Here is a 142,903-nt window from a genome sequence, read left to right as displayed (position 1 = left end):
CAAGTGAGGGGTCTTTGTGTAAGGGTCATGGAGTCTCGACCTTCAATTCTCTAGGCTGTCCAAACTGGCAATTTCTTGCCTTACTGTGGGGCTGATCCCAAAGTGTTCCAGCTGGATGGGACTTAATCTCCACTGAGTCACCAGGCTAGCCTGCCAGAATCAAGGGGCTATCTGTTGCTGGCTTCCTGTCGCACACTGGGGGGCCAGAGGTGGGGACAGTCAGACAACAGTGTGACAATGATGCTCTGGAATACGGCCATGGCCTCTGTCCTGTTCTGGTCCCTAACATTTCCCTGACTCCGTGGCAACAGCTGGGGTATAATCCCAGCCCTTCCTTGATGCACTGCAGTGAGCCATTCACTTATCAGTTCCTGAAGGGAGGGCTCCAGCCCAGCCCAGGCCCAGCCCTAGAACTGCGTGGCCTCAGGGGCCAAGCAAAGGAAGGCTTCTGGACCACTGCCCTAGTCCCATGCCCCCTTTGCCTCCATGTGCACAGGGTCCTTCCTGGATGTCCTTTAGGACAGTGGGGCTCCAGCAGCTGAGCATAGTTCCCACCAGTGATGCATCCTGAAAGTCAGGTCTTGTCACCCTGGCTTCTAGGTCCAGCCATTGCTCCCATACCTGTCCTGGATCAGAAGCTGAACAGGCTCTATCCCAGGGTGGAAGAAGGGTCAAGAGACCAACCAGACTGACTGGAGCCCGTAGGTGTCAGAGTGAGCTGAAGGTGGGGGCCGGAAGCCACCGGAGCCCTATAGGGTGGATTTGTGAATCCTTGGTGCTGAGATGGTCAAGCCTCAGGGAGAGTATCGGGCGCTGCCAAGGGTCCAGGCAGGTTGGATTTGTATGGGAACAGCCAACAAGCCTGGTAGCTGATGTTCAGTGCTTGAAGTGCCCAGAACTGGAAGGAAGCTCAGCATCCACATGGTCAAGACAGGACTAGGCAGTCACATGGGCCTGGTCCCCAGAGCAAGCCTTGGAATCCTGTGTGCCATGGCCTATTGATGGTCTGGTCTGTGAGCTGGTCAAGGGATCAGCTTACTGTGAATGAACCTGGCCTCAGACACAAGGTGTGATATCTACCAAAGTCAGGCTGCTAACTCAGAGGGCTGAGGGGTCAAGATGTGATCTGGGCCTGTTCCCTTGTTCTAGGGCCGTAGACCCTGTTGGCCAGGGAGCCTCCTGCCTTGCTAAGGGTGTGAGGAAGGCATAGCCATGGTCATGTACGCCCCCGAGTCTGGGACTGGTTACCACCTGCAGCTCCTTATGGCCTCCTCAGTGGAACTGGTTCCAAATCACACAACCACACATCCAGCCATGGCTAGCCTTGTCCACTTAGCCTGCTCCCCAGCAAGGCTACTCCTCACTCAGCCTTCTCCAGGCTCAGTGTTCAGTGCTAAGGCCAATTCCAGATCTGCAACAGTTGGTGTTTGGGGCGGGGGGGGGGGTGTCATGTATCTAAGTCCCAGACTGCCTAACTCATATATCCATCCCGTTACCACCCACACCTTTTCCTGTGTGTCCACTCATTCATTTATTCTTCAACTCACCCATCCATGCATTCACTCATCTAGTCATCCATTCTTCACTTATTCATTTACTCTCTTCATTATGTCTATTCATTCATTCATCCATCCATTCATCCATACTTACTCATTGATCGATTGAGTTATCCATCCATTCATTCACTCAAGTATCTACTCACTTTTTCATCCATTCATTCATTCATTTACTTTTGCTCATTGATTGATTCACTCATTCACTCACTCATTTACTTGTTCATTGATTTATTTGCTCATTGATTCACTCATTCATCCATAATTCCTCTGGGGCTCCACACTCCTGTGATACGTGAAGTGTTCTCTCTCTCTCTTTTTCTCACAGACACCACACACACACACACACACACACACACACCTGGACCAAGGCATGGCATCTGGACCAAAGGGCAGCACAGGCTTAGGACAAACCTCAAGGGAAGCCAGAAGCAACCAGAAAGTTCAAATGTGTGTCTTTCTTTGACCTTTGACCTCTCTCGGCAGGGAGGAGGACAGCCTTTCCTCTTCTCCTGCCATTCCTCCCCAGTAGGGTCTTTCACTCTGTCTACTTCATGAGCCACAGAGCTGCTGACATTAGCTGAGGGAGTATGGCTACCAGGGATGTATGTCCAGTTCAATTCCTGGCCGAACCTCAGACACCCTTGGTTTGGGCAAGGGCCCATGTACAATGTTTTCTCATCTGAGCATCAGGACAGCGAGTACAGGCTCCTCTGGGCAGGGTCAGTAGCATCTCTCCAGGCCAGTGAGCACTAAATGCCTTGGCTTCTGGCATCCGGTGGGTAGAGCTGGGCCTCTGCTGCAACTGCCCACTCGGGTTTGGGAACCTGAAGTATAACCCATGCGTTTGGGAGTGTGAAGCTGAGGATTGCCCTGGGGGTTAGTAATTCTGTTGCTTGCTTGGCGGTTGCTGTCCACAGAGCTCCTCTTCAAGGAAAGAGGGGATGACTGTCCAGGACAAGCCCCGGGGTAGTGTCAAAGGCAGCGTTTGGTCAGCCTGGAAGGTGTGTCTATTGAGGTACCAGAAACTCATGGGTTAGAAGGTGGCTTGGTTAGAAAAGTCTAGGTGGGGGCTGCTTGGGGAGGACTTGGGGGCTGCTTGGGGAGGACTTGGGGGCTGCTTGGGGGAGGACTACACAAGTAGATCCTGGGGAGCCTCAGGGAAACCAGGCTCCACCTGCAGACACACCCACCTCTGACTGCTGCCATTGACCAGCCTAAAGTGACTGAGTGCCCACTGTTTACCTGGGTGAGGGGAACGATAGGCCTGCCCCACCCACTCAGGTGAAGCCGCTGGAGCTGGAGCCAGCTCTCAGACTACAAAAGGCAGCTGGTGACTTGAGTCCCTCCTCAGAGGCTGCCAGTGGGGACATTTCCCCACGCTCCACAGCATGGGTGTCGGCCGGAGGAAGTTGGTCCCATTCTGGGTCCTAGCCCTGGCCCTGGCTTGCGGTCAACACACAGGTAAGATTCAAAGTGTCCAGCTTTCCCAGGCCAGTTGGGGAGACATTTTCATTCCCCCCATGCTCTGGACTCAGGTGAGGAGTGAAGTCCAGAGTTTTCTCTATCTGGGTCCTGGCAAGCTAAAAGTGTCTGTGAGAGGGTCCTGCCATGCAGCCCAGCCTGGCAACTTCAAATGGTCTCTGACTTAAGAGGCAGGGAGGTAATTCTATGTGCAAGGGATTGAGGTTTGGCATCCAGCGTGTGGGGGAGCAGAAAGCTGTGTCTCAGAACCCCCAAAACTGGTCATGGCAGGCTCTCAGCCCTCTCATGTGCCCCATTGTGCCAATTTTAGCAGCTCACAACCCTCTCTGGACCGTCATAACCCCACAAGAAACCATGGGGTGTAGGTGTTGTAGCACAGGAGGTATTCTGGGGATGTGGTTTCTCCTAGCCTGGCCTAATAACAGATGCAGGCACCAGGAAACTAGATTCAGGGTGAAGGCCAGTCACAAGTTGGTTCAAACCCTCTTGTGTAGGTATGGGGGTGGGCCATTCACCCGCCATCATGGCGACTCTGTGCATCAGGCCATTAGTCAGTGATGTATTATGTCCCTCCCTCCATCTGCACACGGGTGGCCAGCAGCCCGGGCGACCTGAGGCACCTGTGCTGTTCTCAGCTCAGGCCCATCTCTTCTTCCGTAGGCCAGGCCCGGCAAGATACTCTGAAATCCGACCATGAACATCACTCTGACTTCTCTCTGCTTCAAGGGCATGATGGTGAGTCCCAGCCTTTCGTCCCCACTCTGCCTGCCATATACCGTCCCCAACTCTACCTTCATGTGACTTAGGGTCCCCCAGGACTTCTTGCCTTACTGGCTCCTCAGCTAGCACACTGAGTGAGAACTTGGAGCTGAGGTATACCCTGGTATACATGGCTGTGGTCAGGACCTCCTGTCCCTGACTGATCCAGCCCGTGGAGACGTCACAGGCATCCATGCTCAGGCTCTCAGGCAGATGCGGAGCGTCTGTCAAGCTGCCTGGGTGGGCAATGTCCCCTGTGGCATGGGCGCATGTTTCACCCATGTAGAGCCTACCTCCACCTCTCTTGGTTTGATTTACCTATATCAGCATCACATTCACCGTCTGAGACTTGACCTAGGAGCTGGGGGATTGGCCATATGCGCCCAAGCAAGGGGTCTTGTGGGGCACTGGCCAGCGCCTTGCAGTTTGCATTTCCCCAAACTGGTGAAAAAGGAGGTTGAGCTGCTGATCTAGATTCAGAAATTTGTGAGGATCAAGTCACAACCCCCCGCCCCCCGAGTGCAAACAGAAGTTTCTGGGCTCTGTGACCACTAAAAGCTGATGGCTCCAGGGCTCTCCAGGGGACAGTGAGAAAAGAGAATGCTGTATGTAGGCTTCAGGCTGGGCCATGCATGCCCTACCTGGACCTCAATAGACAGTAGGACCCAAGCTGGACTGGAGACCTAGGAGTCTGCTTCTGCTGACCCAGGGCCCTCTCCTCTGGGCCACAGTGACTCCACAACCTCACTCAAGGCTGTGTGCATCCCATGATCCAAGCCCCTGTCTCCACAGCTGCCCCACTCCATGGGGTGACCATCATCCCACCTCTGAGGACCATCCCTGTGGTACGAGGTGAGTGAACCCCAAAGCCTCTCTGGGAAAGTGGCCCTGCTTAGCTGGGGTACTCACCCTCAGACCTAAAGAGCTAGTCTAGAAAGGGGTCCCTGATTCCTGGCTGACAATAGCATAGGAAAGGTTGGGGGGGCATTAAAACTGCTGTGAGCTGATCCCAGGACTTCCTAAATCAGATGAGACCTTAGATGCTCACTGTAGGCAGTGGCCTGTCTGATTCCCAGTGGCACATGGAAAACAGATACCCAGTGTGGAAGGCAGAGCATGGAGGGCCTATCAGGGACCAGAACAGTGCCCCAAAGCCTGCCATTGCTTTGGTCCACAGCTCTCAACCCAGCACACACCGGGCGGGTGTGCAGCACCTGGGGCGACTTCCACTACAAGACCTTTGATGGCCAGGTCTTCCGCTTCCCTGGCTTCTGCAACTATGTGTTCTCTGCACACTGTGGGGCTGCCTATGAGGACTTCAACATCCAGCTACGCCGTGGCCGGGAGTCTAACGCCACCACTCTGAGCAGGGTCACTATGAAGCTTGATGGCCTAGTTGTTGATCTGACCAAGAGCTCCGTATTAGTCAACAACCACCCGTGAGTCCGGGGCAGTATTGGGTGGGTGATGGAGGTGCTGTGTGGTGAGGGGAAATTGGAATGTCAGGGCTGTGGGAGACACTGGGGTTGTTAGCAAGACTCCACTCTCCGGAGAGAACCTGAGCAGACACTCCCTCACCCCATGCTGCCCCTTCAGCACCTCCTTAATACTGACATTCCAGGTCCCACGTCTCTGTCACACACATGGCTGCAGGGGTCTTCTCACCTGGGGTCTCTCTTGTCTCCCTGATCCCCCCCATCCCGTACCTTATTCCTACTCTCTTCTACAGGGTTCAGCTGCCCTTCAGCCAGTCTGGGGTCCTTATTGAGCTCAGCAGTGGCTACCTGAAGGTGGTGGCCCGGCTGGGCTTGGTCTTCATGTGGAATGATGATGACAGTCTCCTGGTGAGAGGGAGTCGAGTCTCTTGGTGGTGCGGAATGGGTGTGGGTGGGCAGAGCCTTCTGGTTAAATGGGGGCAATGGGTGGAATCTCCTAGTGAGACCGGGCGGTGGGTTAGGAGAGGGGGCATAGGCCACACAGCTGGGGAAGGTGGGCATCCGGGCATCAACAGAGCCTCGGGGTCTTCACCCCCAGACGTAGGTCCTGTGTACGTGGGGTGTTTGCTTCAGCCCTGCTCTGAGCCATGACTTCATCTGATTTAGGGGGAAAGTCTTTCGGATTGTGTCTCCTCTGGGAGCCCTCACCCCCTTTTTTGGGAGTCTATACTTCACATTGTATACAGACAACCAGAAAATGGGAGACAGGGGGGTCAGGTGTCTGATGTCTCCTCCAATTTCAGCTGGAGTTGGACACCAAGTATTTCAACAAGACTTGTGGTCTCTGTGGAGACTTCAATGGCAGCCCAGAGTCCAGCGAGTTCCTCTCCCACAGTAAGTCCCAGGCAATGCCCCAGGGCCCCAGGGGGCTTAGTTTCCCAGTATCCCAAACCGTGTGTCTCTATGTGTATACAAACAAATGCTCTCTCTGTCTGTCTGTCTCTGTCTCTGATACACACACACACACACACACACACACACACACACACACACACACGCCCGCAGTTCCCATGGGCACACATACACACAGAGGCTTCCCTCTCCACAATTACAGCTCATGCATAAGTGCACACAGACATATCTGCACATACCGACACTCAGATGCATGTACACTCTTGACGCTCTGACACACCCCACAGGTGCAGGCGGGGAAGCCTCTGGTTCTTGGTACTCCTATTCTGAGGACACAAATCCTCACACGGAATCATCCCTGCTTTCTTCACCTTGGGAGGGTCACATTTCTTTACCTCCAAGCAGTGACATCACAAATGTGGCTGCACCAGCCCTCCTCTGTCAGTCCCCCAAAGTCCCATATAAGCTGTGGGTAACAGACCCTGACTGTGCATATGGCTGCCCCTGTCAGGCCAGGCTGTGGGCAGAGTCAGGCAGAGAGTCTGAGGGCTGATGGGATGTCAGGTGCACTCTACAGTCCTCTGGGCTACGTCTGATGGCTATGCATCTGTTAAGACCTCTACCCACTCTTCCTGTTGCCCTAGGAACTCCAAGCTCTTTCTGGGCTCCTCTCATAGGTTCCAGATATCAGCATCCCAGGCAGCGAGGCTGGGGAAGGCAGGCAGGGATCACAGGACCACATGGACTTTCTCAATGGGGAGCCCTTTGGACTTGGCTGTTGGGATGATGGACTGGGGGCCTGGGACCTGTAGACAGAGCTGCTCTGGACTTCCTGCAGATGTTAGATTGACACCTCTTGAGTTTGGAAACCTCCAGAAGATGGATGGCCCCACAGAACAGTGCCAGGACCCCCTCCCTGTGCCCCAGAAGAACTGCTCCACCAGATTTGTGAGCCTTGAGAGGAATGGGCGGGCAGGGTGGGGAGGAGGGCTTTGGGCTCTGGGATGACCCAGGTGCTTCTGGGAAGCCAGGGGTCTGAACTCAGCATGGGTCTTGCCCTTGTCCAGGGCATCTGTGAGGAGATCCTGAAAGGTCATCTGTTCTCGGACTGCTCGGCCCTGGTGGACACCAGCAGCTACCTGGAGGCTTGCCAGCAGGACCTCTGTCTCTGTGAGAGCCCTGACCTGTCCAGCTGTGTCTGCCATACTCTGGCTGAGTACTCCCGGCAGTGTGCCCATGCTGGAGGACAGCCCCAGAACTGGCGGGGTCCCGACCTCTGCTGTGAGTGCTCTCAGCTCCCTTCCCCACCATCATAGCATCATCCAACAGGTAAGTAGGATCTGGCCTGATACGATCTTTCTTTCTGGTCTCCCTGCAGCTCCAACATGCCCCCTCAACATGCAACACCAGGAATGTGGCTCACCCTGTGTGGACACTTGCTCCAACTTCCAGCGCTCTCAGGTCTGTGAGGACCACTGTGTTGCCGGCTGCTTCTGTCCTGAGGGTAAGATGGAGTCTCTTCCCCACCAATCCAAACACAGGACCTCCAAAGCACACAGTTGCATGGGTGGTCGTGCTACCATTGTTCAGCCTTGGTGAAAGATCCCTCTGACCCTGACCCGAGGTGTCTCTGTGTTGCTGAGATTTACTGAGGTTTCTAGATGACACTTGCCACACGGATTTGCTTTCTTCAGGGACGGTGCTTGATGACATCAACCAGACTGGCTGTGTCCCTGTGTCCCAGTGTGCCTGCCTCTACAATGGGACCGCATATGCACCCGGTACCAATTACTCTACCGACTGCACCAAATGGTAGGTCTTGGGCTTCCCACCCAAGAGCCTGACATACGCCAGGGTTACTTCCTCAGGGTGTGTGGACTGGTGAGGTCCCAGGCTGTTGTGGCCAATGCCCCATGGGCAGGAGCCTTCAGTCTAGGTGGCAAAAATATCAGGACTGTTGTTCCTGGGACCAGTACACGATGTATCCTTCTTCTCACTCATAGCACGTGCTCTGGAGGTCAGTGGAGCTGCCAGGAGGTCCCGTGCCCTGGCACCTGCTCAGTGCTGGGGGGTGCCCACTTCTCCACATTTGACGAAAGGCAATACACAGTGCACGGGGATTGCAGCTACGTGCTGAGCAAGGTGAGGCCTATGCTGTCCTGGGGCCTTTGGTGTGGGGGGGGCGTGGGCCTCCCCAGGTGTCACCAGCCTAGGCCTCCGTCACTGCTGCACCAGGGAGACCTTGGGGACTTCGCGGTGAAACTGTGAGGAACTACTTCTGCCAGTTGGCTCAGGGCTCCATGGAGTCATTCAGCTGTTGACTGAGCCTCTGGTGCTGAATGACCCCTGCTCACTGCTTTGGCCTCTCTAACCTTGTCCTTTTAAAGAGACGTATTATTTTATTTATATATTTTTATTCATGTGTATGCATGTGTCTCTCTGTGGGTATCTATGCACAGTGCCCATGGAGGCCAGAAGAGGCATCAGGTCCCCTAGAGCTGGAGTTTACATACATGTGGCTGGGAGCAACCTGCTATGGGTGCTGGGCACTGAATTTGGGCCCTTTGCAAGAGCAGTACACACTTCATCATCGACCCATCTTTCCAGTCCCTGTCTTATTTTATTTTTGGATCAGTTTTATGTCCACCAATAAACTAACTAGAAAGTCCAGCGAGTTCCCAAGCCTCACCACGCCCAGCAGTCTCCCTGTACCGACAGTTTGCTTTAGTGTTATCATATTGGTGATGACTGATAATGGAAACCAGCCAGCCATTACCATCCACGGCAGCGTCCAACAGGGTCACTCGCGAGCATGCCCCAGGATTTGACTGGTGTGAAATGTCCTGTGTGTACTCTGCATTACTAGCTAGTGTCACCCAGGAGTTCACCATGCTGGCCACTCTAGACTCCACCTGAGCATCTCCCTCCCCACTTGGGAAACCACTGATCTTAAAAACAAAACGAAACAACTTTTACTTTTTGAAAATTTCATATATGTATACAATGTATTTTGATCATCTACCTCCTCTCCCCCTCCCAACTCCCCTCAGTCTCCCCCTGCTACATCTCCCTCTCAACTTCGCTTTTAGAATTATTGCACTCAGTAGGTGTATTAAGCCCCCTTGTTAGGGAATAGGGGAGCCTTCCTCCTAAAATCCAACGGTTGCTTCTTAGAGTCTTTGACAATGGTGGACCAGGAATTTCCCACAAGGGGAGGCAGCGGGGACTGGAGGAGAGGGAAGATGGGGTGGACAGGGGTTTGGGCAGTGTGTGAGGACCGGCGTCTCTCCCTGCAGCCCTGTGACAGCAACATCTTCAGTGTGCTGGCTGAGCTTCGAAAGTGCGGACTGACAGACAGCGAGACTTGTCTGAAGAGTGTGACACTGAGCCTGGGTGGGGCCAAGACGGTGAGTCCACAGGGGAGCTGAGGAGAGCTCGGGCAGGGGGTTTCTGGGAGGCGGTGGAAAGAGTATGTCCACATGGCCAGTCACCTGGATTCACATGCTGAACAGTGAGTGCATCCACTATTTGGGGCTCCTTCTGGGGACTCTTCAGAAGATTGCAGGAGTTTGGCTCTGGGGCTCTTGTGATTGTACCAGTTAGAAAGAGGATTCAAGCATCTCTATCCAGTGCAACTCAATTGACATTACTTTGTATACATTAATTTCTGTTTTTAATATTACTTAGACTATGATCCTTTTGAAAGTTTAGAAAATCAGGGAAAATATGTGGACAGATCTTGGGACATAAGTTGACCACATGGGGACTACAGCTTTGTAGCCCAGGGTCTCCCAGACCTAGCAAGCATGCTTCACAGCCTGTGTGGGTTACCAGGGAACAGTTGAGGAGACACTGCCTCAGTGCCATACTGGCCCCAGTTGACTCTGGAATTGCTTCTAGGTGGTCATGGTGAAAGCTACTGGAGAGGTCTTTGTGAACCAGATTTATACCCAGTTGCCGGTGTCTACAGGTGAGAGCTGCTTGTGAATCTAAACTGTGTATTTCCATCCTATGGGGCGTCCCCACCCTGAAACCCTCATCTTCTGCCCACAGCCAATGTTACCCTCTTCCGGCCTTCAACCTTCTTCATCATTGCCCAGACCAACCTGGGTCTGCAGCTGGAGATCCAGCTGGTGCCCATCATGCAAGTGTTTGTGCGGCTGGCACCTGAGCTCAGGGGTCTAACCTGCGGTAAGGGGCGCTGACTCTGGGCCTCAGCCCATTCCATTCTAGAGCCCACAGGGGGCCTCAACCTGCCCTCCTGTCCCCAGGGCTCTGTGGGAATTTCAACAGTATCCAGGCCGATGACTTCCAGACCATGAGTGGGGTTGTGGAGGGCACAGCAGCTGCCTTCTTCAATACCTTCAAGACGCAGGCAGCTTGTCCTAACATCAGGAATAACTTTGAGGACCCCTGCTCGCTCAGCGTGGAGAACGGTGAGTCTAGTTGTTGGTCTGTGTTCTGTTGAATGCGTAGGGGTTGGTTTACCTGCTTCCATTGCTGAGCTGGTTACTTTCCAAGAAGCATTTTCTCAGCAAACTCTGACCTGGCCTGGGGTCCAGCTGTCGGCCCTGAAGTGGTGAATAGGAAGACTAGTGTGTAGTGCATTGTGTCAATCACACACTGAAGACACCCCAGGGAGGGTACCAAAAGGCATCGATGTCATATTGAGGAATGAAAGAAGGAAGCTTCCTCTTGGAATAGTTTGACTGAAAGTGAGCCCGAATTGGAATCCTGCATTTCTCTGACAGTGTTTTCCATCTGTCTGTAGTTTGTAGTCAGTGGCCCGTCGATTGTATTTGACCTGTCCTTGCTGCCTGTCTATAACAAAGGGGTTTGCCCTGTGTTTATTGAACAGCATGGAAAATATGGTATGGGGAATGAGTGAGGAATTCTTTTCCATAGAAATTTTCAGCAGAGTTTTACAAAGGAAAAAGTTACTTTACTGATTGCAGCTGACCCAGGATAGCACTCAAAACTGCACACAGGCTTTATCAATCTGCATCTGCATGTTGCTGCCAACATTTATGGGATATTTGTTTTTCTTAATGCTGCTTCCTACCTGTTGGCTGCTTTCAGCAAACGATGATCATAACACACTTTCATTATTCTGGGTAAGGGGCATGGAGAAGTACACAATTCAAGATTAAAACTATACATTTAGCTTAGGTTGTAAAGCTAATTACAGAGGAAATCCAAGGAATATTAAGGTCAGTTATACTGTTCTCTTAAAGTCAGGTTAAACTCGAACAGGCCAAGAACACAGTAGGACAGCAGATTGAGTACACTGTCTTAAATGGCCACAAGGCTTATTATTTATTAACTTGGCTACAGCATCTGGCAAAAGTTCGGTCTTCTTGAAGGCAAGCAGTATTTTAGAAAAATATATTGCTGAAGTTTATACCATGTAGTATTACAAGTGAAACAAGTGTGGGTACTCCAGGGAAGAGTGGTGACCAGCATCCATGCATGCCACCTGACAGGGAGGACATGAGGGATCTCCAGGGCAGAGTCACAGATGGTTAAGGACTTCATCTGCTGCACTGTGTACACAGGGTGTTGGATATTAGGGACCCTGCTTCAGGGTAAAAGAAAGGACACAGACTCTAATGTAGTAGTGACATTGTTCATCCCCCCAAGTAGGGTTGAGGAAGAGGGGTTCAGTATCAGCTGGTACTGCCCCCTTTCCCTCTGTATTTTGGTCCAGAAGTCTTGACTGTTGTCCATGGTGATGGCCACTCACCATGGGGTGATTGCTGGGGGGTGAGGACTCTGGGGGCATAGGAAAGAAGAGCAACAATGACTGTAGCTCTCCCATGCCTCATGTATGCTGCAATGACATCCGTGTGCAGTATGGCTAAGTGCCCATGATATCTGTTTGCACAGAGATGCAAGGTGTTACAAACCCCAAGTGGGGGAACTCGGGGGCCTAGGTTAATAAGCAGCTGATGGGCCTCTTCTATCCACAGAGAAGTATGCTCAGCACTGGTGTTCTCAGCTGACGGATGCCAGTGGCCCATTTTCCCAGTGCCACACCACCGTGAACCCCAGCACCTACTTCTCGGTAATGCCCACTCTTTGGCTAGCTAGGACTCCAACACTGCATTGTGTGCCCCCTCTTGGGAGGATCAGAGGACACTGGAGGGAGGCAACTGACAGATAGCAGGTGGAGCAGGTAGCAGGAATATTCTCCCAGTCTGCATCTCTGGTTCCATTCCTGATATCCATATTCCTTCACTTATTCACTTAATGTTTATTCATTGAGTTTAGATCATCAAGCCTCTGGTCTACACTAGAAACAGGGCTAAACATGAAGCTTTTGAGAAATATGAGTAATATGACAGTGAGAAAGACACAGTGTTGCAGGGCTGGATCTGGTGGGCCACAGAGATAAAGGGACAAGGTCTTTCCAGAATCCATGTCCTAGAGGGAAGGTTGGCTACATGTGAGACATCAACATTCAAATAAACTACAGAGGGGTGGGGGATGGGGAAGTGTCCTGAGGAAGGCAAGGGAGGTGGGAATATGTTGGGATGGCAGGGGCACTCAGTCAGATGCCAGGCTCCCAGATGTGAGGCTGGGTCCCTGATGCTCTGATGTCCCCACCCCCAGAACTGCATGTTTGACACGTGCAACTGTGAGAAGAGCGAGGACTGCATGTGCGCGGCCCTGTCCTCCTACGTGCGTGCCTGTGCCGCCAAAGGCGTGCTGCTCAGTGGCTGGAGGGACAGCGTCTGCAGTGAGTGTTCTGTGGGCAAGCTGGGCTCTCTTTCTCTACAGATCAGGGCCCCACCTATTGCCTAGCAGCTGATTGGATGCTCCAAGGGTCCTATCACCACACCAGTCTCTGAAACTAAGGGAGACCCATGCCATTGCAACCAAGAGCCCTAGACAGGAGACAGTGTCTGGGGGAGCTGGAAAGGCCTTGAACTGCTAGGTCTTCTGTTGTTGATTGCTGGGCTGTGTGTCCACCAGTGTCCTCAGTGTCCCCCCTCCTTCTGCTCCCCCACAGCAAAGCCTACAACAACCTGCCCCAAGTCGATGACCTACCACTACCACATCAGCACCTGCCAGCCCACCTGTCGTTCTCTGAATGAGGAAGATGTCACCTGCCACGTCAACTTCATCCCTGTAGATGGTTGCACCTGCCCTGCAGGCACCTTCTTGGATGACTCAGGCAAATGCGTGCAGGCCACCAGCTGTCCCTGCTACCACAGGGGATCCACGGTTCCCAATGGCGAGTCAGTCCACGACAGTGGGGCCATCTGGTAAGACCCTTAGGTCTGGCAGACTGTCTTCGCAGAGGACCCCTGGTCACCCTGCTCCCATGCACCCTGTAGTTATGCAGACAAGGAGGACATGGCAGGGACTCACGGGGCCCAGAGTGGATGATGTGCTAACAGCCCTCTATTCACAGCACCTGCACCCAAGGAACCTTGACTTGCATCGGAGGTCCTGCTCCGACTCCAGGTGAGCCTGTGAGGGAGTCCGTCAACTCTGGGAGAATACTTCCAAAGACATGTCGGGGTTGATGCCCATCCCAAGTGAACAGAGCTGGAGTTAATGATCAGTTTCACTGTGTCTGGTGTAGTCTGTGCCTTGGGCTTTGGAACAGGGGAGATGAGGGTGTGGACACTGTGCACACATAATCGTGAAAGCACTCAGTGCACTCTCAACACACACACACACACACACACACACACACACACACACACTCACATACACTCCAGCACGCATAACACAGATGTGCACCCTGCCCTCGCCACAGGGCAGCCACATGCTTGGCTGTCTGGAAACAAAAGGCTGAGATGTTTGTTACAGCACTGGCCTCTCTCTGAGAAGGCTTGGCAGGGGTGGATGGCATCACCTCACTGGCCCCCTTCCTTCTCCAGTGTGTGATGCACCCATGATCTATTTTGACTGCCGCAATGCTACACCTGGGGACACCGGAGCTGGCTGTCAGAAGAGCTGTCACACCTTGGACATGACTTGTGTAAGTGACCACTCCCGAAGAACCCTCCCTAGGACCTTCTTGGTGACCCCCTTACTTTCTTGACCTGTCCTGCTATGGTGTCTGTGGAGACCATCAGGCTTCTTCATGGCGGCTCTTGGTGCAGAGCAGCAGGGCTCTCCAATGCTGAGGGCCTTCAGGGCAGCCTGGCTGGGCTGTGTTCCCAGAGCATCCCTGGTCACCTGCTGTTGGGCTTCCTGTTCCCATGGCAGCTGCAGTCCTGCAGACCAAGTAGCCATGCCAGCCCCAGACATCCATCTACATCCAGTCTCACTTACCTTGTCCATATGTCCTACAGTACAGCTCCGAATGTGTGCCTGGCTGTGTGTGCCCACATGGGTTGGTGGCAGATGGTAATGGAGGCTGTGTTGTTGCTGAGGACTGTCCTTGTGTGCACAACGAGGCTACTTACAGGCCTGGGGAGACCATCCGAGTGGGCTGCAACAACTGGTATGTGAGGGCAGGGGAGGTGGGTATCCAAGCTGTCACTAGGTACAGAGGTCCTTATTAGGCATGGACTAAGCTCCAGCATGGCCTCTGATGGACGTGCACACCCCAGACTATCAAGGGATCTGGGCTCTGTGTTTCCGTTTCCTGTAAGGGGTCCCCACAGAGCCTCTGGGAAGGTTCTCATTCCTGCGGGAGCCCTCAGCTGACCTCCACCTTCTTCTATGCAGCACCTGTGAGGACAGGATGTGGCGGTGTACCGACAAGCCCTGCCTGGCCACCTGTGCTGTGTATGGGGATGGCCACTACCTCACTTTCGATGGGCAGCGCTACAGCTTCAGTGGGAACTGCGAGTACACACTGCTGCAGGTATGCCTGGCTGCCAGCCTCACCTGTGGCCACCCACAGCCCCAGGTACTCACATCCTTCCCTGTCCCTTAATGGCCTTCTGTTCCTCTAGGACCACTGTGGTGGGAATGGCAGCTCCCAGGATGCCTTTCGTGTTGTCACTGAGAACATCCCCTGTGGTACCACAGGGACCACCTGCTCCAAGGACATCAAGATCTTCCTGGGGGTGAGTGGAATGGAGCTGGCAGAACAGCCCAGGGGCTCCACAGTGGTGCAGGAGCACACAGGCAGGGGTGGTGGTGGTCCTGGCTAGGCCCTGAGGATGCTTTGTCGCACAGAACTATGAACTGAAGCTGAGTGATGGCAAGGTGGAGGTGGTCCAGAAGGGCGTGGGGCAGGAGCCCCCCTACTATGTCCACCAGATGGGCATCTACCTGGTGGTGGAAACTGACGTTGGCCTGGTGCTTCTGTGGGACAGGAAGACCAGCATCTTTCTCAGACTCAGCCCTGAGTTCAAGGTGAGACTGAGACAGGGAAGCATTGCTGTTACCCATCTCAGGGGCTGGGGGCATGAACAGAGAGAGACAGAAACACACAGAGAGCGAGCGAGAGAGACAGACAGACAGACAGACAGACAGAGACAGAGAGACAGAGAAGAAAGAGAGAGAGACAGACAGATAGAGAGACAGACAGAGACAGAGAGACAGAGAGAGACAGAGATACAGAGAGACAGAGATAGTCAGAGATGGACAGGAAGAGTGAAGAGATCAAGACACACACACACAGACAAAGAGAGACAGAGAAAGAGGAGCCAGGGAGATGGCTCAGTTGTCGACAAGCCTTATGACCTCAGACTTGAGGTTCAGTCCCCAGGACCCACAAGGTAGCAGAGCTGACTACAAGTTGTCCTTGGACCTTCACAAGAGCTCTGTGGCATGTGCACCCCTCATATACACACATAGAGTAAATTAATATAATAATTTGTTGAGAGGGGGGAGGGGATGGATGGGAAGGACCTTTAGAAGAGCAGTGAGGAGGTCCCTTGCTGTGTGTGTCTTGGAGTTTTCTAACACAAACTGGGTGGCCAGTTCTCTTTTGTATCTGGACCCCGGGAGCCCAGATGATGTGTTAGGGCTGCAACCTCTCCGGAGGCTTAGGAGGGTCTTTCTGGCCTCTTTAGTCTCTGGGGCTCCAGGTATCCCCGGATTGTGACTTCATCATCCTGGTCTCTATCTCTGTTGTCACCTGGTTGAGTGTGTAGCTCTGTCTGTATTCTTCTCTTTAGTAAGGACACTAGACAGGAGACAGGACTCACTCTTGCCTTAGTGAGACCTCATCTCACTTGACTATACCTTTAAAGATTCTATTTCTAAGAAGGCCCCACTCACAAGCCCCAGGGTTAGAAAAGGACAAGTGTGGGGCCACTGTCCAGCTCACTGCAGTGAGCTGCTATTTTGGACTGCTATTCAAGGCAGACTCTAAGCTGAATGTCACAGCTCCATGCTCACCCTGCAAAGGGACTGAGAACTGGCCCGGGGGTAGGGGTGGAGGGAAGAGGGACAAAACAGCTTTATGGGAAGAACGGAGAATGAGGTTTCCTGGGCTGCCCAGCTGGGGGAACTCACAGACCTCCTGGGATGTCATGGGCAGGGGTCGTGCCTGGGGACAGACACAGATGGGCACAAGTGCCTTGCACCACCACTGGACAACAAAGGGCCTTCTAAACTCACACTTGCTGTTCTTCCTGGGTGCATCCTTCAGGAAGTTGCATGGTAATAGAGCAGAGCAGATATCAGGGTTCAGGAAGGGGGCTCAGGTCCCTATCTCTAATCTCTGTGCTTCTATAGGGCAGGGTCTGTGGCCTGTGTGGGAATTTTGACGACAATGCCATCAATGACTTCACCACGCGCAGCCAGTCTGTGGTCAGCGACATGCTGGAGTTTGGAAACAGCTGGAAGTTCTCGCCATCCTGCCCAGATGCCGTGGTGTCCAAGGACCCCTGCACTGCCAACCCTTATCGCAAGTCCTGGGCCCAAAAGCAATGCAGCATCATCAACAGTGAGACCTTCACTGCCTGCCATGCCCATGTACGACAGTGGGACTGTGTGGTCTGAACTTTAGGATAGAGAAACCATCAGCCAAGGGTGTGGGTGTCTCGGGGTTGGGAACTCACATGTGTACTCCAGAATGGGCTATGGTTTGGAGGCTGTTAATTCTGAACATGGGCTGAGGAAGCTTCAGGCAGCTCCATGATCAGAGTCAGCCTATGGACACCATGATATACTGGCGGGACGTTCATGGTCATACATTTGTCACTATGAACACTAGTAGAAACTAGCCCAAATTATTAGACCAGTGTATGCACTAAGAGTGGAGGCGGACAGGAGTCCCCAGAGCCTGAAGCCTTGGTCTCTTTCAGGTGGAGCCCGCCAAGTACTATGAAGCCTGTGTGAGTGACGCGTGTGCCTGTGACTCAGGGGGTGACTGCGAGTGTTTCTGCACTGCCGTGGCTGCCTATGCCCAGGCCTGTCATGAAGTGGGAGTGTGTGTGTCTTGGAGGACACCAGACATCTGCCGTGAGTGGGGCTTTGTGTTGCTGAAGGGTGGAACTGGGGATGGGTGGGTGATAGCCTCCCCTGTGCGCACGCGTGCACAGACACACAGACACACACACCTCCAATGTGTGTGTCCATCTGTGTGTGTCCTGCACATGCATGTGCATAAATACTGGGCCACTCAACAGGTGGCTGTAACAGGGGTAGCTCCATGGGCCGGGGACTGCAGGGGCTGAGCTAGGATGTCTGCTGAGTACCCTGGGAAGGACTATGGTTCCAGACAGGAGAGCCCAGCTCTGCATGTCCATCAGGAAGCACTGAAGGGCCGATAGTTTCCTAAGGAAAACAGAAATGAGGGTGAGCATCTGTAGGAGGAAGCCTGACCTCAGAAAATGTTCTACACTGGAGGCATCAGTTCACCTTCTTAGGCGCAGTCTATATGAAGCCTTCAGGGAGGCCTGTGGCTGGGGGCAGCTGCTGTAGCTGGAGAGTCCCATTTGATGCTCGCCTCTCTGGCACCCCGATCAGCCCGAAACCCTTATCTGAGCCACCTTCTCTCAGGGTGGGGTGGGGAAATGGTCTAGAAGACCCTAGGTGCCAGCAAATCTCCCTGCTTTCCAGCGCTATTCTGTGACTACTACAACCCAGAGGGTCAGTGTGAGTGGCACTACCAGCCATGTGGGGCTCCCTGCATGCGCACCTGCCAAAACCCTAATGGACACTGCCTACATGATCTTCCCGGCCTTGAAGGTAGGTTGAAGGCTGAACTTGGAGGGTCAGGGTCTGTTGGGTTCCTAGGATCTTGACTGGGGTCTATCTTGGGATCCAAGCCCTGGGGTCTTCTTATGGGATGCTTGGTTGGGATGAATTCTTCCTGATTCCACTAGGAGCCTGTATAGCTTCAACCTCAAACACTAGTGTGAATGAGGCTAGGCATTGGGGACTGACCAGGGCCCTGGTGTGAGAGGGCTTGGGGTGGTGGGGGGCGGGAGGGGGAGACTCTCTGGGACACAGGTCTCTTGGTTCACAGGCTGCTACCCCAAGTGCCCACCAACAGCCCCCATCTTTGATGAGGGTACGATGCAGTGTGTACGCAATTGTACAGTCACCCCTTCACCTCCACCACCTCGTCCCTGCCGTGTCAACGGAAAGTTGTACCGACCAGGTGCAACAGTGCCTTCAGACAAGAACTGCTATTCCTGGTAAGTCATTCAGCCAGTGATGTAGAACCTGGAACGCCATGGTGAATCTAAGCACAACATCAGTCTGGGGTCTAGAAGCACCCTCAGCCCAAGGTGGAGCAGAGGGGAACAAGGGACAGCTCCAGGCCTAGGGGGTCCCTTGCATACACACCTGCCAGAGCCCCAGCGGCCTGAACTTCAGCTAGGAGGGACAACACTCTTCTTAGGCTCCATTGAGAGGAAGGACAGCACCCTTGGCTTGTGGCTGAGCTTGGAGGGAGGGTGCCCTTGGCCTGGGGCTCAGATGAGGAGAGGACAAACCTCAGCCCGAGACTCAGCTGAGAGGAAGGATGCCTTTGGCCTAAGGCTCATGTGAAAGGGAGGACTACCTTGACCTAAAATCCAGCTGTGTGTGAATGCGATGGTGTCCTCAGCCAAGATATCCTCCCAGGGACGAGGGGACGATGTCCATCAAAGTCCACCTGTCTCCATTGGTTATTGATGAGGTGTCGGGGGGAGATGTTTGAGAGAGTGTGAGCAGATCCTGAAAGGCTGAAGGTTAGGACCGGGTCGGGACTGCAGCGTCCAGCTTGGGCTGTAATGGAGCTGTTTCATCACCAATGCTAAGCACACTGGGTGCAGGCAGTTCCCGTTCCCACGCACTCAGTCCCACTTCTTCCTTCTCTTGACAGCATCTGCACGGAGAACGGTGTGAGCTGTGCCCATGATGCTGGTGGTGAGCACCTGCAGCTTTCTCTGATCTGGAGACAGGGCGGGGGAAGTCATTGTCTTAGCACCCCCCTGACTGGCTAAACGTCTATTTCCCACAGCCTGTGTCTGTACCTACAATGGGCAACACTTCCATCCTGGGGAAATCATCTACCACACGACAGATGGCACGGGAGGCTGTATCTCTGCACACTGCAGGGCCAACGGCACCATTGAAAGGACCATTGAAGCTTGCAGCTCCACCACCCCCACCCCTCCGACTACTTTCTCCTTCTCCACACCAGTTGGTAAGGCAGACGTGGCTGGTGGCAGAAAACGTTAGGCTTAGTTGGGGTGTCTCTCTTCCTGCTGACTGGTACTGCTTCTCTTGCAGAATGTTAGGTAATGGCTAGCTCTGGGTATTGGTGTCAGGCCCCGAGGCTCAAGAAGGGGCCCAGGAGTTGGGTATCTGGACCATGGGTACCCTGCTTTTATCTCACAGCAGGAAGGGATCAATCTCCCTGACCCACTCTGGAAGGCCTGGTGTCTATGGCACCACTTTCTGTAGCTACTGGACCCGATCTCAAGGGAGTGTGTGCCTTAGCTTACAGGCCCTAAGCACAAGTGGCCCCAGGCCAGTATTTGGATGAACATAAGATTTTCCCAGAATTCATAGCTGCCTGTTTGCCTTAGATTACATGGATCACTAGATATCCCTGAGGTCTCATCCTGTTTGGGGTTTGTCAGAGTTTCCCCACCCCAAGCTAGTTTTGAGAGGTATAGGTATATAGATTCTGCTCAGGGCATGGCCTTTAGAGGAGATTAATTTGTCTGTTTGTGGGCCCAATATACTCTACTTCTGTCCGCCAAGAGGTAGGTTCTGAGAAGACAGGCTAAGTGATGTGGCTCTGATATTCAGTTTTCAAAGTTAGTATGACCATGGTGGTGAGACCCAAGGCAGCTGATGTATGAGGAGGGAGGATGTGACCAGGGACCAGACAGACAGCACCAAGGCCCTAATGTCCACTCCTGTTACCTTTGTCCACAGTCATGACCTCAATGCCACCCTCCAGCACACATCCCAGCCCTACCCTGAGTGTGGTATACACAGGGTCCCCAAGCAGGGCTGTGCCGACAACCAGCAGCATGTCGTCAGTGAAGACCCCTGCCACTGCCTTGACTGCATCTACTATGGCCTCCACCTCAACCACACCAGGCTGCCAGGAGTGCCACTGGTCTCCCTGGATGGATGTCAGCCATCCTGGACGTGGCATTGACAGTGGTGACTTTGAGACTCTGGAGAACCTCCGTGCCCATGGCTACCAGATCTGCCAAGCACCAAGGGCAGTGGAGTGCCGTGCTGAGGACACCCCTGAGGTGCCGCTTCATGTGCTGGGGCAGCAGGTGGAGTGCAGTACAGCTGTAGGGTTGACCTGTCACAACAGGGATCAGGTGTCAAGGCTCTGTGACAACTACCAGATCAGAATTCAGTGCTGTACCCCCATCAGCTGTCCAACCTCCAGTGGTCCTACGCAGACCACCCATTTGATAACCTCCAGGACAGCTACAATGGGGACCACAACCTCCTTAATCCCTGTCACCTCAACTGCCCACACAGAGAGCACAGTTATCTCAGGTCGCTCTACCCATGCTCCAAGTCCTTTCCCCTCTTCCTCACGTCCCTTTTCATCAGCTCCAAGTCCAACTACCCTTGGCCCAGTTAGTTCTACCGCCATTAAAGTAAATCTGTCCACTACTAGCCCAATGCCACAGCCAACCTCAGCCACATCGTCTGTGTCCATCCCAAGCACAGGGGCCACCACAGCCTCTTTCGAGACTACCCATGAATGCACACAGGAGCTTTGCAGTTGGACTGATTGGATAGATGGCAGCTACCCTAGGCCTGACAGAAACAGTGGTGATTTTGACACTTTCAAAAACCTGAGATCCAAAGGCTACAAGTTCTGTGAGAAGCCACGAAATGTGGAGTGTAGGGCTCAGTTCTTTCCCAACACTCCACTGGAGGAGCTGGGTCAGGATGTAATCTGTAACCGAGAGGAAGGCTTGATCTGTTTGAACAAAAACCAGCTGCCACCCATTTGTTATAACTATGAGATCCGGATAGAATGCTGTAAGGTAGTGGACCTGTGCTCCACAGCTTCGGCTACCACACTTCCGACCTCACGAGAAATAAGCACAAAAACAAAGACCAACTGGACCACAAGCTTGCATTCCTCTTCCACCAAGGGCACCAGTACTCACTCAGCAACAATACACACAGAGACCTGGGCCACAAACAGTCCACACACAATCACTCAACCAGGGACCACCCACTGCCAGCCACAGTGCAACTGGACCAAGTGGTTCGACACTGACTTCCCAGTGCCTGGTCCACATGGAGGGGACCTGGAAACCTACAGCAACATCCTGAGGAGGGGAGAGAGGATCTGTCACCGGCCAGAGGAGATCACACAGCTGGAATGCAGGGCTGAGAACCACCCTGAGATGAGGGTGGAGGATCTGGATCAGGTGGTGCAGTGTGACCCCACTGTGGGCTTGGTGTGCAGGAACCGGGACCAGAAGGACATCTCTGGGATGTGCCTCAACTATGAGGTGCGAGTGCTGTGCTGCCGCATTCCTGAAGGCTGCCCTGGGACCTCACCTGCCACTCTTTCCAGCACCTCAGGTGAGACTGTCCCCAGCTCAGCTCCTGTCACCACTTCTGTGCATGCAGCAATCAGTACGACCACGCCCCGAACCAGGACAACCATTGTGCAGACAACCAGCACCACCTCCACACCCCAAACCAGCTCAGCCTCTGTGCAGACAGCCAGCACAGTGTCCACCAGGGGCACCAGCACCACCTCTGTGCAGACAGCCAGCACAGTGTCCACCAGGGGCACCAGCACCACCTCTGTGCAGACAGCCAGCACAGTGTCCACCAGGGGCACCAGCACCACCTCTGTGCAGACAGCCAGTACAGTGTCCACCAGGGGCACCAGCACCACCTCTGTGCAGACAGCCAGCACAGTGTCCACCAGGGGCACCAGCACCACCTCTGTGCAGACAGCCAGCACAGTGTCCACCAGGGGCACCAGCACCACCTCTGTGCAGACAGCCAGCACAGTGTCCACCAGGGACACCAGCACCACCTCTGTGCAGACAGGCAGCACCACATCCATGCCTAAACCCAGACCAACCTCTGGGCAGCCAGTCAGCACCACCTCCAAACCCCAAACCAGAACAACACCTATAGGAAAATCCAGCACCACATCTGGGCAGACAGCCAGCACTACATCCATGCCTAAACCCAGACCAACCTCTGGGCAGCCAGTCAGCACCACCTCCAAACCCCAAACCAGAACAACACCTATAGGAAAATCCAGCACCACATCTGGGCAGACAGCCAGCACCACGTTCACCAGGAGCACCAGCACCACATCTGGGCAGACAGCAAGCACCACCTACATACCCCAAACAAGCTCACGCTCTAGAGAAAAATTGAGGACCACCCTCAAAACCCAGACCAGCTCAGCCTCTATAGAAAAATCCAGTACCACATCTGAGCAGCCAGCCAGCACCATGTCCACCAGGGACACCAGCACCACCTCTGGACATCCAGCCAGCACCATGTCCACCAGGGACACCAGCACCACCTCTGGACATCCAGCCAGCACCATGTCCACCAGAGACACAAGCTCAACCTCTGGGCAGCCAGTCAGCACCACCTCCAAACACCAAACTAGAACAACACCTATAGGAAAATCCATCACCACATCTGGACAGGAGGCCAGCACCATGTTCACCAGGGACACTAGAACCACCTCTGTGCAGACAGCCAGCACCACATCCATGCCTGAATCCAAACCAACCTCTGGGCAGCCAGTCAGCACTACCTCCATGCCCCAAACCAGAACAACACCTATAGGAAAATCCAGCACCACATCTGGGCAGCCATCCAGCACTACCTCTACGTCCCAAACTAGAACAACACCTATAGGAAAATCCAGCACCACTTCTGGACATCCAGCCAGCACCATGTCCACCAGGAGCACCAGCACCACCTCTGTGCAGCCAGCCAGCACCACATTCATAGGAAAAACCAGTACCATCTCTGTTCCTGGAACCAGAGCCACCTCTGCTCCTGCCAGCACCACAGGCCCTGGGTCTCCTTCTGTGGTGACTTCTTTCCCAGGGACCACCCACTGCCAGCCACAGTGCAACTGGACCAAGTGGTTCGACACTGACTTCCCAGTGCCTGGTCCACATGGAGGGGACCTGGAAACCTACAGCAACATCCTGAGGAGGGGAGAGAGGATCTGCCACCGACCAGAGGAGATCACACAGCTGGAATGCAGGGCTGAGAACCACCCTGAGATGAGGGTGGAGGATCTGGGTCAGGTGGTGCAGTGTGACCCCACTGTGGGCCTGGTGTGCAGGAACCGGGACCAGAAGGACGTCTCTGGGATGTGCCTCAACTATGAGGTGCGAGTGCTGTGCTGCCGCATTCCTGAAGGCTGCCCTGGGACCTCTGCAACTCCCCCTGTGACATCATCCCACAAGCCCTCATTTCCAGTTGTGTCACCCTCATCTGTGTCCCCGTCCTCATCGACCAGCCCTAGAGTCCACTCTACCACCCCTTGTTCCTGCAGCGTGGCAGGCCATTTGTATCCTATCGGTAAGTGAGACATCTTTATGCAGTTTCCCGAGGTGCTCCTTACCTTTATTGTCTTCCGTTAACGTCTTTGGGTTTGGCAGATCATGCCGCAATGGCCTTTCAACATTTCTAGTCTTATCCTTCTTTTTAATTGACTGGGAAGTCTTGAGGTTGGCAACCCACTCTGGGGAGCAGTCTTCTCCAGAGCCTCCCCAACCTCTACATACCTCTTGATCTTGCAGGATCCATCATCTACAACCAGACAGATCTTGATGGCCACTGTTACTATGCCATGTGTAGCCAGGACTGCCAGGTGGTTAGAAGTGTTAGTCAGGACTGCCCCTCCACCATCACGCCGTCCCCTACACCAGCTCTATTCACATCTACATCTACCACCACACCCGTCATTCATCGGGATCGGTGCAATGTGGTCCCTCCAAGAATGGTAAGTCTATCTGCTATCCTGCCTGGAGACTGATGGCCACTATGGAGACCTTGGTGTATTTGCAATTATAACTCAACGTAAGTTCTCAGGAAGAACAGCAGCCCCCGTTGACACAGGGTGAGCTTTGGGCTGGGTCTTCTTATGGCTTTGCATGTCTGGTTCATCAGTGTTGCATTGATAGTTGGGTAGTTGGGTGTTGAGGCTGGAGGTTAAAATTCCCCCTCAATGAGGGGGAAGGTGGCAGAGGTGATGGTATACCCCTGAGAACTGAAGGGTGATCCCATGGCCCAGGACTCAGACCCACAGCTGGCTTTGTTTCTGCAGAAAGGGGACATCTGGCACATGCCTAATTGCTCCCAAGCCACCTGTGAGGGGAACAATGTCGTCTCCCTGAGCCCACGCCAGTGCCCAGAAGTGAAAGCACCATCTTGTGCCAACGGCTACCCACCTCTGAAGGTGGATGACCAGGACGGTTGCTGCCAGCACTTCCAGTGCCAGTGTGAGTGGGGATAGTGTTCAACAAAGGGAGGCGTGACAGAGGAGGAGAGAATGAGGTGGACACCAGGAAAGAGTTTCCATTATCAGGTCAGGGATGGGCATGTCAAGTGGAGATAACCGAGTCCCAGAGCCATAGAGCCCAGTGGGAGAAGAGGAGGTTTCTCTGTGTCTCAGAATCCCAGCAGCTTATGAAGGACCTGTCAGTCAAGTCTAAAGGGACTATGCATATGTGTCACAAGGGTACAACAGTCTCAAGAGTTCCCGATTTGGAGGCAGTGGGGGAGGGGTTGGACCCGCTGGATGAGAGCCAGTTTATAAGGTAAGCTACCTCCCCCCACCAGGTGTTTGCAGCGGCTGGGGTGATCCCCACTACATCACGTTTGATGGCACTTACTACACTTTTCTGGATAACTGCACATATGTGCTGGTGCAGCAGATCGTGCCTGTGTTTGGACACTTCCGTGTGCTCATCGACAACTACTTCTGTGACCCTGGAGACAGTGTTTCTTGCCCGCAGTCCATCATCGTGGAATACCACCAGGATCGCGTGGTGCTGACCCGCAGGCCTGTTGATGGGATCATGACTAACCAGGTGGACATGCCCTCCTGTGTGTGTTTGGAGGGGGCTGTGGCAGGCTTGGTCTAGGTTGAGGACCCTAACTCTAAACTTCCTTCTGCTATCTGTATCCAGATCATCTTCAACAACAAGGTAGTCAATCCTGGCTTCCAGCAGAATGGCATTATCGTCTCCCGCGTGGGTATCAAGATGTATGTGACCATCCAGGATATTGGTGTCCAGGTCATGTTCTCAGGCCTCATCTTCTCTGTTGAGGTGCCCTTCAACATGTTCGCCAACAACACAGAGGGCCAATGTGGTAAGCTCACACTACATATTGTTTGGGTATTAGGAGCAGCTTCTCCGTGGGCCTGGAGGGGTTTCTGAATGTGCACACATGTGGTTCACATCTACTTTGTTCCACGGTGACTTCCCTGTACACTGGGAGCCAAACTGGCTTATGGGAGAGTCAGGCACACAGGAGAGGATATGAGACAGGGTGCCAAGCACCTTGACCCTCAGCAAGAGCCCCCCAGGCACAGCTCTGCTGCCCTGCAGGCTGGCTGACCCTTGTCTCACCCGCAGGCACGTGTACCAATGACCAAAAGGATGAGTGCCGCCTGCCGGGAGGGGCACTAACCTCTTGTTCTAAGATGGCCCCCCACTGGAAGGTCCCCAACCAGCCTTCCTGCCAAGGGCCTCCTCCAACATCAACTTCAGTGGTACCCAGTCCTTCGCAGGCTCCATGCCCACCATCACCAATCTGTGAGCTCCTCCTAAGCAAGTAAGATTCCAGAAAGTGGGGGTAACCTTGCTGGTTCCATCTGCTACCCAGTCCTCAAAAGGCTCCTAAGAAAAGTGAGGTCAGCCTTGTTCTAGGGTCTGGGCACTTTCTCTAGGGATCTTGTCAGATAGTCGTCACTACTGGCACGCTGCTGCACACCTGGCAGTGGCTAGGTTGGCTCATCTCTGGAGTGCTCTATCAGTTCCTCTCACTGATACAAGCTCAGTCACTGCCTGCACCTGGGCAGCGCACAGCGTTCCAGAATAAGGGAGGCTGAGGGGAGAGACATTTGCAGGAAGCGGCGCTCTGGCTGATACCTCTCCTGGCACGCACACAGAAGTGGGATGTCCCTTGGTTTAGAAGACAGACTCACAGGTGCTAAGTCATTGTCCAGAACCTCACCTCCAAGGAGATGCCACAGATCTGGAAGCCCCCACTGTGAGTGGTAACCCGAGTATAATGGATGCTACACACCACCTGTGTCTGTCTTTGCCCACCCACAGTCTCTTCCAGTCCTGCCATGATATCATCCCTCCGCTGGCATTCTACGAAGGCTGCTTATTCGACTCCTGCCATGGGTTGACCTTGGAGGTGATGTGCTCAGCCCTAGAACTCTACGCATCACTCTGTGCAGCCCAAGGCCGGTGCATCCCCTGGAGAAGCCAGACCAACAATACCTGTCGTGAGTGCCCAGCCAGGCCGCCTTCCTGTCCTCTGTTGTGAGAATTTAGAGGCTCTAGGCAGAAGCCTGAGAGAGGAGGAGGACCCGAAGCCTCATGGCCATTCTTCCCTGAAGGGAAAAGCCCTGGGCTTTGAGTTTGTTTTCAGGAAAGGGGGATTATCCAAATGGAAGTATCTGTGGACTTAGGGCCTGGGGTGCCGGCTGTCTTGGACAAGCTATAGAGCGAAGGACCTGGGGACGTGGGGCAGGTTGTAGATGGCTATTGAAGGCTTCTGAGTGGGTGTCAACACTCAGCAGTGGCTGGAGCTTGGAGGATCCCAGAAGTGGGGCCTTGAAATGGCTTCTCAGGGGTGGCCCTCTCTCCATGCAGCATTCACCTGCCCTGATAACAAAGTATACCAGCCATGTGGCCCAACCAACCCTCAATACTGCTATAGGAATGATGACATCAGCACCAGCTTGTAAGTGCCAGCCCTCTGTTCACAGGGCTGATAAGCCCTGGGGATCTACTTCTGTCACTTGGCTTTCTTAGGCTGGGTTCTTTCTTACTTGGGGGTGAAGGACCCACCAATTCTCTGTTTCTTGCAGGACCCTTCAAGAAGCTGGCCCCTTCACAGAGGGCTGCTTCTGCCCAGACAACATGACACCTTTCAGTACTAATGATTCAATCTGCGTGCCTTCCTGCCAATGTATGTCCCCACGGCATGTAATGGGGGGTTTGGAGGGCCAGGATGTGGCTTGACCCCAGATCCCACTATGGTGCCCAACATGGGTCCTGTTCCTGCCCCATCCCTTTGGCCGCCCAAAGTGACAGGACCTCTCTCTACAGGGTGTCTGGGGCCTCATGGAGAACCTGTGGAGGTAGGTACAAATGGTGGTGGTTCTTGGGGGGCCAGAGCCTGAGGCGGGAGGTTCTGGAAACAAAGGCCGTGCAAGGCTGTGGTGGGGCTTTCTTCATGTGCCAAAGGCCAGATAAAGGCAGGGAGAGTGCCAGTGTCCCAACAGGCTCCAGAAAGGCCTTCTTCTCTGCCATGCCTGTGCTTTGGAGCTGCTGGGTGTCTCATGAGGACTGGTCAGTCCTGTCCTTCCCTGGGACTCCTTCTTTCCTGAAGAGATGTGTGATGAGGTGGAGGGGAAGGGCTGCCCACCAGACAAAGCCCTTTTCTCCCCTCTGCTCCTGGCCTCTGTGCCTGGACTTCAGGGCCTCAGGCCTTGCACTCCTAAAGCCCCCTCCCCCAGACTTGCTGCACAGCCCCTCAGCGCATGTGAGACCTGAATACGAGGCTTGGCTGTAACTGCCCTTGGGCTGAGCAGCTCACTCACAGGCCAGGTCCGTGTCCTTCTCCCATAGCCGGGCCACACCATCAGCATCGGCTGCGAGGACTGCACCTGCAGGGAGGCCGCACTGACCTGCCAAAGGAAGCCCTGTCCCCAGACCACCTGTCCAGAGCCTGGCTTTGTGCCGGTGCCCGAAGGCCTGGAAGCTGGCCAGTGTTGTCCCCAGTTCAGCTGTGGTGAGCCTTTGCTACTGTCTCCAAATCCGTAGGTAGGACTATCTCCTGAGGAGCCATAGGCACACTGGGTCAGCAGCCAGCTCTGCGGACATGGTCCCAGGAGGAAGGGAGTAGACACCATCCCTTCCCAGGCTTTGTACATTGCTTGAGTACAGGGAGCCTGCTGGGTCCTGATCTGGCAATGTCCTAGAAGGTGCTCTTTAGGTGTGTGTGGTGGAGACTCCTCTGTCCAGCCTGACCAGAGCCTGCTTCTGGGGTCCTGGGGACTGTCATGACATCCTGTGGTGGGGTAGGCCCTTGGGACAGAAAAGAAGCAGGTACAGGGCAAGCCCAGCCCCTGACAGCAGCTTTCTCTATCACAGTCTGCAACTTCAGCCACTGCCCTCCTCCTCTGCACTGCCCGGAGAATTCCAGCCTGGTGGTCACATACGAGGAGGGAGTTTGCTGCCCAAGCCAAACCTGCAGCAGTGAGTGTCCCCGACCCTTGCACCAAGTTACACCGGGGCCTGGAATTTCCCAGGGGACCAGCCCGATGAAGCCACTGGTGGTTGGAGATGGGTTGTTGTTGCTTGGCATGGAGCCCTTGGTGGGAAGGTAGCCCAAGGTGTTGCAGTAACTAGCAGCAGAACGTGTTGATGTAGGCGTCAGGCTGTGCCCTTGCAAGGCCCAGGCTACAGCCAGTATGTCTCTTGGACAGGTCGGAAGGGCTGTGAAGTCAATGGGACTCTCTACCAGGTAGGAACCACTGGTGCTCAGGCCTGGCAGCCTGCAGCGGTTGAGCTTCCCATTTGGGGTGCTCCATGAGCCCCGTGATCTGAGAAGCTGAGGAGTTCTTAAGCCGCTGTAGACCCTGGCACAGAGCTCCTGCACAGACCAACGACACAAACCTCTGTGGATGTAGCTCAGTGCAGTGCAGTTAAGGTTGGCCCCAAGATCCTTGAAGCTGCCAGTACCTGGTGTCCGGGCCCATTGGGACTCTAGCAGCTCTTGGTCCCCTGAAATCACCCTGGGTATGGCAGCACCTCACTTCCCCCAGCTCTGCTTCCCCCACACCAATTCTCCAAGTATGTAGTATCTTGGGTCCCCTGACATAGAGACACAGTTACAAGCTCCGCCCTGGGACAGCACCTGAGTTAGGATCTCTTCACCATGAGGTAACGTTAAGGATCATCTCCGAGAGAATGGATCAGCTTGGTGGGCAGCTGGGGCAACTGGCCAGTCAGAGTATAGGGCAGGTCTCTTCCCAGCTTGAGCCCACTAATGCCCAGCCCTGACTCTCCCCAGCCTGGTGCTGTGATCTCCTCCAGCCTGTGTGAAACATGTTTGTGTGAGGCGCCCAGCAATTTCCATTCAGATGTCTTTGTGGTCCGCTGTGAGAATAAGCTCTGCAGCAACATCCAATGCCCTCAGGTGAGTCCTGGCCCCAGCCCTGCTCTTGCCACCCTGTGCCAATGGCCTGAACTCAGGCGGCATACCATTCTCCCTTCAGGGCTTTGAGTACCAGGTCAAGCCAGGGCAGTGCTGTGGCCAGTGTATACAGAAGGGCTGCCTCGTTAAAAACAGCAACAGTTCCACCTACTTCTACCTCGTGAGTACCTGGGACTGTGCTAGGTGACCTCAGAAAGGGGAATAGATGTAGGAACAGCAGACCACAGGCTCTGCAAAGGCTCCACACAGGCTGGGACAAAGCCACCACACGCTCCAAGGAACTACGAAAAGTCCCAGGCCCAGGTACAGAGAGCACGAAACAGATAGCATTTGAACTGCCCCCCCTGCCTCCCCTCCCCCCCTCCCGCCCTCCATACTGGCCGGTATGTCTCTTGGACGGGTCGGAAGGGCTGGGGCACTGGACCCTGAGTGGCCTAAATCCTGGAGGCTCAGGGATGATCAGGCAGGGTCTTGGGGTCTCCAGGCTGAATAGGCAGGGTCCTGAACCTTGGGGGCACTTGGGACACTATCTCTGGCAGACATAGGCCTGGCCTATGCCAGTGTCTCCCTAGAAGACGATAGGCTGGGGGGAGTCAGAGGATGAGCGCTCACTATGCAGACGGGACCTCCTTTCAGCCTGGTGAGTCCTGGCCGGAACCTGAGGACCCCTGTGTGACTCATAAGTGTGAGCAGCTCCAAGATGTATTCACGGTTGTGACGATGAAGAAGGAGTGCCCCAAGATCGACTGTCCACCGGTAAGTTTGGGCTTCCCCACTCCAGCCGAGGAGGCAGCTCACCTGGAGATGAGGGGGAGGCCAGCATGGCCATCAGGCTTGTCCCCTCCGTGGAGGGCCATCCCCACTACTCTTCACATTTGGCCCCATGAGCCGTTCCTCCATTTCCGGACACCTCGTTGCCCCTGGCATTCACAATGGTCCGTTGTTGGTACAGGGCCACGCTCAGCTGAGAGAAGATGGTTGCTGCTATGACTGTCTCCTACCCCAGCAGAGTAAGTGGGGCCGGGGGGGGGGGGGCGTCTGACAAGGAAGGGGTTGATCCCAGCCTGGAGCACCCAGGAAATGACTGAGCAGACACTGACCCTCTGCCTCACTTCCTGTCCTCCCAGAATGCACGGTACACCAAAGACAGCAGATCATCCGTCAGCAAAACTGCAGCTCTGAGGGGCCAGTGAGCCTCACCTACTGCCAGGGCAACTGCGGGGACAGCACCTCCATGTACGCACCCCGAGCCCCAGGGGGCCTCAGGGGACGGTGTTCAGAGATGCAATGGGCGGTGGGGGTGGGGTGGGGGGGTGGGGTGCACTCAGCTCCAGAAGCAGGGCAGAGAGGGCCAGAACCAGGAGGGCGAGAAAGAGGCGGCAATGACCTGCTGAGCTTCTGGATGCAGACTTAGGACGCCTGGTGGCCAAGGGCAGCTGTGGCTGAAACGTTTACCCCAGGGCCATTGGCAAGTGAGAGGGGTAGGGTTTTGTACACAGGGTGACAAAGACCTCAGGAGCTTGGCACTGTGCTCACTGGACACGGAGCCTGTAGCAGGTGCAGGCAGCTCCTGGCAGGGCCGGGTACTGAGCAGATCTACCCGCAGGTACTCCCTGGAGGCCAACACAGTGGAACACAAGTGTGAATGCTGCCAGGAGCTGCAAACCTCGCAGAGGAGTGTGACGCTGCGCTGTGATGACGGCTCCAGCCGCACCTTCAGCTACACCCAGGTTGAGAAGTGTGGCTGCCTGGGCCAGCGGTGCCATGCTCTAGGTGACACAAGCCACCCAGAGTCCTCAGAATCAGAGTTCAAGTCCAAGGGAAGTAAGGAACATGGCCAGTAGTCGGCATTCAGGGCCAGCGAGGAGGTGCATGGGCCTTCCCAGTAAACTGAGCAGCACTGCTGTCCCAACACTCTGCCCCAAAGTCCTCCTGAGGCCAGCAGGACACGTGCTGCTTCTTCAAGTGGCTTGAATTCCAGACCTTCTACCTACCCAGCACTTTCTCTTCAAGAGGGACATCAACCTCAGCTGTCCTTGGAGGTGGGAGAGATCCTATCCACCGATTAGGAGCATGAGGACCACTGGACTCCTTTGGAAAGAACTTCAGTATCATCAAAGGATCCCATGAATGAGTCACCTGAATGCAGTATCATCTATCTGCTTGGCTTCACTCCCACCTCAGCCCTGCACCTGTGCCCCCTTTCAGAAAATGGCCAATTTGTTTTATAAATACACTCCGAGCATTTGTGGATTCTCTGTGTGTGTGTGCTATTTTTAAAACATGTCCATAGATATAGGAACTGAACAAAGACAGGCCTGGACTTCAGGGGGCCTTATACTTCAGGCTGTTCACTAGGGGCTTGGCAGCCTGGTGAGGGCCACTAGGGAGTTCTCTGCCTCTATTTGCTGGGAGGATATGTCCTAAAGGTGACAATTAGTACACAGAGGCTAACTAGGGCCTGGGTGATGCTCAGAGTCAGAAGCATCCTGGGAGAGGATGATGAGGAAGAGAATGAATGAATGAGTGAATTAGTGAATGAGAGAGTGAATTAGTGAGTAAGTGAATGAGTGAGTAAATAAAGAAGTGAGTGATTGAATAAGTAAATTAGTGAGTGAATGTGTGAATGGATGAATGAGTGAGTGAATGAACTAGTGACTGAGGAGATTAGTGAATGAGTGGATAAGTGAGTGACTGATAGAATTAGTGAGTGAGTACATGAATAATGAAGTGCTTGAATGATGGAGGGAGTGAATGAGTGTACAAGTGATTGAGTGGCTAGGTAAGTGAACTAGGGAGTAAGTGGATGAATGATTGAATAAATGAGTGAACGAATTAATGTATAAGTGAGCAAATGGATGGACAGATGAATGAGGGAGTGAGCCAATGAATGAATCAATGGATTAATGTGTGTTAATCAATGGATTAATCAATGGATTAGTGTGTGAGCGGATGAAGGCATGGGTGGCCAAGTGGTTGAATGAATGAGTAAGTGCATGAATGTATGAATGATTGAAAGGGACCTGGTGGTGACCAGGCTGAGCCAAGCAAGTCTGGGTAGCCCACTGTCGAGAGAGAGAGGCCTGAAGTGGGGCTGAATAGCCCATGGGCAGGTCCAGGATCATGCACATACCACGCTCCAGTGCTCAGGAGCTCCGGACCTCATCAAGAGCAGGCCCGTGGAAGGCAGCGGGGCAAGTGTCCCCAGAGCAGACACTAGGGGGGTGAGATGTCAGGCTTTGGGACCCAGACATTTGCTAGGAGGCTGGAGCTCTATCTTGACAGGACAGGAGATAAACAGCTAGACCTCTTTTGATGCCTGGAGGCATCCTGGGGCTCAGGCTAGGGTCCTCAGACCTGTGGTCACTGGGCAGGTGTAGAGTGAATGGAGTGGGGTGTGGTCAGACTATCTAACTATCTCTGGTGTGGTATGAGGGGAGGAACACAGTTTTCATGTCCAGGTCTTTGTCTCACCCAGCAAGGCAGCATGCTGGTGGCCAGCATAGTATACATGGGAATCCGGACTCACGTATCCAAGCCCAGTCTCCAGGAATTCAATGTCCATTGCTTCTCTTTTATGCTGCCTCATATATAAGAACCAGGCTCAGCTGGGTCTGGTCTGGGGCCCAGTGACCTGCAACCCTTCACGACCTGATGGGAAACCAGCTTTTGGGAGTTCAGTTGTGTTCCTCAAAGCCACCAGAAGGTGGTGCACACCTAGTTCTGCACCTTTGGGCTTTTGTTCTTGGGTGGACTGTCCCTTGAGGACAGCCCAAAGCAGAACTGAAGTCCGAGAGGGGACAGGAATTTCCCAGGGTCTCAGGGCTGCAGGGTCTGAGAGAGAGAGAGTAAGGACAGCCCTTCAGTTCTTTTCGAGCATTCCCACTGGACAGCAAGCTTTGGATTCAGCTGGAGAACTGTCTGTCTGCCCTGCTGATCAAGGCTTGGGCTGGTCCCTAAGGCAACCTCTGTGGGGCGTTTACCCACCACCCCCACAGTTCCCCAGAGTTTTCTTGAGTGCGATCAGCAGGAAATATTAGATAGAAGGATTTATTGCAGAGAATATCGCGGAGATAAACAGATAGAAAATAAAGGATAGCCTCGAGAGGGCCTGGAACCTATTCCAACGGGCCCCGACTGTCTCTGGCCCAGGGTTTTTATAGAGACGCCAAGGGGTGGAGCAAAAGACCTCCTCCCCCAGCACAGCCAAGTGCAGACCATCTCAGACACCTGCACTCAGGCCGGTGGTCCTGATCATCCTCTATTCGGACCTGCTGGGTAAAGCCACGAGGAACCCGAGAACGGGCTCCCACAAACCTCCAGGTCCATTCTGCCTGAATATAGTCTTCAAGCATAGGGAATCAGGGTCACAAGAGATATATCCAGTGTCCATCAGGTCCCCAGGTCACAGAGGGTTTTGTCCTAATGGCAGTCCTCTCACTATTTCCTGGCATTGGGTTTCAGGCAGACAAGTGCCCGCTTGCACAATATTAGGGGTTCCAGACTTCCCCTAGGTGAGTCCTACAGCTGCCCTGCTTGCTTGGGCTATTTACTTCCAGAGGTGTGAGCTGCCCCAAGGCTTGATTCCTATCCATGACCAGTGCTGAGAGGGGCACTCCCTGGCTGAGACCCTGTGACCTTTGGTGCAGGCAGGAAGCATATCCTGTGAACCCTGAGGCTGGCTCTGCAGGTCTGCTCTGCTGCCTGGCTCACCCCACTGACCTCTTAGTGGCTGCCAGTCCCTAATCAGCGTCATTGCCCCTGGAGAGGATCAGGTATCCCAGAGAGCCGCCTCTTCCTCTCAGAGTGGGGTAGTACGGTGGTGACTAATCCCCTAACTCTTGGAGTACCCATGGGCTGCGGTCCTCCCTCGGCGTCACTTCTGCCTAGAACCATGGCAGGTGTGCTGGCAGGAAGCAACCAGATCGCATGCCCCTGGGTGGGAGTGGTTACCTTCCTTACCTGCACACCCCTGCTCACCGCAGCCTCAGCCGAATTGTGCAATGCATTGTTTCTGGAAAGAGCTGAAGAGCGGGACAGGGGCCCACACACCCCTTGGTGGTAGTCTTCACCCTGACTACAAGGGTAACCCCTTGACCCCACACCCCAGACTTTATGTGGAATGGGGCAAGGAAACCTTTTACTGCTAAAATATCTGAATGAGGGGCCCCATTGACCTGGGCTGGCCCCAGCTGCTCTGGAGGGCATGAGGTCTTGAGAAGGACTAACTTTAGGGGCTGTGTAGGAGGCACCACGTTGAATTCCACCCTCCATGTTTTGAGAGCTTCCAAGTTGAGAACTGGATAGGCAGAGGGCAGGGCGGGCTCCTGGCTGACCCCTCACCCAGCACCTTGCTTTCACCCACAATGGGAAGCCTGCGTAGTCTGAGGCCAGAGCCAAGGTGCAGTTCCTGTCCTGGGAAGGTGGGGTGGAAAGGGAACCCCTGTCTAGAGGTCTATGCGCAAGAGGGAGCAATACAAAGCTGGGAGGGGAGGGTGGTCCACCGAGGTCAGAGGTCAGAGGCCTCCTCAGGTCCCATTGCCTAACTCCAGTTGACCTGCGGTCTTCCAAAGGTTAAGATAATGATGGGTTGGTACTTGAGGCTGTGCTTATGTCCAGAAGTAGGGAGAGACCCCCTCGGTGCTTCTACAGGCAAGCAAAAAGTGCTTCTGTCCTCAAGTCCCAAGGTAAGATGACCAGAAGTGGACCCTAGAGCAGGCATGTGCAGACATGCTCAGCCACCGTAGTGGCGGCCATAGTTACCCCATCCCCACTTCTGAGGCTGTTCAGATCCCTAAGCCCACCCTATAGGCCATACTCTGGTCTGCCGCTGAGGCCCCATTGCTGAGTGCTGGATTTCTGTGCCCGGGCGGGAATGTCAGGTAGAGTATAGGCACGCAATTGTCCCCAAGACAGATCACAGTTGACACAGCCAAGTGTAAACCTATCTTCCTTCAAGGCAAACAGCTTGGGGTTCTGTGACACTCCAGGCCAGCTGCCAGCAAGCAGTGCCCAAGCCCACTTTACCAGCAACAGGTCCCCAGGCCTGTGCCCAGCTCAGTCTACCTGACAGTATCCTTGTGTAGTGTCTCAGCCTATGGCCCCATGTAAGAGTACAAAGGGTTTCAGCCTTAGAGGTGCAAACTCCAGAGGTCCTAGTCTGAGCACGGGACACTGAGGGGCATAGAGGTGTCTAAGGGCACCTGCTAGGACAGCCTCACTGCACTCACACCCCGGCTCCTTTCCAGTCCCTCCACCCAGAGGAGCCCTGACAGGGCCCAGACAGCACCTCGGCTGTGTTTCAGAGCTGGGTAAGCCCCCCGAGAAGCCCACACCTCTGTCTTGTCCCAGGGAAGACAGACACCTTATCTCACATACTGCAACACAGCCCAGGGGGTCAGATGTTTCTGTCATTTCTGGAATCGGATTTCTTCCCGCACCCCAGCCAGTTCTACCAGGATAGGGGCAGCTTCCTCCCCACACAGTCTGGCTCAGCATGAAGCAAGGTCTGGGGTTTCCTCTGTGAGTAGATCAGTTCCTACTGGCCCACTGCCAGACGAGCTCCCACAGTCTGACTGACGCTGTGCCCGTCTTTAGCAGGTAACTCCTGAGCCTCAAGGTTCTACAAAAGATAAGCACCCCTGAGACTCCCTTTCCTGCTGTGAGCCCTGGGGGAACTGGGAAGAAGGCCCCCAGTATAGAAATCACGTACTTAGAATGTGCCCTGGGACCTTGTTCTTGGTACCCTGCTAAGGTACCTGCCGGGACCACAGCCTGTGTTAGCTTAGGAAGCCCCTGGCAGCTCTTTGAGACCTGGGATACTAAACAGCTGTTCTGAGATTGTATCCACACCTCCAAACTATCTCTGCAGTGACGATTGGGCTGGTTTGCAAATTCTGCTTTTAGAGAGCTCAGTGTCATAGCTCACTTGTTTGCAGGTGGGGGTGTGTCCAGTCATACCTGTAGGTCCCAGGCTGATATATGGATGTGGATGCTTAGGCTCACCTGGACAGTCTTGGCTCTTCAGGAAGGGACTTCGTCCACTCTTTAGGCAGTAACACATTTACCCCTCTTCTTAAGGAGGGACGTGACAGTAGCTCTAAGCTGACCATCTCTGGACCTCGGCTGGCAGCCCCTCCCCAGACATAGGAGTCTGAGCTGAATGGGCAAGAGACCCCGTGACTAAGTCATCCCTTTAGGTATCCACTGTATCCTTTGGGCTTTCTCATGATGATGCTGGGAACAACTCAGAACATGCTGGCCTCAGGCAGTCTGACCCTGTGTCCCAGGAGCATGGACACACGGCTAATGGGCTCCTTCCTTGCTCCTTTCCAAACACTGTCCATGTCCCTCCTGTGGGGTTCACATGAGAGGGCCCTGGGACAGGAAACACCTGAACGTGATAGTGGAGGACTTTTCTGGGCCCACGTCTCTGACAAGAGACCAGTTGTGCAGGCGGTCTATGCCTTCCCTTTCCCAGTGCCCAGATCTGCATGGGGTGTGTCCTTTGGCTGGGTTGGGGCTTCCATAGCCCAGTCACCACAGGGGCCCTGAGACTAGGTGGTATGAGCTTGTTGGGGAGAGGCCAGTGCAGCCTGGGTGTGGGAGTCTAGCTGGCTTTTGTATCAGACATCTCTCTCAGCACAGGGCCATGGAAGGAGGGGGTCACCGGCCTCTCAGCAAACCTCGCGGGTAGCAAGTCAACAACAGGGTTCCTGGAGGGGAGGGAAGGGCCTGTTTGTCCACTTGGCATCTCTGTTCAGGAACAGGACACCGAGGCCATGCTCTTGTTTGCTTCTCCCTCAATCTGCCTAATCCTAAGCAAACCCGGTGGCAGGGGGCTGCTTCTCACCTTTTCCTCTACACCAACCCCTCACATGTCCCAACCTGCCCATCGGTGCCAGGGCTGGGCTGCCCAACTTTGGAGAGCCATCGCAAGGCCTTGGCCCTGGGTAGGCATGTTGGAAATGGGAAGGGGCACTAGGCCATGGCTGGGACACCTGAACACCTGCCCCATCCACTAGCTGTCTCAGACTCCTGTGCCACCCACTCCTGGATTTCAGCCTGGAGACATAATCCTCTTCCTCTTTGGAGACCTTACTTTCTCCCTGGCCCTTGTCTAGACCTCAGCTGGGCATCCATGTCCAGGTGAGGCTTGTGGCTGCCCCTCTCTACCCTTCTATCCACCTGTTCTCCAAAGCACAGGCAACACAAGGCATCCTGAGGGACTTTTTTTTTTTTAATCTTGATAGGGTTTTGAATTTCCAGGTATGCTGCAAAAAATAGAACCAAGAGCTCCCACGTGCTCCCTCCCTGGATTCACCAATGTGTGCTTTGCTGTGTGCGTCACCTTGTGCTTACATACGCACTCTGTATGTACATATTCCTTCTTTTTGAACCACCAGAGTTTAAGACGTGTGCCCCTTCACCGGGTAGATATGGGTGTGTCTTCCTGGAACCAGGGCGGGGGTCATACCAGAGGAGTTCAGTTGGCCACAGTGTCACCATTCACCTGTTTGACTTCCACCCTGTGGCTCCGGTTGCCATCATAGCTGTTCACTCCCATACTGAGCCTCTCATCTTGTCCTCTGTACCCTACACCCCAACCTGCTCATCCATGCTAGGGCCAGGCTATCTCCCCCCACCCCACTGAGAGCCACTACAAAGCTTTGACCACCCCCCAGCCATTGTGGCTTCATTTGTCACAGCTATTGACTCATGACCAGAGTCACAGAAGTGTGTGTGTGTAGTTCCTTCCATCTGGGATCTGTCCTCAGAGCTGCTTTGTGTCTCCTTTCTTTTTGTTCAAGGCCGGAGGCATCGATTCCCCACAACTGGGACTGTAGGCTGTGACTGCTCTACCTGAGTGAAACTAAACTCAGGTCTTCAGCAGGAGCAGTACATGATTCTAACCACTGAGCAACCTCTCCAGCTCTGCTTCTGTGTTTCTTGACCTTGATCTTTTCAGGGGTGCATGTTTTTGCATAGCACCCCAAGATCTGGCTCTCCATGTCAGGGGACACGAGTTCAGCCTGGTCTTCCCTCCCTGTCATGTTCAGGGGTGCCCTCCCCCCCAGCTGGACTGTCACTGGGATATTTGGCTTATGGCACTTGACTCAGGGTTTCCTTACTGAAAAGTTGCTCCCCTGGGATTTATAAGTGCCTTGTGGGGATATGTGGGTACCATCAATGTCCTTTCTGGCCTGAGTAGTACCCACCAGGATTTTCTGATCCCTTCCCTTTTCTTATTGGCTTTCTTCTATAGGAAAATTTTTTCTCTTTTGTCCCATTTATTTTTTTAAGAATTTCATACACAAAACAATGAAATATAATCATATCTACTCCCGATTCCCCCCCCCCAACCCCCTTATCACAGCCTCCCCACAACTTCATGTCTTTTTTTTATTACCCTCTAAGTCCAGGTAATAGTGTTCATACCTGCATGGATGTGGGGCATCCACTGGATCATGGGAGGCTAACCAGTGGACACACCCTTAAAGAAGAATGATTCTCCCTCACTTAGGTGCTCAGGCCCATAGCCCTTCAGTAGGGGGTAAGGCCAAGACAGCACCTCCCCCTTCTATGCCAGAATTCTGGCTGGCTTGATCTTGTGCAGATAACCATAGCCACTGTGAGTTCATGCATGTGGTAGCCATACTGTGTCCAAAAGGCAGCATTTCACAGCCGTCCCTTTCATGGCCCTCCCTCCATTCCTTTGACTCTAACATTTCCCCCTCTCCTCTCCCACACCCTTCCCTGAGCCTTAGTAGTGGGTGGTGGTATAGATGTCCTGTTTAGGGCTGAGCACTCAGTCTCTGGTCCTCAGCACTGTGACGGGTGATGCATCTCCTGGTTGACTGCTGTCTGCTATAAAAACAAAAGTGGTAGTTTGAATGTAATTGGCCCCCATAATCTCATAGAGAGTGACACTATTAGGAGGTGTGGCTTTGTTGGAGTGGGTGTGGCCTTGTTGGAGGAAGTGTGTCACTGTGGGGGTGGGCTCTCAGGTTTCCTATGCTCAGGATACAGCTCAGTGTCTCAGTCAATTTCCTGTTGCCTGCAAAATGTAGGACTCTCAGCTACCATCTGCTGCACGCTGCCATGCTTCCCATCATAATGATAATAGACTGAACCCCTGAAACTGTGAGTGAATGACTCCAATTAAATGTTTTCATTCACCACAATAAAGACCTTAACTAAGACAACAAGCTTCTCTCTTACTAAATTTCTCAGGAGCCCAGGCCTGTAGCATCAGGAGCTGGGTGACACCAGACGTTTGGGCCCTATTCATTTATTTACCCAGATTCAAAAACTTTTATTTTCATAGTATTTAAAAAGGAATTAACTAGTCAGCAAAAAACGGCATACAGGAAAACTTTGCACTTTTTATTTCACACAAATGCCAGGGTCAGAGCAAAACCAAGAAGACACTGCCTAAACTGACTTGGTCAGGGCTCTAGGAGATTGTCCATTTTCCAGAAATGAAGCAAAGAATCAAGAAGAAATTATCTCCAAAACATTGTCACAGGTCCTTGCTTGTCCACTGGCAGCTCTGGCATTGAACGCCAGGGCTCTGCCTCCTCCAACTCCCCACACCCAGGAAGAGCAAGCAGATGGTACTCAAAGGGTACTGTGTGCTTGTGTTCTGACCTGCCAGCATGTACTGGGGTGGCATAGTTGCTGCTTCTGTTCTGCTTGACTTGGAACTAGAGCAGGAAGAGCAGCTTGCACAGCTTATAAATGCTTCTAGAGATCACAGACACACAGACTCCTGGGGCAGAGAACATAGCTGGAAACCTCCTGGAAACCACCTTCGACCCAGGTGAGCTGGAGGAGGTGTCTTTGAGAGAGGAGAGCATCTACAAGCATCTATGTACTAGAAATTCACCACCAGGGTCCGTCCCACCTTGGACTTGACTCTGTTGTAGGAGGCCTCAACACAGAGCCAAGGTGCAGATCTAGGAGAAGCCCCTGGAATTCAAGGAAATACTTGTCAAAATACTAGTGGAGACATGAGTTAAAGAAACCAGAGCTGGAGGCTGGGCAGATGGCTCAGGGGGTGTAGCACTTGCCAAGGAAGTGTGGGACTGATATGGAATTTCTAGAGCCTATGTAAAGCAGGGCATGGTAGCACACATCTGCAACTTCAGTGTCCTGCGGTGAGATGGGATGGATACAGGACACTCTCTGGAAGCTCACGGGCCGGCTAACCTAGGGTATGCAGTGGCAACCAACAAAAGAGACCTGCATCAAATAAGATGGAAGGTGAGGACTAATGCTTGAGGTTGTCTTCTTACCTGCACTCACACAAATAAACATGGACATATGTGCACATACACATCCATGCACTTGTATCATAAATGCATAGAGCCTTCAGTGACCACACAAGACAAAGACTAGATTTTGCAAAACTAATTTGAAAACATCACAAACAAACAAACAAGCAAAAACAGGAGCTGAGCATGGCCTCCTTTGGACTCCATATCTAGGCCCACACCTCTGGCTCCTTTACTGGAGGCCAGGTGGTTCACAGGGACTCCAGATAAGACACCACCCACCACCTGCTAACACTCCTTAAAGCCTGCCCAACAGCCCCAGACAGCACACCCTTCTCTGGGCTCCATATTCTGGCCCCCTAACATCAGCAGAAGACTTCTGCTTTACCTGAGGCCAGGCCAATACTAGGGACCCAAGGTAAAACACTGCCCACAGCCAGCTAACACTCCCTAAAGCTGGCCCAACAGTCTCCAACTATACCCCTCCCCGAGCTCCATATTCCAGCCCACAAACTTGGCAGAACTTCTGCTGTACAGGAAGCTGCACTGCACTAGGAACCCCAGAGACCAAGCAGGTACCAAGAACCTCAGAGGCTTGGGACCATAGAGGCAAAGTCAAACTCTAGAGGTCTTGCAGGCCACAACCTCCCACCCCCAGAAACACCCTACTGGACTAGAACCTCTGGACACATAGGCTGGAAGACAAGAGAGAAAACAGAAACCAAGGAACAAAACACCCATCTAACAAAGACAAACTTAGGAATCAACACCTAGGCCTATAATCATTCCCAAACCAGATGCCTAAGCACCAGTGTAAGAACACAATCAGCAACAGCCAGGGCAATAAGGCACCACCAGAGCCCAGCTATCCTACCACAGCAAGACCTGAACAATTTAATGCAGCTGAAGCACAAGAAAATGACCTTAAAACCAACTTTACAAAGAGGACCTTAAAGAGGAAATGAAAAAAAAATCTCTTAAAGAAATTGAGGTAAAGACAAACAAAAAGTTGGAGAGAATCAATAAATCCCTTAAAGAATGCGGGGGAAAAAAAGCCAAGAAAAAACAAACAGGTGAAGGAAACTGTTCAAGACCTGAAAATGGAAATAGAGGCAATAAAGAAAACACAAATTGAGGGAATTCTGGAAATGGAAAATCTGAGTAAGTGAACAGGAACTACACACAAGCATCACCAACAGAATACAAGAGATGGAAGAGAGAATCTCAAGCATTGAAGATACAACAGAAGAAATAGATTCACTAGGTCAAAGAAAATGTTAAATCTAAAAATTTCCTAACATGAAACATCCAGGAAATCTGGAACACTTTGAAAAGACCAAGCCTAACAATAATAGGAATAGAAGAAGGAAAAGAAACCCAGCTCAAAGCCCCAAAAATATATTCAACAAATTCATAGAAGGAAATTTTCCTAACTTAAAGAAGGACATGCCAAGCTGGGCGTTGGTGGCATATGCCTTTAATCCCAGCACTCGGGAGGCAGAGCCAGGTGGATCTCTGTGAGTTCGAGGCCAGCCTGGGCTACCAAGTGAGCTCCAGGAAAGGCGCAAAGCTACACAGAGAAACCCTGTCTCGAAAAACCAAAAAAAAAAAAAAAAAAAAAAAAAAAAGAAGGACATGCCTACAAATGTAGAAAAAACTTAACAGAACACCAAATAGACTAGACCAGAAAAGAAGTTCCCCCAACACATAATAAAACACTAAACATACAGAATGAAGAAAGAATAAATAATAAAAGCTGCAAAGGAAAAGTGCCAAGTAACATATAAAGGCAGACCTATTAGAATTTAGAATTACACCTGACTTGTCAATGGAGACTCTACAAGCCAGAAGGGCCTAACAGATGTCTTGCAGACTCTAAGAGACCACGGATGCCAGTCCAGACTACTATACCCAGCAAAACTTTCAATCACCATAGATGGAGAAAATGAGATATTTCATGACAGAGCCAAATTTAAACAGTACCTAACCACAAACCCAGTCCTACAGAAGGTACTAGAAGGAAAACTCCAGCCCAAGGAGGTTAATTACACCCACAAAAACACAAGCAATAACCTCATACCAGCAAAACCCAAAGGGAAACACACATACACACATGTTTGCACTCATACACACACACACACACACACACACCCTACCATCACCACCACAAACAACAAAATAACAGGAATTTAACAATCATTGGTCATTAATAGCTCTCAACATCAATGGACTAAATTTCCCAATAAAAAGACACAGGCTAATAGAATGGATATGAAAACATGATCCATCATTGTGCTGCATACAAGAAACACACCTCACCACCAAAGATAGGCATTAGCTCAGAGTAAAGGGTTGGAAAATTTTTTTCCAAGCAAATGAACCTAAGAAGCAAGCTGGTATAGCTATTCTAAAATATAACAAAATAGACTTCAAACCAAAATTAATCAAAAGAGATGGAGAAGGACATTTCATACTCAAAGGAAAAAAATCCACCAAGAGGACATTGCAATTCTTAATGTCTATATCCCAAGTGCAAGGGCACCCACATTTGTAAAAGAAACATTACTAAATCTTAAATCATACATCAAACCTCACACATTAATTATAGGAGACTTTAATATCCCACTCTCGTTAATGGACATGTCATCCAGACAAAAACTAAACAGAAATAATGGAGCTAATAGACGTTATGACTCAAATGGATCCAACAGATATCTACAGAACTTTTCACCTAAACACAAAAGAATATACCTTCTTCTCAGTACCTCACACAACAGTCTCCAAAATTGACCATATACTTGAGCACAAAACAAGTCTCAACAGATACAAGAAAATTGAAATCACTCCCTGTTCCTTATCAGACCACCATGGATTAAAGTTAGATTTCAACAACAGAAAAAACAGAAAGCCTATAAACTCATGAAAACTGAAAAAACTTACTACTAAATCAATACTGAGTCAAGGGACAAATAAAGAAATTAGAGACTCCCTAGAATTCAATTAAAATGAATGCACAACATACTCAGAGTTATGGTACACTATGAAAGCAGTGCTAAGAGGAAAGTTCATAGCACTAAGTGCCTTCATAAGAACTAGAGCGATCTCATACTAGTGACTTAACAGCACACCTGAAAGCTCTAGAACCAAAAGAAGCAATCTCGCCAAAGAGGAATAAAAGGCAGAAAATAATCAAACTGAGGGTTGAAATCAATAAAGTGGAAACAAAGAGAACAATACAAAGAATCAATGAAACAAAGAGTTGGTTCTTTGAGAAAATCAACAAGATAGACAAACCCTTATACAAACTAACTAGATGGCAGAGAGAGAATATTCAAATTAACAAAATCAGAAATGAAAAGGGGGATATAACAACAGATACTAAGGAAATCCAAAGAATCATTAGGTCATATTTAAAAAATCTGTACTCCACAAAATTGGAAAATCTAAAAGAAATGGACAATTTTCTCAATAACTACAATTTACCAAAGTTAAATCAAGACCAGATAAACAACTTAAAAAGACCTTGTACTGGTTGGTCTTGTGTGTCAACTTGACACAAGATAGAGTCATCAGAGGAAGGAGCCCTCAGCTAAGGAAATGCCTCCATGAGATCCAGTTGTAAGGCATTTTCTCTTTTAGTAATCAATGGGGGAGCACCCAGCCCATGGTGAGTGATGCCATTCTTGGGCTGCTGGTCATGGGTTCTATAAGAAGGTGGGCTGAGCAAGCCATGAGAAGTAAGCCAGTAAGCAACTCCCCTCCATGGCCTCTGTATCAGCTCCTGCCTCCAGGATCCTGCCCTGTTTCAGTTCCTACCTGATTTCCTTCAGTGATGAACAGCAATGTTGAAGTGTAAGCCAAATAAACCCTTTCCCTTCCAACTTGCTTTTTGTCATGGTATTTTGTTGCAACAAAAGAAACCCTAAGGAAATGGAAGTAGCCATTAAAAGTTTCCCAACAACAACAAAAAAACTCAGGGCCAGACGGTTTAGTTCAGAATTCTACCAAACTTTCGAAGAAGAGCTAATATCTATACTCCTCAAATTATTTCACAAAATAGAAACAGAAGGAACATTGCCAAGTTCATTTTATGAGGCCACAGTCACCCTGATACCCAAACCACACAAAGACTGAACAAAGAAAGAGAATTACAGACCCATTTCCCTCATGAACATTGATGCAAAAATCCTCTATAAAATACTCACAAACCAAATCCAAGAACACATCAAAAAGATCACCCACCATGATTAAGTAGGCTTCATCCCAGAGATTTAGGGATGGTTCGATATATAAAAATCTGTCAATGTAATCCACCATATAAACAAACTGAAAGGAAAAAAAACCCACATGATCATCTCATTAGACTCAGAAAAAGCCTTTGACAAAGTCCAATACTCCTTTATGATAAAGTCTTGGAGAGATCAGAGATACAAGGAACATACCTAAACACAAGAAAGGCAATATACCACAAGCCAACAGCCCACATGGAATTAAATAAAGAAAAACTTAAAGCAATTCCACTAAAATCAGGAACAAGACAAGGCTGTCTACTCTCTCCATTATCTATTCAATAAAACACTTTAAGTTTTAACTAGAGCAGTAAGACATCTAAAGGCGATCTAGGGGGATACAAATTGGAAAGGAAGAAGTCAAAGAATCACTATTTGCAGATGATATGATAGTATACATAAGTGACCCCAAAAATTCTACCAGGGAACTCTTAAACACCTTCAGTGAAGTAGCTGGATACAAAATAAACAAAACAAAACAAAACAAAAACAACAGCAGCCCTCCTATACACAAACAATAAATGGGCTGAGAAAGAAATTATGGAAACAACACCCTTCATACTAACCACAAATAATATAAAATATCTTGGGGTAACTCTAACCAAGCAAGTGAAACACTTGTATGGCAAGAACTTCAAGTCTTTGAAGAAAGAAATTGAAAAAGATATCAGTAAATGAAAAGATCTCCCATGCTCATGGATTGTTGGTAGGATTAACATAGTAAAAACAGGCATCTTCCAAAAGCAATCTACAGATTCATTGCAATTCCCATCAAAACTCCAACACCATTCTTTACAGAACTTGATAGAACAATATTCAACCTCATATGAAAAAACAAAAAACCCAGTATAGCTAAAACATCTGTACAATAAAAGAACTTCTGGAGGTATCATCACACCTGATTTCAAGCTGTACTAGAGTTGTAACAAAAACTACATGGTATTGATATTAAAACAGACAGGTTGATTAATGGAACCAAATCAAAGACCCAGACATAAATACACATACCTATGGACACCTAATTTTTGGTAAAGAAACCAGAAATATACAATGGAAAAAAGAAAGCATCTTCAACAAATGATGTTGGTCTAAGTGAATGTCAGCATGTAGAAGAATGCAAATAGATCCATATCTATCACCCTGCACAAAATTCAAGTTCATGTGGATCAAAGACCTCAACATAAATCCAGATACACTGAACCTGATACAGAAAGTGGAGAATAGCCTTGAATGCATTGGCACAGGAGATAACTTCCTGAACAAAACATCAGTTGGGCAGGCAGTAAGATGAACAATTAATAAATGGGACCTCATGAAACTGAAAAGATTCTGTAAGGCAAAGGACACTGTTAAAAGGATGAAATGGTAGCCTACAGAATAGGAGAAGATCTTCACCAACCCTACATCTGACAGAGGGCTGATTTCCAAAATATCTAAAGAACTCAAGAAACTAGACATCAACAAACAAAAATTAATCCAACTAAAAAGGGGATATAGATCTAAATAGAGAATTCTCAACAGAGGAATATCAAATGGCCAAGAAACACCTAAAGAAATGCTCAGCATCCTTAGCCATCAGGGAAATGCAAATCAAAACAACTCTGAGATTCCATCTTACACCTGTCAAAAACACAAGTGACAGCTCATGTTGACAAGAATGTGGAGCAAGGGGAACACTCCTCCATTGCTGGTGGGAGTACAAACTTGTACAGCCACTTTGGAATTCAGTATGGTGGTTTCTCAGAAAATTGGGAATCGACTTACCTCAAGACCCAGCTGTACCACTCCTGGGCATACATCCAAAGGATGTTCTACCATACCAAAAGGATACTTGCTTAACTATGTTCATAACAGTTTTATTTGTAATAGCCAGAAACTGGGAACAACCTAGATGTCTATCAACCAAAGAATTAAGAAAATGTGTTACATTTACACAATGGAGTATTACTCATCTGCTAAAAACAACGACATCATGAAATTTTCTAGCAAATGGATGAAGCTAGAAAAGATCATCCTGCTGGGTGTTGGTGGTGCACGCCTTTAATCCTAGCACTTAGGAGACAGAGCCAGGTGGATCTTTGTGAGTTTGAGGCCAGTCTGGTCTACAGAGAGAGATCCAGGACAGGTAGAGAAACCCCGTCTTAAACCCCCCCCCCAAAAAAAAAGATCACCCTGAGTGAGGTAACCCAGACCCAGAAAGACAAACATGGTATGTACTCACTTACGGGTAGATATTAGCTGTGAAGTAAAGGATAACGATGGTACAATCCACAGACTCAAAGGAGCTAAGTAACTAGGAAGGCTCAAGGGGGATGCATGAATCTCATTGTGAAGGGGAAATAGAATAGACATCACAGGTGGATGGGGGAGAAGTCTCAGTGGGTGGGCGTGGGAACGGGATGGATCAGGTTGGGGGAAGATGGAGGAAGAAAGTACTGGGAAAGACAATTGGAATCAAGGGCATCTCTAGGATGAGCTTGAAACCTAGTGCAATGAAAACTCCCAGGAATTGATGAAGGTGACCCCAGCTAAGACTCCTAGCAATGGGAGATATAGAGCTTGAACTGGTCATCTCCTGTAACCAGGGAAGACTTCCAGTGGAGGGATTGGGACCTCCCAACCCAGGTGCATAACCTCTGACCTGCAATTTGCCCTGCCTACAAGATATGCTGGGACAAAGGTGGAGCAGAAATTATGGGAATGGCCAACCAATGACTCGCCCAGCTTGAGACCCATACTATGAGAGGGAGCCCACCCCTGACAATGCCTGGAGGGTCAGGACCCAGAGGCTGGACAGTTCAGAGACCTAGGATAGAACCAAACATGATTGGGAAAAAAAGCCAATGAAATGATTCATAATGATATTCTGCTATACTCATAGATCGGTGCCTAGCCTAATTGTTATCTCAGAGGCTTTACCCAGCAACTGATAAAAAGAGACCCACAACCAAACATTAGGTGGACCTCAGGGAATTTTGTGGAAGAAGGGAAGGAAGGATTATGGGAGCCAGAGGGGTCAAGGGCACCATGGGAAAACAGTCAACTGACCTGGGCTCATGGGGACTCATGGAGACTGAACTACCAAACAGAGAATTTGCACGGGACTGACCTGGGTCCTCTGCACATGTGTAGCAGCTGTGTGGTTTGGGTTTCTTGTGGGACTCCTGGCAGAGGAAGTGGGGGCTATCTCTGACTCTGTTTCCTGCTCTGGGGACCCTTTCCTCCTACTGAGTAGCCTCATCCAGCCTTACTGGGAGAGGAAGTATCTAGTCTCACCGCAACTTGATATCCCATAGCTGACTGATATACATGGAAGGTCTGCACTTTTCTGAAGGGAAGGGAGAGGGAGTGGATGGGAAGTAGAAGAGGAGGTTGTGGAGAGGGACTAGGAGGAGAGGAGGGAGGGAAGGAGGGAGGGGAAACTGATCAGCCTGGGAAAATTAATTAATTGATTAATTAATTAAAAAAACCTCACAAACCATGATAATCTCCAACAATGTTAAAGAAGGAGAAGAAAAAGAACAGCAAACACTGGAAGGCAGAACCGGATTTCAGATTTCTAGAGTCACGACATTCTGACAGTGAAATCCTGGCTTTCAACAGAAAACCCACAAAGTTTAGTGAAAACTGATTACAAGATGTGGCTCCTGGTAGGTCAAATATGCTCCATTGATGGCCTCACATCCAAGAGTATTTGGGAAGTACAAGCTGGATTCCATAGGTTAAAAAAAGAGAGAGGGATCATGAAGTTGGGAATGGAGTGATAGGGCATGGATCTGAGAGGAGTTTGAGGGAAGGGTGGGGAGTGAATATTATCAAAATACATTGTATGCATGTATGAAATTCTCAAAAAATTAACAAAAATATTACACAAGAATCATAATGCTTATAAAGAAACAAGGAAATTGAAACAAAGTGTAAGCTGTCAGGAACTTTGGTTAGGTTCAGATGCTGGCCTAGTAGATAAGACTCTAGCAAAACTGCCCTTCAGAAAATAGGGAGAAGTCAGGACATTCTCAGATCAGCAAATGCTGAAGGATCTGCTGCCACTAGATCCACCCTGCAAGAAATGCTACAGAGGTCCCCAGGTTGAAATAAAAGGCCATTAGACACCAGTTCAAAGCTGGGCCAAGAAATGAATATCTCCTATGAAACTAAATATGTGGACAAATACAAAAGCCAGTATTGTTATAATTTTGGTTTGTAACTCCATCACTCCATTTGTATTTTCAGCAGACTTTAGAAGACAAATGCATAAAATAATTATAAATTATTGAGTACACAAGGTTATAAAGATAAAATTATGACACCAGTAACTTAGGAGACAATGGATGGAGTTTCATGCAACTCAAGTTAATTTGGCATTGATTTGAGATGATTACTTCTTTAGGGTGTTATACATGATTAAGGAAGCAAGCACTCATCTATAGAAAACATGCAAAAGGAGATAAGAAGGGTATCATAGAGTGCCACTTCAGAAGTCCAACTAAACACCAAAGACCAGAGAGACCAGAAGACAGCAAATATGGCAGAGGTGATCCCAATTTCTCTCTCTCTCTCTCTCTCTCTCTCTCTCTCTCTCTCTCTCTCTCTCTCTCTCTCTCTCTCTGTGTGTGTGTGTGTGTGCCATATGAGAGTGCCCACAGAGGCCAGAGGATGGTATCAGAGCCCCTGGAGCTGGAGTTGCACACAGTTGCTAAGCCATCATGTGGGTGCTTGGAAAGGAACCTGGGACCTCTTCAAGGGCAGCAAGGGAGGAATTATTTATCATGTTCAAGGGATTCTCAGGAAAATCAGTAAAGGATGATCATCAGAAGCTTGGGAGGCCAGAAAGATATCCTCATTAATAATTACCTTAAATGTGAATGCACTTAAACTCCCCCTAGGCAGGCAGAGATAGGCAGAATTGATGACAAACTGCTGATCTCACCAGACTTGAAGGGCATCTGTAGGACCTTCCTTTATAGTAGTACTAAAGATACAAGCATGCTTCAAGTGGTGTGAAGGAAGAGAGAGTTTTTGCAAATCATAACCAAGGGGGCGCTGAGGGGGTCACACAGTCATACAAGACAATTTACACAAAATGTTCTAGTTTCCCTTAGGCTGTGATAGAACACTCTGACCAAATGCAACTTGGGGGAAGGCAGAGTTTATTTGGCTTAAACTTTCAGGTCACAGTCCATCATTGAGAGAAATCAGGGGAGGAACTCAAACGGCTTTCTGAGGAAATGGTGCCACTCACAGTGTCCTGGGCCCTCCTACATCAATTAACAATCAAGACTATCCCCAACAGACATGCAGACCACAGGTCAATCTGATTTGGGCAATCCTTCTCAGATGACTAGGCTGTGCCAAGTTGATAACTAAAGCTAACAAAAGTTCATATGAGACAAATAAAGGCATTATGTGTTGATAAAATCAATGACTCAACAGAAGATAGAACAGCTATGAACATATGTGCACCAAACAACAGAATCTAAAAATACATGAAGCAAACTGGCAGAATTTAGGGAGAGATGGGAATGATGTCAGAAGATGTCAATATCACATTTTAAAACAATAGGTAGATCAAGGACAGAGAAGATCCAGAAAGACTCAAACAAGACTGTGAGCCTGGACCCAACATGCACACACAGGACACTGCAGGTGCCACATTTTACCCTGGAGCATTCTCCACAGACTACCCTGAATGTATCCATTACCTTTCTCATTGCTGGGTCAAATACCTAACAAGAAACAACTTGAAGGAAGGAAGGAAGGGAGGAAGGGAGGAAGGGAGGAAGGGAGGAAGGAAGGGTATATTTTGGCTTACAGTTGGAGTGTCATGGCAACAGGAGGCAGCTGGTCACATGGTCCCACAGTCAGAAAGCAGAGAGATGAATGCTGGTGCTGAGCTTGTTATTTTCTTCTTATTCAGCCCAGGACCCCAGCGCTGCCCCAGATGGGTCTTCCTGTCTCAGTTAATCTCATCTAAAAACTCCATTGCAGACATGCCCAGGGATTTGTTTTTGTGGCAATCTAAATCCCATCATGTTGATAAGATTGCATATCACACTGGAGATGCCCCAATTTGGATATTACTTTGGATGTTAGGATACAAAAAAGTTAATAAACATTAAGAAATAGAAATCAGGGACTGGAGATAATGCTTACTGACAAAGAGCCACACTGCTCTTGTGGAGGACCTGAGTTTGGTTCCCAGCACAACTGCCTGTAACTTCACTTTGTGGGGATCTGATGCCCTCTTTTGGCCTCCACATTTGCCTGCATTCATGTTTACATATACATCATTTTTTAAATAATATAAAATAAATCTTCAAAATAGATAGAAATCACACTAAGTATGTGTTCCAACAATAAAGGAATAAAATTAGAAACCAATAACAGGAGAAAAACCCGAATTCACAAGAATGTGGAAATTAAAAACAACACTCTTACATATCTAGTAGGCCAAAGATCAATCCCAAAGGAAACCAGACAATACTGAGCTAAACAAACAAACAAACAAACAAACAAAACCACAGCGCACCTAAACTTGACATTAGACAGAAGCAAGAGCAAGGAGGAGACTCAGCAAGTCAGCAGTGTGTAAATGTGCTTGCCACCCAGCCTGAGGACCCGAGTTCAATCCCTGGGACCCACAGGGTGGAAAAGGAGAGCCAGTTCCTGGTGTGGACCACATGGCGACTACTGCTTGACAAAGTTTCAGCATGGTTCAACATTGCAGACCACACATATCCAGCACCTTTTTTTACTTCCATTTTAATGTTTCTCAATATTAATGCCTTTCCCTTTGGGAAATTCTGTGTGGGCTTTGGTAAAGGATAAAAATGTGTACAATGGTAGCCTCTCTAAACAAAATAATTCTTTGGAAACAATCCTCGCCACCACGGGACCAGGAATTCCATTATGCCCTCCTAATTGCACCAAGAACAGGAAAGTTAGAGATTTACTAGACATACCTGATCCCAAGGATAAAACACCTACAATTCAGACCCAGAACCTGAGGCCATTAAGGGCAAGAGTTCAGTTAATAAATGTAGAGAAATCAGAATGGTACTGTATAATGGGAAAAGAGTAAGACATCAGGACCTTCCTTTTTGGGAGCCTTGTGAAGGGAACAGGCCCATATAGTAAGACCAAGAAATTGTAGTATAGTGTCTGCTCCCCAGAAGTCCTTTTCCCAAGGTCAGGCATTTGGATGAGGGTCTCCATTCCCTCAGGGGCTTGAGGAAAGTTCCTGCTCACTAAAAAGGGAGACATCCTTATCTCTACCCAGAGGAACTTATGGCCCTTCTATTATTATATGACTGGTACCTATTGTCAAGGTCAATGCTAGATTCCTCAACCACTGATCTCAAGCCATGCCCTAGCTCACATGCCCCTTGTCTCCCACTTAACCCTATGTGAAACTATAGAGTATAAAAAGTGTAGCCTCTTTTCAATTAAAAGCTGCTGGCAGCCATCCTGATTTGCCCTCAGATCATGTCTATGTTCACCCCCACATTCCCTTACCCCCTCCATTCTGCCAACTCCATACATCCTCTTTAGGACCTGAACTACCCTGCCGAAGCAGGTCTCCAGCAAATTCCTGTAAGTCATCCTTTAAAAAGAATAAAAAGGAAACAGAGCCCTGAGTGCTATAGTTTTTTTTTTTTTTTTTTTTTACTTTTTGGGGGCCCACCACCCAGATCCCAAATAAATACACAAAGACTTACTCTTACTTATGAATGCCTGGCCTTAGCTTGGCTTGTTTCTAGTCATCTTGTCTAACTTAAATTATTCCGTTTCTCTTTATTTATGTTTTTTTTTTTGCCTATGGGCTTTTTACCTTTCTTTGTTTCATTTATCTTTCTTTCCTTCTTATTCCAAGGGCTGGCTGTGTGGCTGTGTGGCTGCCTCTGGCATCCTCCTATCCTCCTTTTCTTGATCCTCTATCTTTGTTATTCTTCTTCTCTAGATTTCTCTTCCTACTTATTCTGTCTGCACACTAGTCCCACCTGTTTCCCTCTCGTAACTAGCCATTGGCCATTTAACTCTTCATTAGATCATTCAGGTGTTTTAGACAGGCAAAGTAACACAGCTTTACAGAGTTAAACAAATGCAACATAAAAGAATGCAACACAACTTTGCATCATTAAATAAATATTCCATAGCATAAACAAATGTAACACATCTTAAAATAATGTTCCACAACATTTCCCCCTTTTTATCTAAATAAAATGAAAAGTTTTAACTTTAACATAATGAAACTATATAGAATAAAAACAGTAATTAGGTAAGAATTACATTTACAATATTCAGTTCATTTGTGTTTAGCAAATTCAGAGAAAACACTCCACCATCCATCCCATCTTTGTGACTCCAAAGTTTCATACCTAATTTACTTTCTATCACAACTAAGGAAAACTGAAACTCCAGTTATTTAGTCTTTAACTTCATCAAAGACCCCAGAAGGATGTAATATTACCTAACAACAGAGACATCTGACTGCCTGGACAGTCACCCAAGGTTCCTCTGCAACATTGGAGCATCCATCTTTAGCCTACAGGCCGCAAATATCTGGCAGACTTTTCTTTGAAGCAGGAAATATGAAGGATGTCCTACCTCTTATTGGCAAAGTTTGTCAGTCATTTTTCTTTGTGTCCTACAGAATATCTGGTAGACTCTTCTGTGAAGCAGTAATCTTGAAGTACTCTCCTGCCTTGTCTTGCTAAAGTTCAACAGTCTTTTTCTCGTGTCCCACTTGTCCAGTCTGTACGGCATACTGTCAGCACTTGAAGCAAGGGAAGTTTCTTGCCCAGATGGCTAACCTTGTCACATTGAAAGCAAACTCCATATGGAGTTTCTTCAATGCTTGTTATTCTTTTATGAAGTAAATTGGTACTGCCAGGAGCAGATGTGTCTCATTGTCATGAAAAACCTTAGATTATTAAACATCTTAAATGTCATAATCTGTAGGTCTTTAAAGTGATTGAAAATCATCTGTCTAAAATATACCTGTTTAACCTTGAAAACATACTTAAAGTGACTACAAGTTTGATCATTATAGATTAAGTACTAACCTCATTTCTTAGTTGTACATTGCATTTTAAATGAGCTGCATAAGCACAATATCTCACACAAGAGTAGAAACACATATACAGTATAACAAAAATAATTTTAAATTTGTATCGACATACCAAAATCCATGCCAATGCAAAATATCTGAGATTAAGTGTTCTTTTCAAGTTAGGTGGTGGTGGTGCACACCTTTAATCCCAGCACTTGGGAGGCAGAGGCAGGCAGATCTCTATGAGTTTGAGGCCAGTCTGGGCTACAGAGTGTGTTCCAGGAAAGGTGCAAAGCTACACAGAGAAGCCCTGTCTCAAAAAACAAAAAACAAAACAAAAAAAAGAAAGAAAAATAAAAAAGAAAAAAGAAAAGAAAAAAGAAAAAGAGAGTTGTTTTTTCATCCTATATTCCTATATTCCCCTAAATGATAACGAACGTCCATAATCTACCAAATAACCAAAAACTACCCACCCCACCTCTTGGGAATGTGGGCATCATCTTCTCTAGACTGTTTCCTGTTGTCTGTGGGCAAAGGCATCTTTAGGGACCCCTGAGAAATATTCACTATTATTCCTCAACAGAGTGCCTGCATCAGAAAGAGTAGTCTCACCTCATAACCCAACCCTGGATTTTAAGGAGTCAAGGAAAGAAGAGGAAAGGCAGCTGAAAACTAGCAAAAAGAAGTGTCACTGGAAGTTGAGCAGTGACCAGCAGAGGACAATCACTATGAAAACCCACAAGAAGCAAAGGTGACTGACTCTTTGAGAAGAACAGCAAATCTTGGGTTAGATTGGCTATGGAGATGGGAGAGCAGTAAAGCTACAAAAATTAGAAAAAAAGATTTTGCTATCAACTTTACAGAAATAAAAATGATAAAGAGAACACTATGAACAATGTATGCCAACACATCTGATAATCTAGAATAAATGGACAAATTTCTAGACATATACAGCTGGCCTATGAAGGAGGTGGTAGATGAATGGACATACCTGGTCCAGATCTTGTGAGGAATCCAAACCTTCTGAAGAAAGCAAGCTCACTGGGACCTGATGGCTTTACTGGTAAATTAATCATTCCTTGTTTACCTTCTCTTCCTGTGATAAAGCAGTGTTGTGGAATATTATTTTAAGATGTGCTACATTTGTTTATGCCATGGAATATTTGTTTAATGATGCAAAATGTGCTGCATTCTTTTATGTTGCATTTGTTTAACTCTGTGAAGCTCTGTTACTTTGCCTGCCTAAAACACCTGATTGGTCTAATAAAGAGCTGAATGGCCAATAGCAAAGCAGGAGAAAGGATAGGTGGGGCTGCCAGGCAGAAAGAATAAATAGAAGGAGAAAAAGAGGAAAAAAACCACCCAGCCACACAGCCAGGTATGGAGTAAGAAGTAAAGAAAGGTATAGAATAGAGAAAGGTAAAAGTCCAGAGGCAAAAGGTAGATGGAATAATTTAAGTTAAGAAAAGCTGGCTAGAAACAAGCCAAGCTAAAGCGGCATTCATAAGTTAGAACAAGTCTCTCTGTATTTATTTGGGAGTGGGCAGTGGACCCCCAAAGAGCAAAGAGTAAAAAAAAAAAAATAAAACCAACTACAAAACACAATAACCAAAAGCAACTTGGGGGAGGAGAGGCCTGATTTTACTTACGTTTCTGCATCACAGTCTATCACTGAAGGCAGTCAGGGCAGGAACTCTAAGCAGGAACCTTGAGACAGAAACTGAAGTAGAGACCATGGAGGAGCACTGCTTACTGGCTTGCTCAGCCTTCTTTCCTGTATCATTCAGGACCACCTGGCTAGAGGTGACACATCCACAGCAGGCTAGTCATCTCCACATCAACCATTAATTAAGAAAATGCTCCATAGCCTTTTGCCACAGGCCAATCTGGTGGAGGTATTTTCTCAGTCGAGTTCCCTTCTCTGAAGTGACTTTAGTGTGTATCAAATTGCCATAAACCTAGCCAGCACATCTATCAAATTGCTAAGGAAGAATTAATAGCAATTCTCCTCAAACTCTTCTAAGTTACTGAAAAGGAAGGAACACTTCTTGGATTACTCTATGAAGACAGGACTGCCCTGACATCTAAGCCAGAGGAAGGTACCACAGTACAGGAAATCTAATTATGAATTTTTAAAAAGATTTCAAAATTTTTGTACATCTATGAGCATATGCCTGAATGTATACGTGTGCACCATGTGCTTGAAGTGCCTACAGAGACCAGAAGAAGCATCCAATCCTTTGGATCTGAAGTTGTGAGCTGTCATGTGGGTGCTGAGAACAGAACCCGGTTCCTCTACAAGAGCACCAAGTACTCTTAACCTCTGAGCCATCTCTCCAGCCCACCACACCGATGAATACTTTAAAAAAGATTATTTGTTTATTTAGTTAGTGTGTGTGTGTGTGTGTGTGTGTGTGTGTGTGTGTGTGTGTGAGAGAGAGAGAGAGAGAGAGAGAGAGAGAGAGAGAGAGAGAGAGAGAGGTGAAGTTCTTCCCAGAGGCCAGAAGATGGTGCTTAGTCCCCTGAACCAGGACTTATGGGTAGCTGTGAGTCCACCTATGTGGGTGCTGGTAACTGAATTACAGTCCTCTGCAAGAGTTGTGCTCACTCATAACTGCTGAGGCCCCGAGGATCCCATCATGAATTTTGATGTGAAAAGTGTCCCTGCCAAAATACTAGCCAAGTGAATCTGGCAGTCCTTAAAACAACCGCACAGTGGTAGCTTCACACCAACGGACATTTGGGCAATAATTACTGGGGTCAAACACCTGACAAGAAACCACTTCAGAAACAAAGGGTTTATTTTTGCTCCTGATTTGAAGGTGCACTCCATCATGATAGGGAAGACATGAGAACAGGAGTCTGACAAAGTTGGAAAGAGGAGGTGGGGGATCCCCCTGAGGAGTTGGAGTGGGAGATGAGGTGCCGATATGATCAAATTACATTGTATACACATATGAGAGTATCAAAGAATAAGCTAAAAAAATTAAAAGAAAAGGATTATACAACACGATCAAGGGCTTCATTCACAGGATGCAAAGATAGTTCTGGATATGAAAAATCCATCAGAGAGATATGCCACATTCATAGGATGAAGAATAGTAACTATGGTCACCTCAACTGATACAGACAAAAACTTACAAAATGTAATAACATACTCAACAGAGCAGGAGCTGGAGGGAAGAGTTCAGACACAATAGAGCTCATCTGTGAGATCTCCGCACTTGGCCTCACACTCAGGACAACGAAAACCTCTCCCAACATTTGCTTTTGTGTAGTGTTGTGTTTGAATTCCTGGACAGAGAAAGGCAAGAAAAAGAATTAAAACCCACCAAATTGGAAAAGAAGAAGTGAAATTACTCAGTTGACAGAAACATCACTTTGCAGGCAGAACCCGTGAAGTTCCACCACAGAACTATTCAAGCTGACAAAGAGACGCTGGGTGCTATCAAAGAACAGTAGAGAAGGAAGTTGAGAAAACAGTTTTGACGTTGGAGAGATTGCTTTGTGGTTTAAGAACCACAGGTTGTTCTTGCAAAGGACCAATTTCCAGCACAGACGCGATGACTCACAATTGTCTAACTCAGGATCCGGGGAATAACACACCTGCTTCTGTCCTCGGTGCTACCGCATGCATGCAGACACCCATACACATACAACAAAAAATTTAAGAAAGTTTAAAAAGAAAACAATTTCATTTGCACAACATCAAGAAGAATAAAATATTCAGGAATACACTTAATCAAAGAGGCAATACTAAGAACACAGCTAAAGTAACCAAAGTGGAAACACTCACATTTGCAGATTTCAAGACAATATTGTTGTAACACTACTCAGAAGGACCTGTAATTCCACACCATCCCTATCAGTGTTCCAGGGGTGGGGACTGGAGAAATGGTTCAAGGGTTAAAATACTTGTTCTGCAAGTGTAAGGAGCACATTTGAATCCCTGTCCCCACATAAGTGTTGGGCAGGAGTGATCTCTGGTGCAAGCTAGCCAACTAGACTAGCTGTGGGAAGTTCTGGGTTCAGTGAGAGACCATGGCTCAAGATGTAAATGGAGAGCCATTAAGGAAGATACTTGGCACCAACTTCTGGTCTCCATACCCATGTGCACCCACATACTTGCAAACACATGTACACATACGTGCACAACACACAACAGTATCTTCTTTGATAAGTTGAAAAGCTACCCTAAATTAATATTTTATATCAGGAGACCCCAAGACAGTTCTAGATATGTCAAAATAGTATGTATAATATATACATACGTAATAGAAAATGAATAATATTCACAACTAAAACAGCATTGTGCCATCATGGGGGACAGACATATAGCCAAGGGCTGGAACTGAGCACCCAGAGGCAAGCTCTTGTGGTGATATATTGTGTACCCTAATAAATTTGCCTGAAGATCAGAAAGACAAAGGAACAAGACACCTCTTACCTCTAGGACTCCTCAGCCCGAAAAGCCTTCTAGCTGAAAGGCTTTATTTAGTTCCTGTCTCCTCATGCCTTATATACCTTTCTCTGCCCACCATATCATTTCCTGTCTCAACTCTCCTAGTGCTGTGATTAAAGGCGTGTGACTCCCAAGTATTGGGATTAAAGGTGTGTGGCACTGTGGCACCACTGCCTGCCTCTGTTTCTCCCCTAGACTGAGTCAATCTCATGTAGTCCAGGGTGGCTTTGAACTCACAGAGATCCAGACGGATCTCTGCCTCCCAAGTGCTAGGATTAAAGGTGTGTGCCATCACTGCCTGGCTTCTATGTTTAATCTAGTGGTTTGTTCTGTCCTCTGATCTTCAGGCAAACTTTATTAGGGCACACAATATATCACCACAGGCTCTTGTTGCCTATTGATGGTTGACTTGTGTGTCAAGAACACTGGGTCTTTTTGACAGTTGGTGCTGGAAAAACTGGGTAGATAGAAATAGACAGAAGCCAAAGAGTGAAGTTGGACCTTTACCTCTTATCAGCAGCACAATGATCTCCAAGTTGACCAAGGGCATAAATATTAGAGCTAATGAGCCAATATTATGAAGTGCTTAGGAGAAAACAGAAGAACCTTCAAACAATTGAGTTTGATAATGATTTACCCCCAGAGCTTTTTTTTTTTTTTTAAGATTTATTTATTATGTATACAGTGTTCTACCTGCATGTATGCAGGCAGGCCAGAAGAGTGCACCAGATCTAACTACAGATGGTTGTGAGCCACCATGTGGGTGCTGGGAATTGAACTCAGTACCTCTGGAAGAGCAGTCAGTACTCTTAACCACTGAGCCACCTCTCCAGCCTCCCCCCCCCAGAGCTTTTTTTGAAACAGGGTCTCTCTACCTAGTCATGGCTGACCTGGAACTTTCTATATAGATCAGGCTGGCCTCGAACTCATAGAGATCCACTTATCTCTGCCATTAAAAAAAATTCACCACCATACCCAGATTGTACACCATATTTATGTAAAGCAATGTTCTAAGTTTTGACTATTTTAAAATCAAAGCTCTAAAAAGCATCAAAGATGTTCTATGTCTTGTAGTATGAAATATTCAGCCAAGATGAAATTCTTTTTCTTTTTCTTTCTTTTTTTTTTTTTCAGAGCTGAGGACCGAACCCAGGGCCTTGCACTTGCTAGGCAAGTGTTCTACCACTGAGCTAAATCCCCAACCCCCAAGATGCAATTCTTTATGCGAAAATAAACAAGCATTTTGGGGCTAGCAGGACAGCTCAGTAGTTAGGAATACTTGTTGTTCTTCTAGAGGACCAGAGTTCATTTCCTACTACCTAAACCAGGAGACTCATAACTACATTGTAACTCCAGCTTCAGAGGACTGGACACCCTATTTGGGCCTTTGAACACAACACACATACATAATTAAATACACAAATTAAATACACAAATACACAATTAAAATAAAATTAAATATTTAGTAAAAGCCTAAGCAATCCATCTCATTAGTATATAAATTTGCTTTTTATCTTTAATACCTGATAAAATTACATTTACATCCAGCAATTGTTCTTAAATAACTTTCCTTATGGTTTATCATCAGTAATTATTTGATTTGTACCAATTTTATATAGCCAATGTCACATGTCACACAGGTACAAAGATTTCAGGAGCCAAAGCTCAGGGAATGAAAGAAAACAGAAAAGTAAAATTTCATCAAAATTAAAACCTGTTGCTTTTTTCAGAGGTGCTGCCTCATGTAGCCAAGCTGACCTCAAACTCTCTAAGGCACTGAGGCTGGCCTTGAACTTCTGATCCCCTGTCTCCAATTCCCAAGTGTTGCACTGCCATATCTACTTGATGCAGTGCTGGGGATAGAACCCAGGGCCTTCTGCATGCTGGGCAAGCATTCTATCACCTGAAGCAGAGCCCTAGCCCAAAGTCAGTGGGGAAGAGCACTACCTGCTCTTGCAGAGGACTCAGATTTGATTCCCAGCACACACATGGCAGTTCACAACTCTATGTAACTCCAGATCCAGGGGATCTGGTGACCTTTTTCAGCTTACAAGTACACTGCATGCTCACATGCACAGATGTATGTCCAGGCAAACATTTGTACACATAAAATAAAAATAAATCCTCTTTCTTCAAGTGTGAAAAAGACAAACACAGAATAGGAAAATGGTCAACTGCATGCTACATAAAGGATCAATTTCTAGAATATATAAAATATTGAGTAACAAAACCAACAACAATAGACAGTGGGGAGAAACAAAACCAAGAAACTCAGGTTAGTAATGGACAAAGGATGCAAATAGATATTTTCAAAGAAAGTGTATGATGGTCCAGTGAGTACATGAAAGGCTCTCACTGTCAGCCACAGACAAGGAAATATAAACTGAGCCACACTGAGACATGACCTCACACCAACAAAGTGGCTGTTACGGGGCGGGGGGATTAGGAGTACAGGGTTAGAAAAGTTACAGATAAGTGGGAGCCTCACACATGCCTGGTGGGATTCTAAGATGGTACAACTGCAGAGAAAAAACAGTCAGTAGGGTCCTCAGAAAGTTCATCAGAGAGACTATGCAAAATCATCCTACAGCCTGGCAGCTTCCCTCCTAGTCTTTATCCAAACCATTAGAAAGTACTGATTCAGATACTTGGACGTCAGTATCCGTGGTAGTGTTGTTACTCAAAACAGTCAAAGGCTAGAGCAAGTCAAGCATGTCCATCACAGATGAATGGACAGGCAGGTGTGGACCAACCACACAATGGACTATTAAAGAGGGAATAGATTCTATCACATACCACTGCATGGATGAATGTTCAGGACAACATACTAAGATAATTGAACAGTCACAAGAGGACACATGCTCAAGTATCTTCTTATGAGGCCTCCAGAGCATCAGGAGATGAAGGATGATGTCTTAGTTGGGGTTTTCTATTGCTGTGAAAAGACACCATGACTATGGCAACTCTTATAAAGGAAACACTTAATTGGGGTGCTGGCTTACAGTTCAGAGGTTCAGTCCATTATCACCATGATGGGGAACATGGAGGCATACAGGTAAGTAGATGTGGTGCTGGAGCTGAGAGTGCTGCATCTTGCAGGCAATAAGAAGTCAACTAACATCCTGGGTGGTATCCTGATAATAGTAATCCTCAAAGCCCACCTCTACAGTGACACACTTCTTCCAACAAGGCCATATGCATTCCAACAAAGCCACACCTCCTAATAGTGCCGCTCCCTATGAGATTATGGGGGCCAATTTCATTCAAACTACCACAATCCACTCCCTGGCCTCCATAAGCTTATAACAATATTATAATGCAAAATGCATTTAGTCCAACTTCAAAACTCCCTGTAGTCTATCACAGTCTCAACAATGTTTAAAAGTCCAAATTTCAAAGTCTTGTTTGAGATTCATGCAATTTCTTAACTGTAATCCCCTGTAAAAATAAAAATTAAAAAGCAGATCACATACTTCCAACATATAATGGCACAGGATATATATTACTATTCCAAAACATAGGGCAGGGAGCCTAGTCAGGAGATACTGGACCAAAGCAAGACTGAAAACTAGTTGGGCAAACTCCAAACTCTGCATCTCCATGTCTGATATCAAAATGCTCTTCAGATCTCCAATTCCTTTCAGCTTTGTTGACTGCAGCACACTTCTTTCTCTTAGGCTGTTTCCACTCCCTGTTAGCAGCTCTCCTGGGTAGGATCCCACAACTCTGGCATCTCTAACATCTTGGGTTCTCCAAGGCAATCCAGGCTTCAACTTCACAGCTTCATGAAATGGCCTCTCTATTAAGCCTCTGTTCAGGAACACTCCTGGCACATGCCTGGATTCAGCAGCCTCTTTAGTCACAGAGGCAAATTCCATAACCCATTTCTTCTGTCTTTAACTCTAAAGCTCAGGATACCACCTAGTGTGTTAGTTGACTCCTGTTGCTTACACTAGGTGGTATCCTGAGCATAGGAAACCACAACCCCCCCCCTCCCCCGAATAGTGATACACTTCCTCCAACAAGGCCATACTCACTCCAAGAAAGCTACACCTCCTAATAGTGCCACTCCCTATGAAATTATGGGGTCAATTATGTTCCAACTATTACAGAAGAGTTGTCACAGCTGGAGGAAGTGAGATGAAAAGTTCATGTTCAATCAGACAGTGTTCTAGTTTGGAAAGATGGGAAGTTCTGGAGGTAGATGATGGTAAGGATGCCTTCATGGCACTGTAAACATGCTTCAAGCTCCTGGGCTGTATGCTTAGATGTGGGGACCATGGGGAATTTAAGTTAGATCCATTTTACCACACTCAAGTGTCATGTAGTCTGCTTACGTGTTCCTGTTAACATCCTCAATTCCTCCAAGTAGAGAAGAACCCTGAAATGCTCCCTTACCTGACCTGCCCATTTGTCTTGCTTCTTCTCTCTGTGCTCCAGTCCTAGACATATTTTTAAAGGCTTCCTGAACCAGCTAATCCCTGCCCTAGGGATTTTGCCCTGATTCATAATCTCTGGTGTCACCATTCTCTAATCTTCAGGAGGCTGCCCATCACCCACCAGCCCTCATACAACAGGACCTTCTCTTGGCTCCTGGATAACTGTGTTGCTGTCTCTAAGAGCCCAGCCTTGTTTTAGGATTTGAAGTGACCGCATGGATCTTTTTATACCTCTGCCTAGGTCAGCACCAGTTAGGAAAAGGGTACAGAGGGAAAGACAAATAGACCAGGAAGCATCTGCATGAGGTCCACGGTGTAAGCCAGGGAGCTTAAGGTCCTTGGAGGAGGCAGGGTTAGCCAGGCATACTCTTGAAGCCTGGGTACAGGGTTGGAGGTGCATACTGAGCCTATTTCATGTGATGACAACTCAGACAACCAGGTTGTTAGAGTTAGGGTGAGCTGTCCAACCCCTATAGCTTCTCTAGTGTCACTATGCAGCATGTATGGTGACAGGCTGGAGTGTGGAATCCATGAAAGCCATGTACTTTCCATCTCTTTCCTCTTGAAGACTGGTCTTGCTAGGAACCTCTGAATGTATTGGGGACATGAGCCCAAACCAAGAAGCAATGTTCCTAGGATGAGTCAACATAGACTCTCTGTGGCCCTGGGGAACCTTTGTCCATAGGGACCATGTTCACCCCTGAGCTCTGTGTGGCTCAGTGCAGTTCCCTTTGTCCTGGCTGGCCCTGGGCTCAGAGGCCAGGATGAAGGACAGGGTCCCGCCCCAGGCTCTGTGGTCAAAACCACAGGGCTGGTTCCTGGCATAGCCGAGGCACCCACACACACACTCTGCACTCCAGGAGGCGGCTGGCCAGCCACTTGCTCCCCCCAGCCCTGCCAAGCAGGAACAACCATGTCCCTTCTGTCCCTCTCCTCCCTGTTCACAGCTTCCAACTCCTTCAACTGTGAAGAGGTAAACTCCAAAGGCTGTGCAAACAGGCCGGGTGGCCACCACATCCGGGATGTCTCAACAGCTGCGACCCCAACAAGCTGTCACCCTCCGTCCCCAGAGATGTGCTCAGTGCCAGAACAAGGAAAGGACTTGGGTGGGAGCTACAGCTTCCCCAGTGCAGTATGTGCATCTATGGAGTGCCTACTGTGTGCGGCCTGTGGGCACAAAGGCTACAGTGCGATTTTTTTCTGAGTAAGGATAGACAAGAGTTGGCAACATCACCTGAGCTGGGGGTGGATGAGGCCCGCTGGGCCCAGCTCAGTGAACACAGGGTGCCAGGTCCTGTGCAGGGGAGAGAAACTGGTAAGGCAGCCAGCTGCCCAGGCAGTGGGTACTCCAGAGGTGGGAGTCTGCAGGATTCTCCTGTTGAGACCAGCTTATCAGTGAATTAAGTGCAATTGAACACCAGCTGTTGCCCAGCCTGTGAGCAGGTAGGCAGGCCAAGGAGGGCAGGTTGCACTTGAGGCCTACACAAGCCATGCTGGTGACACAGACCATCTAGGAAGGGGACATAGCCCCACTCTCCAGACCATCTCTGGGAGTCCTTCAGCAGCACCGTTTAGCAGTGGAAAGTGGAACGGGACGTGAAAGAGGACATGGCAGATCGGAAGACCCTGGTGGGCAGCATACAGAGCAAAGGTCTGATGTGCAATACCAGACCCAGAACCAGGTCTATAAGCAGCAGTCATAGACTGCACATGCTACACACACACACACTGGGCACTAAAAAAACTGCAAAGGCGAAAAACAGGGGTCAGCCTGGCAGTCAGCCTGAGCCCATCCAGGAACCTGGGGGCATCTGCCATGCCAGGAACAAATGTGAGCAGACTCTTGACATCATTATTGAGATAAAGTCCACACGGTTTTATCCACACTGACTACATCCAAGGCTGTAGCTCAGCAGCATGCACAGCCACCCACATCCACCTCTAGAGCTTTCCATCTTCCCTGTGGACACCCTGTCCCCACTAAAGACACACTCTTCAGCCTCTGGCATCCCATCTTACTTTCTGTCTCTGCCTCGGACAACTCTGGGGTCCTTCCAGAAGCGGGATCTTGCAGGAGTCTCTCTTTAGAGACCAGGATCCTCAAGGTCCACTCAGGTTGTGGAGGGTATCAGAAGGCCCTCTTTTTAAAAGTCTGTATACTATTCCACTGTAGGAATGCACCATCACTCACTGAGCCATTGTCAGATGCCTGGGGTACCTCTGTTCTAGCAGCCATGGATAAGGTCACTAGATCAGGGGTGGCAGTGTTAGTCACTGTTATCTCTCTTTCTAGGGAATGTACCTAAGAGTAGAACTGCTAGGCCATATAGCATTAACTTAAGTGTCAGGATGGCCCCACTTGGCTGTCCACTGACTGATCGGGGTTCCTGCCTCCCCACATCCCTACTAGCACTACCCATGCTCTGTTGTTCAATGGCAGCTGACCTCTTGGTGGTGAGATAGTTCAAAGGCTTGTCATATGGACCTTTCCCTTTCCCAACATTTCATCTCTAGGAATTTACCCTCAGAAAGGTAAGTGCAGGGGCAGTCAGGGAGGGACTTCCAGGATACTGAGGTCACTCGAACACTGTGCTTCCCAAACCTGGCTCATCCCCCCCGCCCCCGGAACTTTCTCAGGCTGCTGAGATCTGGTATTGTTGCTGGTGGCTGCAAGGCTATAAGAGAAGGGATGTGAGCAATTCTGTGTGCATCTAACAGGAAAGCAGTGCTAAGACGTGAACATCCTGTTCTCTGCAGCAGCCTAGAAATGGCATTGGTGGGTTTGTTCACGGTCAAGGAAATGGCTCCCCACAACCCTCAGGAGACCCAGCCAACACGACTGAGAGAGTTGAGCCTCTGGAATTCCCATTCAGGATGGGCAGTAGGGTCAGGAAACTCCCAGTTATTCTCTCGCCCCACTGTGCCCCTGATATGGGGTTCACCAGTTCCGTGAGCTGAGGCCCCAGGTAGGTCCAAGGCCTTTGGGACCCTTGGCCATCTCCTTTGTCAAGGCCTAGGGTTAATAAGCTGGCCCCAGGAAGAGGCAGAGTCCAACAGGGAAGTCTGTGGCCTACGTTGGCTGAAACCAGCACTGGGCCTCATTCTCACCATGGGCTTGAGCTCTGCAGCAGACAGGAGCCCAGAGATGCATCCTTTCTCAGAGTCTGTGAGGAGTCCCCTCCTCCCTGGACCCCCATAAGCTACATAGAACAGGGACCCTACCAGATCCATGGCCATATGGAGCACAATCAGAATCCCTTGATTGGCCCCTATTTTCCAGGCTGAGGGATGACCCTTGAGGAGTGGGCCCACCTTCAATCCTTGACCATTCTTTTGGGACTCAGTGTTGAGCATCTGGGGTCAGCTTCCTGGATAAACACAAGCCAAGGTTTCTGCCCCTTTGACCCTGATCCCTGCTCTGTCCAGGCCCCCAGAAGAGCTGACATGGGGCTGTCTGACCAAATACCCACTCCATAGGTCCAGGGCTTTGAATCCAGAGTAGCCAGCTCCACCCCCTGGCCAAGTGCTGACCCTTCCTTGCCCCATCCACTCCCTCCCAATTCTCAGAAGCTGCAGGGGGTGGGGGCACTCTGTCTGGTGGCACAGTGATACAAATCCTTCCTCCTCCATGGCCTCTTCCTGCCATGGCCCCTCCCCAAGAGCAAACACACGTGGCTGTGCAGGGAGTAGACAGTGCCCTACATGGCCTAGGAACTGGGCACCAAGCCAAGGCCTTCTGCTACATAAGTCCAGGCCCCCAGGGAGCAAGTGCCTTGTCTCAGTCCCTCCTGCCTGCCCTCTGTGCTGCCCCCAGGATGGGCAGCAGGATCTGGTGCTGGGCTCTGGTCTGGGCCTCTGTGGCCTTGCTCAAGGTGTGGCCAGCAGGTAAGGCTGAAGCCCCTTGCCCTCTAAAAACCGTCTTCCTGGAGAATTGACTTCTCCCTGGGATTTTTTCCCTCCTGAGATGACAGGCACCCCCCACTGTCCCCAATACCATGGTCTCAGGCCTTGCAGTTCTCTGGGCTCTGGATCCTATGTCCCACACTCTAGCTGTGTCAGTAACCTAAGGGCCTGGCTTCGATGGAGGTGTCCGGAAAAAAATTAGGTCCTATAAGCCTCGATGTATGAACCTTGGTGTGGGACCCCCACGTCAGTCTTGGCTTTGGAAGTGAACAGGAATGGGAGAGGAATGGGAGGATCACAGAGGTCTTTTTTGAGTCCGAGAGGGCCATATCAGAATTAGCAGAGATGGAGACTTCTAGTTAGGACAGGCCTTGCTCCCCACCCCCCACCCTCACCCCCACCCCCCACTGCTGGGGTCACAAGAACCAAGATGATCTTCATCAAGGCTGGGGCCTCCTTGGTGAGGTGGATTCTGCCTCCAGATATTCGAGCTGGAGCCAGATCAGATGGATATGATACCCAGAGCTGTAGTCTGAACCCAAGGCTGAGTCAGGTGGACTGACTTGTCAGCTGAGCTGTTTTCCTTGCCTGTTTGCCCTTGAGAAGGCCTCAGTACTAATACTGTCAACAGTATTGGAAAGATGGCCCCCACAGGGCTAAGCAGTAAGCAGGCAGAGCTGGCCTGAATCTCCATGACCTCCCCAAGCTCTGCTCCCTAGACTAGGAGGCTGAGCAGGAGGAACCCCAGATCCAGGCTTCCTGTATCTGTGAGAGAAGACAGTGAGGGAGGGTGGTGTCCCCAAAGCCCGTTCTGTGAGAGCCAAAGAGGCCTTGGCTGTCCCTCTCACTTCCAAGGCTACCTGCCAGCTGGTAACTGCTCCCCTGGGCCATATCCCTCCATAATGTGGCTCTTCCTGTGTCAGGTCCTGTCCATCATAGTGCTGAGCCTACCTGGTGAACGGTCAGCCCTCCTTCCCCACTCCCTCCACTCGAGAAGGGCAAAACGAAGCCCTGGGTTGGGGGCGTGTGCTTTTGTGACAGCTGTGCTTGGGGTAAGGGTGAGAGTCCGGGCCCTCAAATAAAGGGGATTTGGTTCTTGTCTGGATGAGAAGTGGGAACCCAGACCAAGATGCTGTGATGGGTGGTTGACAGCTTTCTAGCTAAGTGGAGACTGAGAGATCTCAGCCCAAGGGGGACTGGCATAGAGCCGCAGTGCTTGGGGTGGAGGCTATGGCAGAGGACAGGCTGGGCCAGGAACACTTGGGAGAGGCTTTGGATCTGGGGTTAGTGGTGGACAGGGGGAGAGGCCATGCCCTCTGGGGAATGCAGTCAAGCGGGGCCCTTGAGGAAGGATTCATGCACAGGACGGTCCCTGCGGTTTCCAAATGTCAGCTGGACACGCTGGGAAAATCAAACAGGAAGCCGAGATGCCCATGGCACTGGGGCAAGTAGCCATCTGGGTCTAGGCCTGGGGGCCATGGTCTCCTGCAAAGTGCTGGCCTTAAGGAGCCATCAGGTTTTGGAGGCTTGAGCTGTGGAGGCTGAAGCTGTCTCCTGGGCCTCTAGCAGTTAGGCTGTGGAGGTGGCCTTGCCCAGAGGCAGTGGCTAATCCAGGCCACTGAGAGTGGACATCCTGCACCAAGAACTGACCCTCTCAACCAGGCTGGGGCTGACTCTAATCACAGGTTTCTTTCTGCTGTGTCCCTCGTGACAACCTCTAATTGTGTTGTCCCTAACAAAGGCAGCCTTTGACTTCCAAGGGACTCAAGTGATGGGGCCGACAGTCACCTCCCAACAGATGATCACTTGAGCCACTGGAACATCTGCCCTACTCCTGGCAAGACCAGGTGTCACTCCGTAGGTACAGGTGGTGAGGGCCACTGCAGGGGCAGGACTGGTCTGGAAGGGCCAGAACTCCTGAGGACACCTGGGTCTTTGGTGATGTTTAGTGACCAAAAGGTACTTCAGCTGACTGGGTTGGGATCACCAGGCCCAAATCTGTTCAGGTTTCTATAGATTACAAGAAGGCCTTGACCTGGAACGAGAGCCAGTCCATGGTCTGAAGGCTTCTTGACACATGTTTCTCTTTCCTGCAGAGATCCAGGGCCAGCAACGCTTGGAATACCAAGGATTCACCGGAGATGGTCAGGAAGCATATGAAGGTCTGTGGCTCGGGCTCCGGGTTGGTGAGTCATGTTCTGGTGGCAGGGGCAGTAGTGACTGGGATGGGGCTCAGGTGGAACAGGCAGGTAGTCTTACCATACCAGTTAACACATGGAGACTCTTGACTAGTCCATTCTGCCTGAAGGCAGTGCTGGGCACACACAGACAGGAGCACCCCGGAGAGGAAGAACTCCTAGGCAGACAGGAGAAGGTTTCAGGGAGAGGGTCTAGGGGTGACCATGGAGAAACTGAATAGCCTGGAATCTATTACTCCGGGGCTTCCTGATTTCCTTGAGGTGGGCATTGAAGAGGGTGGGTGGCCAGGGAGGATATCCACAGCCACATCCCCAGTGTGACCTGACCTTCCTCCTGCAGCCCCCACATCTTCATCCACCCAGCATGTCACCTTCATCCCACCTGTCACTGTCTTCCCTAGCGTGAGCCGTAAGTAGAGAGTACCTACTGCCAGCCATGCTAAGGAGTGTACGGGGTGGGGGTGGGGGGTAGGGCTGGGGTGGGGGGGTAGGGTGAGGTAGAGATGGACTTGACAGTCTGGTTGAAGCTGACATAGGGTGGGGCCCCTGAACAGCTCTGAACAGGGTCTGGAACTTACCCTGAGAACACCTGCTGACTACCTTGGGATGTGGTCAATGAAAGGGAGGAGGGGTGGGTCTGGGTCTTCAGGTTTTATTCCAGCAGCAGAGGGAGTGGAATAGCAGAGAGCTGGCTCACGTGGTTGTGGGTAGCTGGCTTCCCCGCTCCAAAGATATTGCCTTGGCCCCAGGCTGATGTCCTTTGGGTAACTGGGCATGGAGTGGTAGCATTCCATGGTGACTCCATCTGGTTTCCCTGTAGCCTTAAACGTGGTACACAATGGAAGAGTGTGCAGCACATGGGGTGACTTCCACTATAAGACCTTCGACGGTGATATGTTCCACTTCCCTGGCCTCTGTAACTATGTCTTCTCTTCACACTGTGGGGCCACCTACGAGGACTTCAACATCCAACTGCGTCGTGGTCTGGAGGGTTCCAGGCCCATGGTCACCCATGTGGTCCTCAAGACCCAGGGGCTGGTGATTGAGCTGTCCAATGGCTCTGTCCTGGTGGACGGACGGGGGTGAGTTGGGCCTTGAGGAGAAGCATGTTCAAGCCAGGCCTTTAGACCTTGCTCTGTTCCCACTTGTTGCTCTGGGGAGGGGTCAGGAGCAGAGCGAGCGGGGAAGACAGCCCCTACTCATACCCTGCTGAAGGAAGACCAGAACTTTCTGCCTAGGGTGGAGCTACCCTACAGCCGTGCAGGTCTTCTGATGGAGAAGAGCAGTGGCTATGTGAAGGTCAGCATCCGGCTGGTCCTCACCTTCCTGTGGAATGAAGACAGTGCCCTGGTGAGGAGATTCACCCACAATTCCCTGCAGTCCCCCATTACATCATATAGGCCTTATACAGGCCTTTGCAGCCTTACATAATCCCTCTCAGTTCCACAGACCCCCAGGCCCACCCCACATAGTCTCCTACAGCCTCCCATTCCACTCTATAATCCCACAGTTTCCATAGACTCTACAAGCTCCCCCTAGATTTCATAAACTCCCAGAGTCACTCATGGCTTCCCACAGTCTCCCACAGCCCATACAGCCTCCCGCGTATCCTCACAGTTCACCCACACCCTCTTGCAGCTCTCCCACAACGCTTATAGTCCCTGGCCCTATTATAGGGATCCTACAGACTGCTGGGGGAATATCTTCTCTGGTCCCCTGGGCAAGCGGGGTGGGAAGCTGCCAGATAGGCCCTGGAGCCAGAGCAGAAGCCCTGAGGCTGGAGTTGCTCTGTCCCACCCTCAGCTCGAGCTGGACTCCAAATATACCAACCAGACGTGTGGGCTGTGCGGCGACTTCAACGGGCTCCCAGCTGTCAATGAGTTCTACGCCCACAGTGAGTGCCACTGAGTCTTCAGGCCAGGTGGTCCCAAGGGCCAGAGAATCAAGGAAGTCCGGGAGGGATATGGGAGGGCGTGTTGCAGAGACACTGAGAGGGAAGTGTGTGTGTGTGTGTGTGTGTGTGTGTGTGTGTGTGTGTGTGTGTGTGTGGTCTGTGTATCTCTGTGTGTGTTCCAGATAGAGTCCCCTGAGAGCCTCCTCAGGAAGTCTATCTCCTGACTGTGAGCTTTCTCTCCTGCAGACACCAGACTGACCCCTGTGCAGTTTGGAAACCTGCAGAAGCTGGATGGTCCTACAGAGCAGTGCCAGGATACCTTGCCCTCAGCTGTCAACAACTGCACAGATAGGGTGAGCATCTTGATAATCCCACAGTTCCCAAGGCTGGGAACAGTGCAAGACCTACATCAACGGATGAAAGAGCAGAGAACTGCCTGGCCAATGGCTGAGGAACATCTTCTGGTGACCAGACAGAGACGGCTTTCCAGCTCATGAACAGTCAGGGAATGGCCTCTGAGCTCCCAGGAGGCTGCTGCTTGGGCCTGAGGGAGGCAGGCCAGGTTGGCTCTCCCTGGTGGGACAAAATGGATTGCATTTTTGATGCAAGTCACAATTCATTCATCAGAAAACACATATTCTCTGTGTGTAGGTGATGTATGTGGAGGGAATGGGTGTCTACCACCACACAGAGGGCCAAGGTGGACCCTCAAGAAGCCTCTCCTGTGAGCAGGAAGGACTCATCCTTTGGCTCTTATTCCAGAATCCCTGAAACTAGCAGAATACCTGAGTCTACCTGAGTTGTGAAGTGAATGAGAATGTTGTAAAATCCTGGCCTCTCCGGGGTGCTAGGGTAGGAAGATATTGAGTAGCTACCTGAGTCCATGGGGGCCACCTAAGGGTGGGTGTTATCTTGATTTCCCTCTTTTCTGAGCTACCACACAGGGGTGCATTCTGCATGCTCCTGGGTGCACAAGCCACAAGTCAGCGTGTCTTGGAGCCTTGAAGTAGAAGGTGGGAGGAACAGAGAGTCCTGGGTCACTCCCTCAGAACCAAGTAGAGCTCTATACTCAGACATAGCACAGTATTTGGGTAGAATAATGTATAAGGAAGGTGGATGGATAATGGATGGATGGATGGATGGATGGATGGATGGATGGATGGATGGATGGAGTAGGTGATTGATGGATGGATGGATGGATGGGTAGATGAGTGATGAATTAATGATAGATGAATGGTGGATGGATGATGGGTAGATGATGGATGGATGGATAGATGATGGACAGACAGACAGATGAATGGATGTGTGGGTGGAAGGAGCCTCCAGGGGAAGAAGGGGCTTCCTGCATGGCCTAGGAGGGGCAGGGTCCCCATTACAAGTTTCATGACAATCCTGCTTGAGGGTCAGAAAGTGCTTAACTTCTCTGTGCTTGCCAGGAGGACATCTGTCGCCACGTCCTGCTTGGCCCTGCCTTTGCCGAGTGCCATGCCCTGGTAGATGTCAGCATGTACTTGGATGCCTGTGTCCAGGACCTGTGCCTCTGCCCCACATGCCCATGTGCCACTTTTGCTGAATATTCCCGCCAGTGTGCCCATGCAGGGGGCCATCCACAGAACTGGAGGAGTTCTGATCTGTGCAGTGAGTATCCTCACTAGAGTATAGCCCAGGGTCTTTCTAAGGGCCAGCCTTGAGCTTCGAACCTGGCTGGGAAGTCAAGGTAGAGAGAGCCACTTAAGGGCCACTGAGAAAGGGTGAATGTCAAGGAAAGAAGAGGTAGTAGGGAAGTTGAGGGGGAAGATGTGCTTGAGGGTTCTGGTGGACCTGTTGGTCCCAGAGGGGGGATCTTGGGCTGTTCTTGGGCACAGCAAGAAGATATTGCTCCAGAACCTCAAGGTAGGCTCTCCTGGAGAACAGTGGCCTCAGGTGGCCATAGGCAGAGAAGGATGTGTGAGAAGTGCTGGGCCCCTGCTCTCTAGCCTACTGCTTTTACCTAGCAGGTGGCTTTCTGGGACCTCAGTGGACATGGGAGCAGGGAGTGGGCATGGCTCCCACTGACTGCAGAGGTCAGGATTCACTTCTCCTAGATCAAGTGCTGTCTTTGTTTCAGACCGGACATGCCCTTTTAACATGGAACACCAGGAGTGCAGCTCGCCCTGTGTGGATACCTGCTCCAACCCCCAACGCTCCCAGCTCTGCGAGGACCACTGCATGGATGGCTGCTTCTGTCCCCCAGGCAGGCCCTGTGCCCTTTGCCCCCCACCTCCATGGCTACCTTTGGGTCATGGTTTCCACCTCAGCTGACCCTCTCCACTCCTAATGGCAGTGGGCCTGGCTAGGGGTTGTATCCTATGGTCAAGGGAAGGATGGAAACTAATTATTAACAAGGCAGAGGTCTGATGATCTGCATACAGACAGAGAACAGGTGTCTTGAGTCCCTGAGGTCAAGCGGGGAAACTGAGGCCCAGAGGAGCTTATCCCAATCAGTTCAGGCTGGGTCAGCATTCTAGACTAGGGGCCCTTCCCCTTGCCTAGGGCTGGGGTTGTCTTGGAGGCAAGCTGCCCCCATAATACCTGTACGGGGGTGTGTGTGTTAGCATCTGTATTCACCGTCCTTTCCCCCAGGCACTGTGCTGGATGACATCAGACACTTGGGCTGTGTGCCCCTGGAGCAGTGCCACTGTACCCATGGTGGTCACACGTATGCCCCTGGAGAGTCCTTCAACACCAGCTGCAGCTCCTGGTAAGCTTAACAGCCTTGTGGAGGTATGCGGGGCGAGGCTGGCCTCTTCCCACTGGACCCCTTCTGCTCATGGACTTGTCCACAGCACCTGCTTCGGGGGATTGTGGCAGTGCCAGGATTTGCTGTGCCCCGCCACCTGCTCTGTGCAAGGCGGGTCCCACATCTTCACCTATGACGAGAAATTCTACAATGTTCATGGGGACTGCAGCTACATCCTGTCCAAGGTGCGGCCACAATCCCGGTCTGTAGATATCAGCTAGGGTCCCGTGAGGGTTCACAGCAGGAGTGATGCAGCTACATCCTGTCCAAGGTGCGGCCACAGTCCCGGTCTGTAGATATCAGCTAGGGTCCCGTGAGGGTCCACAGCAGGAGTGAAGGCCGTGGTGAACGTCTATGCTGACAGGGAAGTCCCAGGTCCCATGACAAGCCACCTATGGTAAACCAGGGTACCTGAAGACACCTCCAGAACCCCTTCAGGTCTTGAGAGGTTGTGCCTAGGGGAACTCCGCACCCAACCACGCATCTTGGGTTTCTTGACAGAAATGTGCAGATAGCAGCTTCACTGTGCTGGTCGATCTGCGGAAGTGTGGCGTGACGGATACTGAGAACTGCCTCAAAGCAGTCACACTCAACCTCAACAGTGGGGACATGGTGAGGACTGGGGCTCTGACTACCATCAAATTATGGGCTGCGAGTGACACAGGTAGGGAAGCCTATGGCGTAGTGACAAGCCAGAGTAAAGAGAGGCCTCTACTCCCTCTCTAAGCCCCCAGGTAGGAGCAGCCACCGCCCAGACGGGAAGAACCTACTGCAAGAGTGGGCCTGAGTTTCCTTCCTGGCTCTGACACCGGGTTGGGGGAGGGCATTCTATCAGAATTTTTCCTATAAGTGGCTGGATGGGCCCTATGGGTACTGACTGTGTCCACCACATACCAGGTCGTCCGGATCCAGGCCAATGGTGCCGTGTTCCTGAACTCCATCTTTACTCAGCTGCCCCTATCAGCAGGTGTGTGGCTCCCTGGGAGAACAAGCCAGGGCTGGCACCTTCAGTGGGCAGTCATCTTTCAGCCCTTGGGTAGAGGCTAGCTCCTGGTGAGCTCTTTGTGGCCTCAGGCAACTCCAGTGTTTCCCATGGGGTGACAAGTTGCTACCCCTGGTTCTGTGGGAATCCTATGGCTAGCAGTGGCACTCACGCTCTATCGGGGACAGTTGGCAGTCATTTATGACCCATGCACATTTAGGAACTTGGGGCGTGCGATTTCTTAGGTGGGCCACCTCCTGTCCCAGCCAGCGCTGTCCTGTTTGGTGGGGCCAGCTCCCAGCATGTCTAACACCTCTCACTTTACAGCCAATGTCACCATCTTTAGTCCATCATCCTTCTTCATCATGGTGCACACAGGCATGGGGCTACAGCTGCAAGTGCAGCTGGTGCCCATCATGCAGGTGTTTGTCAGCCTGGACCCCTCCTACCATGGCCAGATGTGTGGTGAGGCCCCAGTGGACTTGAGGGCGGGACCATGGTGGGGCGCTGCTGGGGGTCAGGCCTGCCCTAGCTGTAGAATCCCCAACAGAAGGGGGTCGGGAAGCATTGGCTCCAGGGCTCCCCCGAGACCCCAGCACCACCCAGCACACCTGACATCTAACCAGTAACCTGTGGAGTGGCCTGGGAAGACAGATCTGGCTGTGCTGCCCCGATTGGGCTAGCCCTGTTAGGGGCTTATCTGTGGGTAGTTCTGGAGTCAAACACTAGGAAGGGACTTTCTTCCCAGTCCTCTTTTGATAGTGCTTAGAGGGGAGACGGCCCTGGGGAGAGTGGCCAGGTTGAACAACCTGCTGACCCCTAACTCCGGTCCCTAGGCCTGTGTGGGAACTTCAACCAGAACCAGGCCGATGACTTCACAGCCCTCAGTGGGGTGGTGGAGGGCACAGGAGCTGCCTTCTCCAATACCTGGAAGACTCAAGTCTCCTGCCCCAACGCCAAGAACATCTTTGAGGACCCCTGCTCGTACAGCGTGGAGGCTGGTAACCACCTGCTCTAGTCTCTGGCCACCCTGACAGCCCTTTCTGACCTCTGGGGCCACATGAACCATGGGGGAAGGGCTCAGAGAACCCCTATGTGGGCAGGAAGGCATGAGGGGTTAGGGCTGAAGAGGGGGGCAGGCTCTGGGAAGCAGGTGAGGGGCAGCCCACATTTCTCCCTTCCCTAGAGAACTATGCCCAGGAGTGGTGCTCCATGCTCACTAAAAGCTCAGGCGTCTTCTCAGCCTGCCATGCCACCGTCAGCCCAGCGCCCTTCTACTCGGTAAGACCATGATCTGCTAGGCCTGGGTGGGCCCTTGAAGGCTGGACTCCCAAGGCCCTCCCACCACTACCCACTCTGGTGTTTACTTCTCCAAGGGTTCACCAACTGAGAAACTAAAAAAAGAAGGTTCTGGGGGGCGGGGCTCAGAAGGATCCTTAATAGTCTTAGTGTGTGTCCAACCTCATTCTTCCAAGACTGGTGCTGGAGCATTGCCTTGTCTCCATGGGCTCCCCCTTAAAGGCTTCTTTCTATGTTGGCCCCATTCACACATGACAGAGCACTCAGAGCACCTTTTGGGGGACACACCTTAACCCTAAATAGCACTCCAAAGCCCTAAGCCTTAGCACATCACTCCATTTTCAAGGGTGAGTCTCCAGGTAACCCACTTCTATGACACCTTGCTGGACATACCCTCCTGAGCATCGTTGGCCTTTGTCTCAGTATACCCTGCCCATTCCATCCAGGCCACCTATGTGCAGTTAGAACAACACCTCAGATACAAGTTGAACCTGCCCTTGTCTTGTGGAGATTCTTCCCTAGAGCCCCTGCCTTAGACTTCAGGCCTTCCAGCTTCTATGCCCAGACCCCAAGTCTGTTCTCCATTCTGGCTGCCACTTTGCCCTGTGGCCTCTGACACTGTCCTTAACATGAATCCCAGGCCACTACTCCAAGACCCTGCTTGTGGTGGCTCCTGTGGGAAAGCCACAGGCCCAGGCCTTGATCAGGGTTTGGCTGATGTTGATGGGCAAGTCAACGGAGCAATCAGGGACCCTAGGAGACAGAGGCACCTGACTTCCTGACATCTTGTCTCCCAGAACTGCATCTTTGACACGTGCAACTGTGAGAAGAGCGAGGACTGCATGTGCGCAGCCCTGTCCTCGTACGTGCGTGCCTGTGCCGCCAAAGGCGTGCTGCTCAGTGGCTGGAGGGACAGCGTCTGCAGTGAGTGTTCTGTGGGCAGCTGGGCTCCTCATCACGGGTTATACTTCCCCACAGTATAACCTGTCACTCTGGCACAGGGGGCACATGGGACCCTTGATAACAGGATCTACCAGTCTCCTGTCCCATGTCTACAAGAACCTTGCATTCTGTTGTGTCTACAATGGTGTCACCAATCTAAGGCAGGGAAGCACAAAGCCTGGGCCAGTTCACCCAGCCATTGACCTCCCTGTCCCCTGTTCTTCTTCCTACAGCCAAGTACATGAACAACTGTCCCCAAACCAAGAGCTACTCCTATGCTGTGAGTACTTGTGAGCCTACCTGCCGCTCTCTGAGTGAGGCTGACGTCACCTGTGGCATCTCCTTTGTGCCCGTGGATGGCTGCACCTGTCCTGAAGGCACCTTCCTGGATGACAAGGGTCACTGTGTGCCTGATGAGGAGTGCCCCTGTTTCTTCCATGGAACTGTGGTGGCTCCTAGAGAGTTTGTTACGGACAATGGTGTGGTGTGGTAAGGAAGACCACCCTCATCCATCCCCCATCCTCACAAAACCTGTGTCAGTGGGCTCGCTAGCTGCTGGTCCTTTTATACCCGGAAGTTTGTGTGGCCTCCTCATTGATGGTTTCAAGACATACTTTGGGCATGCTGGATGTTGGGGGCACCCTTCAGATCCCCTGAGAAAAAGCAGGGAGGTTATTCTGAGGGTCCTATGATGTCAGGGCAGAAGTGCTGACAAGCAGCTCTCAGCTGAGGTCCTACCCCCTCCTTGGCCTCAAAGGCAGTTCCTTACAACTCACAGTGTAAGTGAGCTTTCTATTACTGTAACAAAAGCCTGAGACAAGACATAGAGAGGCCTGTCTTGGCTCACAGTTCTGGAGGTTCAGCCCATGACAGCATATGACTGAGTGGTCCCATGGCTTCGGGCCTGTTGCAAGGCAGCACTTCATGATGGAAGATTGTGGAAAACAAAACTCACCTCACAGCAAGAAAGAGAGAGTGCGCAGGATAACATTAAGGTCCCACTGTCCCCTTCAATGACCTAACTTCTTCCCAGGTGGCCTTACTTCTTAAGGGCACTACCACTTTCTAGTATTAGCATAGGCTGGTGACTAAACCTGTAATGTGTGGGAATGTGGGGTTCTTCCCAAGGACCCCCAACAGCTGGCACCCTCTGGACATTGGGAGGAGGCAAGGAGGCCCAGACCTTGGTCGGCTTAGAGCAGGGGCACTACTTTATCTTCTAGCTCGTGTGAAAATGGGAAGTTGACCTGTCTTGGAGCCCTGATGCAGAGGAGCACAGGTAATATTTCACCCTGACCAGCCTGTACTTTGCCATGGCTGCTGTGCCAAGATGCTCTAGGGGAGGAGGGCCCATGGGTTTTCTGGCAGTGTGGTCATAGAGCTCTTGGAGCTGTGGGCTATACCCTCCTGGGGCAGGTCCACACAGCCTGGATACTTGGGACATAGCTTAAAGCCATGTAAGACCCAAGCTTGCTACAATTTGAGCAGCAAGACAGGGTCAGAAGACTGTAGGGACCAGGAGTGTCCTGTTCCAGGCCTCACTCATCTGCTTTTTCTCCTCAGAGTGCCAGGCGCCTATGGTATATCTAGACTGTAACAACGCCTCAGTGGGTGACCAAGGGGCTGAATGCCTCAGAAGCTGCCACACACTGGATGTGGACTGTGTGAGTCCTCTTGGTTGCAACAGCAACCTTCATCCATCATCCTAAGCTACAGGGAAATTCGGGGGTGGGGGAGAATGTCACTGGAAGGTCAGTGGCTTTGGGTCTTGCTGACCCTGGATGGCCTCCTCCTGGGCACTCCCAGGACAAGGTCTACTTGCTTGGTTCCTGGGCACCTGAATAGGGATGAGGGAACAGGCTATTGTTTCAGTCTCTGACTAGGCTACCTGTGCCCACAGTTCAGCACACACTGTGTCTCGGGCTGTGTGTGTCCCTCAGGGCTGGTAGCAGATGGGAATGGGGGCTGCATTGCTGAGAAGGACTGCCCCTGCGTACACAATGAGGCCACCTACAGACCTGGGGAGATCATCCGGGTAGACTGCAATAACTGGTAGGTTTTGGGACCCTCAGAGGGGGTCAGGAGGTATCTACAGGGACACTGGTCTGAGTTGGCCTTGGTATTTCAGAGGCCTCAGCATGTGTCTCGGGGGCCAAGGTACTCATCAGACCCCATTCTGTGGAGGAGAGGCTGTTTCTCCAGCCGGGGGTGATTGGATGCATACCCACACAAGACCAAAGCTTGATGTACTCTGAGCTTAATTCAAGTGAAGTGGCCCTGCTAGCACAGGACTGGGACAGCCAGGCTCAGAGGATGGATGATACCCTTGCCAGCAATGCTCTCTCCTTTCACAGTACCTGCAGGAACCGCCGGTGGGAGTGTACGGATCAGCCCTGTATGGGTGCATGTGTGGCCTATGGGGATGGCCATTTTGTCACCTTTGATGGTGAACGCTACATCTTTGAAGGCAGCTGCGAGTATACCTTAGCTCAGGTGTGTGGTCTCTGCCCTCTCCCACCATGTCACCCATCTCTGTTCTTCCCACTACTTATTTTTGAGCTGTGAGCAGAGCCTTATCTTTTCCCTTCTCAGGACTACTGCAGAGGCAACACCAGTACTGATGGGACCTTCCGTATTGTCACTGAGAATGTCCCTTGTGGGACCACGGGAACCACCTGCTCCAAGGCCATCAAGATCTTTGTGGAGGTGAGAGTATACTTGTAGCCACTGGGGACTGTGGCCCTCCCTCTGTAGCTCCACCTCTGGTTCTCCATAAGTTATTCTCAAGGACAGGATAGCAAGTGACTCCAACCTACGACTTACGATAGCAGACTACCATCTCCCCTCCTTGAACCAGAGTTAGATCAAGGCAAACGGGATCATGCTCCCTGCAGCTCAGGAGGATCCTTGCTGCCTTTCTGGACTAGGGGTTCCAGCAGTCCTTGGTTTGTGGCAGCATCACTCCAGTCTGCCTCTGTCTGTTTATGACCTTCTGCTCTGTGTCTGTATGTCTCTGGTCATTGTAAGGGCAGTCACTGGGCTTAGGGGACACCCAGGTAATTTAGAAAACCTACCTCAAGATCCTCCAAAGGCTCTTTTTCTAGTAAAGTGTTATTTTAAAGTCATGGGAATTATGGGTATATTTGGGAGTGATATTACACTCAGTACCCCACTTCTGGCAAAGGGAAGTCAGAATTCACAGAGCACAAAGCAGAGCTGCTGGCTTGGGATGTGTCTTAGTTAGGGTTTCTATTGTACAATAAAACACCATGACCAAAAATCAAGTTAGGGAAGAAAGGATTTATTTGACTTCCACTTCCATATCATAGTCCCTCACTGGAGGAAGTTAGGACAGGAACTCAAGCAGGGAGGAACCTGGAGGCAGGAGCTGATGCAGAGGTCATGGAGGATGCAGAGGTGATGGAGGGGTGTTGCCTATTGGCTTGCTTCCCATGGCTTGCTCAGCCTGCTTTTTATAGAACCCAGGACTATCAGTCCAGGGATAGTATCACCCACAATGGGCTGGGCCATCCCCCATTGATCACTAATTGAGAAAATGCCTCACAGCTGGATCTCACGGAGGCATTTCCTCAACTGAGGCTCCTTCTTCTCTGATGACCCTAGCTTGTGTCAAGTTGACACAAAGTACAAGATGCATCCCCTTGAGAGCCAAGGAAGGCAGCAGCAGGTCACCTGAGGTGGGTGGGGGATGATGTAAGGTAGCATTGCACATATGAGCCTTTGGAGATCTGTAGGTGTATGGCCTGACTTTTCCCATTTCTCACACAGTGAGTTTTCATGTTGAGGAGTCCTCCATAGGTAGCAAGCAACCTTCTGATGTCCCAGCTCCCTGAAATTGTGGCCCTGTTTTTCTCCATCTGCAGAGTTATGAGCTGATTCTTCATGAGGGGAACTTCAAAGTGGTGGAGAGAGGGTCAAGTGGGGAGCTTCCATACAAGATCAGATACATGGGTATCTTCCTGGTCATTGAGATCCGCAGTGGGATAGTCGTGTCCTGGGACAGGAAGACCAGTGTGTTTGTCCGACTGCAGCAGCATTACAAGGCAAGTGTGGCCACCATGCACCCTGCTTCTAGGCCTAGCTAGGATAGGTCTAGGGCTGGAAGCTGATAAGGCTGCTGAGGGATGGATCACATCGAAAAGCTCTAGTCACTGAGACCACACACACACAACACCAGGTTCCAAGAGGGATGGCTTGAAATTGCAATGAATAATGAGTGTACTGGAATCATGACTGATGAACCAGCCACGCCCACAGGCCTGTGCAGAGACAGAATCTTCTAAATAGAATAAGTTCAATTTACTCACCTGTCCCAGGACCCACTTCCCACACCCATTTGCAAATTCACTGGGTACAACTCAGGAGAAATGGGTTCTCCCTGTGTTTTGCTTCCAAGCCGGGCTCTGTACACCTCAGCTAACCTGCCCAGGATTCTCTCCCATCATGTGTCTGCAGGGAAGGGTCTGTGGCCTGTGTGGGAACTTCGATGACAATGCCATCAATGACTTCACTACACGCAGCCAGTCTGTGGTGGGCGATGTGCTAGAGTTTGGAAACAGCTGGAAGTTCTCGCCATCTTGCCCAGATGCCCCAGTTCCCAAGGACCCCTGCACTGCCAACCCTTACCGCAAGTCCTGGGCCCAGAAGAAGTGCAGCATCATTAACAGTGCGACCTTTGCTGCCTGCCACTCCCAGGTAGAGCCTAGCTTTGGTTCACAGGGCTTGCAGTTGCCTGCTTCTTCCTGGTAGGAATTGAGTCTTGCTCGACTAGACACAGTGGGCCTCTGAGGACCGTCTTGATCCAGTCAGAGCACATGGTCCATGGCCCTGGGTTTTCAAGTTCTAGGTCTAAATCTCCCACAAGATGGGTAAGAATTCATGCATATATCCCAGCATGGAGTCATCACCACTATTTTGGGACCAGTCCTTGATTACAGTATTCATCTATGGCTCTCAGTGAGGCAGGTACCTTCTTCATCCTCCTGGGTGACCCCCAGACCTGCTCGGTGTGCATCAGGAACATCAGCAGAACTCTCCCAGAGGAAGTGGTAACAGGCTCTCAGTAGATTTCCAAAGGCTACATCCTGTTACTAAAACCAAGACTCAAGTGTCCACCTCCTAGGAAAGTGGCTTCACAACACAGGCTTGCTGGCCATGACCTGGCTCTCTGGCTCTCCTGCTCCATGGCTTGGTTCACTGTGGCCTGACAAGGGTGACTTGGATGTGCCTTTAGTGGTAAAAGCAAGAACTTGAGTCCACTCTAGGTTCTGCCAGTTGACACAGTGTGAGTGGTGAGCCCTCTCCTCTACAGAATTAGACTACTCTCCCATGTTGGAGCTGGTTAACTCCAGCTCCTCCATGTCCCACAGCTGCACCAGTCTGGAAGTTAACACAATGTTGGATGATATAGTTATCACTCACTATTTCCTTGGGACATGTTCTCAGGGATATGGAAGTTTAGGTGGGTTCTGGGTACCAGCTAATTTAAATGGATGGGAAACACAATTTCCTGTCTCCTAGTGATCCTCCACTGGAGTGAGGCAGCAGGGTGGCCAGGGAAGGGCTCATGCCAAAAAGCCAAATAGAGAGCTACTAGAAGTCATGGGAACAGCAATCCAGGGGACAAGCCAGATAAGGGAAGGCCGATATAGGATGGGGGCCAGTGCACTGAAGCAAGAGTATAAGAACAGAAGTGGGACTACAGTGCAATGCCCTGCAGGTATGAAACCTGTAGTGGGCGGCGTGCTGGAGTCTGGAAATAGCTGGAGGTTCTCCCCATCTTGCCCAGATGCCCCAGTTCCCATATGACCGGATCCAAGTAAAAGGATCCAAAGAGTATTAGTGAAGGTAAGCAGGAGTAAAAGTGGGGCAGATGTGTAGGCATGCAGTTGTATGGGTAAGTATGCAGGTAGGCACACAGGCAAGCAGGTAGATATTTGTGCAGGTGTAGGTAGGCAGCTACAGTGTTGTGCAGCTGTGCAGCTGTGCAAGCAGACAGATAGATGGGTGCACATAAAGGACAGGAGGGAAAGCGCACAGGTCGACAGACAGGCAGATAGACAAGTAGGTAGGCAGGTGCACATACAGACAGGTGTGAAGGTTCACAGGGAGGCATGTGTACAGGTGGGCAGGTACAGTTTTCCAGGTGTACAGGTACACAGATGTGCAGCTGTACAGGCAGATGGGGGTATGCAGGTGTGCAGATAGACATAAAGGCAAGTTCACAGGCGGCCAAATAGATAGTTATACATATGGATAGATACGCAGCTATATATTCAGGCAGGTATACAAGTTGTCAGGTGAGCAGGTGTACAGGTGTATGGGTGCACAAATATGTGGGTGTACTAGTGAATGGGAAAGGTAGTGTTGAACAGTTCCCATTTGGGACACTCTAATAGCAGCCACAGTACCAGATCAAGATTCCCATGGTGTGGGGTTTGGACTACAGCTAACTCCATATCCGCCCCCACATTCACCTACCTCCTGGGCAGACATGGCTGTCCTCCCTGAGTGGTACCTTGTCCCCTCCATTCTAGGTTGACTCTACCAAGTACTATGAAGCCTGTGTGCATGATGTGTGTGCCTGCGACTCAGGGGGTGACTGTGAGTGTTTCTGCACTGCTGTGGCTGCCTATGCCCAGGCCTGCCGTGATATGGGTGTGTGCTTGTCCTGGAGAACACCAGACATCTGCCGTGAGTAGAGCTCTGTCCATGGTACTGAAGGGTGGGACTGTGAATGAGGTGGGTGGCAGCCTCTGTACTTCCCTCCTGGCTTGGATTCTGGTTCTCTCTCTCTCTCTCTCTCTCTCTCTCTCTCTCTCTCTCTCTCTCTCCTCTCTCTCTCTCTCTCTCCTGTGTGTGTACATATGTACACACATCTATATATATATATATACATGTGTTTTTTGGACACCTGTTATGAGGTAGTTGAGGCTGGGGACTCAGATGTGAGTGTGTGTGTGTGTGTGTGTGTGTGTGTGTGTGCATGTATACACACATCTATATATACATGTGGGTTTTTGACACCTGTTATGAGGCAGTTGAGGATGGGGACTGCAGGATCTGGGTTAGGGAATGAACCCAAGGAGACCATCTGCCTAGCCCAAGGCTGATATGTCTGGGTGTAATCCAGCATGAGGCCTAGTAGGCACCTGCTTAGCTCTGTCCTCTGTGTTCAGCTCTTTTCTGTGACTACTACAACCCTCATGGGGAATGTGAGTGGCATTACCAGCCCTGTGGAGCCCCCTGTCTGAAGACCTGTCGAAACCCTGCTGGACACTGCCTTGTTGAACTGCCAGGCCTGGAAGGTGAGGGTGGAATGTGCTGGTAGTGGCCTTCGGGCCCATAACCCATGCATGGTACCACTAGGGCAGACACAATGTCCTAGGGGTTCTCTGCCACTGATTGGGAGCTGGGCAGCTGGATACATGCTCGAGAGGATAGAAAGTCAATGATGCCCTTGTGTGCTCTAGGCTGCTACCCACAATGCCCACCCAGCCATCCCTTCTTCAATGAGGACCAGATGAAGTGTGTGGACCAGTGTGGATGCTATGATGATGATGGAAACTACTACAACATTGGCACAGAGGTCCCTACAGCTGAGAACTGCCAGAGTTGGTGAGAGAGGAGCTAGGGATGGAAGAGGATAGAGACCCAGAGTGGTTGGGAAAGGGCAGGGGAGGGCTAAAGCATGTGTCAGCTAGGGGGTGCTCATAGGTCCTCAGAGCCCTCTCTTCCCTCCAGTCTCTGCACCCCTGGTGGCCTCAGCTGTGTTCACAACATTACAGGTAAGCAAAGGCTGTGGGTTTGGGGTTGGAGGAAGGATGGATGCTGAGTAAGCTGAGCCGATACATATAACCCCCAGCCTGCACATGCACCTATGAGGGCCGTACCTACCACTTCAATGATGTTGTCTACAACACCACGGACGGCCTTGGTGCATGCTTAGTGGCCATCTGCAAAGACAATGGGACTATAATACGCACAGCTGAAGAGTGCCCTGAAGTCTTGTCTACCACACCATTCACATTCACCAGTACCTTGGCACCCAGTGCCACAACAGGTAAGACCATACCAGGTTCTCTGGAAGCCCCTGAGCTCTAAGCTATTATGTTAACCCAGGGAGAGGCTTGGCCACATCTAGGACAAAGGAAGATGACAAGTTGTCGATGCAGGGAACTCCAGCTACAGAGGTGTCTTGAGTCCTGAGCCATTGTCCACTTGCCCAGACCCTGCCTGGGGTCCATGGCCCTTACCCCTCTATGATTCCCCAGGAAGCCTTAGCACAACTGGCAGAGCTGCCATCAGGGACCCCAGAAATTCTCAGGTTCCATTTGTCCTTGGTGTGCACCACCTCAGTTAGTGAGCTCTCTCAAGACTATTAGCTAGGTCCTGGAACAGGTCAGGAATGTTGTGTGAATGTGAAGACTCATCTGTTCCCTCACCCTGAGACAAGAGGAGCTGAGCAGGGCCTTTATCTCTTTCACACAGGCTCAGCTTCCACTGTGTCCACTGTGTCCCCTGTGTCCACTGTGTGTGTCCGGGAGGTCTGCCACTGGTCCATTTGGTATGATCAGAGCTATCCACAGCCTGGCATGGCAGGTGGGGATTTTGAAACATTTGAGGACCTGAGGCGCAAAGGGTATCAGGTGTGTCAAACCCCTGCTGCCATTGAGTGCCGTGCAAAGAATTTCCCCAGCACGGACTTACAGGACCTGGGTCAGAAGGTGGACTGTGACCCTTCATGGGGGCTGAAATGCCTCAACAGTGAGCAGAACCCCCCACTCTGCTACAACTATGAGCTGAGGGTTCTGTGTTGTGAATATGTACCCTGTAGTTCCCCCATGACCTCAGGCGGAAGTACCACTCACTCCCAGCCTGAGACCGGTACTCAGACAACATTCACAGTATCTAAGCCCACACCCTCCAGGACCACAAAAAGGAAAGAGATATCCCTGGATACAACTCACAACTCAAGGAAAACAGTGGCAGTCACCTCAAAAGGAAGAACAGCTTCACAATCCACTGTGTTGAGACACTCAGTCAGCAGCCTCCCCATGACCAGCCCTACATGGACTACAATAGTGAAAGAGACCACCTTGCACACAACGCTTAGTTCCCAGCCAACATCAGTATTCACCTCACAGACAGGGTCCATTTCAACAGCCAGTGTGGTCACACAGTCAGTCAGCAGCCCCGGGACCTCCACCACCTGCCAACCCCGATGCGAGTGGACAAAGTGGTTCGATACAGACTACCCCAAGTCTGACAAAGAGGGAGGGGACATTGAGACATACGACAGGATCAGAGCCACCGGGGCAGATATCTGTGAACACCCTCAGGACATCCAGTGTGTAGCCCAGAACTACCCTGATATCAGCCTGGACCTGTTGAATCAGGAAGTGAAGTGTGATGTCAACTTCGGTCTGGAGTGTCACAACAGGGACCAGCAACACGAATTCGGGATGTGCTTCAACTACATGATCCGTGTGCTGTGCTGCAGTGATAGCCACTGCCAGGGACCTGCCACCACTGCAGGGTCTCCCCCTACACCAGGCACTGCCACCTCTGCCACTCAGACCCTGTCCTCCAAGCCTTATCCCATTACTAGTCCAGTTGAGACCTGGTCTCCCTCAGGCTCCACCACCAGCATCCATGTCTCAGAGACGCCCACCCCCAGGATTCTGGATAAAAGTGTGTCACCCCCAGCCAGCACTCCTCTGACAGTCACCTCAAAGACAACTCAGCCTCCCAAGAGCCCAGAATCCTCTGGCCTTGTCAGCAGCCCCGGGACCTCCACCACCTGCCAACCCCGATGCGAGTGGACAAAGTGGTTCGATACAGACTACCCCACTTCTGACAGAGAGGGGGGAGACATTGAGACATATGACAGGATCAGAGCCACCGGGGCAGATATCTGTGAACAGCCTCAGGACATCCAGTGTGTGGCCCAAAACTACCCCGATATCAGCCTGGACCTGTTGGATCAGAAAGTGAAGTGTGATGTCAACTTCGGTCTGGAGTGTCACAACAGGGACCAGCAACAGGAATTTGGGATGTGCTTCAACTATATGATCCGTGTGCTGTGCTGCAGTGATAGCCACTGCCAGGGACCTGCCACCACTGCAGGGTCTCCCCCTACACCAGGAACTGCCACCTCTGCTACTTCCAGGTCACTCACACATACTTCCTGGCCTGTGTCCAACATGCCCACCAGCACCAGCACCACAGAGTCTATTTCTTCCTCCAGAAAAACCACTGGCCTCACCATGGCTTCTTCCACAGCCACACCCAGGGAGACCCAAACCTCATCACGGCTAACCACTGGTCCCTCCTCAGCCCTTACAACCAGGAGGACCTCTTCTACAGGCTGTACGTTTCAATGCACCTGGACAGATTGGCTGGACAGTGACAAACCCCAACCTGGTCTCTTTGGGGGAGACATTGAGACCTACTATCATATTAGAAACAAGACAGGTATCCAGATATGCGAGAAACCTATGGACATTGAATGTGAAGCCATCCTCTTCCCCAACATGTCCTTCCAGCAGCTGGGCCAGGAGGTGGTTTGTAATGTGGACTTTGGACTCATCTGCAGGAACAGCAAACAGGCCAACAACCAAACCTGTTTCAACTACCATATCCGTGTGCTCTGCTGTGAGGAAGACATTAGCTGTTTCAGCACAACTGGATCACTCTCTACCACCTCCAGCCAAGTCAGCAAGTCATACTCCTCTACCTCCCTGACCTCACCTGGACCATCCTATTCTCCTGGAAGCACCACCATGAGCTCAGCCACAGCTGCCTCCACCACCAAAGCTACCACCTCCTTAAAGACTGAAAAAAGCATGATGACCAACATTATCCACACAGGATCTGCACCTTCCACACACCCAGTCAGCAGCCCCGTCACCTCCACCACCTGCCAGCCCCGATGCCAGTGGACAAAGTGGTTCGATACAGACTACCCCACTTCTGACAGAGAAGGAGGGGACATTGAGACATATGACAGGATCAGAGCCACTGGGGCAGATATCTGTGAACACCCTCAGGACATCCAGTGTGTGGCCCAGAACTACCCTGATATCAGCCTGGACCTGTTGGATCAGAAAGTGAAGTGTGATGTCAACTTCGGTCTGGAGTGTCACAACAGGGACCAGCAACAGGAATTTGGGATGTGCTTCAACTACATGATCCGTGTGCTGTGCTGCAGTGATAGCCACTGCCAGGAATCTGCCACCACTGCAGGGTCTCCCCCTACACCAGGCACTGCCACCTCTGCCACTCAGACCCTGTCCTCCAAGCCTTATCCCATTACTAGTCCAGTTGAGACCTGGTCTCCCTCAGGCTCCACCACCAGCATCCATGTCTCAGAGACGCCCACCCCCAGGATTCTGGATAAAAGTGTGTCACCCCCAGCCAGCACTCCTCTGACAGTCACCTCAAAGACAACTCAGCCTCCCAAGAGCCCAGAATCCTCTGCCATTGTCAGCAGCCCCGGGACCTCCACCACCTGCCAACCCCGATGCGAGTGGACAAAGTGGTTCGATACAGACTACCCCACGTCTGACAGAGAGGGGGGAGACATTGAGACATATGACAGGATCAGAGCCACCGGGGCAGATATCTGTGAACAGCCTCAGGACATCCAGTGTGCGGCCCAGAACTACCCCGATATCAGCCTGGATCTGTTGGATCAGAAAGTGAAGTGTGATGTCAACTTCGGTCTGGTGTGTCACAACAGGGACCAGCAACACGAATTCGGGATGTGCTTCAACTACATGATCCGTGTGCTGTGCTGCAGTGATAGCCACTGCCAGGGACCTGCCACCACTGCAGGGTCTCCCCCTACACCAGGAACTGCCACCACTGCCACTCAGACCCTGTCCTCCATTCCTCAGCCCAACACTACTCTGACTGTGACCAGGACTCACTCAGCTCCCATCACAGTCCCTCTTGTTACATCCTCTGGCAGTAGTTCCCCACATGTTTCTAATGTTAAGGAAACCAGCACCCCAGGAAAGATCTCTATCCATACAACAGTCAACATCCTGCCTACAACATTACAGTCTTCGACTCCTGCCTTGACAACAAAACAAACTTCCTCAACTGAAATCTGGACAACAATACTTACTGGTACAGCTAGTACTGTCTCCTCAAACCCCCCACCCACGAGCCTGGGGTTGACCACAGGCATAAAAGAACTGTCTACCAGTCCACCAAGGACACAGACACTACCAGTCACTGCGACTAATGCCACCACCAGCCAGGGCACAACCCACTGCCAGCCCAAGTGTAAGTGGACTGAATGGTTTGATGTGGACTCACCAACCTCAGGAGAAGTAAGAGGGGACATGGAGACCTATGAAAACATCAGAGCTTCCGGTAAGAAGATATGCCAGACACCAGAGAAGATTGAGTGTCAGGCAGAGAACTACCCTGCAGTGAGCATTGATAAGATTGGCCAAGTAGTAAGCTGCAGCCTGGAGACAGGACTGGTCTGTAGAAATGAGGACCAGACAGATGATTTCAAAATGTGCTTCAACTATAATATACGTGTGCTTTGCTGTGATGATTATAGCGACTGCCCTACCACAACTGCTGTACCACCTACATCCACCATGAACAGCCCTAAAGTCAGCAGTGAGGTCTCCACCATGGCCACCAGTTCATCAGCAACACAAGGACACTCCACCAAAGCTACCACCTCCTTGAAGACTGAACAAAGCATAATGACGAACACTATCCACACAGAATCTGCACCTTCCACACAGTCAGTCAGCAGCCCCGGGACCTCCACCACCTGCCAACCCCGATGCCAGTGGACAAAGTGGTTCGATACAGACTACCCCACTTCTGACAGAGAAGGAGGGGACATTGAGACATATGACAGGATCAGAGCCACTGGGGCAGATATCTGTGAACAGCCTCAGGACATCCAGTGTGTGGCCCAGAACTACCCCGATATCAGCCTGGACCTGTTGGATCAGAAAGTGAAGTGTGATGTCAACTTCGGTCTGGAGTGTCACAACAGGGACCAGCAACAGGAATTTGGGATGTGCTTCAACTACATGATCCGTGTGCTGTGCTGCAGTGATAGCCACTGCCAGGGACCTGCCACCACTGCAGGGTCTCCCCCTACACCAGGAACTGCCACCACTGCCACTCAGACCCTGTCCTCCAAGCCTTATCCCATTACTAGTCCAGTTGAGACCTGGTCTCCCTCAGGCTCCACCACCAGCATCCATGTCTCAGAGACGCCCACCCCAGGATTCTGGATAAAAGTGTGTCACCCCCAGCCAGCACTCCTCTGACAGTCACCTCAAAGACAACTCAGCCTCCCAAGAGCCCAGAATCCTCTGCCATTGTCAGCAGCCCCGGGACCTCCACCACCTGCCAACCCCGATGCGAGTGGACAAAGTGGTTCGATACAGACTACCCCACTTCTGACAGAGAGGGGGGAGACATTGAGACATATGACAGGATCAGAGCCACCGGGGCAGATATCTGTGAACAGCCTCAGGACATCCAGTGTGCGGCCCAGAACTACCCCGATATCAGCCTGGACCTGTTGGATCAGAAAGTGAAGTGTGATGTCAACTTCGGTCTGGAGTGTCACAACAGGGACCAGCAACACGAATTTGGGATGTGCTTCAACTACATGATCCGTGTGCTGTGCTGCAGTGATAGCCACTGCCCTGGGACCCCTTCCAGCACCACAAAGTCAACTCTGCCCTGGTCTACTCACACTTCCCTGGCCCCTTTCCCAATCACATCAAGCACTGAGTCCACTTTTCAGACCAAGCATCCCTTCAGCTCCCCGGTACCAAGTACTCAAGCATCCACATGGACCACATATCCTGCCTCAGGCTGTGTACCTCAGTGCACGTGGACAGAATGGTTTGATGCAGACTTCCCTAACCCTGGCCCCAGAGGTGGGGACTTTGAGGTCTATGCAGTGTTACGTGAAGTTGGCTTTGTCTTCTGTGAGCAGCCTAAGGACATCCAGTGCCGCTCTGAAAATGAGCCAGAAAGGCCCCTGGAAACTCTAGAGCAGGTGGTCCAGTGTGATGTGCGATTTGGGCTGATATGCAAGAATATCAACCAAGCGGGACCTTTGCAATACTGTGACAACTACCATGTGCGCTTCCTCTGCTGTGACAATGTCAGCCACTGTACCACCTCACCTATGGCCACCCTCTCCACTGCTCCTTCTTCCTCTCCCCTGCTGTCCACTCACGCTTCCCCAGCCTCGAATACTATGACTTCTTCACCTGTGGTCACTAGCTCTACTCACACCTCTCCAGTTTTGAGCACCGGGACTTCACCTGTAGCCACGGGCCCCACTGCGGCCCCCTCCACTACTTCCGAGACCACTCATCCCCCTGAAGTTTCCCCCAGCAGCCAGGTGACCTTCAGCCTGTCTACTGCTTCTCCCTTGGGCCCTAGTACCCTCAGGCCTACTGTCCTTTCCAGCCGACCATTTTCCCCGTCACCCTGTTTCTGCCAGGCATTTGGACAGCTGTTCTTACCCGGTGAGTAGAAAAGTCCATGTTCTCCCTACCCCATGACCCTTGTCCACCTGGGTTTGTCAGCCTTGGGAGCTATGGGCCATTTCATGTATGCAAAGTTCAGCCTATGCCCTCTCTGGGTATTCCTTCTCTCTCAGGCAGGCTGCCCTCCCACCCTATGCCTTCCCCTGACACCATCCTGCCTCTTCAGCTGGGGTATGGCAGCTGATGGGGTTTGTTTGTTTTCCTTCTACAGGAGAGGTCATTTACAATAAGACTGATGGAGCTGGCTGCCAATTGTATGCCACCTGCAACCAGTACTGTGATGTTGACCGCTTCCAGGGTGCCTGCCCCTCCTCTCCACCTCCAGGGCCCTCTACCTCTGCATCTTCGCCTCCCCCACTTTCTGGCTGTGACAATGCCACTCCTCCCCGGCAGGTGAGCCTCTCATCTCCCTCCACCTCCCTGTGATGTGGTATGGATTTGGGTTCTCAAGGACAACTGCGTCTGGATAGAGTCACGGCTAGTGCTCAGCACTACCTCGACCCTGTAGCCTATCTCGGTGACCTGTCTTCCAGTGGCTCCTATTGAGAGAGGCACAGGGGAGCTCGGGTCTTGATCCGCAGAAGCTGGCTGCCTTCTGGGATTCATAGCTGTAGGGACCTGGGGCTACATGAAGGGCAGGGCTTGGATCTCCACATGACCTCAAGGTGAACACTCTGCACATCTTCTGCCTCAGGTGAATGAGTCCTGGACCCTGGAGAACTGCACAGTGGCCAGGTGCCAGGGAAATAACCAAATCATCCTCCTAGAGCCGGAGCCCGTGGACAATGTCACCTGTGCCAACAAGCACTCGCCCATCCAAGTGTGGGACCAGGAGCCTTGCCATTTCCACTATGAGTGTGAATGTGAGCAGAGGGCAGGCGCGGAAGAGCTCAGCAAGATGGGACGGGATTGAGGCATTTTATCTCACGTCTGTCAATCTCAGACAGCACATGAAAATGTTGTGCTAGCCTGCAGGCATTGTGTGCACAGGGAGGCTGGGAACATGGATGTGGCAAAGGCCGGGGCTGAGTGACCAGGGAGAGGTAGAGTGCTAAAAGCCACAGTGGGAGTCCTTTCTTGCAGTCCTGATGACAGCTTCCATTACTGTGTGTTAAATGACTCAAACTTGGGACTTAGAACAGCAAACTCAGGGTCTCCCATTCCCAAGCTAGAGTCAGATCAAGGCAGGCAATGAATCCCTATGGAGGATCCTTCTCGACTTCCCAGTTAAAGGCTACAGGAGTCCTTGGCTTGTGGCTTCATCACTCGATTCTGCCTCCATCTTACGGCCTTCTGTTCCATGTCCATCTCTCCTGACATTTATAGGTACACTGTCATTAGGCTCAAGGGACCCAGGTAATTTGAGATGGTCCCATTTTAAGACCAATGTCACATTCATAGTTCCCAAGGTAGATATGGTTTGGGAGACACCTAATTTATAGACAAAGCAACTGTGTTCCCCTGAAGGAACAGTTCCAGAGGTGGTGCTGGATCACAGGGCTGGGAAGTGGACCTCCAACTGTAGTCTCCCGCAGGCTTCTGCAGTGGATGGGGGCGCTCACACTACCTGACATTCGACGGCACCTCCTATACTTTCCTGGACAACTGTACCTCAGTGCTCATGAGAGAGATTCTCCCTCGCCATGGCAACCTGAGCATCCTTGCTCACAGCTACTACTGTGGGGCTACCACCAATGTCACCTTCTGTCCCCGAGCCCTCAGTGTGTACTACAACTCCATGGAGATTGTCCTCACCACCACCACCGCCAGTGGGAAGGAGGAGGGCCTGGTGAGTCTCGTGATAGGTAGGGCCCCAAGGCCACACTGCAAACATGAGGTCAAGGTATGGGGTGACAGAGGCAAGGATGAAAAGTCCTCGGGACCAAGAGCACTCTCCCCTCTGCAGAAATGACCTATAGGAGCTGTCCTAGGTGAAGAATGAATGCCTAGCTCTAGATTGAGTAATAAACAGCAATGTCCCTGGTGTTTGGCAAAGCAGCATCTACTGCCGCCTATCTGGTCCCTTGATTACTGTTTCCCTCTTGACACCCTAGATCATATGGGACCAAATGTGGATAAGCTCAGGTTTCAGTAAGAATGGTGTGACAGTGTCCTTGAGCGGCATCACCACGATGAGTGTCAACATTTCCACCATTGGCACCAGCATCACCTTTGATGGGCACATCTTCCAGATATGGTTACCCTACAGACACTTCAGCAACAATACCGAGGGCCAGTGTGGTGAGTAGGCATGGCCTGGCTCACTCTGCACCCATAAATGAGGGGAAGGAATGGGTCTATGGAAAACAGCAAGAAGCTGATTGTAATCCCTACCCTATTCACCAGGTACCTGCACAAACAGCCAGGCAGATGACTGCCGCCGGCCGGATGGCACCACAGCTTCCAACTGCCAGGACATGGCCAAAGACTGGCTGGTGCCGGGGAACAGCAGCAATGGCTGCTTAGCTCAGCCTAGCCCTTCCCCAAGCACCACTCCCCAGCCCTCAGTGTCCAGCCCACCCACCTCTACCCCATGCCCCACTGTACCCCTCTGTGAGCTGATGCTGAGCCAGTGAGTCGGCCTTTGGGGTGGTGGGCCAGGGCATTAGTCTCTTTGGCTAGCCTCCCTGCTGGGCCCTGAGCTCCCAGCCCTGACCATTCACTGTCATAGGGTCTTCGCCGAGTGCCACACGCTCATCCCTCCAGACACCTTCTTCAGTTCCTGTGTCAATGACTACTGCAATACCAATGTTACTGACATGCCCTGTCAAAGCCTGGAGGCCTATGCCACACTCTGCCGGGCCCGGGGTGTGTGCACCAACTGGCGTAATGCCACTGGAGGGCTTTGTGGTAAGTTGGAGCATTTGATTTAGTCAGGGCCCCAGTTTCCTTGGTTCTTCCGAACCTGCCTGGTGACACTCTCTGCACCCACAGACCTTCCCTGTCCACCCACTAAGGAATACAGGCCTTGTGGACCTCTGTACCCAGCATCCTGCAGCTCTAGGTGAGTGCCGTCTAAGTGATAGGGAGTGAGGAAGTAGCAGCTGACCTCCCGTGTCTGAAGGGTCTGAGTTCTGGGCCCCCCCCCCAAAATTGGCTCTTGGAGGCGCCACTTCATTTCTGATCCTACACTCTGCTGCTCCTCCTCCCACTAGAACCCTGAACATTTCAACTGAGATGCTGGCAGAGGGCTGCTTCTGCCCTGAGAATCAGCTCCTCTTCAACTCACGCATGGACATCTGTGTGCTGGAGTGTCGTAAGCGCCCTTCACCTACCCCAGGACAAGCCCTACCCTACCCTTCTCCCCCATAGGGTGCTCACCTCCCGGGCCAGGATCCAACACATCAGCAGACTCTCTTTTGCCTGACTAGTATGTGAGAGGATCCTGGTGAGGTCATTAGTCCTGCAGATGTCTAAAGGCCTCCTGTGAGCCCGCCCCCCTTCTGTCTCAACTCTGCTGCTTGGAGCTGGTCAGAGAAGTTGCTAGGCTCTCAACATCCAACCTCACCACTGCCTCAGGGACCTGACACTCTCATAATTCTCTAAGGCCTTCTGTTGCACTCTGCGAGAAGATAGAGCTTTTGGTTTGGTGGCCAGGACTAAGAGCACAGTTCTCTCAGCCCATGACCCCCTTCTGCCTGGCCTCGAACCCCAGCATCTCCAGTAACAAGTTTACTTATTTCTTTCCAGCCTGCGTGGGACCTGATGGGCTACCCAAGTTTGTGAGTGGTGCTGTTCCCCTGACCCCCCCAACTGGACCTAAAGAGAGGCAGGAAGTAGGGAGGGTGGCTGGGTCTGCATAGCCCAGGAGGCTCCTGGCTTCCTTCCCGCTCTCACTCTGGACAGCAGAGGGCTAACCTGCTGAGGGCAAACAATGACTTGGAGTTGGGTTCAGGCAGACAGGCCAGGAACTTTAGTGCTTCTGAGCCTTCAGAGATCCCGATTTGGCCTGTTTCAGCCGGGAGAACACTGGATCAGCAACTGCCAGTCCTGCGTGTGCGACCCCAGCTCTGTGTCAGTGCAGTGTGAGCCGGTGCAGTGTGGGAGCCAGGAGCACCCACAGTGCACAGAAGCCGGCCTCGTGACCATGACCAGGTCCAAACCTGACAACCCATGCTGCCCCGAGACAGTCTGTGGTGAGCACCTCCTGGGGGACATAGGAGAGTCATACTCTAAGCTTAGCTACCCTGGGCCACTCAGGTGGGGGATGGTCTCAAGATGCTTCAGCTTTTGACCTAAAAATAAGGTTGGTGACCTCTGGTCTGACCTAACAGAGCAGAGAATTGGTAAGGACCAAGGAGATGAAAGAGTGAGGGGACTTGAAGCCCAGAAAAGCTATGAAGCACACAAGGTCCCAAGGGAAAATGACACTAGAGACCAGTATTTCCAGAAAGGGAGAAGATGGGGGCCGGGGGTGGGGTAAAATGGGCAGCATCCTGATGGTCACATCTCTACAGTCTGCAATACAACCACCTGCCCCAAGAGTCAGTCCAAGTGTGAGCCAGGGCACGAGCTGATCCACACCTATGAGGAGGGCAGATGCTGCCCCAGCTCCAGCTGTCGTGAGTGGGAATGGAACTGAAGCTCAGGGGAGGGCGCATGGAGATCGGCTGCACTGGGGTTGGGGATGAGGAGGGGCAAGGGTTTCTCCTCCACTGCCCAGATGCATATGCAACCCCTTTCCTTGCAGGACCTATGATGTGCATATACAATGACACCCTCTATGGGGTAAGGGATCAGCCCAGGCAGGTTGGAAAGCAGGGGGAGGCCGAGGGTGGGTGGGAAGCCCATGTCCCTCAGTTCCTGATTCTTGTCTCAGCATCCTTGCCAGAAAGGCAGATCTGAAGAGGGGGTCTGGGCCCTTAAGACATAAGTCATAAGGCCATTTGTGTGTGTGTGTGTGTGTGTGTGTGTGTGTGTGTGTGTGTGTGTAGGAATTGTGGAAAGAGGGGCTACCATATTCGCTATATCTGAGTGGCCAGCTTCTGGGTCTCCCGGCTTACTCTTATCCCCACCCACTAGATACCTGTGTTCAACTAGGGGAACAATGACACCTTGGGGAAAAAGAACTGGACCCATGGGCCATGCTTGGACTCAGCTAAGAGTCCTGACCTGATATATGCTCACCCCCCCCCCCCACCTTCTCTCTGTATCACTCTTCTTACCTGCTCTAGGTTGGGGCAAACTTCTCAGGGAACGATCCCTGCCAAACATGCACCTGCTTCTCTGTGGGCCATCAAGAACCCAAAGTAGAGTGTAGAGAGATCCTTTGTACCACCTCCTGCCCCCAGGTGAGCCTGTGGCCCAACAGACATTCTGACCCATGGCAGCCCATCATTGAGAGTGCGCCAATTCACCATAATTTTGAAGTCTTTTTTTTTTTTCCTTATGGGGAAAAGTAGGGGATGATGAGGACTGGAGGACAGGCCCTGCAGGTTGGTGAACTGACTAGAAACAGGTCTAGTATGGTACCAGTAGACCAGCAGTTCTCAACCTGTGGGTCATGACCCCACTGGAGTCAAATGACCCTTTCACAGGGGTCACATATCAGATATCCTGCATATCAGATATTTACATTACAATTCATAACAGTAGCAAAATTTCAGTTATGAAGTAGCAACAAAATTTTATGATTGAGAGTCACCACAACATGAGGAACTGTATTAAAGGGTCACAGCATTAGAAATTCTGGGAATGCTGAAAACTCCTACAGTAGACAGAGAGGCTAAGAAACAGGGTGAGCTAAGTTGCAAGGCCTGGGAAGAGGCTACAACACAGAGCAAAGACATGCCCTCTCAGGAGTTACTGCTAAGGAGGCCCGGGGCCCCTAGTCAGAAGGGTGGCAGAGATGAATGAGAGACCTGACTACCTCTCCTGTTCCCACAGGGCTTCAAGTACACGCTGAAGCCAAAGCAGTGCTGTGGGGAGTGTGTACAGAATGCCTGCTTCACGCCAGATGGCCAGGCAATGCAGGTAATAGGAGAGGGAGTAAGAGATCTTCCCCTGAGCAGGTCTCAACCACAGTGGGTCCCTGTCTGGACCTCTATTGTGTGCCTTGCTTTTCAGCCCAATGAAACCTGGGTGAACAGTCATGAGGACAACTGCACTGTGTACCACTGTACGGATGAGAATGGAATCCATATACTGACTCCAATGCCCCCGGACTGCCCTGATGTGTCCAACTGTACGGTATGTGCCTGAGAGGTCCTGCCTTTGGGTGGTCCACCCTTGTCATGCCCCTGGAAAGTTCTGACCCAAGAAGTCTGTGTCTCTGTGGCTTGTACCCCATGCCCTGGCTCTGTCCCAGTCCTATTCTGTTCTATTCTTGGCCCTGCAGGGAACCCTAAGGAAATCAGGTTGCTGTTATTCCTGTGAACAAAATGGTAAGTTGAAGATATCTCTCATCTAGTCCTCCTGCTCCATTCAGTTCCCAGCAAAAGCAATCCAAGTTTCTCCCACTGGGTAGCAGATTGCACCAAAGCCCCAGGATAATAGAAGGGGCTGGTCACCCATGAAATGTGTGTCCGTTACTTCTCTCATCTCTGGGACAAAATCCCCGACAAAATCCAATGAAGGAAGGATTTATTTGGCTCATGGTTTCAGTGTGCAGGCCCACCATGGCAGGCAGACATGGCAGCAACAGAAGCAGATGGCCATAGATGTCTGCAGCCAAGAAGCAGAGAGGGATGAAGGCTGGTGCTCAGCTCACTTTCTCCTTTTCACTCAGTCTGAGTACCCAGCCCATGGGTGGTCCTGACCACTAGATTCAGGATGGGTCTTCCTCATAAGTTAATTTAATTTACAAAATCACCCAGAGCTCCATCTCCTCAGTGATTCTAGATCCTGTCAAGTTGACAGTCAACCTTAACCATCACGGGGGGGCGGGGTCAGTCTTACCAGGTCCAGGCTCTCTGAGTTAGAGTCTAGGGCCTCTGCATTGACCTGTCTTCTTTGCAGACTCAAGTACATGTCAAGTGCACATAAACACAACCATCCTGCGGTATAAGGGCTGTGAAACAGATGTGGCAGTCAACATCCCCTTCTGCAAGGGCTCCTGCTCTGCAATGTCCAAGTGAGTGGATATCTTGCCTCCACAAGAGTATAGCAGAACCAGTGGCTACCTTGTCACCTTGGATCTTTTTTTTTTTTTTTAAGATTTATTTATTATGTACACAGTGTTCTACCTGCATGTATCCCTGCAGGCCAGAAGAGGGCACCAGATCTCAGGATAGATGGTTGTGAGCCACCATGTAGTTGCTGGGAATTGAACTCAGGACCTTTGGAAGAGCAGCCAGTGCTCTTAACCTCTGAGCCATCTCTCTAGCTCGTCACCTTGGGTCTTACAGAGACTGTCTCCTTTTGGGGGTCAAGAGGCCATAGACACCCATCTGCATAAAACATATGGCCCATCTTCCAGCCGAGCCAGAGGCAAACCTGGCTTGGCTGCACAGAATATAATTTTGGCTGGGGACTTGTGTCCAGGAATCTGAATGTGTCTAGGGGGACAGGCAGCTTAGGATCTGTGGTCCCCAGATTATCCCAGGCTGTGGTCAGCTGTGAACAGGAGTGGCCAGGAAAGTTGAGCAATTGTGGGTCCTAGGTTAGCTTCAGGGCTTAAGGTGGCTGCCCAGAGGAAGAGTCTCAACAGAATTAGTAGGATGGAAAGGGTGGACAATCGCAGGAGGCTATGCAAGATGGAGCAGGCTTTAAAGGGAGTCCAGGAGGGGCAAGGCTGTGTGTTCAAGAAAGTAGCCATGGTGGACAGTCAGACAGCCTTCAAGAGCCTACAGAGGACCATGAATATATGCTGTACTGCTAAGAGGATCACAGAGTTGAAATGTTGATCCTCCCATGCCCACAGGTACTCCATGGAGGCTCAGGCCATGGAGCATCGGTGCACCTGCTGTCAGGAGAGCAAGGTCCATGATGTAGCTGTGACCATGCAGTGTCCCAACGGTACAGTCATCCAGCACACCTATAGCCACATTGATGAGTGCAGCTGTGCCCTGGCCTGCAGCTTCCTGCCCATGACCTCCATGAACACTCCCTAGAGCCCAGTGCTGGAAGGCAATTGCATCCCCCAACCCCTCATGTCCCGCCACCTGGAGCAGAACCTGTATGACTGACCATGAAAACCTTAGGCAGGCATGCTCCATGTGGCCCACAAGAACCCTCTGTGGCTCCCACTGCCCTGCTCCACCCTCTGCCTGCCACTTGGTGAAACCAGTATCATGGAGGGTAATTAAGGGACAATTAACATCCCCTTGAAGAGGGTGCCAGGCAAGGATTTGGTCCTTGAAGGACCCTCTTGGCTGTCTTGGCCTCATCCTCTGTGATGACATATAAATGTCTTGGAGCAAAACAGAGAGCCTGTGACTATAAGGCTCCCCACAGCAAGCCTGTATGCCCTTCAACACATAAAGAAGTCCTCTGCCAGTCATCTCAAGTGCACAAAGGCAGATGGGATTGTTCAAGCAAGACAAGCTACCAGGGAGCTGTCAGGCAAGGTGGCTGCCTGCTGGAGGGGCCCTGGGATCTGGGGTTGGAGAGGGGCCTGTGCTCACCCAGCCCTAAGCTGCAATAAACCCTGGCACTTTGTGTCTCCTCCTGGTGTCTGCTTTGCCTATTCTGCGTGGATCCCTGTTTATGGTTTGAAGTGGCCAGGGATGAAGGTAGAGCCATCAACAGGAACATGAGAGATGGGAGACTGGCTGAGAGGAATGGGGGAGAGGTACTTGGCCACTGGCTGGACACTGAGAGCATGGGCAGGGGCAAGGCCAGTCAGGGAACCAGATGCCAGCCTAGCTGCCACATAACCCAGGGGCAGTGTCAGGGCATCCTAGACAGAGGAGCCTGTGGCCTGGCTGTAATGGACAGAAAAGAAGGGTGCTTTGCACTGCTCAGCCCCCAGGAGGCTATGGATGCAGTGGTGCTGGGACCCCAGGTCTTGTTCTGCCTCCTCAGGTGTACTATATTCAAGATACCTGTCAATTATTGGTCTATCATATAAGTGGCTATCCTTGGCTCCTTTCCCTCCCTCTGTCCAAAATGGAGAACATTCCATAAACATGGCAGGGAGTCACAGGGGCCAGGGGTGTGGAATGTGGGGTTCTATGGCTTGGGTTCCAGAAGTAGGAGTGTCAGGAAGGCAGCATGTCAAGAGGGATCCTATATGTGATGTGGGACAGAGAATGTCCTAGCTTGACTGTGCAGGAAGGGTACAAGATGGCCTCCAAATGTACAGAATGTGGTCAGTCAATGGTGGGACCATGACCTAGGAAGATGAAGACAGACACAGTGGCTAGCTATGGCCCCCAAAGCCCCTGGAGAAGTAAGCCGAGGGGGCCTGCTATGGGCTGTGGGATACCCTGCTCCCCAGAAGTGAATACAAACAGACCCAGTGTGGCCGAGCTCCTGTGCCTGGCATTGGGGTCAAGGACCAGGCTCCTCCCAGATCTGCCCAGTGAAGCTGCCTTTCATCTGCACTTGCTGAGGTCTGTCTGGCAGGCAGCCCACTGGGGAAACACGGTCCAGAGACCAAAGAGGCAGCGGGTGTGCTGTGGGACCGCAGAAGGCTACTGGGGCCAACTTCTCTAAGCTTCTCATGATGTGGCTTCTAGGTCAGAAAGTTCCATGTCCCTGTCCTCATGAAGTCACAGCAAAATGTTTCTTCAATCTCTGTCATTCCAAGCACCATCGTTGGAGTCAAGGACATCACTTGACAGAGACACTCTCAAATGTTGAGGTCTTCCATGTCTGGGGACACTCCCGACTAAGGCCATACAGATAGTGTATGCTGTTGCTGTTCCACTGTACCTGTCAGGAAACAGGCACAAGGAGACGAGGAGCCTTGCTTTAGTAGGAACAAGGCCTGCTCCAGCCAGGGTGGTAGACTCAAGAGTCCACTCTGAAAATACAAGGCCTGACCAGACCCAGGGAAAATCACAGTAAGACACAAGGAACAAACCAACAGCTCTAGGTCCACTTTAAATATATTCCAAGAGGGATTTCTGCCTCCTAGATGGGAGAGTGGGCAACTCTTGCTCACAGACACTGACAAAAAGAAACTGCAACCAATAAGTGGATTGAGTTGGAAGCAGACATCCCTCTGAAAGAAGAGGCATTAGCAATACCCCAACAATGGCAGGGCAGCCCAGGGGTCCACATCAGGAGGCCCAATACCCTTCCTTGTAGGGAATGTACACTTAGCTCCTAAGTCACCAGGCCTCTGGGTCCCTGAGTGAGGCAGACAGAGTTCAGTAAACAAAAAGGGATCAAGCACCGGTCACTCCGATTTGCAGGTAAGGTAGGGTGGTTTTAAAGAAATGACTTAAGATTATTGGTGATAGACCGGAAGTTCTCCCAAAGGAAAGAACTGAAAGGGAGCTGGGTGTGGTGGTACATACCTGTAACGCCAGCACTCTAGAGGTTAAGGCATGAGGAGGCCAACCTGGGCTATACAGTGAGATCCTGAGAGAGAGAGAGAGAGAGAGAGAGAGAGAGAGAGAGAGAGAGAGAGAGAGAGAGAGAGAGAGAGAGAGAGAGCAGAATGTTCTTGCTGGGGCTACAGTCACCAGGAAGGAAGGGTGCTACTCAGCCTGGGGAAAACTGTATCCCACATGCTTCCTTTCTGTTTCCACATAGCTACCCTGCAGCTTTCAAACCGATCTTGGCTGCAGGGTCCTGTTCCCATAGATAGCACAGTGGAGGTCTGCCGTCCACAAAGATGCTGGTGAGTTGTCTTCAGAATTAAATGAGGGGCTGGAGAGAAGGCTCAGTTGTTAAGAGCACTTGCTGTAACTCCAGAGGACTCAGGTTCCATTCCTAGTGACTGCATGGCAGCTCACAACCATTTGTAACCCATTCCTGGGGACCTGACACCCTCTTTTGGCCTCCATGGGCATGAGGTATGCACACGGTACACAGACATACATACAAGCAAAACACCCATACACATAAAATAATAAAAAATTTAAAAACATAAACGAGGGGCTGGGACATAGCTCAACAGGTAAAGCCACTTGTCACACAAGCCTGGCTACCTGAGTTCAATCCCTGGAACCTGCATGAAGGTGGCAGGAGAGAACTGACTCTAAAAGTTGTCCTCTGACCTCCACGTGCACATGATGGCACGCACATGCCCACACTTATACACCATACGCTCACACACAATATTAACCAATGAAAGTTAAAACTAACTAAATGGGAGACTGGGGAGATGGCTCAGTTGGTAGAGGCCTTGCCACATAAGCAGGAGGATTTGAGTTGAGTCCCAGAACCCACACAGCAGCAGGATTTGGTAGTGTGTGCTTTAGTATCAGGACTGGGGAGGTGGAGACAGGCAGGCTGCTGGGACTCACTGGCCAGCCAGCCCGGTCTACGTGGTGTGAGGTCCAGGCCACTGAGAGACCCTGTCTCAAAAAGGCAGTGCCCAGCTTCCTGACAGTCCTCCTCTTGGGGGTGCTTGGCATGCTCTTCTTATGGCCTTTGAACTTGTTCACTTGTCCCTGTGGGGCCACTCAGGGCTTCTCCTTCCACAAGCGTCTCCTTCCTGCCTGGCTCTACATGGTGGTGTGAGTGAGAACGGCCCCCATAGGCTCATAGGTTTGAATGCTTGGTCCCCAGCTGGTGAACCATTTGAGAAGGATTAGGAGGTGTGGTCTTGTTGGAGAAAGTGTGTCATGGGGGCTGGGCTTTGAGGTTTCAACAGTCCATGCCAGGTCCTGTGTTTCTTCTCTGCCTGCTGCCTATGGGTCAGGATGGAAAACTCTCAGCTATGGCTCCATTGTAGCAGTCGGCCTATCTGCTTCCTGTCTTGATAATAACGGACCGACTCTGAAACTATAAGCAAGCCTCCAATTAAATGCTCTTTTATTTTATAAGAGCACCTTGGTCACGGTGTCCCTTCACAGCAATAGAACAGTGACAAAGACACTTCTCTCTCCTTCCCTGCCCCTGGTGGAGCAGACCTTACCCAGCCATGCTTGTGAGCTCACAAGAGTAGTGTGTGTCTCCTCGTCATCCACATTCCCCAATACTGTTTGTGGGAGGAAGGAACAGTGTCCACTTGTTCCCATTGCAGGGCCTTGGGCAGGCCCCCAGGTACACAAGGCAGAGTTGCTGAGAGCCCTTTCCTAGAGTACTTACCTTCCAGCTTAGCATGTTAGGCCTTTGAGACCCCCCCCCCCCCGAGTGCTTAGGAGAGATCATATTTGTGGTAAGTTCAGGCAAAGGATCAACATGACTCCTTTTATTTTTATTTTTGGTGTGTGCATGTATGTGCAGATGTGTGTGTGCACATGTGTGTGTGTGTGTGTGTGTGTGTGTGTGTGCCTGCATGTATACACGTGTGTGTGCTCATACACATGCCTGTGGAGATTAGTGGTCAACCTTAGATGTTGTCCCTCAGGTGCTGCCCACCTTGATTTTTGAGACAGGGTCTCTCAGTGGCCTGGACCTCACACCACGTAGACCGGGCTGGCTGGCCAGTGAGTCCCAGCAGCCTGCCTGTCTCCACCTCCCCAGTCCTGATACTAAAGCACACACTACCAAATCCTGCTGCTGTGCGGGTTCTGGGACTCAACTCAAATCCTCCTGCTCATGTGACAAGCTCTCTACCAACTGAGCCATCTCTCCAGTCTCCCATTTAGTTAGTTTTAACTTTCATTTGTTAATATTGTGTGTGAGCGTATGGTGTATATGTAAGTGTGGGCATGTGCGTGCCATCATGTGCACGTGGAGGTCGGGGGACAACTCTCTTCTCTCTGCCAGCCACTGAGATGAAGAGACAAGGAACTTGGGCCATGGGGGATGTGGCATTGTCTGAATAGGTTCAGGACAAATGAACAGAAACGGGGACCCAGCACCCGACCCTAACACAGGCCCTTGCTCTGCCTATGCCCACAGGATGTTCCCAGGAAGAACTGTCCTAGCTCCCTCCTGTGCTCTGGCACTCTCTGTTCATTCTCCTACCAACCCATTGCTGATGTCCTTGATCCACTGTCTCCACAATATCTGGCAGATGGTGCCCTGCCTCCTGGAATCTTCTTCTCAGTTCCTCCACTGCCCAGCTGTCTGGGTTGCCACCTTGCTGAGCCTACTCTGTACCTTAGAGGCCAGGTGGACTCTCCTTTTTCTCTGGCATTTCAACTGTCATGGAGCCTGAGGCACACAGTGACATGGTGAATCATTTATGCATCCTATGATTCAATGTGACTTCATGCTCTCTGATGTCCCTTTGGATGCGACTGCTCCTGCCCAAGACTTGTTAGTCCTATGATACTGTTGTGGTTTACATGTGAAATATTCTCTACAGACTCAAAATGTTCTCTATAGACTCAAATCTTGATCCCTAGCAGTTAGCACTCTTCGGAAGGCTGTGCAATCTTTAAGGAGTAGATCTTCAAAGTAAGACACTGGCTATGGGTCTTGAGGTTTTCCAGCCAGACCTGCTGTCTGCTTGTGACTAGATTCATGTGGCTGGCTTCTTCATCCTCACTTATGCCTCTTCTCCATGATGGCCTTAAGTTACTTCTTGTCAAGCATTTGGTCACAGCAATGAGACAATTAACAACTATGTCTTTTTCTATTCTCTCTCCTGGTGCTTATCCCGCCTTGGTGCTTGGAATGAACTTGTCATTATGTCCTTTAGGGGAAAGCCAAAATGGTGAACACTGGTGAGAAATGGATACCACCTCTAGGTTCAGCTCATGGGTTGTGAAAACTTATAAAGGATCTACAGAAAAGCCAGATAGAGAGACTTTGGGATTAGGTCAGAGAGCAGATGTAGATACTGCTAAAAGCACCCTGTGTTTTCATCTACCCCAAGGGTCAACACTTAGGAGAGAAGATGGACTTAAAAATCCCCCAAGACAGCAAGATGAAAGCATGATAAAGTCTAGACAGGAAGTTAACAGTGATTCTCAGAGCATATGTGAAGCCTAATAAACAGAAGAGCGAGTGCTGTCGAGGAGGGCTTGCCTCCTAACATGTTGATTGTACCAATTCCAGCACAAGGTCACCATGCTTTCCCTAAAGCCTGACTTATCTACCATGAAGTGTGTACATGAGTCCTAACAGTAATAGCCTACCCAGAAGAAGTGAAAAGGAAGGGACTGTAAGAAAGAAGATTAAAGTGGCGAAGGTCCTGTAGACGGAACGTGGACAGGGGAGAGATGAAGCCCCTGTATGTGCAGAGATTTAGAGTACAGTAACATGGAGGCTAAGGCAAAGGATATTTGTAGCTAACGGGATAATGGCCAAGAAATGACACCTGGATTTTGTTTACATATTCTGTCTTCCTGTTGTCATTTTTGCTGTGGGTGATGAATGGACAGACACATGCATGCTAGACAAGCACTCTGCTGATGAACCACACATACTCTAGGGAACAGCCATTGGATTGGAAACTGGAGATTTGAATTAGAATGGCCCCCATAGGCTCATATATTTGAATGTTTGGTTCCTGATTGTTTACAAAGGATAGGAGGTGCTGCCTTGTTGTAGGAGATATGCTACTGAGAGTGGGCTTTGAGATTTCAAAAGCCCATGCCAGGCCCAGTCTTTCTTTCTCTCTGCCTCCTGCCTGCTAATCAGGATGTAAGCTCTCAGCTACTGCTATAGCACCAAGCCTGCCTGCCTGCCTACTACCATATCTCCACCATAATGATCATAGACTTACCTTCTGAAACTGCTCCCAATTAAATGCTTTCTTTTAAAGCTGCCGTGGTCATACTGTCTTTTCACAGCAATAGAGCAGTAACTAAGACAACTCAGACAGAGGCAGAAAAAGTTAAAAACTATATGTGCATTAGGAGAAAACATGGATAAAATTCCTTAAAACCTGAAAAGAGAAAATGCTTTCCTAACTAAATAAAAATGTGAAAACAACACAGGGAAAGATTAGCAAACTTGGCAACATACAAAAAAGAAAGAAAGAAAGAAAGAAAGAAAGAAAGAAAGAAAGAAAGAAAGAAAGAAAGAAAGAAAGAAGGAAAGAAAGAAGGAAAGAAAGAAAACCTTTCACAAAATAAAATCAACAACAGTATAAAAAGACAAGAGATGGGGCAGGCAAAACACCTGCAGCCCCTGCCAGAGTTAATGCCTGCAACACGAAGCTATGGTTTGGTTTTTGTGGTGCTGAAGACTGAACCTAGGGCTTTGTGCATGCTAGGCAAGCACTCTATTCCTGAGCTACACCACCAGCCCAATGCCTGCAACACAGAAAAAGAAGCTGAGAACAGAGAAGAGACCACAGCCTCAAAGGAGACATGACCTGAGACTGGAAGAGACCTCACACAGGAAAGCAATGTTCCTCAAATGCACAGAACCTGCTCAGTCTTGCTCCAGGTCAGAGAAATTCACATAACAGCTGAGCTGCTTGAGCCTAACAGGGAGCCACAGACCCTAGAGAGGTATGCACATCCTAGGTCTACCTTGAACTTTTTATTTCATCATCCAGGGATCTATCCTTAAGACGGACATGTCACAGCCACACTGGGAACAGCAGAAAAGTCCCCAGGAAGAGACAAGACACTACAGCAGTGTGAGCTGCAACTGAAAGGAGGAGGCCTGTATGGAAGCTGGGGTCTTCTGGGCACCTAAGCAAAATATTCAGGAAAGGGAAAAGAGGTGAAAATCTGTGTAGCTTGCTGATACTCAGCACACACTGTATCAAGGAAGGACGGACAAAATAGTGCTGAGATGGTACCTATAGGAGGGTATACCCTGGGGGAGTGGCGAGGAGAATTCAATCTCTGTGGACCCACCCTTACACTTTGACTTTGAATCAAATAGTAGTTTACATGATTGATACAGAACAAAACCCAAACTAAAACCAAGGAATATTTGAAAACCAACATCAACAAATGTACCTATGTCACCAAATGCACAGCGTATAAAGTGACTTCAAATGGCTTACATGAAGTGACTGGAAGCCATGTGCCCCAAGAGAGCTAACTGCGAGGCAGCCTGCTAAGGACCTTGACAGAGATCCACGTGTCCCTGCACTTTTCTGGCTCACACCTGGGAGGAACTTCCTTAGGGGACTTTGCACCCACATGCTGAACTGGAAATGTCTAGAACTCCTCCCCTAAGTGGTCCTCATGCCAAGGACTGGCTGGGATGGTCTCTTGCCATGATCTGCAAATGGATCAACTATGTCCCTGCTGACCTGGCTGAGCAGAGCCTTGCAGCTTGGTTGGGTGTTGCTGACCACCCCTCCCCCCACTCCCCGCAGTCCCTGTCTCTTACTAACTTCTACTGGGAGAGCATCCTTAATAGCCTGGCATGGTGGCACACACCTTTAATCCCAGCACTTGGGAGGCAGAGGCAGATGGATCTCTGTGAGTTCAAGGCCAGACTGGTCTTCAGAGCAAGTTCCAAGACAGCCAGAGCTGCTACACAGAGAAACCCTGCCTTGAAAACCCAAAACAAAAGACTCACCGGCTTGAGTACCTTCTCTGGCGTGCTTCTGGGGATTGTCCTAGAGAATAGGTAGTGGCACTGGAATTCTGGGAAGAACCTGGATTCCTCCCAGTCCAGATAGCAACAAGGGCCTCAGGTGTTCCACCTGCAGGTTCTTGAGATGGTCACCTGTGCTGAGTCGGGACAAGATGGAATATGAGGAGGTGCTGCTGGCATATTTCCCTGGCCCATGGACACAGGTGGTATCTTGGCAATAAAACCCACAAGCCTCCCTATGGGGTTAAATATGCTACTATTTGTATTCAGGACAAGATGGTTCCAAGTACAGGCCAGTGTCTAGGATCATGAGGTCAGACTCTAGGACAAAGTATACATGCCTCAATGGGCCTCATTGAAATTCCTGGGCAGTTGACTGATGGGGTACAGCAGGGGGGGACACAGGAGTTTGCTGACACAGCAAATGAACTCAGCACTGATCTGGTGTGCTGCGAACAGTGTCCCAGGAGAAATCCCAGAACTGCTTCATGGATGGTGAGGGGAGAGACCAAAGAACAGGGGAGAGAGCTTTTCTTCATCAGGTCTTGGAGGATGCTTTGCTCAAGAAAGCAGTGAAGAACACAAGGGGGTGAGCTGCCCTATATGGGATGGTCTTTGAAGAGGTATTGCTAAGATCAGGTTCTTCAAACAACAGGGGAGAGCAGGACTCTGAGCTAGCAAAGAAATGGCCAACCTCTGCCAGAGGCCCTGAATAAGCTCTAGGTCCAAAGGCATTTCAGGAGTGTGTCAAGCAGGATCTGTGGCAACTGGTCCCGGACCATAGAATTTTCAAGGTCAAGTTGACAAGGACATGTACTCAGAACCAAGCATCAACTGGACAGCAGAGGTTGAGGCCACCCTTCTTAGTGGGAAGCTCTGAGTCTTATTCATTTGCAAGCCTCAGGCTGTCATGGAAGCATAGCTGAGGGAGAGGCAGGACTCCCTTGAGAAATATCCTTAGATACCACAAGGCATTGGGTTTCCAGCCTCCCCAGAGCTGTGTATGTGTGTATGCATGGGGTGAGAATACCAGCTCAAGAGTGTCTGTGCAGACAGGCCATTGCTGACACTGGGATCATGTGGCACACCACTGTGCCCATGCCTGGCAGGACTTTATAGTCAGATGCTAGGTCTGCTTCTGTTTACCCCATAACAGAACCCTGATCATTTCCCATGACTTTGGATGCTCAGCAGCTGGTGTGTACCCATGGCCATTTGGCCTGTTCAATAGGAACTACTGCAGCTGACAGGCCACGCAGAACCCAAAACAGGTAAATCAAGTCCACACTGGGTCTAAAGTAAACAAGAGCCTAGGGTCCAGAGTCAAGATGCTGGAGTCCCTATATAGACCATAACTGAGAGCCTATAGTTGAAATGCTGGAGCCTGGCAATGTATGTGTCTTGCCATTTCAGTAGCTGCTCTGAAAATTTAACATGCTATCTCACACACTCATCTCCTCTGCTTTGCCTCTAGTGAATTCTGTCTTTCACATTACTATTGCCAGACATTAAATACTATGGCTTTGTGCAGTTTACACAGGGTGGTCTCTTTTGTTTTGTTTGTTTGTCCGTCCTTTGAGCTTCTCTGCAATCCTTGCATCTTGTCAGTGTTCTCTGTCACTGTCCTTTTGACATGCTGTCTCCCTCCCTAAACCCTGAGACTCCATGCAGGACCTGGTCTCCTCCACTGGTTTCTAATCTACTCACACAGTGCCTCCTCTGTGTGGCTCCATTTTCCAGCTCATTATTCAGTCTTGACCAACCTATATAAGTGAACTGGTCATGAAGAAGTTCACCCTAAGACTTGGTTTTTAACCTCTCAATATTCACCTCAGTTCTTGCCACTGTTGTGTGCTTTTAGTCGTCTGCTGATTTTTGCTTGCAATGGTTTCTGTCCTGTTTTTAAAACCTTAAAAAAACAAAGCAGCATCCATGCTTCAGCAGGGATTCAGAGGCATTGCTGCTTCTGCTAATCCCAGCTGACAGCTTGCTTCTTAGTGCTCCTAACTTTCCACTGCACTCACATGTGGTCAGTGCTGGATGATGGTAGGCCTGCATCAACCCCTTTCTCCAGAAGGAACACTCTTTTTATTTCTACGCACACTGGACAGATTCTGGACTACATGACTGTGACCACAACCTAAGACAGCAGGAAGAAGCTAAATCATGAATTCCTGTTGTTCATCACTTGCCTTCTCCTCGTCCCTGTCAGGTCAGCTTTTACCTAGCTTGACCTGGGGATGAGGATCTTACTCTTCTAACATCCTAGCTTGACAACCGTCCCATTCTTGAGCCAAGGCCCTACACTGGCTGCAGGACTGCTATCAAACACCTCGCACCTGGGGCTGCAGACCTGTGTCCATCCACACATGCCCAGCACTGCCTCGTCTTGAAGAGAAGCAGCCAACAGAGGTCAAACCCTCTTGGCCTGCTCAAATCTAATGCGATTTTCACTCTACCCCGAGGGTGTCCCCCACTTCCTGATGAGCACTTAGGGAAGTATCATTTGTCATAGAAAAGCTTTTAAGAATAAATGCCCCTTATCAGCATCATGTCCAGTGCTGAAACACAACTCCTGTCAGCTGTGTGAGCACAGAATTAAGGGCTGAGGATCACACTTTGCAGAGTACTGCTTTCAGGATGAGGTGGGAGACCCCAGCCAATATAGCAGTAACGCTCACTACCCAGGGTGGCCTCCCCTGTGGTGCTCACTGCTAGGGTACCTTCTGCATCTACTTACCTACTTCAAAGAGTGCAGACAAAAGAGGTCATACCAGCTGCTGCCTCAGCACCTTCTTGCCTAGCCCAGTGTGGAGAGAGGCAGGTAAGCTGGGTGCACCCTACTTGCCTTCAGAGTTTAAAGACAGCTTGAGAAGGATACCACATGGGGATCGATGACCATGTAGAAAGATACAATAGGCCCTCTGAGAAATGGTGGGCACCCAGAATGGCCTGGAGAAGAAAGGTCAGAAGTATAATAAAGGCAGGAAGTGATACTTTCAGAGGAGTCAATAACACAGCCACAGCACTGGCCTGCATCCCCCCCACCCCCCCACCCCCAGCAGAGCCTGCTTCTCCCTGTAAACACCTATACCAAGTGCCTGGTTCATACCGAGCCTCAGGCTTGTCTCCTTAACCACCTTCAGTGCTCCTCAGCACAAGCCTGTAGGAGATCATGAACAAGGGCATTTACTGGTTCCCTGTACTGGGTTATTGTGGGCTTTGTTAAAAACCACTCAGGAACAAAATGGTAACATTTCCTTAGAGGGCTTTATTTTTCTATTTTATATAGACCACTTATTAAATTAGAAGGCTGAAAAGTAAAAATATATCATATAATCAAAGAAAAATTTGGACATGGACCCCATCCCCAAGATACATCCCACAGACACAGAGTTCTGAGAACCATTCCCATCAACCTCCAGACAGTGTATCAGATGACACCAGTATCTGTAAAGAGGGACCTGGGAGGGAGAGGGCAGAACCCAGTTGCACAACACTTCTCTCAACTGAATAGGTGTCATTTGCATGGCGAGATGAAAGCCAGTGGCCACATCAGACCACAGATGTGCAGCAGTTACAACTTCAGTCAACCAGTATGTCCAGAGAAGAAAATAGCCTGGGCCATACCCAGACCCATGCCCACCTAGAGCTGGCTTGAGATCAGGGGCTCCAGTGATCATCTTGTGAAACTCTGCTACCACTTTGAATCTTCAAAGATTCTTGGCCAGAGCAGCAATGACACCCAGTGAGAGCCTAGCTCCCACCCAGAAGCCTATCTACATCTGCTATGGCTTTGCCTTTGAGCTTCTCCTTCCAGGTCTAACAACTTTTCTTTCAAGAAGACCCAGGATGGGGTGGAAGGCCAGGTAAGCCATGTCCTAATGCCTAGGCTCCTAGACAGGCACTGACAAGCAAATTCCAAGACAAGACAGCACAAAACCTAGGAGAGTGGGGTCTCACTCAGACCTTATAAAATGTGATCTTTCTTCAATCTATTAAAAAAATAAAATGTTCATGACAAAGGGAAGAGTCTGTGTTCAGTTCAAGTCTTAAAACTGTCTTAAAACCATCACTCTTCTCCATTTGAGCAAGCACAAGTTAGTGAATGCTGCCTCTGAGTGCCATGGGGGCTGCTCAGGGGTTGACAGCAAATGTTGATGCTCCCTCCAGAACCTCACAAGAACGAAGTGGCCCTTGCTCAGCCCATACCTCCTTAAAGCAGTAGCTGATGCACACAGCCACACCTGAGACCTGGAGACAGGTGCTGAGGTTTCTGTTCTGCAGTGTCTCAAGTCTGCTGGTAACACTAAGTGGACCACTTAAGGAGGTCCTGTCCTGCTTGACTCATCCACCCTGCAAGAGAGCATCTGCTTACCAAGCACAAGGCCACACAACAGTCTAGAATGGAGACTTCCAGTGCCTGGCTGGGTTAAAGTGAGTGGTTGAATCTATTTAACAAACATTGGTCTTTCTTCTCCATTTTGCAGTTAAAAGGTTTAAAGTCCTACAGCTAAAGAAAAGTGCTTGTTACCACCATCCCATGCTCACCATCACCACATACTGCTTTCAGGCTTACAAAAATAAATACTTATGAACAATACATTTGACAAAATGCACCCCCATGGATGACAGAAAGTAGTATATTTTAGCTGACATTAAAACTTAATCTGTGTTTTTGAGGGGGGAAGATCAAAACTGAAGCACTAACTTTCTTATTTTAAGTCTTTCACAAATAGTTCCAACTTCTAGAAGTTACCTCATGCCCATATTGGTGGATCACATAACTGAAGGTTGGGTGCAAATTCTTGGAAAAACAAGAAGCAACTGCAACGCATGGCAAAATTGTAACACCACAAACATGTGACAATGCTCCCTAGCTTCTTAATGGTGCCTGTACAGTGTACCAATTCTGAGAAAGCTTTCAAGGTTCTGATTCTTAGGACCAGGTGTCACCCATTCTGTCCCTGAACAGATCTATAGCCAGGTCATGGGCCCAAAGGTTTGCAACCCAAAATACAATACACAATACCCACTAGACAGGGACAGGCACCTCTGCCTCCATGAAGGTTTAATTTACGTGTGAGATTTTTATCACTCAGGCCGAGCGACAGTAGGGGTTGACAGAGTCTGCTGCAGGTCAGTAGTGTCATGATGCCTGAATGCCTTTTAGTAGTAAACACATAGTGCCACATCTGCCCATCTCTCTCCTTCACTTGACTCTGGGCTGTGTGATGAAGGCCTATCAACAAAAACAGCCCCCAGAGTAACAACCACAGTGCTGGTACTAAACAGAAGGAGGTGGAAAAAAGCCTCTATCAGTGAGGGCCAAGATGGGGCCTGTCCAGCCAAGCACCAGGTCTGGACACCTTCTGCATTCAAGTTGGATTTCTGTGGCTGAAGCCTAGCCAGACAGTGACAGGTGAGCTAGACAAGAGGTCAGACCTGCTGGATATGGCTGAGAAGCATATCTCACTGGCCCAGGACTAGGTGAGGGCCCAGGTTCACATATGACATCAGAGGAAAGAAGGAGTTTTCAGCTTGAAGTTCTAAAAATAACCTCCAAGTAAGTGCACATGAACTCAGTGCACCTTCAACAACCACCCCAGTTAGGCTGAGTAACTTCATGACATCCATCGACTCAGAAGGATGCTGTACAAACTCTAATGTCTTGGCAGGGGCAGCTGCTTTCTGTAAGAATGCTTTCCAGAACAGGGTGAGGAAGGGAGATGCAAGACCACTGGTCTGTGCAGTAACAGGGCCATGCCACCATCACCCAACTAGAGACAAGGAGGAAGCTGTCCCCCACCAACAATGAAGAGGACTGCCTGCCTAGAACCAAAAATCCACATGCATCCCCAAAATAGGTGGGAAGGGGCGGCACAGATGTCCAAGGAAGGGGTACGTGGATGGTCTTTCATTGGAATCTTTTGGGGATGGTGACCCTGGGGAGCCTTGGGTGGGCAAGTCCAAGGGTCAGTGGTGTGAAGCCAAGGGCCACAGGTGGGTCTAGGACTCTTCACCCATTTGCAGCAAGGAATTGATGGCAGCATCCTTGTTCCCTCTCTGGGCTTCAAGCACGGAGCGAATTACTTCTCTGTCCATGTTGGGAAACATGTCCTGGATAGCCTTGAGATCCTCCTCATTACAGCGGGGCTGAGGAGCCACAGCTGGTGGGGGCATGGCCACAGGCATCATGCCAGGGCTGCAGACGGCAGGCATCCCTGAAAACAAAAGATGAAGTTTGGTTAAAAACAGTGGGGTCAATCAGGCATGGTTGTGCATGTCTGTAATTCCAGCACTTGGGAAATAGCAGGTGAATATCTAAGATCAAGGCCAGCCTGGTTTACAGAGTGAGTTTCAGGACAGCTAGACAGAGAAACCCTGTTCCCAAAAAAACAAAAACAGTGGTGTCACAAAGCTGCAATGCCAAAGGAAGAAATAATGCATTTGATTTACCTCAAGGGGAAAGGCTACCTTGATTCTGACTTGAAAACAGACCCAATAAGTACGCCCATGGCAGATGGGCTGGGATATCCTCCTCACCACTGATGTCTCCTCTTCTGATATATTTCCTTTCTGAACAAAAATCCAAGTTGGATCTTTCCAATCAAAAATTACAGGGAGCAAGATGAAAATTCGGTAACTATATGTACTACTTCAAGAACTTAGGAGACTTGACACAGATGTGAGTCTTTACTGAGAATGGGGACAGCAAAGTATTATGCTTGTTACACCCCACACTCCAAAGTCTGCTTGTCAACATTCTAGAATTTACTTTCACAGCCTAAGACATTACAGTAACCATGCATGCATTGTAAGGTAAAGCTACATATAGCAGGCCCTAAACATTAACATTTCAGAAAGGCTACTAGCCTTTCACCATGAAGACAATACACACATCAGAAAGTGCATCGGTCTTCAGCAGCCAAAGCACCAGGGGAGTCAATCCTTTAGCCATGTGAGCAACGAAAGACTGCTGCCAGAGGGCTCAGCACTGATGCTACATGACTCCCTGCACTCTGTGCTAGATGAAGGGGCACAAACTGAGAAACAAAAGGTTTCCTGAGTCCCTCTGGGCCAGGTCTTTACCTTCGTGCTTTTGTCCTGACTGACCTGCACAGGTTGCAACCACACAGCCTCCCAAGTTAGCATAATGTCATGCTGCTCAGCCTTTCAGTGATAAACAAAAAAGGGGACGGAATGCCACCTTCACTGAGGATAGTGGACTGTTGCCTAGCTCAGGTCTGAGACAGCAGCCTGTTCCTAAAAGGACTCAAACAACCTTAGGTGTATGGATAAAGTGCCTGTGCACACACACAGTCACTGCAGCAACAGGAGGAAAGGTGTATGACTATAAACAGCCCAGGCAGCTCCCTTTGGGTTCTGCTCGGATTGTTCCAACGTTTTTCAGCCTAGCTGGGTACAGGGAAGAGAGGACTGGGAACTTCTGTAAAACCTATAGACTAACTGCATAGGGTCAGCACAGGAGAGCCGTCTACAGTCATCTGCTCTCGTAAATCAGCTCCCTGGGGAGCAGGCCAATGCATACTTCTGGTGCTGGTGTCTTCCATCCTCCAGAGTGGATACCATAGGCCCAATCCAAGTTTGACCTGTCATCATGACTGAGTGTGGACTATTTATCAAAACTTCCTTAAAGTTGTGAGAGTAGATTTGGGGTAACCAGCCAACTTTGTGGGTAAAAGATGGACAGGAACCCTGCAGCACTGGGCCCCAAACAAGGTCCTCTCAGGTTCAAGTGGGTACAGGGAGGAGCCATACAGATGGAAATGAACCCATAGACCATTCTAAAGCACCATGTTCAATAAGGGAAACTCAGTGACACCATCTTGTGATGTGACGAGATTCTTCCTCTTCATAAACAGACACAAACTGATGGTGCAGGACCAATTCATTTCCAACAGCAGGATACTTAGCTACAAAGCACACACTATATAGCCAGTGGGAAGGCACAATTCAGTGAAACAAGAGCCTCTTCACCAATAGAATGCCACTCAGAAAACAAAAGCAAGGGAGCTTTCCATTCAAAAAGATCTGGTGCTATAGCATGGCAGCACAGACAGTCTGGGCCCCACAATGGCCTCACAGCAATAGCCCAGAACTGACACCAACAGCCAAAGGCCCCTGAAGCTTCCCTTGCTGACTACATGGACTCAGGAGCAGGCTACAGATCATGGGACTTTTCTAAGCTCTCAAACTAGTGGATCCACAAACACACAGATAACTCTTGATCCTTAACCTTCAACTTCAGCTCTGAAAAGAAGCAGCTGTGATTTTTGAATCCAGAACCTTAGACAGAGAACAGGGTCTATGTTTCCTGGTATGCAGAGGCAGCTAGCACCTACTGGCTATGCACTGTCCCCTGGGCATATGGCAGGGGTGGACCAATGGACAATGAGAACAGGCTAACTTGTGAGTCTCCTCATTCCTGTTCTATTGCTCACAGACTTACTTCACTCCACTGTCAGGTGCTTGAGTGCAGTCCTTTTTCATGCATGGTCTGTGTGTGTGTGTACCTAGCACCCTAAATAGTCAAGGGTGTGAGTCTTTCTCAAGAGAGCAAACTCTGTAGGACAGCTATGGAGCTAATATGAAGCAAGAAGCATCATGTGACTTGACCTCACTTTTGAGAAGTCAGAGAACAATAGGAATAAAAATGAACCGCTGCTCCTGCTTCTGTGGCCTGAGAGAGCCAGAAAGCCACACAGACCACATGGCGGCCCCTGTCAGTCCATACACAGGACACTCCAAGTAATCTTATAGGATGGCTCTGTCATCACAAACATATAGGAATTATAAGAACCAAGCTGGGCATCAAGTTTCATTGAAGCAGTATGCTTAGTAACCCTCCCAATGATTAAGATAAATAAAAAAACAATTCAAGAACTTTTCTAGAACTGATTCTCTATTAGTGGACGCCAGGGTTCAGGGAGAAGTGGCTAATTCCAGGGTGGAGGAAGGAAATGTACAAGATAGCCAGAGGTTTCCTGTGTCAAAGTCAGGAAGTTCACACAGCATGTGAGACATCAAAAAGCACACAATTCAGACTGAAGGGCTGGCCAATCCGGGGTCACTAAGTGACAAACAATATAGGAACAAATTATAGCTCAGAAAATGAAACAAAGCTCAAGCCCAAACTGCTACAGCTATCAGTGGACAGCTCAGTCTGACAAAAACACAGGCAGCAACTGTGACCTTGAATATAAGCCTTGAGCAGATACCAAGATGTTCTCAAGAAACTGAAAAGGCACACTGTCACTTCACCAAACACTAGGGCGTGAGCAGCAGTAATGAAAGAGAGCAGTCTTCTAAGCAGTATCTGGGTACACCTGGCCAGACAGTGGACAGGGCAGCACAAAAAACTGCAGGGCCCGTCACAGGTTCTCGGAAGACCTAGCTCCACCAGACCCATGATCTGAGCTCCTTCACAGAACAAGTGGGGATGAACTTGGCTGCAGTCCTGCAGCAGGTTCCCCTTGGGAAGTGTCCTCACTTCCAGAAAGCATGCTTACATGGGGACAGAGCAGACTTCAGAGGCTGGTCTTCAAAGGAAAATATCCTTTTATTTCTGTGGTAGCTTTTCTGTCAGTAGGAGACTGTTTTTAACTTTCAAAATGTACATCAAAAGCAAGGATTAAAGTCTATTTATAGAGGAACCTTCCCTAACATACACATTCTAGAGCAGTCTAGAGGCATTACAGAGAATGAAGAACAGGGGCCAAGAAAGAGTAAGCTGGTTAACAACTTTTAATCTATTGTTTAGAAGTAGTTCTGGTGTCAGCAACTGGATAGAAGTTTGTCTCTGTTGCCTCCCTACCCATCTGCCACCATCCAAAGATATGCTCAAGTCCAACCCTAGTGCCTGCAGATGGGCCTTACTTGGAAAGAGGGTACCCTTGTTAGGATGAAACCATGAAGGAGCAGTAGAGCCCTTGTTCAGTGATCATATAGGACAGAAACACACAAAGAGGGTGGTAACCACGGGAGTATGAAAACAGACTGGGGAGATGTAGCCAGAAACCAAGTAACGTCAAGAGTTGGAAAAGTAGAAAGGGCCCTCTCTGGAGCTTCAGAAGAAATTGCGGCCCTTGTTTTGGACTTCTGGCCTCAGAAACTGGGGGAAGAGATTTCTGCTGCATGGTCCCACCTGTGACCCTTCGCCTCTACTACAATGGGGTACCCTTTGTGCTCACTATATTCCACTTGTTTCTCCCTCCTCAGACCTCCAACTCAGGACAGTTCAATGACAAATTTTGTACATTCCAGTGATGCACTGGACAGAGCACTGATGGTACTGCAGTTCAAAAAGAAACCCAGGAGCCACTTTGGGAACCCAACTCTCAGACCTCAGGATTTAGTTCCTGAACAGGACAGGACAGGACTCCAGAGGGTACACATTGTGAGACCCCACTCTCAGATGTCTAAGGCTCTCTCCTTGAAGAACCAACTGTTTTAAGGTCCTGGGTCATGTCCCATTGAACTGGTTTGCTCTCTACTGCAGGCTGTATATTCTGGTCTCTGCTGGACTGGTGACAACCTACTCCACTCCAAATACTGCAGAGGCCCAGAAGCCTGTGGACTTACCCTCCCTCTCCTTTGCAGAGTGCTGCCCTTAGTTCCTGCAGGCAGATTTGTCCCAGGCAGAAGGCCCAAGCTCTGTCAGGGTTGTTTTCAGGCTATGTGTGGGTGGATCTCATTCCCCAGTCCTTCACTGTCTCCCCTAGCTCAGCTCAGGTTAATGAGTCACTTCATTCTGGCTGTGTGGGACCCTTAGACCCCACACTGATAAGCCACAGTACCTCTGTGCTGTTCCAGCTCTGAGACAACATCCACCCTGAACACTAGCAACCAGGGACCACGTGGACTAGATCCTACCCAGGACCTCATATTCCCTCCTGCCCTGGCTATCCCCACTGCCTTGGCCTTTGATCTCCTAGTGGTAGCAGGACCACCACTGTCTGCTTGGACTCCAGTCCCTTGGACCCTGACAGAGAATGGGGGGCGAGGGAGGGTGGGACTGTAGTACTGCCCTGGTGCCTACTCTCAGAGCCACAGTCCTCCTGCTGGCTCAAGTCAGGAAGCTGCTACTGTCTCATCTGGCTTGCCCTGTTCTTGTGGGAGGGCCAGTTGGGCACCAGGCACTGTGAAAGCCACAGAAAGACTGGAAAATTTTTAAAAATACATAAAAGCCACATCTTGACTTTATGACCCAAGCAGATGTTAATTTACATAAGTAAATACTTTTAATGGAAGCCATGTTTTTTTAAGATGCAGTATGCCTTGCTTAACAGGAACCAGGTTTTCTCATTCCAGTGACTCATGTGTGAAAATGTACATAGACCACATTTCTACACCTCCAAAAACTGCTGGCAACTAGGAAAAATATTAATTATGCATAAATCATTCAAGTATGACACTATGAGTCAGTTTTAGAAGGATCGTCATTTGAAGTAGCCATCTTTACACAATTCTACACTACACAAACTTCATAGGGATGGATGCTGGGCCCCCTCCCTCCTCCAGTCCTACTCTGTCTCAGAATTGCCTACTGAAGAAGCAGCACACACCTGCAATGGGCACATAGCCAACACCCTGCTGGTACACGGTTGGCATCAGGACCACAGGCTGAGGTGGCATCATCATGGCAGCTGGGAGAGACTGAAACACAAACAAAGAAAAATATGGGGGTCAAGGAGGACCATATCATATGTAAATCTTGTTACTTCCAGTCTCACAATAATAGTCCTAGCCACAGCCCAGCCATGAACACCCAAGAACATGCAGTCCTCAGGAAGAATGTAGTGGCCTTGGCCGCTGGTTCCATCTGCACCAACACTCCAGCACACCACTTCCCCTTGGCTGGAAGACTTGGGCTAAGACAAGAACTACAGCTACTGAAACGTGAATGAGAACAGGACGGGCCACCAATCTAGTGGAATAAATGAGCTCCAGTTTCAGTGAGAACAAAAGTCAGGGTGTCAACGGCTGGCTTCACATGAGCTGCCACCACCACCACTTTCCACACAAAGCTCACTTCAGGGTCTGTTTTGGAGACTGCATCAGTATCAGTAGCTTCTCACAGAAGTACTCAACTATTTTGTTTAGATTTATTTATTTAATGTGTCTTAGTGTTTTGCCTGCATGTATGTGCATCACATGTGTGCCTGGTCCCAGTGAAGGTTAGATGAAGGCATGGGATTCCCTGGAACTGGAGTTACAGTTGGTTGTGAGCCACCATATGGGTGCTGGGAATCAAACCTGGGACTTTCCACAAGAGCAGCCAAAGCTCTTTCCCACTGAGACACCTCTCTAGCCCCAGCTAATCTTGAACTGTAGGTGAGCTAGTACCAAATGGACCTGTGCTACATAAAGTGCCTGTTAAAGATAGGTAACACTAAACACCAGAAGGAGACATGCAGCTGATGAGGCCTGCACACAGGGAGCTTTATACTCTCATGTTCTCACAGGCTTGGTAGCAACTAAAAAGAAAAGGTCTAGATGATACCAAGGAGACAATGGAAGCCCAGACCCCCAACCCTGCCTCCCATGACTTCCCAAGGTTCTGGAAGCCATAGCTCTCTCAGGGAGGTTCCACAAACTCTTCTGAGTGTGGTCTCTCCCGATAGTGGACTCACTGTGTAGGACATGACCAGGTTGATCATGCCCTCCTTGTCATCGCCCTGCCTCCCACTCAGGCTATACCACTCGTCCTCCACTTGGCCTTGCTTCAGGGACTCAGGGATGGTGATGTGGGTCCACGCTATGCGGTCGTCCATGGAGAAGGCTCTCTGAGGAGGGCAAGAGTGAAGTGACTTTGTCATGGCCCACAATGACCCATGTTCTAGAGACCAGCTTTCCCTATGCTTTAACTCCAACTGGACTCTTCCACCCTCCCCACTGCTCCAGCTTCCTTCAAGGAGCTTCCCATCACACCACAATCCCAGACCTCCATGGATCTGTAACCTGACCACCACTTCTGCACTTTCTGAGTAACCATATAAGGCCAGGCCAAAGGACAAGAAAGGACTCTGGGCTGTCATCCTGGCTCAGGGATGGGCATTGTCCTCCCCAGTCCTTGTGGCCCTACTCCTAATCCACCAGATATGAATGGCAAGTCTCAAGCCAAGAACGTACAGAAGAGGTAAGAGCTCCAACCCACCATCCACATCCCTAAACCTCCTTTTCACATGGTCCTACTATTCTGAGGGCACAGAAGGAGAAAGGAACCAAAACAAAAACCAAAACCAACACACAAACAAAACACAAAAAAACAGAGGAAGAGGCACAGGGATAATACAAGGGGGAGGCTGCATCCTCCTGGGTGGGCTGCCCATGCCCAGCTCCTCTCTGGCCTACACTGTTCTCATTCTCCTCCACTTCCCTATGCTCTGGTTTAAGGAGGCAGGTACATGGTCTTTAGAACTAAGCTACCAGGAGATAACTTCAGCCACCTGCCCTGACTGCCCTCAAAAAGCTGCATGCCTAACTGCTGGTATGGCCATGGGACATTGCTGGCAGAGCCTGTGACTCATGCCTGCAAGAACAGTGCTCCCACCACTAGTGGAGCCTGATTTGCTTAAAATTTGACCTACCCATGAACAGCTATTTTCACACTCTGCCCACACTTGTTATCACTGGTGATGGTTCCCAATGTCAAAGGAGCTGAGAGAGAAAAAAGCTGTACCTTGTCATTCAGCCACTAAATGCCAGGTGTCCAGGCAGGTCACACCCTGTTACCCTGCCACTAAATGCTAGATACACAGGCTTGAGCACCAGTAGAGCCATCTCATGACTGCTAGGCACACTGCAGCACATCTAAATCTATCGGATCCCAAACTTGGCAGATCTGTGACACTGGGGCATCCCTCACCTCATCGAAGATCTCAAGGTAGAACGAGTCCACACCTGGGGGCACCGTGCACTGGATGACCTTGTTCCAGCGAGGGTTCTTGGCACCATTGTGTGCTGTGGGAGTTTCATAAACAGCATAGCCCAGACGAAGGCGGCAATATGGGTCCATGCGAGTCATGCCGTAATTCTTTGCCAATTTTGCCTGAAATAACACCAAGTTTAGAAAAATGAGGCATCCATCATCAGAGAAGAAGGGATATGCTTACCTAAACTGCTTACCTCACAGGTATTTCCCAGTGTAAGAAAAAAATAGCCTTCAAGTTCACCTAACCACATCAGTAACTGGTTCCTGAACGTGGTGCCAGTCACTGCTGGACTCACACAACTCTGGGAACCTGGCCACACCTGGCAGGAAGCAACTTAGATAAAGTCTCTAATCTAACTGTGCACTGACTGTGTACATCCTAGACCTTAGAACCATGGTCTGCAGGGCAGTTGTACACCCCAGCTGCTATAAGGGGATTAGGGAAACCATGCTCATGGAGGACAGTACCCAGCATGGACCAATAGTGATTGTAAGTATCTTAGGCAGATCCCTGGGAAATCAACAAGTATCATCAGATATTTTCAGGAGTAACTAGAATCAAAAAGTTCTATTTGTTCATATGGGAAATGAGTTGCAAAGGCTGAAATTCTCATTCTCATGCCCAAGCACAGCCTACTACCTCTTGTCCTCAGCCCCACCAGTCTTCAAAAGGAAACAGACCCACCTGTACTACAGTAATGCTGAGGCGGCCCACAGTGCCAACTGCTCCTCCATACTGCAGCTGTTGGGCTGCCTGGGCATCCAGCTGGATCTGCTGCTGCTGCTGTGTGGGTGTTATACGGAGGAAGTCTTGGGGGAGTTCACCAATGTACACCTTCCAGTGAGGATGCAAAAGAGTAGAGTCAAAGCATGTAGCCGAGCAATCTCACAGTACTAACCTACTTGCCTTGGACCAGTATTCACTCAAGCCCAGTCCAGCTCACCCTCACCTCACCAAGGCCTGGAGAGTGCTTGGCCTGTTTTTTCACCCACAAGAGTTTCCAGCCAGCCCTCATCTGAAGGCTGTTTCCCCTAAAGATGCACATCTTCTTATTCAGGGGGTGCCCAAGGCAAAAAGCCCTTGGAAGGTTTAGAACATGTCTCAGTCACTGAAAAGGCTGGCTACCAGGGCTGGAGGGAGACCTGAAGGGCTCTGAGAAAACAAAGTTTTTCAAGAAAAATAGGAGAGCAATTGAATGGTTATCTAAAACTTCTAATAGTGGCCCTAGCTAAGGTTCACATTCTGGAGAGGACCATAGGAACCTACCACAGAGGGAGACCACAGGAATACATGCTGAACCAGGGCTTCCTAGCAAGAAAACACCAATTGGAAATGGCATACCTGCCTGGGACTCAAGATGGGAGGGCCAAGGACCAGTGAGGGCAGCCTTGGGAGCAAGCATCTATAGCTTCAACCAGAGTGACCCAACAGAAGGCAGAACTGCTCCTTGCCAGTGGGTACAGGTCTGAGGGTTACATAGAGGAAATGCTCACAATTAAGGAACAGCTGATGAAGCTCTGCAGGCTGAAAAACCCACTGGGGGAAGAGATCGAGCACCAAACCACCTAGGTGCCTAAGATGGTCCCACCAGGCATAGTTCTCCAGGCCAGCACATACACTTTCAAAGACGCACCAATGTCATAAATATGAGCTGTGGCAAAGTGAATTTACTGAGAGCTTCTGGGTAACCAGGTTCTGTGGCCTTGACCACATCTCCACTGCATACACTACTGCCTAGCCCACCCAGCTGTGGTCTCCCACTGATATGCATCCCATAGACTTCCAGTTTCTGCAGGTTTTTCAGCTCACAGCACCTGGAAAGCACCTGTTCCAAGGGGTCTGGGTGCTCTTTTCAAAGGTCCCTGAAAAGGCAGGTATGATAGCTCACTCCTGCAATCCCAGCACTTGGGAGACAGAGACAGGGGAGTACTGTGAGTTCAAAGCCAATCTGGGCTACAAAGTGAGTTCCAGGCCAGCTTGGACTATACACCAAGACCCTGTGTCAAATACAAATTAATAAAACAAACGAGCAAAAGTTCCTGGATCCCTGAGTCTGGCCCCTTACCATTTCCCCATTTCTGTGTTTCCAGAAAATACAGACTAGTCAGAAGTTCAGAACCAACCAAGACTATAGCCCAGAGTTCTCCGTGGGTACCCTTAAACAGTTGGCCTGATGATGTTCCCACTGCTCTCCTCTAACTTGAAAAAACCACTATCACACTGTCTAGTAAGGGACATGTCTGTGAGTGGTAACTGCTCAGCAGCATGCCCCTCTGCACCTCTGGGGTCACTCAGTCCAGAGCCAGGCTATCACAGGCAGAGGCGTCCTGGAAAGTAGCTGTGGCCAGTAACACCCTCTCTTACCAAGAGAGGCACAGCTCCCAAAGGCCAAAGCCTCTCTGGGACAGACAGCTTTTCCCAAGGCACATCACACAGACTTCCAGGGAGTCTAGGAAGAGCCAAGAACCAGTGTCTATGGTATACAGAAAACATTGGGTCCCTCCTAGAGGAATTCCTGGCTCATACCTGTGCTAGTTGCAGTGAATGAATTTAGAGGGTGCACCTCCAAGATGCATAACCAGCTTTATCCACGCATCATAAATGGGTTATTAGCAAAACCAAACTTTCTTCAGTCAGGTTCTTGGGGTTAACCTACATAGGTCAAGTTCTTACTTGTCACAGGAACAACTACTAATTGTATGTCACGTATTACAGCTTTAGGGCCATAGCAGGGCACACCTGTGTCTCCTAGGGATACACCCAGGAGGGCAGACAGGCTAGTAGGTATTACAGTGATAGGTCAGAATAGGCAGTCATGGGCAGCTTCAAACATAGAAGTCAAGAAAGGTCATGTGGAGCAAGTCAGGGCTATTTTTTATTTTGTTTCTTATCTGTCCCCTTCTTGGGACTAGAAGCTTCAGACACAAAAATTTCATAGTAGACTTTTCCAGCTTTCATTAAAGAGAAAGAGACTATTGGGGGTGGGGGACAAAATGTGGTTAGAGGTATAGTTCTGTGGTAGAGCACTTGCCAAACATGCACAATGCACTAGGTTCAAAGGTTTAATACCTTTGCCCTAAAAAGATGAAATTCAAATGTGCTATTTTTCAATAAGGATTTAGCCATAAAATTATAAATAGGAAAGGAAACTTTTAACAATGTGAGTTTAACAATGTTTCCTAAGAGTAGGAAAACGACCTTACGGTAGAGAAAGCTAACTCACCCTGCCTTAGCCAGTTGAACCATCATTCAAGCAAAGGATATAAAAAAAACACCCTGAATAATGAACCTTTTCAAAAAACAAAACAAAAAGGGTAGCCTGAGAGATGGTCAAAGGCAAGGCAAGGTGCTGGGAGGTGCCCACAACAGTGAATGGAGAAGCTGAATCTGGAGCATGGACTGAAGCCAGTTCATGGCAGTGATAACGGTTTGTGTCACGACAATAGGGGAAATAGAGTGATAAAAGGGGGAGCTTTTTTCTATATATTTTCCTTAAATATAAAATTATCCAATCCACAAATTTAGTAGAAAGTTTTGACTTAACCCAAAGAGGGAGCAGGAAGGGATGGGAAAGACTTCAGTGCAAACTGGACAACAAACAATCTGGTTATACAACCAATACCTGCTGTCCTGGAAGGGAAAAGACAAGCCTGCCTGTTGTTGCAGGTCCCTGATGATTTGTCTAAATGAGGACACCTCATGCTACACCTAAGGAAGCCACCACTGTTAGCATAATGAGAAATGCTTCAAGAGCAAAAGGTGAACCCAGGCATCGGCGCAAATTCGATAAAGTCAATGACTGCACAATGACATGAAAATACCATCAATAAACAGTTATTTTTAGTGAAGTTTTAAAATACGGGACTAATCCTAAAATGCATTTTTCCATATATTGGTGGAGGAAATGTTTGGCCACGTGAAAATGTATATTTTTATCATAGCTTAAAGACTTAAGAATATTAAATGATGAATTCTACCAGCAGACTCACAGTGGATCTTTTTATGGTTTTACTTCAATTGAGTCCAATACTAACAAATGACTTTTAACATGTGGGTTAAACAATTTCACTTCCAGGCACCAGTCCCATGGAAAAGCTTCAAGAGTGTAAGCATTGGGATGCTCACTCCTTGTGGCCTAGGAAAAAGAAAGAACCACCAAGCAATGTTCCCTAGCCAGAAGCATCTGTGTGCCTCAGACTCACAGTCCTCAAAAGGAATGGGGTATGTCTGTGTCACTAAAAGAATGCAAGGAACCCCCAGGACCCTGTCCAAAAGGAGGGGCCAGTAGGCAGGGAGCACTGGGCTTCACCCTTGGCTATGTGTAGCACTTGATGACAAGTAAAAGTAGGAACAGGCAGACTAATCTAGTGAATGAGGGCATACAAGATACCCAATCCTTGCATCTGAGGCACAGCCTATGGGATTTCCTCACAGACAGAGAAGCTTTTGGCCTGCCCAGCATGGAGGACCTGCCTACTAGCATGTCTGGGACAATGTATGAAAAGGCAATAAGCTGCTAGTTTAGAGTTCAGAAAAAAAGAAAAAAAAAAAAAAAGATAGACAAGGACACAGTTACTTCAGTAGGTGAGTGTGCACATGCATGTGTGAGCTGCATGCGTGTGTGCACATGTGTGAGGCAGTGGTACCACCAAGGCCAAAGGGGGCAAGGGAGAATTCTGAAAAAGCACCAGCTCATAATTTAGAGTATCTGTGGCAGCTGGGCAGAGGTGGCTCTGTTGCCTGGTGCCAAGGCCAGGACAACTTTCCAGAGTCAGAGATCACAGGGATTCCTACACACAAGACTAGCTGATGCGGTGTCTCCCCACAGTCACCACAGCCAGCCCCAATCCCTGCCTTCATAGGTACAGGGACCTGGCAACTGCACAACCCACCTGTATCCAGCTCCACCATCCCTTTGATGTCAAAGCAGAAATGGTATCTGAAAAGGAGTTGATCAAAGAAATAATCATGTTTTCTGAGAAATGAAAAAGAATTCATAAGGACCCAGTAGATCACTACTAGTTCATAGTACTTCCCTTGGGCTGGGCCTGGTGCACTCTCCACGCATAAACTTGGCACATCCTCACAAGCCCTGACAACAGTTCTGTAAACGGTAACTGGCTCTCAGTCAGAACTGAAACTGCACTTAAAGGCATTCAGTGATTTACAATGAAACTCCAAAGAATGGAAGCGAAGTAAAATAGTGGCTGGGACGACAGCAAGACAGACTTAGAGTGGACCGAAGAGCTACTGCCCTCTGAAACTCTTCACAGAGCCCCCAGGAGCTAAAAGATTCTTACTTGAAAGTAAGGCAAAGGGATCCTGACAACAGACACAAGAGGCTTGGGAAGAAAATGGCACATCTCAGATCTGAACAGCACTGACTACATAAAAACACTGCTGCTCAAATGAAAGTAGAACCATCACATATGGCACAACAGCACCAGGTAGCCACCTGGCCACCACCAGCTATGGTCTTTGCACAGACTGGGAGAGACAGAGATGCAACCGACTTCAGATCTGCAATACTGTGTGTTGAAATTCCTAAGGCAACTCCCTAGAAAAAAAGAAATACACCATACCTTTATCAAACTAGTGAAGAATTTACTACTAAACTGAATTTTTAAAAAAAATTATGCTTAATAAATCAAAGCAAGAATAGAAACATGTAGGACAAATGGAAGCCTAAAAGTGTTAAAAATATATGTATATATTTATCCTATATAAAATAAAGCTATGTAATAGATTCCAATAGAAACCTGTACTTCTTAGATTTGACTTTTAAGGATACAGCTATATGCTGCTGTGGGTAGATCCCTCTTAAACATAAATGCTGAATAAAATGTAAAGTCAAAAAACAAATGAAAGAAAGAAAAACTCTGTCAAATACTTTCTAAAATGAAAAGCAGAGTAGCCATACTATCATACAAAATAAAAGTCAAGAGGTCAGTGGAGGTCATCATCTGGTAGCCACAGCCTGGTGCAGGAATGTTAACTTGTACCCGGGCATAGCCTCACCTCAAAATCCAGAGCAGACATTCCCAGGGACCCAGAGACACAGGGCTAGTGGCTAGCTGGTGAGCACAACCTCCCCCTTGCTCAGGTTCCTCTACTCTGTGAGAATGCATGGACACAGAGGCTGCTAACTCACACAGGAGGACTGAAAACTATCAGTATGCAGTAACACTAAAAAAGAAAGCCGACATACACCCTAAAGAAGTGAACTTCCTCTATTACTAGAAAAGAAGAAGCCTGCATTTTGTTTTACTTTAGAAACTGTTTAGGGACAACCCAGATGCCTCTGGCTGATGGGAAAAGCTTATCTTTAACAACAGACCCAGTTACCAAGTGTAGAACATATGATCAAATTCAAATATCACCCTTTTGGACCTGGACAGACATTTCAGTGGTTAAGTGCAGTGAGGCTGCTCTTCCAGAGGACCCAGGTTTAATTCCCAGCACCCACATGGTTTACAACTATAAGTAACTGTAACTCCAGTTCTGGGAAATCTGATCCCCTCTTCTGACCTCCAACAGCACCAAGAATGCACAAGGTATACTTACATACACACAGGCAAAATGTTCATATAAAAACAACAAAACAAACAAAAAACACTTCTGTCATTTCTATTCAAGTCACTGGCTCAATTACCAGGGAAGAATAGGCCTGATGAGGCTCCAAACAGGCATGGGCATTAAGGACTACCCACAGAATAAGGAGGGGCAAAGCCAGAGCCAGTGGCCTCTGGCAAAGCTCAATGGTTAACCAGCATCTCAAGCACGACAAGTTAGTGCCTGCTGGACTCCACAGAACGCATCTATAAAGGAGGACCTTCAAAATGCCACCCCCGACATCTGATGTAGCCTCCAGCTAGAAAGACCTGCATGCATCCCCACAAGAAGTAGGGTCCTTAAAGTCACTCACTGTAGGAAAGGAACAAGTGTGTGGACTGGGTAGCAAAAGGGGTAATTTCAAAATACCAGCATTTTCAAAAGTGAGATGGATACAGGATAGGATGTAATGCCCTATGGTGGCTATTTAAAACAAACAAACAAAAAACTAAAAACATAAAATACCAAATGTCCCAAGGAAAAACTTATTCCTTCACAACTACGTGGGTGCTGGCTGTCCTCCTCACACCTGCCCCCCTAAACCCTCTCAACCAAGAATAGAGAACCCTCCTAGCCCAGATGAGAGTGTCCTGCCAGGACACTGTTTTGTCAGTCCTTCCCCACTCATTAGGGGTGAAGGTCAACTCCAGAGACAACTGCCCAAGCCTAACTCCAGGCTCCTGGGATGGTGACTCTGAGCCATGGCCTAACCCACTGCTGGACTTACGCAAAGAAGGCTGCCTTTAGAACCCAGTACTGACCAAATGCGTACTTTATCTATGTTTGGAAGCCAGCATTCTGTTCATCTTTACAGCTCCACAACCCTGAGTATGACATGAATAGTAGAGAAGCACTACCACACTCTGACAGTTCTACCCTGACAACTAAAAAAGACCTTCGCAAATACTAATGAATCCAGAGGTATATGGGTAGGTCATCCTAAGTGAAGTAGCCATGAAAAGTTGAAAACTGAAAAAGGCATGTACTCTGAGAAATGGCACTCACCAGATGAAGACTCTAGCCATGACCCACGCAGTCCTCCCACACCAAGTCCATACCTTTCTGCTTTCAATGGTTAGGAGCACAGACCTGATGGTGGCTGTTATTCTCTGGCTTACATGAGTCACCATGCATAGCTGTGTCCCTGTGTTCCATACTTGTGCCTCAGTGTCCATTAATTGCTATAATATTGTGTTCACTAACACTACGGCAAAAAGTCCTGTATAGCCCAAGTAAAGACTGAGATATGGATAACTGGTGACAATTTCTTAGAGCCCAGACCCAAGGTTACAAGTCATCAAAAGGGCTCCTAAAAACCACTCAGCTGCCTATGTTTATTTATATGACTACGTGGTCCCTAGAACACTGGGGAAGTAGGAAGATCAAACATCAGGACTCGACTCCACAGATTTTGCTAGTATGAACCTCATCTGACACTCCCAATTACTCATCAGAGTAGGTTATTCCAGTGCTGTACACATAGCACCAGAGTTCCCCTCACCAACAGGGAATTAATGTCAGACACTGAGCTCACCATCAGATGAATTCAAATGCAGCCCAACCACAGAAGTAAGGACACTCTCAGACCACACAGTAAGGAAGGGTCCACTCTGCCTGGCCATCTGTCCACTTGGCAGGGGATATGAAGAGGGCAAAGCACTGGCTCCCTTCCTCTTCTGGCAGCCACTATTAATCTTCTGTAGTTTGCTGAGACACAGTGAGGATGAAGAGGGTTGCTGAACATAAGGGAACTCCAACTCTGGAAAGCTCCACATCAAGCATGACAGTGGGTCAGGAGTTCTGGCTTCAAAGCCCTCCATAAAAGCACATTGCCTTACCTTAAAGGCATCTAATCAAGCCTGGGGCTTCCTTCAAAATCAGAAAATCAGCCATCTACCCCAAGGAGTTATCTGTTACACACACACCACACACCACACACACACACACACACACACACACACACACACACATCCCACACCTGTCAGCTCTGTCTGGGTGAGAGATCTGGGAAACCAAAGGCTTTGTAGACACACTTAATATTAACTTAAGGGAAAGGACAGTGGGGCCATCAGAACCGTGTTCTACTACACACCGCCACTATTAGCCAACAACATCCGATCCACACCAGTCTCAGAGCTACTGGGAGGACATCCACACTAGGGGCTGGGGAGACAGGCAGTATCATGGAACCCAAGGCAACCTTTAGGAGACATCACCGTTGGGGAGACAGGCAGTATCATGGAACCCAAGGCAACCTTTAGGAGACATCACCGTTGGGGAGACAGGCAGTATCATGGAACCCAAGGCAACCTTTAGGAGACATCACCGTTGGGTCTCTTTTTAGGAGAGAACACTGTCGGGAGTTCTCTGCTCCTTTCTCATTTACAGATGAACAACTGAGGCTTGGAAAGGTAGCCACTAGCTGGGCTCAAGAGGTAGTACCCTGTTCGCTATAGGTGTAGGAAGAGGAGGAAACTGACACAACTAAGGACTGACTACAAAGTGGCATCTTTTGGGTCTTTTACTATTTCTGAAACCAAGGTGACCAGGACATCACTCCTTCTGGGAAATCAAGGGTGTCCAGCTTCACTCCTCTGAGAGACCATGGGAGCCACGACTCCTCTCAGTTTGGAAATTAATGGGGTCAGGACCACTCTCCATCTGGGGAAGCAGGAGAGTCAGAGCCCATGTACATCTGGGGAAGTAAGGGATTCAGGGCCCCTTTTCCACCTGGGGAACGAAGGAGAGTCGGAGTCCCTCTCAGTCTGGGGAACCAAGGAGGGTTGAAGCCCTTCTCCCTTGGGTTGACCAATGGGGCCAGGGTTCCTCCGTGTGGGGGACTAAGGGATTCAGAGCCCCTCTCCATCTAGGCGCCCCGGGGCTTCAGGGCCCGTGAGCACCCAGCGAACCATCAAGCTCTGCCTTCTTGCACCCGCGACACCCTCAGGACCAGGGTCGCTACTCCGTATGGGTACCGGAAGGTGGGACCTGCGCAGCTCCGGGATGGCCCAGCAACTCTCGAGGGGCCGCGCAAGGAGCCCCGTGAGGGGCTGAGAAGAAGAGCCCGATCCCAAGCTCCGTTGTCCCAGTCCGGCCCTCGCCCAGAGGACTCACCGGGCCGCGCTGCGTGCTGACGGTGGTCGCCATGGTGCTGCGGCGGCCCTGTGCCTCGCCGACCGCACAGAGACCCGCCGGGAGAGCCCTTCCGCCCCCACCACAACCTGCGTCGCCGACCGTTGTCCCGCGAGGCAATCTGCTCCTCAGTCAGCTGACAGTCGCCCCGCCCCGCCCCACCCCGGCATTCCCAAAGCGCAGGCGCTTCGCGATGGATGACCCCGCCCCTTCCGGCTGGCCCGCGCACGCGTGCTCCGGGCGCGGGGGCGGGGGGCGGGTTAAGGCTCCCGTGTACGCCTGCGCGGTGGCTCACTCCCGGAGTAGAGTAACCCCTTAAAATGGCTGCCAGACTATCTGCGCATGCCTAAGCGTGAGCGCTTCCTGGCGGGCGCCGGTCTGTTCACCCAGGAGCAGGCGCGTGGAACAGGGACGTTTATCTCACTTCTGTCAAATCACCGCAGCGTCTAGTCACCTGGCTGGAGATAGCTATGAGACCACCACCTGCAGGTGCCTGGTCCGCTTGAAGGAAGAAGAAAACTGATGTTTGGCAGCTTGAGGAGAAAGCAGATAGCAGTAAAACCAGCTACCCTCAAGCCCTTGAATTACCTCAAAATGGTGTGGGAGGAAGAACATTTATATTTAAATTTTTAAAAAAGAAACCAAGCTGAAAGAGAGGCAAGAGTGGGCTGGAGCACTTCCACCAGTCTTGAATTTGCGAAATGAATGGAAGGGATGGAAGATATGTCCCTAGGAAACCCAGGCCACCCACTCTTGCCGCTTCAGAGCACTCTCCTCAGAAGGACCTTTGGCCAGATAGACTCAGTGTAGTTCCTGTAAGGAGTTTACCCTGTGGTGGTCACCAATCTGTAGGTCCCCTTCCATTGTGCTACAGTGGACTTGGTACTGCCATTACTTCTAGTACATTTCTTCACTCACACCATGTTCTCTTGTGTGTGTGTGTGTGTGTGTGTGTGTGTGTGTGTGTGTGTGTGTGTGTGTTTTCCATCTCTAGGACCACATCTTCTACCTCCGTTAACAGTCTCTGCCTTGATATCACACGGGACTAAATCTAGACTGTCCCTGGACAGCTGTCTATTCAGTTCTCACTGATCTCCAGCTCCTGTTGCCAGAAATGTCATCTTCATGCTGATGAAGCTAAGATGGACCAGGACACAAGACTCAGCACCCTATGTGGCAGACAGAGTTTAAGAGACCCATGATCCCTTCTGTGGTGATATTGTGTTCCCCAATATATTGTGCATCCTAATAAGCTTATCTGGGGTCAGAGAACAGAACAGCCACTTGACAGACATAGAGGCCAGAAAATGGTGGCACACACACCTTTAATCCTAGCATTCCGTAGGCAGACCTCTATCCGGATCTCTGAGTTCAAAGCCACACTGGAAACAGCCACGCATGGTGACACATGCCTTTAATCCCAGGAAGTGATAGCAGGAAGCAGAAAGGCATATAAGGCGTGAAAACCAGGAACTAGAGCTGGTTAAGCTTTTAGGCTTCTGAGCAGCAGTTCAGCTGAGATCCATTCAGATGAGGACACAGAGGCTTCCAGTTTGAGGAAACGAGATCAGCTGAGGAATTGGCGAGGTGAGGTTAGCTGTGGCTGGTTCTGTACCTGGTTCTGGGTTTGTTTTCATTAATAAGACCTTCTAACAATTCATTCTACCCCTTTCCTGGTGTTTACATCCTTATATAATCTCTTCCCTTGTTTACAGACAAAACCTGTGACTTGTGTCTAAAAGTGCAACAGAAATCCTGTAAGTGGTGTAAGACTGAATCTGGATAGCAGTCTAGGAACTTCTTGTGACAAAGACCAGCTCAAACTGATTGGGTTTGAGATGTTCACACATATGCCCTTTACTGGATCTCAAATCCCTCAACATTAAGAAGGTAAAACAAACAAACAAACAAAAAAAAAACCAAGCAAACAACAAAACCAAGGGGAAATTGTTATTGAGGAAAAACTTTATCCCATAAAATGCCCCAGTAAGTCCCCAAAGTCAGTTCAGGTGACATAGTCTGTCAGAGCAAAATCACAGCATTTGCTCTACATTGGCTTAAAGCTCTCTAGTGGTAGTAGTCACAAGACAGAACACAACCTTACATTTTTCTATTACATTTGCTGTAGATAGCACCAGCTCTGGTGTATGTGGGCTGTGATAGAATTTGCCTAGGTTACTTTGCAGAAACATGGAAACTACCTCTGTTGTAAGTACTAACTCTCCACTCAGCAGAGAGATGTTATGAGTAACAGAACTTATGGTTTCAGAGGGTTAGAGTCCATGATGGTGGAGCAGAGGTAGCAGGTGGCTGAAGCAGCAGCTGAGAGACAAGCAGGAGACATAGAGCACATTAGGAATGGCATCAGTCTTTTGGAAACTCAAAGCCTTCCTCCAGGATCACACCTCCTCCAATAAGGCCACCCCTAATTCTTCTCAAATAGTTACACCAACTGAGGATCAAGTATTCAAACCCAGGCCTATGAGCTCAACTACCACAAGATTCTACTCAATTCTTCATGTAGACACATAGAAACTCTGGGAAATGTGTTGTTGCTGAGCACAGTGGCACACATTTATAATCCTGACAATCAGGAAGCTGAGGCAGGAGGAGGATTGGGAATTTGAGGCCAACTTGGGCTACAAACCAAGGGGGGGTGGGAAGCAGTTATATCCAAGACTGCTATGTCCAGCGCTAACTTAGCCACTGGGGCTGGCATGTCTCTTCTTGCCAACTACAGTGACTCAGTTATCTAAGGTTCCATGGCCTTTTAAGGCTCAGGCCAAATTACAAGGCCAGGATGTTTAAGCAAGACACTGATGCTAGCTCTAAACAAAACCGATAACTTCTTGGATTAAGTCAACTAAGTAAATAAACCTCAAGGCCAGAATAATATTTCAGGAGAAGAAAAACATGCCCATGGACAATGAAAAATAACCAAACTTTAGTCTTCTCCAGAAAAATCAATAAAAAGCCTGCTGCTTCCCTAGTTGAGCAGCCTGATCACCTCTTCAGCTGACATTAAGTCCCTCTGCTCATGAGCTGAAGTCTCAGAAAAGCTTTAACTATCTTGTTCATCATATAGGGTTTGGTGCCATTTCTTTTGTTTCCGTACTATAAGAACCAATAATCTAATGACAGGTGGTAGTTATGCAAACATATAAGATTCTCAAAACCCATTCACTTGTGTATTTGTGATCTTTGTGTTTCAATGCATACAAGTTTTACCCCAATAATTTAAAAAGTGACAAAACATCTCCTATGTATTTTACAGGGTTGCTAGTATCACTTTATTTTAAAGCCTGAAAATTTTATAAGAAAAAAAGTAAAAAAAAAAATAATAAAGGAAGGAAGAAACTAGTTGAAAGTAACATGATTGTCCCCATATTCACTGTTGTAAAATATTTGCCATGGGCTCATGTGTTTAGACATTTCATCTCCAGTTGGTGGCCCTGTTTTGAAAGGTTGCTTAACCTTTAGGAGATGGAGGAAGTGGGTCATTGGAGCCAGGCTTTGAGGTTTCTAGGCTGGTCTTACTTCCTGTTCACTCTCTGCTACCAACTGTCTTGCTCTCCTACTGTCCCAACTTCCCCTAACACAGACTGTACTTTCAAACTGTGAGCTGAAATAAACCCTTCCTATCTTAAGTTTCTTTTTGTTGAGTACATGGTCACAATAATAAGAAAAGTAACTAACACACAACTTTATAAATTCTTAGGAATAAGGGTTCATTTGGAAGGGGGAAAAGGAAGGCAAAGAGAGGTACCTGTGTTCAACTGAAGCACCAGCTGCTCCATCAAAAGAGGTATGTTTTGTGAGAACTAACAGAGAGGAGCTTGAGTTGCTGAAGCCCATTCTCTGTGAATTCATGGCTTACTGTATAAAAAGACCTAGACTATAAAGTGTTTTTCTTTAAAGGAAAAAAAAAAAGAATTTTAAAGACTCAAATATTCAGGGTACAAGCAGGTGCCAAGTGTCACACTTAAGCATAGTTCAAGATATTTTAATTAAACATTTGTTTACCAGAATGTAAGCAGGGATAAAAAAAAGATGAGGTGGGTGGGCATGCCAATCCCTAGCACTTGGGAGGCAGAAGCAAGCTGATATCTGTGAGTTGATGCCAGCCTGGTTTATGTAGTGAGTTCTAAGCCAGCCATTGCTACAGAGTGAGACCCTGTCAAAAGAGGAGGATGGGGGAAGAAAAGAAAAACAAAACCATGAGGCACTAAGAACAAGGTACCTAGGGATAAAAACAGCTCCAGGCACATCTACTTTCACCTGGAGAGCCGACTCAGGAGGTTGTGAACAGACCGAGGAGGAGTTAGACTTTGGGTAGAAAGGTGTATAAGGACCACGCTGAGCTAAAACCCCAGGGACATTCAGGAGTTCATCCATGACAGGGTGGTGAGGCAGATGCTGACCAGTATTAACTGACTCTCCTTTTATATGATCCAAGCATAAGAAATAGATATTATAGTTTATCATCAATATGAGGTGCACTTAGAGTTGATTGGCATTATAGGAGGCACTAACCAGTCCCTTCCTTCCCCTAGCTGGTGCCTGGCATGTCAAGACATTGAAATTTAGAAAGTTTTACTTGACTGAGCCCAGGATCTGAAAGGGAAGGGGTCAGACTCAAGCCCCAAATTTCTCATTGAATGATGCTTTGTGTTCTAGGCCAATGAAATGGGGAATTTGGGAGGGGTGCACATTCTAACCTATGGAAGAAGAGGACAGGAATGTCTAGCAATTGAAGGATTTTAAAAACCACTGTCTTGTGACAAATTCACTTGCTGGCAGAGGTTTTTGCTGGCAACCCTTTCTGCAGAACTATATATTAACAACAGCTTTGTTTTCACAAGTATCTTGAATTTGTTATTATCTTATTTCAAACATGGTGAGGGGGGTTGCATCCTTTCTTGGTCTAATATGTTCAGTAAGTCTACAGGCTTGGTTTAAAAAAATGTATATGGGTATCTTAGTTAGGTTTTCTATTGCTGCAACAAAACACCATGACCAAAGAGCAAGTTGGGGAGGAAAGGGTTTGTTTGGCTTATACTTCAGCATTGCTGTTCATCTCTAAAGGAAGTCAGGGAAGGAACTCAAAACAGGTCAGGATCCTGGAAGCAGGAGCTGATGCAGAGGCCATGGAGAGAAGTTGCTTACTAATTTGCTTGCCATGGCTTGCCCACCTTCTTATAGAACCCAGTACCAGCAACCCAGGGATAGCACCACCCACCATGGGCTGGACCCTCTCTCATTGATCACTAAATGAGGAAATGCCTTACAGTTAGATCTTATCAAGGCATTTCCTCAAATGAGGCTCCTTCCTCTGATGACTAACTTGTGTCAAGTTGACGCACAAAACCAGGTAGTACACTGGGTATTTGCCTGAATATATGTTTGTGCACATGTATGCTTGGTGTCTGAGAAGGCCAGAAAAAGGCTTTGGGTCCCCTGGGATTAGAGTTACCAGCAGTTGTGAGCCACAGTGCTAGGAATAGAGCCCGCATCCTCTGGAAGAGCAACCAGAACTCTTAACAACTGAGCCATCTTTCCAGTTCCCTCTAATGTTATTTTAATACACCCTGTACCCATATGTCCCCAATCTACTTTGATAAATTCATAGGTGGTACTCTTTTACTTGCACAAACAAGTGACTTTTCAGTTTCTGTGTTAGAGAAGGTGCTGTACAGGTAGTATTGCCTGTGTACTCAAGAAGTGTAGAGTTTGCCTGTCCATTTGCACTCAAAATGGAGCCAAATGCTGACTGGAAGTGGAGTCACCCAGGGCACAGCCTGAAAGCCCAGGTTCCACACAATATAGGGTAGCTTAGGGCACATAGCCTATGGTCCTCACTGGGGGATTCTGGTGAACATGAGCAAGTTAGCTGAGCAAGGCCACTGTGTGACAGGAGAATAATTAGTCTGGACACTGTGCTTTTTTTTTTTCAACTTGACAGAAGCTAAAGTCATCTGGGAAAAGGGCCCCTCAACTGAGAAGATACTTCCATTAGATTGGTCTGTAGGCAAATCTGAGGGACATTTTCTTGATTAATGATTGATCGTGTGTGGAGCGGGGCAGCCCACTGTGTGTAAGTCCTGGGTTGGATAAGAAAGCAAACTTAGCAAGCCATGGAAAGCAAGCCAGTAGACAATGTTCCTCCATGGCCTCTGCTTCAGTTCCTGCCTTCAGGTCCCTGCCCTGCTTGAGTACCTGACTTGGCTTCCCTCAATGTTAGAATATGATTGGGACATGTAAGCCAAATAAATCCTTTCTTTCTCAGGTTGCTTTTGGTCATAATATTTATCACAATAATAGAAAGCAAGCTACGATGTTGTAGAATATTATTTTAAGATGTGTTACTTTGTTCATGTTGCATTTGTTTAACTCTGTGAAACTGTGTTACTGTGCCTGTCTAAAACACCTGATGGTTTAATGAACTGAATGGCTGGTGGTGAGGCAGGAGAGAGGATAGGTGGGGCTGGCAGGCAGAGATAATATATAGAAGGAGAAATCTGAGAGGAAGAGGTAGAGAGAAGTATCCAGAGAAGGAGAAGGACTCCAGAGGCCAGCCACCCAGCTACACAGCAAGCCGTAGAGTAAGAGTAAGATTTACAGAAGGAAGAGAACAGGAAAAGCCCAGAGGCTAAAGGTAGATAGGATAATTTAAGTTAAGGAAAGCTGACTAGAAACAAGCCAAGCTAAGGCCAGGCATTTATACTTAAGAATAAGTTCTGTGTGTGATTTATTTGGGAGCCAGGTGGTGGGCCTTCAAAAGATCAAAAATATCAACAACAACACTAGGACACCATTCAAGCCAAATAAACAGGCCTTTCATCCCAGATAGTATGATAGCCATGGGGTCAGACTAGACTCAGTCTCATATTCTTCTTTTTTTTTTTTCAAAATGAGGTTTTTCTGATTAGCCCTGGCTGTTCTGAAACTCACTCTGCAGACCAGGCTAGCCTCGAACTCAGAGATCCTCCTGTCTCCACTTCCCGAGTGCTGGGATTAAAGGTGTACACCAACACTGTCTGGCTCATATTCTTCTTACATGAGAATTTCTAGAAATCTAATGATAGACTTACCTCTGATTCCTAATGGCATCCAATCCAGAGCAAAATCTTACTTCCCAAATCCTCTCTGATAAGTACCAATGCTATCTTTATTGGGAAAGGAATAATCTTTGTGTTACACAAAGGAACACATGAAGAGAGTGAAAGAATTTGGCAAGGTGATTTCTTTTTGCAAATAGAGTGTGCCAGAACCCAAACAGGGATATTGAGCACACTTCCAAAATGGCCTTTGTCTTTTATTCTTGACATAGGGATCATTCCAATGGCACATTCTGATGCCATTGGCTAATAGATGTAGAGGGGAAAAGGGAAGTTAGGGAAATAATAAACTTTTATTGGGATGACTACTTTTGGCAGAAAAAATGTTTTTCATAGCTTTGTTATTTGTTATGTTTTATTTATTTTGAGTGTGCACATGCATACGGTCCATAGTATAAAAAGAAGTAACTGCTGGGAAAGGAGATTCTAACCAGCTGAGCTGCAATGCAGAGAGAAGAGGATTCTTGGACCATTGAGCCACAAGCAAGTTATGCAGAAAACTCCAGGATTGCAGCCTTTGTATTGGAGTGGACTTTTCAGTGATACGATAGTCATCTTTGATCCTTGTAATTCATCACCCATATTGCTGTAAGTAACCTCAATAAGAACTCAAAGTTCACCCTAATTGAACTTTGGTTCCAATGTCACTTTGGTCTGTTGTGAGTTATTTTTCTGGTGCAAGCAGTTGTGTGTGTGTGTGTGTGTGTGTGTGTGTGTGTGTGTGTGTGTGTGTGTTGTGTTGCATCTCCCAAGGAAAAATGTTTCTCACAATAGTGTCTGTCTATCTGTGAGTATATGCTTGCCATACTGTGTATGTGCATGTGTCAGAGGACAATTTGTGAGAATTGGTTCTCTCCTACTACAATGGTCCAGGGATCAAACTCAGGTTAAGCTTGGCAGCAGGCACCTTCACTAGCTGAGACATCTGGTTAGCCCTCTTAAAGTCTCTCTTCAGTTTCCATGATATGTGTTCTCCTACACAGAAGTGAGCCATGACTTTTCTTTGCTCAGCTGCAGGTGTGCTCTTGGAAGTGGTCAGAGGACTTTGGCATACTCAAGGCTGAAACTGCCCAGTCCTGTGTGTACAGCTTCCAGAAAAGTCAGAAGTGACCACCCCTTCCTCTGAAATAGTTTTTTTGTCATAGCAACTAAGTGGTTTAGTCCCTGTTTATTCTATCTACTAGTCTTCTGCTTATGTTGAATCCCATGCCATTACTGAAGGTAGTTTGTCACCATAGAATGCCAGTTCCCAATGTTTCACTCACTCCAGCAAGGAGTATATCCATGTGCTCATCACTCTGTACTAGAATCCCACTCCAAGAGTCTGTTTCCTAGGACCACTTCTGCTACCAATTACTGTGTTAGTTGGGATCCCAGCAGGGAACAGATGGCATACTCAAAAAGATAATTAATGGGGACACTCTGTCCTAGCAACCACAAGTAATGTGCTGATCAAACACCTAGAAAAATCAGCAGATCAGAGAAGCGAGGTCACAGGGCAAATGCCCCCATCAGATAAGCTAGAAAGACCGACAGAAGAAAACAAAGAATTGTAACTCAGCAAAACAGAAACCACCGGAGAACCTGGCACCTAGTTAATGAAGCACAAGAGGTTCAGCCTGCCAAGAGGACCTGAGATGAAGCTACAAGCTTTTCGAGACTCACTCTCAAGGGCTCTACTAAGTTCTCCCAGGGAAGACATGAGAAACACCTCCCCAAGCATCCACAGTAAGTAGGGAAGGTGTCTGTTGTGAACTATGCCACATGTTCTACTTTTCTTAAGGCCTCTCCCCAAGAGAGACTTGTTTATCAGCACTGACCCGACCGGGATGTTACCATTCCAACTGACCTGTGTGCAAACCCTCCTCTGCCTAGTTTCCCACCAGAGAAGGAAGACACCCAATTTCAGATCTGTCAATGTCACATAACCTGAAGTTGTGTGGAACCTACAAAGTTCTGATGAGGCTGACAACTCAAGGTCACAAGCTCACTGACACAGAGCCCTCAGCACAGAACAGGCCTCTTGGCAATAGGTCCTTTCAATACATCATGTCAGGTTTTCCAATAAAGATCACAGGGCATACTAGAGAGCAGAAAATTCCACCTGGAGAGGGGGGAGAGGGAGGGGGAGGGGGAAGGAGACGGGAGTGAGAGGAGAGAAGAGGAGAGAGAGAGAGAGAGAGAGAGAGAGAGAGAGAGAGAGAGAGAGAGAGAATAGTTAGATCCAAATAACAGTAGGAATGTTGGAACACTAAGAATGGGAATTCAAAACAACTACGGCTAGTACTGGGTTGTAACAGGGGATCAGGAAACTTGAAAGAGGGGTGGGAAAGGTAAGCAGAGAAAGAATCAAAAGAAAATGACACACAGAGAAAAAAATATCATGGAGATGAAGATTGCCTTATGTCTTAGAGTTTCTACTGCTGTGATGAAACACCATGACCAAAACACAAGTTGGGGAGGAAAGTGTTAATTAGGCTTACACTTCAGCATTGCTGTTCATCACTGAAGGAAGTCAGGGCAGGAACTCAAACAGGGCAGGATCCTGGAGGCAGGAGCTGATGCAGAGGCCATGGAGGGGTGCTGCTTACTGACTTGCTCATCATGGCTTGCTCAGCCTGATTTATTAAAGAACCCAGGACCACCAGCCCAGGGATGGCACCACCCATCCTGGGCTGGGCCCTCCCTCATTGATCACTAATTGAGAAAATGCATCACAGATGGATTTTATGGAGGCATTTCTTCAACTGAGGCTCTGCCCTCTCTGATGACTCTAGCTGTGTCAAGTTGATACACAAACACAGCCAGTACACCTTGTGAGCTCATTTTACTGGACACAGCAGGAAAATAATCTTTGATCTCTAGGATGGATTGGTAGAAACTTCTAAAGTGGAAAAGCAGAGTTGAGAGGCCTGAGTAGAACAGAGGAGAGGAACAGAGAGCTGTGGTGGCAACTGAGAAAGTGTGAATACTTCTGATGGGGATACTTCTGATGGGGATACTGGGAGAAGAGTAAAGAGCAAAAGGAACAAGCAATCTGAAGCACATGGCTGAGAATTCCCCCAAATCGCTGAAAGATCTCAAGCCATAGACACCGCAAGCTCGAGAAACATTAGGCAGGATAAACACAAAACAAAAACCAAAGGGATATTTCCTAAAATTCTTGAAAGAGGAAGGGAATCTTTCACACAGAGAGCAAAGATGATAATTATACACAGCTTTATTTCAGAAACTGTGCAAGCAAGAAGACAGTGGTGTGGAATAAAATCCCATGCTGTGATTGAGTCTGTGTCCTTAACACCCCCGTCCCACAAAACAATGGGAACACACAGTGGAACTGCCCTGCCAGGAACACTGAAAGAAGTTCTTCATTCTCTTTTTAGCTTAGCTTAGTTTTGAAGTGTTGGGCGATCAAACCCTGGTTTGCATGCATGGGAGACAAACACTGCACCAACCGATCTATATTCCCAGCCCCAAAATACTGATGCAAATTCTTGAGATGGAGGAGTGACAAAGTCAGGTATTCAGACCCATCTAAAGGAAGAACATCAGAGAAGAGACTAGTGAAGGCT

The 142,903-nt window shown here is 49.6% G+C and overlaps 3 protein-coding genes across 4 annotated transcripts; 2 read left to right on the top strand and 1 right to left on the bottom strand.

Annotated features, from left to right (window-relative positions):
• Nucleotides 1–2,925: 2,925 nt before the first annotated feature.
• On the top strand, nt 2,926–32,212 carry Muc5ac (mucin 5AC, oligomeric mucus/gel-forming). Its single transcript, XM_028867963.2, has 49 exons — nt 2,926–3,017; nt 3,699–3,773; nt 4,590–4,649; nt 4,975–5,236; nt 5,527–5,641; nt 6,037–6,127; nt 6,984–7,093; nt 7,213–7,426; nt 7,524–7,649; nt 7,840–7,957; nt 8,149–8,287; nt 9,442–9,552; nt 10,046–10,115; nt 10,199–10,336; nt 10,417–10,581; nt 12,115–12,209; nt 12,758–12,884; nt 13,158–13,413; nt 13,563–13,615; nt 14,038–14,138; nt 14,455–14,606; nt 14,834–14,972; nt 15,064–15,177; nt 15,290–15,469; nt 16,799–17,038; nt 17,371–17,527; nt 18,128–18,256; nt 18,537–18,708; nt 19,380–19,423; nt 19,518–19,703; nt 20,444–24,073; nt 24,295–24,497; nt 24,822–24,996; nt 25,337–25,587; nt 25,687–25,870; nt 26,137–26,335; nt 26,839–27,017; nt 27,388–27,478; nt 27,606–27,706; nt 27,847–27,878; nt 28,369–28,531; nt 28,894–28,998; nt 29,229–29,266; nt 29,816–29,941; nt 30,021–30,119; nt 30,596–30,715; nt 30,912–30,969; nt 31,087–31,195; nt 31,566–32,212. Exons 1-49 carry the CDS (start codon nt 2,945–2,947, stop codon nt 31,801–31,803), a joined length of 10,113 nt encoding a protein of 3,370 aa, XP_028723796.1. The 5' UTR covers nt 2,926–2,944; the 3' UTR covers nt 31,804–32,212.
• A 35,050-nt stretch (nt 32,213–67,262) lies between these two features.
• Muc5b (mucin 5B, oligomeric mucus/gel-forming) lies at nt 67,263–100,655 on the top strand. The gene is given in 50 exon segments (XM_037209059.1): nt 67,263–67,362; nt 69,477–69,542; nt 69,919–69,987; nt 70,399–70,660; nt 70,817–70,928; nt 71,382–71,472; nt 71,719–71,825; nt 72,909–73,110; nt 73,580–73,705; nt 74,095–74,212; nt 74,298–74,436; nt 74,753–74,863; nt 75,149–75,218; nt 75,561–75,698; nt 76,070–76,234; nt 76,420–76,514; nt 77,330–77,456; nt 77,708–77,963; nt 78,698–78,753; nt 79,038–79,138; nt 79,375–79,526; nt 79,829–79,967; nt 80,067–80,180; nt 81,359–81,538; nt 81,951–82,190; nt 84,032–84,188; nt 84,674–84,802; nt 84,968–85,112; nt 85,239–85,282; nt 85,360–85,557; nt 85,986–90,758; nt 90,761–92,029; nt 92,262–92,443; nt 92,745–92,913; nt 93,586–93,839; nt 94,105–94,291; nt 94,397–94,622; nt 94,722–94,900; nt 94,985–95,054; nt 95,206–95,306; nt 95,741–95,772; nt 96,009–96,186; nt 96,508–96,612; nt 96,741–96,778; nt 97,225–97,341; nt 97,937–98,023; nt 98,117–98,239; nt 98,388–98,433; nt 99,008–99,122; nt 99,912–100,655. Coding segments are annotated over 50 exon segments (12,420 nt in total). The 5' UTR covers nt 67,263–67,292; the 3' UTR covers nt 100,102–100,655.
• An 11,107-nt stretch (nt 100,656–111,762) lies between these two features.
• On the bottom strand, nt 111,763–132,356 carry LOC114693908 (toll interacting protein). Of its 2 annotated transcripts, XM_028870463.2 has the most exons (7): nt 132,196–132,356; nt 127,362–127,408; nt 123,154–123,303; nt 122,403–122,585; nt 121,168–121,320; nt 120,100–120,190; nt 111,763–114,735 (listed from the first exon to the last, which is right to left on the bottom strand). In XM_028870463.2, exons 4-7 carry the CDS (start codon nt 122,559–122,561, stop codon nt 114,521–114,523), a joined length of 618 nt encoding a protein of 205 aa, XP_028726296.1. In that variant the 5' UTR covers nt 122,562–122,585; nt 123,154–123,303; nt 127,362–127,408; nt 132,196–132,356; the 3' UTR covers nt 111,763–114,520. The 2 variants fall into 2 exon arrangements, with proteins under 2 accessions (XP_028726296.1, XP_028726287.1); XM_028870454.2 differs by lacking the exon at nt 127,362–127,408 and having other exon boundaries at nt 132,196–132,326.
• Between the last annotated feature and the right edge of the window lie 10,547 nt (nt 132,357–142,903).

This window comes from Peromyscus leucopus, chromosome 1, assembly GCF_004664715.2.
Source record: "Peromyscus leucopus breed LL Stock chromosome 1, UCI_PerLeu_2.1, whole genome shotgun sequence".
NCBI classification, from domain to species: domain Eukaryota; kingdom Metazoa; phylum Chordata; class Mammalia; order Rodentia; family Cricetidae; genus Peromyscus; species Peromyscus leucopus.
Note: the sequence above shows the minus strand (reverse complement) of the source record. Positions and strands in the feature narration are given on the sequence as shown.

Bases quoted from the DNA above. Each gene is read 5' to 3' on its own strand.
- Muc5ac (XM_028867963.2), top strand. From the start codon at position 2,945: ATGGGTGTCGGCCGGAGGAAGTTGGTCCCATTCTGGGTCCTAGCCCTG. The intron at 30,716-30,911 runs GTAAGTTTGGGC...TTGTTGGTACAG, and splicing joins CCAAGATCGACTGTCCACCG to GGCCACGCTCAGCTGAGAGA. The intron at 31,196-31,565 runs GTACGCACCCCG...ATCTACCCGCAG, and splicing joins TGCGGGGACAGCACCTCCAT to GTACTCCCTGGAGGCCAACA.
- LOC114693908 (XM_028870454.2), bottom strand. From the start codon at position 132,228: ATGGCGACCACCGTCAGCACGCAGCGCGGCCCG. The intron at 121,321-122,402 runs GTGAGGGATGCC...TGCCCTCCTCAG, and splicing joins ACCTTGAGATCTTCGATGAG to AGAGCCTTCTCCATGGACGA. The intron at 120,191-121,167 runs GTGAGTCCACTA...TTTGTGTTTCAG, and splicing joins ACCTGGTCATGTCCTACACA to TCTCTCCCAGCTGCCATGAT.